The 123680-nt window shown below is 33.9% G+C and overlaps 6 protein-coding genes across 7 annotated transcripts in view; 3 read left to right on the top strand and 3 right to left on the bottom strand.

Annotated features, from left to right (window-relative positions):
- Positions 1 to 8935: 8935 nt before the first annotated feature.
- On the top strand, positions 8936 to 20391 carry LOC111047997. The gene is made up of 3 exons (XM_022333837.2): positions 8936 to 9206; positions 11747 to 11816; positions 16410 to 20391. Exons 1-3 carry the CDS (start codon positions 9151 to 9153, stop codon positions 17775 to 17777), a joined length of 1494 nt encoding a protein of 497 aa, XP_022189529.2. The 5' UTR covers positions 8936 to 9150; the 3' UTR covers positions 17778 to 20391.
- Positions 19199 to 39064, bottom strand: LOC111047998 (guanine nucleotide-binding protein G(o) subunit alpha). Of its 2 annotated transcripts, none has more exons than XM_039434235.1 (9): positions 38907 to 39064; positions 37751 to 37898; positions 36545 to 36729; positions 32889 to 33049; positions 31438 to 31566; positions 30793 to 30907; positions 30117 to 30291; positions 23130 to 23327; positions 19199 to 21052 (listed from the first exon to the last, which is right to left on the bottom strand). In XM_039434235.1, exons 2-8 carry the CDS (start codon positions 37872 to 37874, stop codon positions 23137 to 23139), a joined length of 1080 nt encoding a protein of 359 aa, XP_039290169.1. In that variant the 5' UTR covers positions 37875 to 37898; positions 38907 to 39064; the 3' UTR covers positions 19199 to 21052; positions 23130 to 23136. The 2 variants fall into 2 exon arrangements, with proteins under 2 accessions (XP_039290169.1, XP_022189530.1); XM_022333838.2 differs by lacking the exon at positions 36545 to 36729 and adding an exon at positions 34735 to 34919.
- Positions 39065 to 41513: 2449 nt separating this feature from the next.
- On the bottom strand, positions 41514 to 54760 carry LOC111047999 (phosphoribosyl pyrophosphate synthase-associated protein 2). Its single transcript, XM_022333839.2, has 8 exons — positions 54503 to 54760; positions 53809 to 53928; positions 53120 to 53229; positions 49594 to 49772; positions 47823 to 48119; positions 46564 to 46710; positions 44786 to 44945; positions 41514 to 43151 (listed from the first exon to the last, which is right to left on the bottom strand). The coding sequence occupies exons 1-7, from the start codon at positions 54577 to 54579 to the stop codon at positions 44787 to 44789; spliced, it is 1089 nt and encodes a 362-aa protein (XP_022189531.1). The 5' UTR covers positions 54580 to 54760; the 3' UTR covers positions 41514 to 43151; position 44786.
- A 2639-nt stretch (positions 54761 to 57399) lies between these two features.
- On the bottom strand, positions 57400 to 61808 carry LOC111047988 (transcription factor MafK). Its single transcript, XM_022333828.2, has 3 exons — positions 61471 to 61808; positions 59683 to 59849; positions 57400 to 58181 (listed from the first exon to the last, which is right to left on the bottom strand). Exons 1-3 carry the CDS (start codon positions 61510 to 61512, stop codon positions 57980 to 57982), a joined length of 411 nt encoding a protein of 136 aa, XP_022189520.1. The 5' UTR covers positions 61513 to 61808; the 3' UTR covers positions 57400 to 57979.
- A 5796-nt stretch (positions 61809 to 67604) lies between these two features.
- LOC111047989 lies at positions 67605 to 72148 on the top strand. Its single transcript, XM_022333829.2, has 3 exons — positions 67605 to 68186; positions 69829 to 70013; positions 71559 to 72148. Exons 1-3 carry the CDS (start codon positions 68105 to 68107, stop codon positions 71775 to 71777), a joined length of 486 nt encoding a protein of 161 aa, XP_022189521.1. The 5' UTR covers positions 67605 to 68104; the 3' UTR covers positions 71778 to 72148.
- A 16077-nt stretch (positions 72149 to 88225) lies between these two features.
- The window catches only part of LOC111048000, a 54534-nt gene continuing 19079 nt past the window's right edge, over positions 88226 to 123680 (top strand). Inside the window, exons 1-3 of the mRNA XM_039434233.1 lie at positions 88226 to 88561; positions 104476 to 104718; positions 108944 to 109071. Of these exons, the coding sequence (XP_039290167.1) occupies positions 104480 to 104718; positions 108944 to 109071 (367 nt within the window). The 5' untranslated portion in view covers positions 88226 to 88561; positions 104476 to 104479. The remainder of the gene's footprint in view (positions 88562 to 104475; positions 104719 to 108943; positions 109072 to 123680) is intronic.

The following is a 123680-nucleotide window of genomic DNA, read 5'->3' as shown; positions in this document are numbered from 1 at the left end:
TACACATGAACATATGTGTTTGTCAAGTTCCGTTCAATCTAATAGAATCTATAAGAATTAAGTTATTAACACTTTGTTAATAACTTTGGTGTATACGCAGCTTAAAGCTGTTAAGTTATAAGCTGTTATCGTAGAGAAAAGATAGCATAAAGTTAAGTTTACACCAAAGTTATTAACAAAATGTTAATAACTTAATTCTTATATATTCTATTAGATTGAACATAACTTATCATGCACATGATGAACATAATTATGTGTTTGTCAAGTTCCGTTCAATCTAATAGAATCTATAAGAACGGAAAAACAAACATTTTGTTAATAACTTTGGTGTAAACGCAGCTTAAGTTATGCTATATTATATTTTTACAAGTTGCGCTTGTATTTGCTATTACTATATGAGCTATACAATGAGTTTAGTGTGATGGACATAAGACAGCTCTACTCCTTGGAAATAATTTGCAGACTACACAAAAACCCGGAAAACTTTCAACAAAGTAACCACAGTCATAACACAAGGAACAGAAACCTTCTTATTACGAACGTGGCTTGGAAGGCAATATATCAACGACACTTCAACCACCTAGCACCAAAACTCCACAATCTACTTCCTGCACAAATCAAGTCAATAGAAAACCCAAGAAGATTCAAAACTGCCGCTAAGAACTGGATTATTTCAACTGGAAGACATCATATAGAAAACATAATCTCAAACAATATGTGAGCTCACTTACCCAACGTATTTGCAGTTTGCACCACCACTCAGACTCTATAACTACTACTAACACCTACTCTAGTACATGAGTTTCCCATAGTTGAGTAGGTTAATTTCCAATAGAATTAAATTCCATATTTTTCATAAGTCTATTGTATTGTAGATATTTTGTACTTTTTATGTTTTAATTGCTTGATTGTATTTTTTTAAAGGAAATAAATTTCTCGTATATTGAAAGAATAAGACTTTGATATTGTCAATATCACTTTTATTTATTCGAAAATTAATTTATAATTCAGAACCAGGTTTCATGGTAAAACCTACCACATCTTCAGCTGAACTAATAAGTTTGTTGTTATTGGAGGAACAGGAAATTCAATTTTAGGTTATGTGTTGGGATTGTATAGGGGAAGGAGAATGAAATTTGTTAGTGGGAATGGATGAATTAATGATGAAATTAAACTATGTTAATATTTGAAGAATGGAAAATTACATTTCAAATGGAAATCTAGACATCTTAAAAAATATATATATATACATCAAATTTGGTTGGTAGCTTACTGGTGATTGTATAATCATTTATGGTTTTGATATTCTGTCTCAATTCTAAAGGTTATAATAATATTATAAAATTATGAAAACAAAGGATATTATTATGAAAACAATTCATAATAATTGTGATTAGTCTAATATAAAACACAATGAGATAATCAGTCTTATCTAATTTCCTCAATGTTACCTTTAGGTTGGTACTGGTCATGGCACCAACTTGAATATAAACTTAATTTTGAGAAATTTATCAAACTAGAATATTAAATTTCACTTAACCTTATAAGGTGCTTAATATAGTAGGGGGAGAGGGGAGAGAACTTAATAAGAAATTTGATAAAGGGGTGGGAGATCTTAGTAATTGAATTATTCTGTTCAACTTTGGGGTTAATTATTATTGCTAGTGGGAGATCATGGCCTAAAATTGAGATCCCTCTAGGGTTCAAAAGTTGAGTAATACTAGATATTGGAGCTGAGTATGAACATGATATTACCCACGGCCCACTTGTTATGTTAGGTTATATTGGCCAGATCTTGTAATGGGAACTGAATTGGAATGTTATCAAATAGACAATAATTGTTTGTACTTGAAACTATGAGTAGTTGTGAGCAAGTATTATGATAATATTTTAGTTGAGATCCATATAGATACTCAAGTCGAATTCTTATCAAAAATCTGAGATTATAATAATGGATATGTACACATTAATTTAAAATAAGGAAATAATCTTATTGGGTCTACCTGAACTAATTGATATACCCTAAAATTAGAAGAACAATATAATTGAGCTTATGTGGAATGTTTCATAGACTATGGACTAGAATATAACAACTATAATAAGTTCTAAAGATAATGGTGATAACTGTTATTGATTTGTGGAAGTTATCTACTTGTTATATATCATTAATAATTTGCTTATCCTACAATTTGCTTGGATTTTGAAAAAAAGGGAAAGGTGATCCCTCTTGGGTTCAAAAGTTGAGTAATACTAGATATTGGAGCTAAGTATGAAAATAATATTACCCACTGTCCACTTGTTATGTTAGGTTATATTGGCCAGATCTTGTAATGGAAATTGAATTGGAATGTTATCAGATAGGCAATAATTGTTTATACTTAAAACTATGAGTAGTTGTGAGCAAGTAGTATGATAATATTCTAGTTGAGATTTACATAGATACTCAAGTCAAATTCTTATCAAAAATCTGAGATTCTAATAATGTATATGAACAAATTAATTTAAAATTAGGAGCTAAAGTAATTGGGTCTACCTGAACTAAGTGATATACCCTAAAAGTAGAAGAACAATATAATTGAGCTCATGTGGATTGTTTCATAGACTATGAACTAGAATATAACAACTATAATAAGTTCACAAGTTAATGGTGATGACTGGTATTGATTCGTTCAAGTTATCTACTTGTTATATATCAATTTGCTTATCCTACAATTGAAATATTCTACTTGTTCATTCAAGCTTGTGGATTCTGTGTCTGTTTTTAATTTGAAGATTTCAATGGCTTCAAGTACATTGAGGAGTTTGCTTTTTTGGCCTGTGTGCAATATTTGGATGTTATTATTGGGGTTGAAATTGTGTCCAGAGTTTATAAGGTGTTCTGCAAATTTGGAAGTGTCTAGTTTTTTGTTTTTGAAGGCTGATATGTGTTCTTGTATTCTAGTTTTGAATTTTCTCCCTGTTTGTCCAATATAGCTAGCATTGCAGTCTCCACAATTTAGTCTATAGACTCCACTTTTGTTTTCTATTTTGATGGGGTCTTTGGAATTGAAAATGCAGTTGAGTAGTGATGAGGTCTTGTAGGCTACATTCAAACCTTTCTTTTTAATAAGTTTACCTATTTTGTCTGATACTTGGCCTATGTAGGGAATGGTAATCCAAGTATTGTTTTCATCTTTAGTGAGTGAGACTGTTGATTTCATGGTGTAATGCATTTTCCTCTTCTTAAGAAGTTTGATGATGGTTCTCCTGCTATAATTGTTGTTCTTTCCTAATTCAAAAATAGTATTCAGTTCTTTGTTATAATCTTTGTGGTTTTGTGGTATTTTAATGAGTCTGTCTATCATGGAATGGAAAGCTGCCATTTTATGATTGAATGGGTGACATGAGTGGGATGGAATGAGAGTGTCTGTGTTTGTGGGTTTTCTGAAAATCTTGAATTCATGTGAGCTGGTTCAATTCCTGTATTTTGTTGTTGTCCATGGAAGTTGTGTGGAGGATTTTTGTAGCTAGGTGAACACTTTCTGTTGCTGGTATACTGGTGAAGAGGTTCTTTATGTCAAAAGACACCAGTTTGTGTATGGTAGGGGCTGGTATCTTTGATAGTTTTTCCACCAGCTCTACTGAGTTTTTGATTCCGAATCTGGGTTGAAATGATGTGCTGTTCCTGAATATGCTATTGATTTTGTGAGCCAGTTTATGAGAAGGAGAGTTTATGTATGAGACTACAGGTCTAATTGGTATACCTGCTTTGTGGAGTTTTGGTAGCCCAAAAAGTCTTGGGTTTTCGAATAAATATTTTCGAATAAATAAAAGTGATATTGACAATATCAAAGTCTTATTCTTTCAATTATGGAAAAATATCACAACATCTCATACCATACAATCAAATCATTCTCGTATATTATTATTATCATATGCTTATATTTTCTCAACTTATGCTACGGTACATTTTCTCTATATAGCCCAGTCAATGAAGGTCCAAAAAAGCAGTTTCGATCCGAAAATTAAATAAAAGCTGAATTTTCCACCATCGATAGAACCCTCACAGAGGGTCATTCTCCCAAAAGTTCCAAGAAATCCCCTTGGAGCTTTCCGCCCCAGCGCCCTAAAACATGAAAAATGCAGGTAAACACGGAAAATCAATTATCTCTGTAACCATTGATCGGAAACAGTTCTATTATATGCCATTTGATTCGTTACATTATGGACTACAATATCAGCTATATTCATTCTTTTAATAAAATTAACAGTTTTCTTGATAAAATAATATAATGTAAAAATTTAGGGGGTTTGTGATTTGATTTTTTTGTTTTCTTCGGTTAACTTCGAAACAAGTAGTTTTAAAGGAAAATGAGCCAAATAATTAATGAAGCCACTGTCATTGCAAATCCATTGATGTATATTGTTATGAATTTGCGATTCGATTTGACGCTATGGAAGGGGAAACAGTCGACGCGGAACGGCGCGGCTGACTCTCTTAGCCATAGTAAACAGCAAACTGGAAATCAATTATCTCTGTAACCATTAATCTGAAAAAAAATCTATCATATGACATTCGATACGTTACATTATGGACTTGAATATTAGTTGGATTCATTTCCTCAATAAATCAAACAGTTTCCTTGATAAAATAATATATATGTAAAAATTTAGGGGTTTTTCGATTTGATTTTTGTTTTCTCCGATTAACTTCGAAGCAAATAATCTAAAGAAAATTAGACAAATAATTAATGTAGCCACATTCATTGCTAATCCATTCATGTATATTGTTATTTATTTGCGATTCGATTTGACGCTGTGGAAGGGGAAACAGTCGACGCGGTTCGGCGTGGCTGACTCTCTTCACCATGGTAAACAGTAAAATACAGTAGTAGGCCTACTGCTTTCTAAGTTGTATCTTATTCACACTATGGCGCTCGAAACAATCAATTTTGTCTATTGTTTTGACAAGCGATGAAACTAATTTTTCACATTTTAATTCTCTAAATTCTCTAAAATCATTTTGTTGTTATATATGTGCTAAATCATGCATTCTATGACAGACAAAGATATTGTTTGCAACCGATAAAATATTCATACTATTACATAATATAATACATATTTAAAATATGTGTGTATGATCATAATTCTATGCTAAAATTTATCATAAGTTATGAATGTCAAAAACTGAGATAAATCATAGATTACAATAGTGTTAACAGTGGCAATTTCCTGAAAAATCATAGCGTGCAGTGTTTCCTGTTTTCTACAGTTAATATTCTCCAAGCCAGGTTGATAATATACCTTCAGTTGAGTGTTGAGCCAAATATATATGACGGCTGAGGCATAAAAAATTTATACATTGGGCTTGTTAAGTTGAAACTTTCTATGACTCTCTTTGTAAAGTAGCTTATCTTCCGTTCTTACTAGTTGAATCTACATTATTTAGACAGTCCAATATGAAAATTCAGTAGATTCTAAAGATGAAAGCCATGCAAACATACAAATTAAGGAAGAGTAAGCATGCATAAAAGGTAGGAAAATCATGAAAGTGTTTCACATTTAACCACAAAGTACCCTACCGTATAAGATTAATTGAAAGATGATTCATCATCTTCTATTATTTTTGTTAACATATTGATTTTTCACCTCCACTCGCATCTTGTCATTCATTACACAAAATTGGCAGAAGCTTTTCTTTATGTCGATTGAAATTGATTTTGATTAGGGCATCAAAAGAATAGATCACTTTCTATTTGAAGCATTCAAATTAAATCTATTGAACATGATTTCTTATGACTTAGCATACACAGATTTAGTTGGGTGAAGCTATTTGAAAAATGTACCTGATTATCAATTTCATGGGTTTTATACCATTCTAGTTCATTGTGATCATTGAAGTGATGAGTTAGTTCGAGTGAATTCTAGTACACAAGTATATTGTGCTTATAATGGGCTCTTCTTCATTTTCTATCGATGTTTTGCTTTAGTAGAGAAAATTTAAAATGTTGGTTTTACATTTTATAAGCTTTATAAATAATATAAATTAACGGTAATATAAATTTGATAAGTCCAGTATTAAATTAATCGATGTTGATTTTCATTGTATCGCTTTGTATCAATGTTACTTGCACTGTTTGCAATTCATCACTATTCTCTCAAGAATTAGTTTTTTATGAATTTCATGACCTGAAAATTGAAATTCAAATGCTATTTGTATGACGTTCACATTCCACTGGTTTTTTTACAATAATTGTTACGTTGAAGAGTGAGGCAATTCAATCCATTTGGAAGTAAAAGGAAATCACAGTGCGATTTGAACAGTGGATAGTAACTTTGAAATTCAGTTGCTCAATTCATTACGGCTTGATACTATCATATTTGTTATTATAGTTGATCAGAAATATGCATTAATGCATAATGTTTATATTCCAGTTTGATCAATCTTCTATCACAGTCTCGCTTTCATTCATAAACATGATAATCCTAAATACATTAATTACCTTAAAGATGTAGCTTATCTTACGTCGAACAATGTACAATACAAATAAGTTTCATCAAATTACTATTATGATGATCATTGGAATTTCTGCCTGTGATTGAGAAAAAGTCATTTTATGAGCCTTGAAATTCGTACCTAGAAAAATTTGAATTATTACTAGAAATTTTGTTATTTTTACTATTTATTATAGGTACTGTACATTGATTTTTGTGATTATAGAGATCAACTACTTTATTCTGAATCAGGATAAGGATAAATAGGGAAATTGTGAGATGGGGATAACATCCATAGTTACATAGCATCAATTTGAAAGCTCTGATAATAATGATTTGAACGGAACTGCGATTCTGGCTTGGTATTGCCTCTTCATGTTCAGTGAGAATAGAAAGCTTCAGAGTAATTCGTTCTCACTACATGTGATAATATTGGTAGCATTTGTTAATATTTGAACCGAATGTGCAACAAATTAATCTACTTTCAGCTTGAAAATTTTCAACTTATCAGGAGTACAGTGTTATCATATAGTATCTCAGGTAGGCCCACCCTTTTATTTTTCTGTTCACGTGATCTGATGATATTCATTCCATTATCAAGTGTTTAAATTATAAAGAGTGATGAAACAAGATAAAACACAAGAAAAGCTATGAAAAGGAATTCTGAATCTTTATTTTTCACAAAATAAGGATAAAATGAAGGAGTCGGACACATAATATATCATGAAACTTCGTTGAAAAACATCAATATCTGAAACTAGAGTTATCAAATTGTGTTACCTCTGACTCGTATGGAGAAGGCACATTTCAAATTAATATAATAAATTCTGTGAGCAAACAACGAAATCCTGATTTTTATCATGAGAATGGTTAAATCAAGAAAATTGTAATATTTTTTAGAGTATTGAAAAGTGAAAATCTATATACAGCGCATGTCAAAACAATAGACAAAATTAATTGTTTAGAGCGCCATAGTGTAAATGAGATGCAATGTAGACAGTAGTATTATTCTGTTTACTATGGTGAAGGGAGTCAGTCGCGTCGGCTGTTTCCCCTTCCACAGCGTCAACTTGAATCGCAAATACATAACAATATGCATCAATGGATTCGCAATGAATGTGGCTACAATAATTATTCGTCACATATTTCTTTAAAATTACTTGCTTCGAAGTTAATCGGAGAAAACAAAAAAATCAAATCGAAAAACCCCTAAATTTTTACATTATATTATTTTATCAAGGAAACTGTTCGATTTATTGAGGAAATAAATCCGACTAATATTGTAGTCCTTAATTTAACGAATCGAATGACATATGATCGATTTTTTTACCGATTAATTGTTACAGAGATAATAATTGATTTACAGTTTGCTGTTTACTATGACTAAGAGAGTCAGCCGCGCCGTTCCGCGTCGACTGTTTCCCCTTTCACGGCGTCAAATCGAATCGCAAATACATAACAATATACATCAATGGATTTGCAATGAGAGTGGCTACATTAATTATTCGGCTCATTTTCCTTTAAAACTACTTCTTTGAAGTTAATCGAAGAAAACAAAAAAATCAAATCGCAAACCCCCTAAATTTTTACATATATATTATTTTATCAAGAAAACTGTTAATTTTATTAAAAGAATGAATATAACTGACATTGTAGTCCATAATGTAAAGAATCGAATGGCATATAATAGAACTGTTTCCGATCAATGGGTACAGAGATAATTGATTTTCCGTGATTGCCTGCATTTTTCAAATATGAGGATGGCTAGGGGGGAAAGCTCCAAGGGGATTTCTTGGGACTTTTGGGAGAATAACCCTCTGGTAGGGTTCTATCGATGGTAGAAGATTCAGCTTCTATTTAATTTTCGGATCGAAAAAACCTTTATTGACTGGGCTAATAACAATATTTTCTAAGACTAATTTCCTATTATAAATGTATGAGACTACTCAAATAGAACTGTTGAAAATAACAAAAACAATGACAATAACAATGTTCTCTAAATTTTACAATAGGGTTTGTTACTTCAAGTTTTTTCGACTTTTTTATTAGACGACAATTATTCTCCATTGTTCTGCAAAACATTATTTATTTATTCACAATGAAGACAACGGGTTTCCCGAAATATGTCTCCTTTACAATAAAAATTGTACAGAAACAGATAAAAAAAATGATAAAGATGATACGAACTTTCGAATTCCAAATTATGTATTATGAATTGAATAAAAAATTATGAATTGCAATAACTCATCTTAAGCTTCAGCTTCTTCATTTACGATTAGCAATTATTGCCCTAAAAAGATTTCATTCAGGAACTGAATTCGTATCCTGGAAGTGTTTTAAAATTGTAAGATACTGTAGCTTTTTTACAGAATACGGTAAACATTGAAATTACTCGACCGGCAAAGACACACGTTGCGTTGGGTTGCCGTTACAAATCAAGTTTTCGCAAAACATTCATACAAGTTGCTGCGATCGCTGCAGGCTGCAACTGAAATGGCAAAATGGCAAACCTTTATGAACTTGAGGCCAAGAACCTAGCCTCCCACCCACCAACCACTACACCCAAATCCATTCAAGTACAGTCCCAACCAGTTGTAGAGCCCACACCGTATTCACAGTTATTGAACTCTTCATTGCTGTATTGTGATTTGAGACGAGGTCAAGATTGTGTTCAAGATGCGCGCATTCAAGGTCCCGATTTTATTCTTATTAATATTTGCTGGGAGTCAAAGGTAAGAATAAAGAAATCTTGGAAATTAAGACTTGCTTCAAGAGTTCTAAAACGACTTAATTGGCTTGACTTTAATTATTGACTTCAGTTAAGAGATCTTAATACAGTTATAGTAATAATAACCGGTACTTCCTGAAGTTGAGCAATAATATATATATATAAATGAATTACATGCTTTAAGAGTCCTAAAACGGCTTCAGTTAAGAGTTCTTAGTACAGTTTTTTATTAATAACCGGTACTTCAAAACTTTATAATGGATTAATATTATTGAAGGAAAATATTGATTTATTCACTCACATGATAGATTATTTCCACGTTTATAGATGACTCTGTAGTGTTGGTATTTGAAGTAGACTATCATTATTATTATAGATATTATTATTTTATTCACATGCTAATAAATGTTAATCTATTTTATTTTCGTAATCTTCATTATCATGTATTGTATAATTACTATTCTATTGCAGATTGTGTTTGCAAAAGTTGTCTGTATTGTTTGTGTTATTTTTTGCGAAAATAATATATTATTATGAAAATTAATATAAATAAAATTAATTAATCGGGTACAAAGAATTACTAGTACCTAGTACCGTACATTTATTTAAATTCATTTCATTGCAATACAATTAATATATTTCAATATTAACATTTTAATTATGTCTGAATAATTGAATTAATTAATTCTAATAATACAGTCCAAACAGTTATAGTAAAAATATATACATGATTAGGTCTTTAAATTGTGTAAAATACCTTATTGATTATTCCATTAAAATTTATATAGTTAAAAATGACAATTGTTTCAATGTGTAACTATTGTAAATTGCGGTTGATATTTTTTTTAGTCAATTGTTGATTAACTTTCAAGATTATTAGAGGTTGAAAACTAAGCTACCGGCTGTATTATACTGTATTTCAGTTCACGTCACTCTGAAAGGTTTTCAAATATATATGAATGAACTAATATTTTTATAGTACTATAAATAATACCTAGGTTAAGTCCAAGGATAGCATGTAGCACTATAGTATATACTGTATAATATAGCCCGTGTTATCGGATGGGCACGTTAAACTGTCGGTCCCGGCTGAAGTATGACAGTCGTAAGGCCCATTGGCGGCTCAAATGATATATTCAGGCAGTGGGACTCCCCACCAACAAAAGCCATACGAATTTACTATATAATAGTAGTACTATCTGTATCTATAATATCCTGCGCTGAATCCACAGTACCAATCGCTGCTTGCTATTCACTGATTATATTTCAGATAAGAGACTATATCTTTGCTAGGGAGTACTGTTACGTTTGAACAGTAATGCTGGTTACAGATGGTCAAAGCGTATGTCAGCCATGCTTGTCTCTTATGTGTCAATTCCATAAAATACGTAGATGGTTGTGTAGGCGCAGCAGTACAGAGCGCAACTGGAATGTATCCGTACAGAGCGCAACTGGAATGTATCCGTACAGAGCGCAACTGGAATGTATCCGTACAGAGCGCAACTGGAATGTATCCGTACAGAGCGCAACTGGAATGTATCCGTACAGAGCGCAACTGGAATGTATCCGTACAGAGCGCAACTGGAATGTATCCGTACAGAGCGCAACTGGAATGTATCCGTACAGAGTGCAACTGGAATGTATCCGTACAGAGCGCAACTGGAATGTATCCGTACAGAGCACAACTGGAATGTATCCGTACAGAGCGCAACTGGAATGTATCCGTACAGAGCGCAACTGAATGTATCCGTACAGAGCGCAACTGGAATGTATCCGTACAGAGCGCAACTGGAATGTATCCGTACAGAGCGCAACTGGAATGTATCCGTACAGAGCGCAACTGGAATGTATCCGTACAGAGCGCAACTGGAATGTATCCGTACAGAGCAGGACTGACTGTGCCTTCTGTGCGGATACATGGAAAGCGTGACTGAAACCCGCCTCAGGCCCGGTTGCACAAAAGCCGGTTAAATTTTAACCGTGATTAATTTCACGAGAATCGAGAACCAATCAGAGACAGTTTTTTTGAAAAGACGGCTTCCCTGATTGGTTCCCGTGGAATTAATCACGGTTAAAATTTAACCGGCTTTTGTGCAACCGGCATTTACTGTTAAAATGAAAATTCGTTTGATGATAATAATAATATCGTGTGACCTAGCTGGCTCAGATCTGGTGTCAGAGTTTTCAGATTACACCTGATCAATATCAGGGCATCTGACATTACCTAACGACTGTTTTTAGGCGGTCGCGACCGACAATTAACGTGTCTATCCGAAACACAGGAGTGGCCCGAGAAAATATCTTACCCGGGCCGCAATTCGAACCCGGGCCTCTGAATTATAAAGCCAGCATCTAATCCATTCGACTATGGTCACCTCCATTTCGTTTTATAAAAAGATTATTGAAATTCGAAATAATTTAATATATAAAATTTGGTTATTCAGTATAATTTCAATTACAGTATAATAGTATTTTTTCTAAAGATATAGTATTAAAGGATAGCGTTATGACTGTATAATTGGAATGGGACATTTTGATTTTCAGAGCTGCTATTGCTGAGAGAACAACTACTACAGAAGAACCTCCAGAAGATGTTACTTCAGAGTCAATGGCAGTAAGTAATAATGGCTAACTGATACAAGTAACTGAAAATGAGAAATAAAATGTAATGGAAACAATTTTTTTCTGTGTGAAATTGAAGGCAATACTCAATGTACGGTATGTAAATTTGTTTAAAAAATCACCAAGAAGTACGATTCATGATTAAATAGTGGGTGGGCGCTTTACCATAGAAAAACGTGGCTATTCTTATACACTAGCCGTTGTCCGTTTTCAATTCTGTCCGCCAAAAAATGGATGGGTATTTATCACTGCTGTAGGTTTTCTAGAAAAGCTGGCCCAAATGGAATAATTAGTATATTATAATATACCTCGAGTATAGTAGATTTCAATTTTCAAGAGAATTTTCAGAGAATTTTGAGTTCTGTGACTCAATAGTCTACATCAATGTTATCCAACATTACAAATATTGTTTTATCAATCAATCAATCAATCAATAATCCTTTTATTGTCATAAAACACAAAGTGTTGTAACAAACGTCAATATACAATAAAATTAAAAACAGTCAAAATATTTTTAAAATAATAATAATATAGTCAAAGTAGTATTTTTGTAAAAAAGATTTACAACTAAATTGGCAAATATTAATAAACAACAGCAATTGATAAATAGCAGGTATTAAAACGGGATCCAACACAAGTCACAACAAAGCTGTTACAGTTAAACAGATGAACACTGAAGCTATTCAAAAAATTCTTCAACAAAATAAAGACATCTTTCTGTAAGTAAGCCTTTTATGTGTGACTTGAATAGTGAGGTACTCAACAGTCTTACTTCAGGGGCAAGCTCATTGAATAACTTAATGGACATGTTTCTCCAATTCCTATGAGTACTCGCATATTGGTGAGAATCAATTCTGAGATATAACCTTCCTCTGGTATGATAATTATGTATGTCACCATTTCGACTATATTCATTAAGGTTTTTTTTCATGTACATCAGACAAGTAAAAACATATAAAGATGGGAGAGTCAAGACGCCTAGTTTACGAAAAAGCGGCCTACATGTTGCTAGGGGTGGTGCCTGACAAATTATTCGAATGGCCTTCTTCTGGAGTCTGAAAAGTTTAATAGATGCCGAACAATTTCCCCAGAGCTGAATCCCATAGGCTAAATGGCTATGGATGAGAGCATAAAAGACACTCATTAAAACTTCATGATTAACTATGTGAGTTAATCTACGTAGGACAAACAAACCCTTACTTAGTTTACCAGCTGTATAATCAATGTGCTTTTTCCAATTTAAATTTGAGTCAAGCATGATACCCAGGAATTTGAGGGAATCTGTGCCAGTAAACCTAGGGTTAAAGCTAAACTGTAGGTCACAGGTTTTCAGGAGGTTAAGACACAAATTGTTTGAAGCACACCAATCCATTATATTTGATGTGCTCAATTCAACAACTGTGTCAACATTTTGTTTTCCCGTCCCATTCACCAATAAGCCCAGGTCATCGGCAAAAAGATAGGGTTGGGTTTGATCACAGCAGTTCCTTATCACACCTGACAAATCATTTATGTAAATGATAAACAACAGTGGACCAAGTATTGAACCCTGGGGGAAACCATATCTAACCAGCTTACCACTTGAGAATTCGCCTTTTCTATAGACAAATTGCATTCTGCGACCCAAGTATGAACCAATTAGATCCACAGCTAACTTGTCAAGGCCATAAAAAGAGAGCTTTTCAGATAGAATATTATGCTTCACTGACTCAAAAGCTTTAGAAAAGTCAAATGCTCTGAGGTTCACAAGTCTCTTGTGCTCTAAGCTACTGATGACTCCCTCAATAAGATTCAAGACATTATCAGAAGTACTGAGATTTTTCCGAAAACTGTACTGATCTCGAGAAAGTAGACTGTTGTTTTCAAAGTAATTGACAAGCTGTTTATGAAGGAGCATTTCAAACAATTTTGATATTATTTCTATGATACAGATGGGCCTGTAGTTTTCAATGTTGGCCTTATTACCCTTCTTGAACACAGGTATCATTTTGACTCTCTTTAGTTTATCAGGGAAAATACCTGAAGCTAGGCACATATTGAACAAATGGGTTAGGACTTCTGATATATATGGAGCTACTATTTTTAATATTGAGGAGTTGAGTCCATTCGTATCTAAGCAATTGCTGGGGTTCATTTTATGAATTGTGTCAAAAACCTCCTCAACAGTGAATTCCTGTAAACTAAACTTCGTTTCTGGTTCAAGCGTTAATGATACAAAGTGACTGAAGTCAAAACTACTCTTAGGGATATCTTTGCTTTGTAAAATTATTTTTTCCAAGAAAAACTTTCATGTATTCCGTTTTGATTCAACCAGACTGTATCTACAAAATTTGCTATTATTGTGTATTTGATTCATTCTTATGTTGATAGCTGATTACTAATGTTTTTAAATTGGATTTGGACTATTGGCCAATCAGCATTCTCTCTTCAAATTGAAATGAATAGGGTGATTATAAAAGGACTTAACAACTTTAAAAGCACATAAATATTTATTGAAATTACTTACAGAATTAAGAAATGTGTCATTTTATAACAAAACACTTCAAGTTTAAGGTGTGGGTTTTATTTTGGTTCGATGTGACTGTCGTTGGTAATGCGACATTCATCCCACCGATAATCGATTCCTTGCCACACTCGTAACAGCATCAGCATATCAGGCGTAACTTGTGCAACCGCAGCGATCTAAATGTGATCCGATTTCGGAGGTCATTTAGATTGTCTGGTAAAGGCGGAACATAAACCTTATCCTTAATGAAATCCCACAGGAAGAAATCCATCGGTGTTAAATCTGGTGAGCTAGGCGGCCATGCAATTGGCCCTGCAGCGAATGTCTAGAGAGCCCAAACTTCTCCGTGGCAATGAGGTGGTGAACCGTCATGCTGAACAAGATGAACAAGTGCCCTTTTACTTTCAGCATGACGGTGCACCAGCTCATTCCACGGAGAAGTTCGAGATTTTCTAGACAATTGCTTTCAACTTTGCTGGATTGGGCGTGCAGGTCCAATTGCATGGCCACCTCGTTCACTGGATTTAACACCGATGGATTTTTTCCTTTGGGGATTCATTGAGGATAAGATTTATGTTCCTTCTCTACCAGACAATCTTAATGACCCCCGAGATCGGATCACATTTGGATCGCTGCGGTTGCACAAGTTACGCTTGATATGCTGGTACGAGTGTGGCAATAAATCGATTATCGGTGGGATGGATGTATGTATGTCGCATTACCAACGGCTGTCACATCGAACCAAAATAACACCCACACCTTAAACTTGAAGTTTTTTGCAACAAAATGAAACCTTTCTTAATTCTGTAAGTAATTTAAACAAATATTTATGTGCTTTCAAAAATGTAAAGTCATTTTATAATCATCCTGTATTTTTGATAATACTAAATGCGAGCTCATTTGACTCAATGTGACAACACAGCTGGTGTTGGCCGATACAGTGCACTTGCATGCCGTATTATTTTGTAACTTGAGATTTATTAATTCATAAATTAGAAATTAATTCTTTTATTTTGATTAGCAATTTCAATATGAATGATTTGGTGTAGAAATTAGTATGGACGTAACCTACATAATATTTGGATGATTTGAGACAAAATTAAGAATTAGAAGTTTTGGTCAATAGCCTGTTTTTTCTTTTCTGACTATTGTATTATTTGATCTATCCAATAAATAAATATTATCTACAGAATGCAAGTCCATGTTAATCAATGTACGCTGCATCACCTCTGTCATAATATTGCATATCACTTAGTTAAGCTTCAACCAAAGCTGCACATTCTCTGATAAAATGAACATTATTTTGATTCACAATTTTACACAATGTGGCAACGCCGATATTTGAGCTGGTCTCAATTTAATTTGTTCAGTATAAAGCTAGTTGCAAGAAAATCAAACGTTCTCAATAATAAGTTATAAATTCTGTCCTAAATGTGGGTATTCGTAATTCATTTATAAATATATATAATTTACAGATGGAAATTAAAGACAAATTGCATTTTTTTCAAAATCAAAAAACTCAAAATCAAATATATTTAGCATTTATTCAAATGTTAATTAATGAATAATTGTTATCTTACGAAAACCCCAATTAAATGCTGTAAATCAACCCGAAGATTTCCGCTACTGCAAATATTGACAATAGGGTTAACAGCTAGATGGAAATTTGATGAGAGTTACTATCCAAATATTATTTGCAACCTGGTACCTCCTAAATGCCTCCCGGTACATGACTAGCAATTAGGAGGTACCCGGTTTGATTCCCGGGTTAGCAAATAGTTTTTGGATAGTAGCTCTCATCGAATTTCCATCTAGCTGTTAACCCTGTTGTCAATATTTGCAGTAGCAGAAATCTTCGGGGTGATTTATAGCATTTAATTATTGGAGTTTTCGTTCAATAATAATTATTGCATATAATTTATTTTCAATGAATTGATGTATTAAATGTATCTATTATAAATATAAATATATATATATATAATATATATATATATATATATATATATATATTATATATATATATATATATATATATATATAGAATTTATTTTCAATAATTGTGTATTGGAAATGTTGCAGACTAATGAAGATCTCGAACCTGACTTGAGAGATTGCCGATCCGAAGACACGCGACAGCAAATAGAACTGATAATGAAAATGCTGGGCACAAATGACAGCAAAGTCATCAGCCAAACAGACATGGAAAACACATCCGACGAAGCTGTACTAGTTGTGGGCGAGAGAGGCAGCGGAAAAACCAGCTTGATTCAGTTTTTGATTGGAAATGAGAAACTAGTATCGAATATAATAGAAGGAGAAAAACCGAGTCCCTCCCTTTACCACAAAACTGCTGAGCATGTGTACTCTATCGATGATGGAGAGAAAATAGGTATAGCAGCCGACAACCATTCCTTCACACAATACCCGGAAATTGTCAACTTCAACGGAATCAACTTCATAGACACACAAGGCTTTGAAGCATCAAGGAGTCCGGCCGATGAAATCATCGCAATCACTGTCAAGAAGAAAATTCTAAAGAAGTTTAAAAAAGCGAAGATCCTGTTCCTCGTCAACTACAGCAAGGCACCTACAAGCTCTCTCACAGTCAACTTGGTTTACTCTTTTTCCCGTATCCACTCGTTTGTAGAGTTGGGTCGATATGCAAATAATACTGCCATCATTATTACGAACGTCCCTTTCGTTTTGGAAGCCAACAATGATGATGATGATAATGATGAAGAAGATTACAATGATGAGGATGATAACGAAAATGCGGGACATTTTGTGAAAAAGCACAATAAAACAAATCAACAGAATCGAAAAGTTACTTCTGAACCACAAGTGGTAGACAATACTCTAGCAGATATTATCTTCAGCTTATACCTGGTACAATCAATTGTAGATCCCGTCGTTGAAGTTGGAAAAGAACCTCCAGGGAAAGTTAGAGAAATTGAAAAGAAAAGGGACATAATGTCGTTGATAGATAGTATTGAATATACCAAGAAGAAATTGAACATACTTAGAGTAAACGAATTCCATCAGCCTTACAGGGTAGGAGCACTGCACAACATGACACTATTCGAAAAGGATAGAAAATCGTTGTTTGAAATGATTGAAAACTTGGAACCCATTGAGATACGTCAACAAGACTTCAACTTCACCTTATCTAGGCAGGCTGAGACGTTGAAGAAATGTTTGAAGCAAGTGACACTCGACGATTACAGAAACAAGTATGGTGACTTGTTTTGCATGGAAGAAAATACTACTAAGGAGACGAAATTAACGGAAAGTTACAAAGAAAAGTGGGAAAAGACAGTTGGAGAGGTAAACTCGCTGTATGATAAAATTACCAACTTAGGCATAAATCTTGAGGATGATGATTATTATTATGGAAAGTTTCCTTTAGAATTAATAAAACTCAACTGTACAGGTTATACGTATAAATAATAATGCTTAATGCATATGTGCGCAACGAGTTAAATAAATATTAGCAATTAATCATTTTGAAGTGTTACACGTGACTAACATATTTAAGTAGTTAGCTATTAAAGTAATTGAATTGAACTGTAGTGAATATTAGGAGAAAAAGCATATGTAACAGGTTTAGGACTAAAAATAATACACTACTGCGGTGGCAGATCAACAAAAACATTATGCATAATACAATACAAATTTAAGATTTTATATGTAGCCTACACATCATAAATTTTTGGCACTATAATATATACTTTTAAGTTATACAGCTCTAAAAATTACAACCCAGTTGATGCATTGAAAACGGTTTTCATTCTAATTTATATAATCTATTTCATTGTATTGAATATATCTATGTACAGATAATTAGTTCTCAGAAGTAGGTACCTAATGTGCCTGAATGTTCAGTCCACCAAAATGTTGATTTTTTTATTATTAATAAAAGTTGAATATGAAATCGTTATTTTTGATAATTGAAACCCAAGATTTAGTACTTGTTTTTGCTTAGAACGACACCCACATATCAATTATAAGCAGTGAAAAAAGGTAAACCATATTTTGATGAAATGAAATGCCTCAAGATGTTTTGTTTTAGAAATATTTTTCCACAGGATGGACAATTGATTCATTTTTTTGTCCAAGTTGAATAGAGTGTATTGAACGTCTTATATTTTAACCTTATTTTCTATTAATCTTTATTGTAGCAAGGATTCATGAAAACTCTTTGCATAAGCAATTTGAAACTGAAAAATTCAGTGGCAGTCAAATCATGCATGAAAACCTTTTCTAGAATAGCATGCATAACTCACGTTATACTAGACACCATATTAAACTCGACACTTTACTAACACTATATTAAAATACTACAAGTCAGAAAAATAATATACTACACAGAGTGGTGAAGATATAATCAAACAAAATAACATAATCAAATCAAACTCATTTTTATTAAAAAAACGAAATCAGCAAATAAATCACTATAACAAACAATAAGAACATGCAATTGTCTACAATGATCCATTAATAGAGATATAAATTAGAAAATCTAACAAATAGGCTAAAATATCAACACACTAAATTTTTACGGGAAGTATCCAAACATCATTACTCACAAATAGAGATACAATCACAGCCGCCTATTGCTAGATAACTAAGTAACTAAAGCCAAAAAGTAACTAAACAACTGAATAATGAACGGAGTAAACAATAATTAACCTAGAAACTTTGAGATCAATTGAGATCTCAAATGATATCAACTAAAAACAAGAATATTAGGATAGCTAAATTTATCAAAAACTAAAATAATATAGTTTTTAATCTCGAGAATTTTCAAATGAGATGAAGCACGTTAAATGATTATAAAACCAGCAAAATCCGAGCAAATAAATTGAATGTAAAAAAGTATTAATATTATTTACTGATAACTCTATATATCGTGGAATTCTAAATTTTTTTTTTTCAAATCAAGATTTTGTTTCTATCATGATAGGAATCTATTATTTATTTATTTTTTGCTATAATATTCAAGCTTTTTTTGCATTATATGAGAGAATAGCCTTATATAGATAGGTTATTTTATGATTATATTATCAAGATTGTGGACAGTCATTCAGAGTACATAATGAAATAGTCTGTATTACTTAGAACACACCTGGCAATAAATAAAACAGAAATATACTTCAAAAACGAATTCATATGAATCAAGCCTTGGAAGAGCAATCAAATCAGCAAATATTTCGCAAAGTTAAATGAAGCCTAATTTTAAATCTGAGATAGAAAAAATAAATCTAATGATCAATAGATAATATACTTTGTTCAATGTTCAAAAGTATTCGATCAACAATTTATTGATAGATAATAAAGTAAACAAAAACAAATAATTCAAGGATGAGTAATATCGAATGTCAATATGACAAGAACGTGAAAATTGTCATTATGAATTATAGAAAACGTAATATTAATTTGTTCAACAAAAGTTTATTTCTACCATGCACTACAACTTATATTATTAAAATTAATAATGCAATCATTCAATAACATGCTAATTTCACCATAAAAATTAAACATATAATAATTGAAAAACTGGATTGAAAAACCACATAATGTAGAAATTAAATGTCCCAAAAGACCTGTTTTACTTTTCAATAAACATGAACACTTAACAGCATTTAAATATGCATTATAACAACATCTAAATACTTATCTAAGCCCCCATGTTCAATTAAATACTCGATACCCTACTTTCAACAATAATAGTTTCTAATGTAAAGATGTATCAAAAAATATACAAAAGCTATAAAATATTTTCCAATAGAAATTTTGCTTGTTTATCAACAATATAACAACTCTATTAAAGCTCAATCCAAATAATTGATATAGGCTAACAATTTATCAACTAGTTTATATACTATTCACTATATTATAGAATTTTCTATTCAATTTATATTGCTATATTCCAACTTATAAGAAGATTAATCATCATTAACTCGAGCTTATAAAGCTGATCTCATCACATTTGAGTTTTATAAAATTCAAAAACAAATTAACATTTTCAATTAATAATTATAACCATTCATATAGATATCCTAGAACAATTTAAATTGATAAATCTTATAAAAAATTGAAACTTCTTAAGATTAAGCATTTATATGTAATCAACCTAAAAAACGTATTTCATAATAATAATTGAATGCTTCAGATGCAATTCGGGAACAGCTAAACGTTTTCAAATGATTTATATTATTCATTCATGATAAGTTTATCACAAGGCTCGAAGCGCTCATTAATAAGTAAATAGTCTTATTTTGGAGTGGGGAAAATTTATTATTAGGCTACTTATCAGGGAAAACAAATTTTATGGGGCAAGTTTTTATAAAGCTTCTTATACACCAAATAAGTTATGGGTTGATAACTACAGTTTTGAATGGGACCGAAGAATAATATGGAACCATAAAATGTACAGAAAATTAAACGAGAGAAAACATACAACAGGTTTTTTATACCTATCGAATTTAATCCTCCTTAATGAAACGCCTCTTGAGACCAAAATATAATTCATTGAACAATGAGAGCACTAATGTTGTACTTAGCAAAAGCTCTATCTCATAATATAAAAATAATGTTATCAAAAATATACCTATAATTGTAAGAACACTTCTTATCTAGGAACTAACAATAATTTAGAAGAGACAACATCTGATGATATCACCAGAATCTGAAGGCAGACGGTGGTAGTTTGATGATTAAGTCTGAAACGAGAGACAAGTTTCAATCCAGACATTCAGAAACGAGAAAGCAGTTTTTCAGATAATCACGATCGAGAGGTACGAAACAAGAGAGAAGATTTATGCAGAGATGCAGAACATAAAAGTTCACAGATATGAGTAATTGAGAAGCTCAAGATACTTACGGGAAATTATTATTTTTATCTATTATTAATATTTATCTATAATCTATTTCTTACAGGACATGGAAGGGGATGTCAACTTTTGACAGACACAGTCTGGTTCTAATTTCAAGAAATTGTTATGAACTAAAATTAAAGCATTTTTGAACATGTCATCAGTCGAACATTATGTAAACATTGAATTATTTATTTTCTCCTACAAACGTCAAATTAAGAGACATTTCAGTGGTTAATATCAGATAAGCTGGGATCAGTATCCATACCTACCTATTATGGTAGGTATGGATGAATAGCTGCCACAATATGACATTGATATACAATATACTTTGTAAAAATGGGTAGATTCAACCAATACCAAATATTATAACAACAATATTGAATCTATATCTTCATTTGGATGGTGAAGCCCTGTGATTATTAAACTTTGTTCTCCAGGTAGTCATAAATCGTACAAAAATAAAATATCAAAGCCTCTTCTGTATTTAAAGATCTGTCAGCCGGATTGAAGGCTGGCCACTAATGATAGGACATGTGTGATACACATGACGCCATACATTACAGCGAAAGGCTTCGAGCAAAATTTTTGAGGTTAGGTTTTTGTATCTCCAATTTTGTTGTTTATTTTTTCTTCGCTGCTCTATTTGAGGTTACATTATTTTCTATCATTGTAATTTGTAATTTTTCAGTGGTTTATTTATTGTTATAGGTTGTTTTCATGTCTGAAGCCTCTCTCTGATGACAAAAAATGCATTATAAACATGTGTGTAGGCTTGATAAACATGCATGTACATGCATGTCCTACCGTTAGTGGCCAGCCTCACATGTTGACCAATTAGACAAACAAATTAACACAAAATTAGGCCAGAAAATCATATTTACTATTTTTCGCCTTGTTACCGTTCGAGAGTATGGCATTCAGTCTGATCCATCAGCAAGATAGATCACCGAAATTTGATACAATGAGCTATTTTTGAGTTGATCTCATGTCTTGGTCCACACGACAGAGCTCGATCTCTATGTATGGAGAAGCAGTTCAAAGTGAATCCCATTCATCACATTTTTCTTCTTCTTTCACTGATTTTCTTCTTCTTTTAATTTTCTTTTTCTTCTTCTTCTTTCTCAACTTGCTTCCCTGCTTCCTCCTTGCTCTTATTCTACTTCTCTTCCTTCTCATCTTTATATCTGCTGCTGCTTCCTCCTCCTCCTCCGTCACTTCCTTATTCCTATCATCATTCTATTTTATGATATTATAATATTATTCTTGGTTATTCTTGGTTATATTATTATTCTTGGTTATTCTCCGTGTGTTTCTTCTTTTCCTTTCCTTCTTTGCTAATCATAGTTGTCATCTACTTTTCTTCCATCTTTCTCCTTATTCTTCTTTCTTTCTAGTTTTAGTCCCTTTCATTGCTACTTCATGCTCGTCTTAAGCTTTACTATATGTTCTTCTCCTTGCACGTCTACTTCTTTTCGTAACTCTTCTACCTCTATGTTTCTTCTTTCCCTACTTGGCTCTCCCACTCCCTCATCTTCTCTTCACTCATTCCTGTTCTCTTTACCCCTACCCTTCACTTAATCCTGTTTTATTCCTTGTCTCCTTATTCACTCTTTCCTTTCCCTACTTGTTATTTTTTCTTCATCTTCTTCTCCTTTCTTTTTCTTCGTCTTCGTCTTATACGTCTTCTTCTTCTTCTTCTTCTTCTTCTTTGTCTAGTTCTTAGAAAAGCAAATGTCCTGACAAGACTTCCTATATACTTATATACTACCTATATAGGTATATTCATTTATTCATGGAGACAACAGGTCATGGAGATGACTAAAGCAGCGCAACAATTGAAACAGTAATTGATGCATGCAATGCATGGCAACCAGACATGATGTAGCTTTCAACAAGATTGTAAGTGAATAAGCGAGTTTACCTGTGCGTCAGAGCAGCGTCATCTGAGTGAGATTGTGCCGGATGACCATGTCCATGACCACCTGGAAGACGACCTGCACATTGGATGTGTCGGTGGCAGTGGTGAAGTGCGGATACATCACTTTGGCTGCGTTCTGGTTGCGCAGTGCGAACTTGTGCTGGATGAACAGCGCCGCGCGGTCTACGTCGTGGTCTGGTCCTGCCCAATACAAGAACCACATTAGATCGATACAACTTACATTATTACCAGCAAATCCAATCACACTTTATTCAAATTATTCATTTGTTTTACATTTCAGAGCACAGAAATCATATACATGTTCAGATAATAGCCAAAAGGCATAGCCCAAACCTTTCCTCTATCCGAATTTTGATAGAAGTTAGTCAAAAAGGAGGTTATGTTGCTTCATTTTAGCAATTCAGATCAAATTACTAGTCCAGAAATATATAAACTAAATTTAGGATTTGAATGGATTGAAACCGAAAAGAATTAGAATATCGCACTCAACTACAAGTTTATAATCTTCATCTATCATAAATATCCAATAAACATAGATTCTTCACAAAGTGACCCACAAAAGGTGTAAAAGCCGAAGACCATAGATTCTACATGAAATTTTCTACAAAAAATGTACAGTATATATTTTTTATATGTTCCTTGGTTTTCTGTATATAGATTTTTTGATATTTTTGAAAAACGCCAATAACTAGAAAACTGTTATTCAAAATCGAATTCTAGGGATATGGTTGGAAAGAGGAAGGAATTTTCAATAAGATCCAAATTTGTTTCTTTGATTGACTATTTTGAATTTTTTATAAGCGTTCAAAGTTGAAAAAGGACACTCGTCAAAACCAAATTTAAAACAGTTTGAGCGCTTATAAAAAAGTTCAAAAACGTCAAAGGAACAAAAAATATGAATCTTATTGGGAATTTCCAACTATATCCATAGAATTATATTTAGACTAATAGTTATTTAATTATTGACGTTTTTCAAAAATATCAAATTATCTATAATATCGGGAACCGAGATTAGATCTGGAGTACAAAAGCATAAAACATTATTACGAAAGAAGAAATTATAATAATATTCATAGTTCATACAGAAATGTTCTATCTAATCACAGTGAATTGAGATTAATTCCCAGAGGAATGTAAAAATTCCATCACAAAGGCCCGGTTGCACAAAAGCCGGTTGAATTTTAATCGTAATAAATTTCACGTGATCCAAATCAGAGAAGACCATTTCAAAAAGATTGTTCTACTGGAATCAATTAGGATTGAAATTAACCCGGCTATTTTGCAACCGGCACTAAGTACCTGATTGAATGATTACAAAAGTTCAACAGCTGAGTCATAATTTTGACACTGTCCCACACTCCTCATTCACTTCCATCAACAGAGGACGAAATAATTATTATCAGCTGTTTTTCCAAGGATGAATAATAATTATCCTTTTAATGTCCTTCAGCGAGTTTTCCCAGGGATGAGAACTAGTGCAATCGAATCTTATATTATAAACCTAATATGTTCTGAATTTCGTGAGAATCGTTGGAGCCGTTTTTGAGATCCGGTGAAATATAAACATATAAACAGAAATTGCTCGTTTAATAGTATAGGATACTGTATCTCGAAAACATTTTACTGGTCATTTTTTGATGCAGATTTCATGTAAAATCTATGATCTTTGGCTGTTACACCTTTCGTGAGACACTCTGTGTATGTGAGACTTATTGGGTTTCGGGTGACATTCATTTCATCAAGATCTCAGTTGATCAAGAATCAGCCCGGATAGGAAACTTCAACTATGTCAAGTATTATGTTTGTCAAGTTCCTGTTACTTTCAGAAAGTCCAATGGGCTTTCATATATTTAATTCTAAAATAATAAAAGAAAATCCAATAATATAGCATATTGCAATTCAAGAGCAAATACCTAACGAAACCTCCAACCTTTCCCAAACGCAATCTCCAACTAACTTCTCGCTAACCCATTCTCACTGGTCCCTAACTAGTGTGCAAGAGTATAGCGGAATGTGCATCAGCTTGACGCCGAAAACTTGATTCCGTGAACCTTGACGAATTAAATGGCTTGACTTCTCATTTGTTTCAGTATCTCAAGAAATAATAGAAATAGGTAATTGAGAAATAGGTGAATTGAGACCCTTTCTACATAATATTCTATATAAATGAAAATGAATTCATGTCTCTATTATCCCTATACATTCCAAAACTACGAGACCTACTCGTATCCTAATCTATAATTATTGAAACGCTATTCTCGTAGCTAAACAATCTATACTTTCTCCTTTAAAAAAAACTGAAGAACATAAAACCGATTGAACGAATTCAGAAAAACGTTACCTAATATATCAAACTCTTTCTATAATACATCTTCAAATGTTATCCTTTATAAGATGCGTGTTAAATGCATCAAATTAGAATTAAATGGGATTTAGGTAAGATTTTCCGATTGATTTCCACTGTGTTTGAAAATTTGACGCCTAGAGACCAAAGTACCTACTTAGATGCTCTACAAACTAGAAGACAAAATGGAGCTAACCGTCAACATTCACCCAGAGCACATGTCTAGATATTACGCGATTACAGAAAATTGATCATGGAAAGCCATAATCAGAAATATACTTTTCAATACTTTCAGTTTTCAAATTTATTCATTTATGTTACAAATGGCACTAATGCAATAGCATTGTGCAGTCTACATCATGCAGACTACATTTGTAGTCTACATAATGATAGACTATATTTGTAGATTATTATATAGTCTGCATTGGTAGATAATCTACTAAGTTGATTCGATAAATAAATTACTAAATTCTATTCAAACCTCGAAATCTACATTGCTCTCAAAGCTGTAATTCGGCAGTAGAAAATCATGGTAAACCTGTATATTTTCAAGGAAGATCATCCAGCTTTTATTCAGTAATCTTCAATTGTTTGTGTTTTTCTGATTTTTCATCAGGCAAATTAAAAAATGATAATTTAAAGATGCATTTTTGGATGGGGGTAGAATAAATGAGGTTTTGTGCAGTTGTCTGCCCCAAATAACTCGTCAAATCAAATAAGTGAATTGATAAGTATATACAGAGTGTTCTGAAAAAGGTGCCCATAAGTCAGGGAGTGATTACTCTCATCAATACAAGAAAAAAAGTTAAATAGACAAAATCTGTTAAACTCTCTATTTTTCATGCGTTTTGTATGTAATTAAGGATTAATATTTCAAGGTTGAGTTTGTCTATTATAGACTTATTCTACATCTTTCTCTTCAAAATTAAATTTTCTACAAGTTCTGTAAAAAATATTTTGTGTTTATTGTACATTTAACATAGTAAATCTGCTTCAAACCTTAAGGAACTTGTTTTTTGGGACCAAGTTTCGCGTATTTCGTCACATATCTTAAAAATTACTGTAGGTAAAGGTCTGGAAACGGTTTAATTCAATTTCTCAGTTCATTTTACATAAAGTACGCTAAATTTTACATCTTGATTAACAGCCAACAATACCTGTAGGACTATGTCGAATTTCAGACGAATTACCCTGTACAACTTGGTATGGTAACTAAGCATTTTCGGACCTATGTTAATTGGAACTTTTTTATTCTATTGATGTCAGGAATCACGCCCTGACTTGTGGGCACCTTTTTTCAGAACACTCTGTATTATAAAAATATGATTTAAATTATAATGATTAAAACATTTGACTAACCTTTATAATCGGGAAAATAAAGCCTCAGATGTCTGCCAGAATAGAGAATCTTTTCCCTAAATAGGTCGAACTTATTCAGCAGAAGCACGAAAGATGCTTCCCGAAAGAATCTGTTGTTCACTATTTGAGAGAAAAGATTCAAACTCTCCTCTAGCCGGTTGACGTTTGTGTCTTCCTGAAATTAAAACAAATTCATCAATTATTTTCTACTATGAAATTTAATGTAAATCTTGTTCATAGTAATTAAATAAAATATCAATCAATCAATTTTATTAGAAAAACATTTTTACATTGTTGGGTCCTGCTAAACCCGTGGGTTTTTTTCAGCAGGTGCCAGATCAAAACAAAATTATCCACAACGTTAAATTAAAATTAGGTATGAATAAAATAAAAAAGCATATTTGTCGTGAATCAAGAGTAATATACAAGAATAAATCATTTATTTAGCAATAAAATAATAAAAACTTCTAAAATCAGATACAAGATAGAGATTTCAATAGAAGGTATGACAGTTATATTATCATTTACTGCAATAACTGCAATAATTTATCTGTAAGTTTTTTCAACTGTAGGCTGTAGTTCATGTGAAAAGTTACTTTAGGTTAATTAAGCAGAAACTATAATAATATTCATATTTCATACAGAAATGTTCTATCTAATCACAGTGAATTGAGATTAATTCCCAGAGGAATGTAAAAATTCCATCACAAAGGCCCGGTTGCACAAAAGCCGGTTGAATTTTAATCGTAATAGATTTCACGTGAACCAAATCAGAGAAGACCATTTCAAAAAGATTGTTCTACTGGAATCAATTAGGATTGAAATTAACCCGGCTATTTTGCAACCGGCACTAAGTACCTGATTGAATGATTACAAAAGTTCAACAGCTGAGTCATAATTTTGACACTGTCCCACACTCCTCATTCACTTCCATCAACAGACGACGGAATAATTATTATCAGCTGTTTTTCCAAGGATGAATAATAATTATCCTTTTAATGTCCTTCAGCGAGTTTTCCCAGGGATGAGACCTAGTGCAATCGAATCTTATATTATAAACCTAATATGTTCTGAATTTCGTGAGAATCGTTGGAGCCGTTTTTGAGATCCGGTGAAATATAAACATATAAACAGAAATTGCTCGTTTAATAGTATAGGATACTGTATCTCGAAAACATTTTACTGGTCATTTTTTGATGCAGATTTCATGTAAAATCTATGATCTTTGGCTGTTACACCTTTCGTGAGACACTCTGTGTATGTGAGACTTATTGGGTTTCGGGTGACATTCATTTCATCAAGATCTCAGTTGATCAAGAATCAGCCCGGATAGGAAACTTCAACTATGTCAAGTTTTATGTTTGTCAAGTTCCTGTTACTTTCAGAAAGTCCAATGGGCTTTCATATATTTAATTCTAAAATAATAAAAGAAAATCCAATAATATAGCATATTGCAATTCAAGAGCAAATACCTAACGAAACCTCCAACCTTTCCCAAACGCAATCTCCAACTAACTTCTCGCTAACCCATTCTCACTGGTCCCTAACTAGTGTGCAAGAGTATAGCGGAATGTGCATCAGCTTGACGCCGAAAACTTGATTCCGTGAACCTTGACGAATTAAATGGCTTGACTTCTCATTTGTTTCAGTATCTCAAGAAATAATAGAAATAGGTAATTGAGAAATAGGTGAATTGAGACCCTTTCTACATAATATTCTATATAAATGAAAATGAATTCATGTCTCTATTATCCCTATACATTCCAAAACTACGAGACCTACTCGTATCCTAATCTATAATTATTGAAACGCTATTCTCGTAGCTAAACAATCTATACTTTCTCCTTTAAAAAAAACTGAAGAACATAAAACCGATTGAACGAATTCAGAAAAACGTTACCTAATATATCAAACTCTTTCTATAATACATCTTCAAATGTTATCCTTTATAAGATGCGTGTTAAATGCATCAAATTAGAATTAAATGGGATTTAGGTAAGATTTTCCGATTGATTTCCACTGTGTTTGAAAATTTGACGCCTAGAGACCAAAGTACCTACTTAGATGCTCTACAAACTAGAAGACAAAATGGAGCTAACCGTCAACATTCACCCAGAGCACATGTCTAGATATTACGCGATTACAGAAAATTGATCATGGAAAGCCATAATCAGAAATATACTTTTCAATACTTTCAGTTTTCAAATTTATTCATTTATGTTACAAATGGCACTAATGCAATAGCATTGTGCAGTCTACATCATGCAGACTACATTTGTAGTCTACATAATGATAGACTATATTTGTAGATTATTATATAGTCTACATTGGTAGATAATCTACTAAGTTGATTCGATAAATAAATTACTACATTCTATTCAAACCTCGAAATCTACATTGCTCTCAAAGCTGTAATTCGGCAGTAGAAAATCATGGTAAACCTGTATATTTTCAAGGAAAGATCATCCAGCTTTTATTCAGTAATCTTCAAATTGTTTGTGTTTTTCTGATTTTTCATCAGGCAAATTAAAAAATGATAATTTAAAGATGCATTTTTGGATGGGGGTAGAATAAATGAGGTTTTGTGCAGTTGTCTGCCCCAAATAACTCGTCAAATCAAATAAGTGAATTGATAAGTATATACAGGGTGTTCTGAAAAAGGTGCCCATAAGTCAGGGAGTGATTACTCTCATCAATACAAGAAAAAAAGTTAAATAGACAAAATCTGTTAAACTCTCTATTTTTCATGCGTTTTGTATGTAATTAAGGATTAATAGTTTAAGGTTGAGTTTGTCTATTATAGACTTATTCTACATCTTTCTCTTCAAAATTAAATTTTCTACAAGTTCTGTAAAAAATATTTTGTGTTTATTGTACATTTAACATAGTAAATCTGCTTCAAACCTTAAAGGAACTTGTTTTTTGGGACCAAGTTTCGCGTATTTCGTCACATATCTTAAAAATTACTGTAGGTAAAGGTCTGGAAACGGTTTAATTCAATTTCTCAGTTCATTTTACATAAAGTACGCTAAATTTTACATCTTGATTAACAGCCAACAAATACCTGTAGGACTATGTCGAATTTCAGACGAATTACCCTGTACAACTTGGTATGGTAACTAAGCATTTTCGGACCTATGTTAATTGGAACTTTTTTCTTCTATTGATGTCAGGAATCACGCCCTGACTTGTGGGCACCTTTTTTCAGAACACTCTGTATTATAAAAATATGATTTAAATTATAATGATTAAAACATTTGACTAACCTTTATAATCGGGAAAATAAAGCCTCAGATGTCTGCCAGAATAGAGAATCTTTTCCCTAAATAGGTCGAACTTATTCAGCAGAAGCACGAAAGATGCTTCCCGAAAGAATCTGTTGTTCACTATTTGAGAGAAAAGATTCAAACTCTCCTCTAGCCGGTTGACGTTTGTGTCTTCCTGAAATTGAAACAAATTCATCAATTATTTTCTACTATGAAATTTAATGTAAATCTTGTTCATAGTAATTAAATAAAATATCAATCAATCAATTTTATTAGAAAAACATTTTTACATTGTTGGGTCCTGCTAAACCCGTGGGTTTTTTTCAGCAGGTGCCAGATCAAAACAAAATTATCCACAACGTTAAATTAAAATTAGGTATGAATAAAATAAAAAAGCATATTTGTCGTGAATCAAGAGTAATATACAAGAATAAATCATTTATTTAGCAATAAAATAATAAAAACTTCTAAAATCAGATACAAGATAGAGATTTCAATAGAAGGTATGACAGTTATATTATCATTTACTGCAATAACTGTAATAATATATCTGTAAGTTTTTTCAACTGTAGGCTGTAGTTCATGTGAAAAGTTACTTTAGGTTAATTAAGCAGAAACTATAACATTTACTTTCAATTTTCAAATTATTTTGTAGGTTGTAGAGGAATGTACTTACAATGAGCGTCATATCATATCCACTCAATGACACCACGAATAGAACAGCTTTGACGTCATCAAAGCAATAGATCCACTTTCTTCTTTGAGATCGCTGGCCTCCCACATCAAACATACTGTGAAAACATTAAATGCGATATTTATGTCAAGTGACTTTTGTCTATGCAATTTTGTTTCTGACAATAACAAATTCTTTATTCTTGAAATGAAATAATTGTTTCGTAAAATTAGACTACTTCATACAGTGACGATCAGGAATGAAAACAATATGGTACCTCACAAGGTGGATAGGAGAAATTGCAAAAAATTAAAAACTTCAGTAGATAGGGCCTAGCAGATAAGAAGTAAGAGCAAGAAGAATCATGAAAAAAAACTTTTTATCATTCTAAAATAACAATAAATAATCTAATGAACAATTCTTTGGAGACATTGCAAAAAAGTTAAAAACTTCAGTAGATAGGGCCTAGCAAATAAGAAGAAGAGCAAGAAGAATCATGAAAAAAATAATATTTAGGAAAAACTTTATATCATTCTAAAATAACAATAAATAATCTAATGAACAATTCTTTGAGAAAATAAACTTAAGAATTGAAATAATGTCCAAAATACTGAATACATTGTAATTAATATTAGTGATTTAGCTTACCTAATCACCACATCGTTCATTTTGAAATGAGTTTCTATAATTCCATTAGTTCTAACCCTTGCCCTCAGTACATCGGTCGGCGAAGGTATGTACTTTTCGTTGCATATCCTTTCCATGTTTTCAAATAAACTGTGAAAGGAGGAGAAGAAACAACGATTAAACACCAATGAGCAATGATCAGTGAAACCAACAAAGTATTTCAGATTGAAATTGAATGCATGTTTTATGAAAAATTTTTGATTAAAATTCGCCATTACTAAATGGGAATATTATAAAGAAATCACAGTGACATATAATTCGAACGAACTAATTAATTTGATTTCTAGAAAGTATATTGTGGTCCAAGACTGCAAATTAGTTAACACCAGGTTTCACCAAACTGAGATTATTTGGCATTTAGGTATCATAGAAAATATAGATTAAAGCTCTACAAACTATACGATAAAACAAAGCATTTTCAACTATTTTATCTACATGACATACCTTTTCATTCAGTTTTGATTGTTTCCTTAGAAATATGCGATAAGAATATTTAGATTTAAAAACTTCAGAGTCGACGTTTTTAAAACATAATTAATTGACAAACTGAAGAATATGATCAATATACATACGTTTCCATTCATATTGTATTGTTCAGTTCACTACCATGAATTCTTGGTAATCAACATGCGAACAATAAAAAAGAAAAATAAAGCACTGATAAAGGAGAAAATATAATCTAATTTCTAATAAAGTATTTTAATAGGCCTACTTGAATAGTTGAATTATTATAGAAATTACTAGTAGCCTACCCTTTTCATATTTTATATAAACACAACAAAACTTGACACTTGAAAATGGTATGAGTGCTCGAAACTAGTAATATTCTAAGAAGGGTACTAGTTTTTTCTACAATAATTTAATTTAATTACTATATCAAGCTAAGCCCATCATGTGTTGGATTGTCTATCCCTGAGTTGAGGGGGCGTTTGACAACGACATGCTTCCACGGCATAGTCACACTCTCAAGATTGGTTGCACACCCACTAAACTGTCTAGTGTTACCCACAAGTAAGCCTGGCATCCTCACAAGTAGAAATTGCAAACTACAAAAACTACCTCTAAAATTCACTTGTTAAAATTAGTGTTCTTACAGGTATTTAATAATACTTTCTTATAATAGGTGATATAATAATAGGGAGTGATCCGTGGTCCAGTCTAGTGGATAGAGTGCTTGCGTAGCAGCCTAGAGATTCCCGGTTCAAACCCGCTCATCACCAAAAGTTTTTGAACAAGTCACTCCCATGTTATCGGATGAGCACGACAAATTGACGGTCCCGGCTGAAGTATAACAGTCGTAAGGCCCATTGACGGCTTAAATGATATATTCAGGTGAGGTGGAACTTCCCACCAATAAACGACATACGAATATTATTATAATGATGGGTGATAATAATAATTATTGTACTTACTAGAGAGCAGAATCGTTGAGTTCGTATTCATATCCCCTGGCTACGGCGAGACGAACTCCCCTGTCTTGCCAGAGAGCTTGCAATGCCTGGGCCACTCCGGGCAGGACATTGAAGCTCTTGTCGAAACAGCTGGGACTAGCTAGCACGGTTTGCGCATGCGCCTGTAACAACAATTTACAAGAATTACTTTACTAAAGGGAGAAATCGAGACTAAAATTGTATTAAGACCCCAATTCAAGGTCATATATTTGGTCAACGATTTTTGATGGTGTAATTGGTAATTTACCAATTGTTATTTATTCAATCACAATGGAACCAACGGGCTTCCCAAATATGTTTTTTCTGTCTATCATTTACGATACAAATTGTACAAATGGAATAACTTATGCCGAGAGAAATAATACAAATAACATTGATAGTAATTCAAAAATGGAATATATTTTATAGTGCAATACGATTCTAATAGGGGATCAAGTCTTTGGTCGAAGATATTTGGTCGTGTATTGGGGTAGTTACATCATACTGGGTAGGTTACTCTATCTGTTTGAGTTGAGACAATTCAGTTGGATGACGACTTTTTTATTAGTTTTGAACAATATCAACTAGAATTTTGTTATATTACACTGAATTGGTTATTGTTTGAATTGTGACGGTAAGTTAATTGGTGGACAACCATGAAATGAATGAAGCTTTGTGAGGATGATTCCCACTATAGGTGAGTGCGTGGGTATTGGCAGGTGAATGCATATACAGTCACGATCTCATCAGTTGATCCCTGGACCGATTTACCCCTTCAACAGCATCAAGACGCTACTATGTAAAGCAATAAAATTTGCTCAACCAACTGATTTGTATGCAGCTATTTGAGTCAACCAGCCAACAAGCTGTAACTTTATAATATTACGAATACAGCTGTCAGGCATGCACAATTGACTCATTTCAACTTCTGCCCGCCCCCGCACCGAAAAACTAGGGATTTTCTTATTAGACCATATCTGTATATACCATAACTACATTGGAAGGATGATGAAAGCTGTAGGCCTACAATTTTAGAAAGTGATTTTGAAGCTCATCATTTTCAATGACTGGAGCTTGTCTCAAGTAGACCATCACTTGCTGACAAGAAGAGCTGATAAACACTCCTATAACACAATACTACAAGAGGAAAATTAGACGTTCCATTCTGCAGGCTGAGCAAGAAGTATTGTTTTACGGTTCTAGCCCTGAGGATGTACAACGCTCTACCTGATGGACTAAGGAGCCTGGACATCAGGTGCTTCAGGACACAAATTGAGAAGTGTTAAGTAGAGTCACCATTCTACGCTGAGCAAGAATATTTTGAGGCCAACAAAAACTCCATCTGAACCTGTGATGCTTTTACTGGCGGGCCATCTTGGAAACGTTGCAAATCTATCTATGTTTAATTATTTTAATTACTTTATATGTTTGACTAATTGAGCAAACGTTAATAAGTGTTATTTCTGACAAAACTTATATGACAATCCTATGACAAGGACCAAGTCAGGTCCATTTCAAGGCACAGTCAATACAGATCTCTGGTCATTACTAAGGGGAACAGTATGAAGTAAGTATGAGTAAGACCGATTTCGAATCTAAGCTACTAGATATTCCTCAGACAACTGTGTCAACCACTTTTCAAGTTTCTTCATTCAAGCTCAAATTTTCCCTTTCTTACGCCATTCTCTATTCAAACACGAAAAAATTTCTACACTACACATTGATCGTTTACTGGACTCCTAATTTAGACTGTATCTCACTCAGTGCCCAATCAAACTCAACAATAATTTTCAGATCTGAAATGTCAAATTTGCAATTAATTAATTACCTTATTTTTGGCAGACTGCAGGTTGATTCTGAGCAGACCCATGCCACTGAGCACATACTTCATGGAGGAAAGCAGGTTGTCCATGACAGTGGGACGGAAGCTGCACAACTCGTCCCTGGTGAAGCCATCACTGTGAATTATTTTCATCTGCTTCACCAGAGTACTTTTCCCACTTTCCCCCGCACCTATGAATCAAAATGAACAGAAAACACTACAGAAGAAGGAACAAACAATAACACTTTCACTAAAACTAAAAAGTCTAAATCAAGACTTTGAAACTCCACGTAAACTGCAATCAAAACTCAATCAACTGTAATTGTCCTGATATAACAGAAGTCAGTAGCACTAAATATCTAGGTGTTCTCTTCGATGAAAATTGGAAATGGGATATCCACATAAAATTTATCTGTAAGATACCTTCAAATTCTATGAAGCGAAAAAAGTGAGTCAAAGTCAGCTGAAAATGGTATAGCTTACTTTGCTCTGGTTCAATCTATAATTCAATATGGGATAACCGTGTGAGGTTAGATCGAAAAGATCTAATTCTACTCAGTCATTCATACCTGCATGTATATGGCCATACTAGGTGTCCAAAGTCTTAGAACGGCTCAAAATTGCGATAAATTAAGGTATGAAACTAGATTCCTGCAGTCAATAAATTACACAAAAATGCATCTTTGAACTATCAAGCAATTTGAAACCCATACCACACATACTCATACCACAATTTACTTAACATTTTTTAATTAAAACCCCAGTTTGGAAGGATGCCACGTGGTTGTAGAATCCAACATACCTTTCAGTAAAGAGGACATGTACACAGCAAAAACACAAGGAGGAGGAATAATATCAATATCGCATAATAGCTTCCCTGTCCGTGCACTCAAGATTTTCAATAGGAAAACTTTGAGAGAACGCTTAGGGATTTTCTTATTTGACCACATCTGTATATACCATAACTACATTGGAAGGATGATGAAAGCTGAATGTACTAAGGCCTACAGTTTTAGAAAGTGATTTTGAAGCTCATCATTTCAATGACTGGAGCTTGTCTCAAGTAGATCATCACTTGCTGACAAGAAGAGCTGATAAACACTCCTATAACACAATACTACAAGAGGAAAATTAGACGTTTCATTCTGCAGGCTGAGCAAGAAGTATTGTTTTACGGTTCTAGCCCTGAGGATGTACAACGCTCTACCTTATGGACTAAGGAGCCTGGACATCAGGTGCTTCAGGACACAAATTAAGAAGTGTTAAGTAGAGTCACCATTCTAGGCTGAGCAAGAATATTTTGAGGCCAACAAAAACTCCATCTGAACCTGTGATGCTTTTACTGGCGGGCCATCTTGGAAACGTTGCAAATCTATCTATGTTCAATTATTTTAATTACTTTATATGTTTGACTAATTGAGCAAACGTTAATAAGTGTTATTTCTGACAAAACTTATTTCTGACAATCCTATGACAAGGACCAAGTCAGGTCCATTTCAAGGCACAGTCAATACAGATCGCTGGTTATTACTAAGGGGAACAGTATGAAGTAAGTATGAGTAAGACCGATTTCGAATCTAAGCTACTAGATATTCCTCAGACAACTGTGTCAACCACTTTTCAAGTTTCTTCATTCAAGCTCAAATTTTTCCTTTCTTAAGCCATTCTCTATTCAAACACGAAAAAATTTCCACATTTACACTACACACTGATCGTTTACTGGACTCCTAATTTTGACTGTATCTCACTCAGTGCCCAATCAAACTCAACAATAATTTTCAGATCTGAAATGTCAAATTTGCAATTAATTAATTACCTTATTTTTGGCAGACTGCAGGTTGATTCTGAGCAGACCCATGCCACTGAGCACATACTTCATGGAGGAAAGCAGGTTGTCCATGACAGTGGGACGGAAGCTGCACAACTCGTCCCTGGTGAAGCCATCGCTGTGAATTATTTTCATCTGCTTCACCAGAGTACTTTTCCCACTTTCCCCCGCACCTATGAATCAAAATGAACAGAAAACACTACAGAAGAAGGAACAAACAATAACACTTTCACTAAAACTAAAAAGTCTGAATCAAGACTTTAAAACTCCACGTAAACTGCAATCAAAACTCAATCAACTGTAATTGTCCTGATATAACAGAAGTCAGTAGCACTAAATATCTAGGTGTTCTCATCGATGAAAATTGGAAATGGGATATCCACATAAAATTTATCTGTAAGATACCTTTCCTTCAAATTCTATGAAGCGAAAAAAAGTGAGTCAAAGTCAGCTGAAAATGGTATAGCTTACTTTGCTCTGGTTCAATCTATAATTCAATATGGGATAACCGTGTGGGGTTAGATCTAAAGGATCTAATTCTACTCAGTCATTCATACCTGCATGTATATGGCCATACTGGGTGTCCAAAGTCTTAGAACGGCTCAAAATTGAAATAAATAAAGGTATGAAACTAAATTCCTGCAGTCAATAAATTACACAAAAATGCATCTTTTGAACTATCAAGCAATTCGAAACCCATACCACACATACTCATACCACAATTTACTTAACATTTTTTAATTAAAACCCCCAGTTTGGAAGGATGCCACGTGGTTGTAGAATCCAACATACCTTTCAGTAAAGAGGACATGTACACAGCAAAAACACAAGGAGGAATAATATCAATATCGCATAATATCTTCCCTGTCCGTGCACTCAAGATTTTCAATAGGAAAACTTTGAGAGAACGCTTAGGGAGAAGCTTGTGAGTCTGGCACTTTTACTCACTGGATGAAGAGGCAATACAATGTTTTCTGAAATCTATGACACCTTCCATCTTGATCTTAGTTTCCGTTATCAAGTTTTACATTTTGACGCAATCCATCCATCAAGTGCTGGTTATGGATGAAAATTACTAAATGTTCTCAACGTTGACTTCTCACCCTCCACTGAACATGTGTTATATAACTCACTCTAGAGGTAAAATAGCTCCATGATATGACTTTTATAAAACGTTCTATGTTAAATACTCACCAAGCAGTAGGATTTTGATGATATTACGTTGCTGCCTTGCCAATTCGCCGAGCTGCTTGTCGATTTGCTCGCTGCGTCGACGAGCTTTCGTTTCATCTCTGTCAAGAGTTAGGCAGCCACCCATCCCATCTTACGCACATCACTCTCGCTAATGCAACACAGAACACAACATTCATTTATAGTTTTATCTTGAAATATTACAATTGAAAAGAAGAAACGCTGCAAATAAAGAAACGATATTATTTTATTTTTAGTATTCCATTTTTAGAGGAAAACTTTCTTGCTGGACACTCAGTACAGTTGGTACCTAGTCTATGTAACTTACCTACTTGCGGCTCGATTTATAACACAGTGAATAAGTGTTCAGTTAGATTCTTACACATCAGTGACAGTGAACAATTTAAATGCAATTTCCATAAATTTAAATGGAATTATTAAAAATTATTCGGCAGGGCTGGATGGAAATAGTACAATAACTCTCAATGTCCACTTTACTGACACTGTTGTGTGAAAACCAGCTTCAAAATTTCAAGAATAGATCAAATATGTCTTAAATTTACTAGAATAAGAAAATAAAATTGTTACCTAAATTAAGTTACTAAATGTTCAAAAAGAAAAAGTTAGTCGGTTGGTCTTCAGTATTGTTTGTTTCATGCAGTCTTTACGATTGTATGGTAAAAATTTTAACAGTAAAATCTACAAAAACTTTGTAAATTTTACAGCAAACTTTTAAACTTTAGAACCAGCAAAAACAATCAATTAAGAACTAATAAAATGTTCAAAATGTATAATAGGCCTACCATAACCGCAGAGTAGCGTGTTGTTCAAAACAATTAACTCAATTTAGTTTATATAAAATTTGCTTTTCTAATAATATTTACAAGCTCCCATTTGGTATGATGAAGGTTAACAAAAATTGCTATACAAATCACTTGAAAACTAAAGAAAAAGTCAATCGATAATCAAGAAACAAGTTATAGCTAAACCTAATCTAATAATCGGAAGTCATAAACATTCAATGAATAAGTCATCCGAAGCAAATAAAAATTGTTTGAGATAACCTATGAACTGTAAATATCAGCGACAAAGCAGTAGCATTCTGTTATAAATTTTTGTTTTAAAACAAGAAAAAGTTCTATGGAAAAATGCTGTTTACCTGAATTAGTATGCAATTATTGAAGCCTGGTGATGGAGGTTGATAGATAGAAGCTGAGAAATCTCAATTCCACGAACTTATGATTCAAATCTCAAATGCCAAAATAATGTAAGCAAACAAAGAACAAAATGAGCAACAGTTTGCAACTTTCAACAAGAACGATGACGGATGACGTCAAGAAGTTTGAAGGTCTGCTCTGCCTCCATAATCTCTTTGTTTCTGAGCGCGAGATTTGAAACGGTCGGTAGACTAAGGCCCGGTTGCACAAAAGCCGGGTTGCATTAGTTTCACAAAAATCAATCAGAGATGACCTTTTTTATAAGACGGCTCCTCTGATTGGTTCTCGTGGGTTAATCACGATTACAATTTTTCGGCTTTTGTTCAACCGGCACTGAGAAAAACTAAAAGCAAGATAGAGAGACAGCACAATATTCGCCTATATGTTGTGGCAAATACTGTAATAGAGTAAAAATTATGTTTACGGTAGTTTTCTACTTGAAATTTAAAATTGTGATAAATAATTAATTATAAGCTTTCATTTTTGTAATTGAAATTAGCATCTTACTATATGATGCAAAAAAAATTATATTAAACATAAAAATGGCTTCTATATAATATACTAGCCGTCAGGCTCGCTTCGCTTGCCATATCCGTCTAGCCAGGGGGCTCCGCCCCTGGACCCCCGACTGGATCGACAAGAATGAAATCAGCAGGCTCGCTTCGCTCGCCTGCATTTTTCATTTGAGCATTTTTATCATATGTTAGGACAATACAGTCGGGGGCCAGACTAAACGTCTGGCTAAAAGGATATGGCGAGCGAAGCGAGCCTAACGGCTAGTAATATAGTACTCCCAGGATTGAAGTAGCAGTGCCCAATCAATTTTCCGCGATAAATGCATTTAAATCTTCAACTTGGTGCCAACCTAACAAAGTCAACTCAACTTAATGCCAACCTGACAAAATTATTAATTTAGTTGCCAGTTAACAACTGTTTCGAAGAGGTACTCTTATCTAGATTATAGTTCTATAGTAACATATGATATGAAAATTTCAATTATAATTAAGAGATTAGGAGAAGAAGAATATACATGCTAAAAGACGAACTTTAAACCCTTAAAAACAACCCTTAGAGTTAAAATATTGCCAAAAGATTTCTTAGTGCGCCTCTAAAAGACCAACTGAACATACCTACCAAATTTGAACGTTTTTGGTTCGGTAGATTTTTAGTACTGCGAGTGAGTGAGTGAGTGAGTCATTCAGTCAGTCAGTGAGTGAGTGCCATTTCGCTTTTATATATATAGACATAGGCTGTATAGCCTACATATACATAAAGGTTGTATATTATATAATATACAGAAATAAAGGAATAAGCCACAGTATTATTTAGAAGGAATAATACTTTCTTTCAATAATATATGACCCCATTAAACTATACTTAATGTACAGCCTTCATATTACTTCATAAATCTATAGTTGAATTAAAAGAACTTCTGACACTAAGGGATATGTGGAGCAGAGATATGGAGGAAGATTGAGTAACAGTTCAGCCAATTAGAGTCTTAGAGAAAAGCTCGGTTGCCAAGTTGTCAAAACAGGCTCAATCAATGCAGTGCTTTCAGAGAGGAAACTAATTAGGCTATCTTAAGGTGTTGAACACTCACTTAAGACTACAGAACGCCTTCCGCTTTAGCACGGCAACATCGCCGCTGCTGTATCCCTACTTTTTCTGCTCAACATACCCCTCCAAAAGTTGTAAAATCTTCTAATTCAAAAATAATTCTTTCATAAATAGTCTATCTTTCACACAAGTTATGTTAGCTATTCATCATTTTTTCATTTTATTATTAGTTCATTTAAAAATGAAATGAATCTATCAGTAGTTCATTTAACAGTAACAGTGTTACTGTTTTCCAGTAACACTTACCAAATACTCATCTATCATTATAGTATAAAAACTTTTGAATAATAAGTTTGCTGAAAAGTTTCTGTTCTGTACATTCTTGTTTTCTTCCAGATAGTCTAATTTATTTTATTTTGATTTTATACTCAATCTGTATTTATTTATGATTTTAAATATCAATTTTATTTATAGAATATATGACTTTATCCTTAATCTACGTATACCAACTACCAGTTTAATCTTTATCTGATGTTTTTATTTTTGCTGCCATTCATATCAATTTTATATTAAATTGAATCACTCATTTTCATTTTTAACCAACTTTTTTTGACTTCATTGCTCATGATACTCTGTACTATACCATTTTTAGAATTCAAGACCTCACATCAAAACTTATTAAAGACATTATTTTTATAATTTTATAAACTCAACGTTGAATAAATTTCAAATAGAATCTAAGCTACTATTAGAACAGTACGATAACTTTAAAGTAGATAATAGGTGTAATTTACTTGTATTTCCAGTTTAAAAATCCTTTTTCATGTTTTTTTGTAGTATAAACATGGTTTTAATTTTATCTTCCTTTTAATTATATTTCAGTCTTGTAAATGAACAAACAAATATTACTTTGAGCAGTTGATCAACTGCTCAAAGTAATATTTGTTTGTTCATTTACAAGACTGAAATATAATTAAAAAGGAAGATAAAATTAAAACCATGTTTATACTACAAAAAAACATGAAAAAGGATTTTTAAACTGGAAATACAAGTAAATTACACCTATTATCTACTTTAAAGTTATCGTACTGTTCTAATAGTAGCTTAGATTCTATTTGAAATTTATTCAACGTTGAGTTTATAAAATTATAAAAATAATGTCTTTAATAAGTTTTGATGTGAGGTCTTGAATTCTAAAAATGGTATAGTACAGAGTATCATGAGCAATGAAGTCAAAAAAAGTTGGTTAAAAATGAAAATGAGTGATTCAATTTAATATAAAATTGATATGAATGGCAGCAAAAATAAAAACATCAGATAAAGATCAAACTGGTAGTTGGTATAAGTAGATTAAGGATAAAGTCATATATTCTATAAATAAAATTGATATTTAAAATCATAAATAAATACAGATTGAGTATAAAATAATAAAATCGAAAATAAAATAAATTAGACTATCTGGAAGAAAACAAGAATGTACAGAACAGAAACTTTTCAGCAAACTTATTATTCAAAAGTTTTTATACTATAATGATAGATGAGTATTTGGTAAAGTGTTACTGAAAAACAGTAACACTGTTACTGTTAAATGAACTACTGATAGATTCATTTCATTTTTAAATGAACTAATAATAAAATGAAAAAATGATGAATAGCTAGCATAACTTGTGTGAAAGATAGACTATTTATGAAAGAATTATTTTTGAATTAGAAGATTTTACAACTTTTGGAGGGGTATGTTGAGCAGAAAAAGTAGGGATACAGCAGCGGCGATGTTGCCGTGCTAAAGCGGAAGGCGTTCTGTAGTCTTAAGTGAGTGTTCAACACCTTAAGATAGCCTAATTAGTTTCCTCTCTGAAAGCACTGCATTGATTGAGCCTGTTTTGACAACTTGGCAACCGAGCTTTTCTCTAAGACTCTAATTGGCTGAACTGTTACTCAATCTTCCTCCATATCTCTGCTCCACATATCCCTTAGTGTCAGAAGTTCTTTTAATTCAACTATAGATTTATGAAGTAATATGAAGGCTGTACAGTAAGGATAGTTTAATGGGGTCATATATTATTTCAAGTTCATTTAGATTCACTATTAAACCCTTCATATCTGCGAATTAGATTAAAAAAAACGCAATTTAAAAACAAATGAGTTTTTTTTTTTAAATAAAACATTTATATTTACAATCACTTTTAAAACAACAACAACCCAACTTCCACAGAATAAATGTTATAAAAGAGAAACATTTTAGAACAGATCCACGAAATTCCAATAGAACCAAAGAAAATCATTTCACAGTAAACCTGTCGTAATTTATATCTCATTTAAGTAGCATTATGCGATTATATTAAATTAAAAGAATATTATGAATCAACTAACGGAAATAAGAATAAAAAATTGGGAAAGACTATCAATTAAGCCTTCAATATAATTCACTAGGTTACAATAATAGGTCACCTAAATCTCAAACACTCATTCCAGGTGAAGAAAGTTATGAAGAAATGAAGATATCAGGAACGGGTTCTAATCTTGAATTGGTGGAGTAAGATCATGAAAGAGTCCTTGTTCATGGTAGAAGCATCAATTTGTTGCAAATAAGTGGAGTCAACTAATCTGGCTATATCTAACTGCACCTGTGAGGAAAAGAATGGTCATCATGAGACAGAGAAATTTACGGCGATTTAAACAATTCTAGATTAGGCATAGGCCTATGCATAAACATATATATTTATTTTTATTCGTAGCACATAACAGAAAACACTTTAAAGTTTTATAATATAAATTGAAACATGATACACACGACATAGATAGATAAAAAACACTCAAAAACTTACATTATAATCGGACATTTTCGAAGAACTGAGTCCCCTTTCTCGACCGAGCAGAGAGTGGTCTATCTCTGCTCGGTCGAGAAAGGGGACTCAGTTCCTCGAAAATTTCCGATTATAATGTAGTTTCTGAGTGTTTTTAATCTATCTGTCGTGTGTCTCCTGTTTTAATTTATATTATAAAATATTTTTATATTGATATTCACGTTTTAAAGACAGCACTTGATTAAAATTAGTTTAATACCATTGTGTGTCATAAGATTAAGAAGATAGCTCTATCCCAGGAAATATCCTAAAGGACATTTGCAACACTGCACCGTTCTCAAATTGTAGGCTTTGTAGAAACAAAATGACTACAAGGATATTTAAACTCTATTATTAAAATTTTTCATTAAATCATTAAAATATATATTCCCCTGGTGAATATAATACTCGTATATTTGAGACAGGATTTATTCATTTATTCAGTCATGTACAATTATTACAGTTATGTGAGAAGGCACAGCAGGCTTATGCCCAAAACTGTCCCTTCTCAAATTTATACTACAGTTCGAATCGAAATGTAGGTTAAGCTATCACTTATTAAATTGATCATTATCAACAATTAATATCACATAAGATATACCGGGATGACTTGAACCACAGCTACTATAGAAAACGGTGTGAGCACTGGATTAGGCAACGAGGCAACAACGCCTTTCTATAATTTCCATTGACTTAAAAGCCTCAATTTTACTATAGGAAAATAGTAGCATGCTTCCTTCCTCTATGATATTAGAGATATTGCCTCAAAGTTAGTTTTCTGTGACTGAAATATTGTTTTATATCAAATCTCTTTGGTTGATTGAGCATGAACAAACATATATATTATATATGGAAAAGTATATTATATCATCATTAAATGTTGTTGCATTAAAATGGAACAAGCAAAGCATGCAATTATTCCATTGCATGGAGGAATCATGCATGTTATCATTCATGGCTATGATAACACTGTTCAAGATTCATTCATTCATATTAAAGTTCTTAACTAATAATTCACTTATTCAGTCTTAATTCACTCAATCATAGAACAAAGAACTTTTCAGATTAAAATTTAATGTGGATTTAGTAAGTTATGTTTGAGATGTCACTCAGTTTTATGGTTTTGAAATGAGGCTATTAGATATTATTTAATACTGAGTAAAGTGATCTAACTCTGTAATTATTTGAATAACAAGAATACAAGGTATTCCAGTTGAACAACACTGATAAACACATGAATTAATTATTAAGTTTTTTCTGAAATCTGAAATTTAAACGTTAAACATAAATCAGGTTTTCTATGAGAATTCTGTCATTTATCTGAATAACTTGTTTTCAATTCATCCATTGAATCATAAAAGAGCTAACGGTGCAACAAATGCTGACTATTAATATTTATGGTATATTAAGCTCACCTTAATCTTCTAGAGTAACATTTTTGAAAAGATATGACATGGACTCCTTGTTGTGAATGCGTCGAATCGCCTCAGATAGCAGCACACTGATATCCACAGTCTTTATTTTGTGACACTGCAATTTCTGCACATCGTGTGGAATAGTATTGGTTACAACAACCTGAAACAGTATTGAAATCAGTTTAATGTCATAATAATGATAGAACAGTAATGATAAGTGTTTACTCCATTGCTTGTGAAGAGATGTCGCTCTAATCAGACAATGTGGGGTATTGGAATCGAAACGGGGCCGCACTACCTGTCCACTGGGTATTGTTCCATAAAGGCTTGAAAAGGTTCATCCTTAAGGTTGTGCATTCAATAATTTTTTTTTTTCTTTTTCTAATCTATTGGACAGGTTCTTAGGACATAATCTATGCAATTGAAATATTTTTATCAGCTTCTGTTAGCTAACAACAGGGCTTCAAAAGTCACTTTTTTGAGGCAGATGGTACACATACCCTACAAAAACTACTGATCAGAAAAATATGCAAGTCTCCTCTTCAATATAGCAAAAATTACGTCAACTTTGTTTTTGAACATCTGAAAAAATTGAATTTTTATGCATTTTAAACTCCTTTTTCACATTCAATGTTCGTTCAATAGACTTCGAATTCATAGCAACTTGTAGCGCTGTTCTTGATGAATAAAGTTGATGCTCAAACTTCTTTTATAGACACAATAATGGCCGCTGGTATGTGTACCTTTAAAGCACGGTTTTACGCCTGCTATGCTCGGGCAGCAAGTGAATAGTACAGCTGGAGCGATCTAGCGGTATTAGTTTGTCCCTAGAGCTAAGCGTTCGACGTTAACTCTCCACTACCATACTCTATTGTTATCTGATTCCGCTTCATTGCCCTCATTAGTGGCCCTTTCTCTTTGACAGAAGGCACCTGTCGAGCAGACAGCTGATAGGGAGCACCAGCTTGCCTCTTACTTTGCACTTTTACATCTGCTACTTGTATTTACTGGATTAAATCTAAATCTATGATTGAGTACTTGTTATTGTATTATTCCCAATGGTTCATTTGATCTGAAAGTTGAGTAGAGATTGTGGAGCCTGGAACGACAATCATCACTGGTAATGTGTGCCTCTAGGCCCACCCATTACTAAATGACCTATTACTAAATTATACCCATTTCTAAATGGATATCTTCACAAAATAGTGAATCACCAAGTGAATTTGGTTTTTACTGGTGATCGAAATGTGCAAACACTCAGACCATAGAAAGATATTGGGCTAAAATAAAACGAGATAAGCGTCGAAGAATAGGTCTAATAGCCGTGAATTCTTATTTTATATTAGTTCTAGAGGTTTCTATAAATTTGTTTAGGGGGGACGACTCAATATTTCTAATTCAGAGCTATGGTGAGTTCAATTTAAACCTAATATGTAGTTCAATGTATACCTAATAGGTTCAATATACCTAGTAAAGTCAATATTACCTAGTAACGTACAATTACTGTAGGCTACCGCTTACATCTGATAGTGCCTTTAGGTAACCAGAATGGTCCACCAATATATTCCTCTGAACTTGTGATTCATTAACAATAGGCAACGAAAATTTCGATATTGAATAACAAGAGGCGACCGCTGAAGAAGGGTCACTAGAGCTTCTACCCATTTATTCTTTTCGGCAGCCCCGAATCGTTTCCAAAACCTGACAATGTTTCCTGCAAGATAACCAAAATATATAGCAAAAAGAATTAGGTAGAGAAGAAAGAGAAATTTATTTACCTCATCGATGGGTGAGTCATCGATAAGCCTTGGCGCATCGGACGAGAGGAGTCCGTGAGTGGCCAGCACGTAGATTTTGTAGGCACCTCGCTCCTTCAGGATTTCGGCCGCTGCCACGAACGACTGCACGTCATCTACCATATCATCCTGCAAATTATCAACACGTGATTAGATTTAAATTTGATTAGATGAATAAGTTGACATTTTTATGTTCAGCCATTGGTGTTTGAAATAATAATTGTTAAACTTCTGATTTTTGAAGGAATTTAATTCATGCTAGATATTCCATTTGTTTTTGTTACAGAACGACATTTTTTGTTAGGCTAGCCACTAACGGTAGAACATGCTTGATAATAATGACATGCAAGAAAAAGATGCATGTCACACACACACATGATCGTCATGCATGTTTTGTCATCAGCTAGAGGCTTCCAACATAGAATAAACAAACAATATCCTTCTCATTACCAAAACGTTTTTGACCAGATCACTCCCGGGCACGTTTATTGTCGGCCCCGGCTGAAGTATGACAGTTGTAAGGCTCATTGACGGCTTAAATTATTCAGGCGAGGTGGGTCAGGGACTCCCCACCAATAAAAGCCATATAAGCCAGAATAAATAAACCATTGGAAAATTACAAATTATAATAATAGAGAAATAATTCAACTTAAATAAAGCAGCAAAGAAAAAATAAACAACAAAGAATCAGAGATACAAAAACCTAACCTCAAAAAATTTGCTCGAAGCGTTTTGCTGTGTTCACAGCTGTGATGACACAACAATATAATACGACTATATCATGCATGTTATAGTGAATCGATGCATGTTATGCAGTTAGTGGTCAGCCTAAGTTTAATTTATTTACGATACAAATGACACTGATATTGTTGTTGAATTTATTTCATATGCCAAAAAGAAAATACAAAAAAGCTTTTCAAGAAATAAATGTAAGCTACTGCACTAAAGTACACACAAAAGTTAGGGAACTGCTAATTTATTTAATAAGAAATAATCACGAAATGATATCCTTATTCAAAATATTAGAGATAATAATGCCACCTTGCCACATTTACGATGTGATAAGATTGGTAGATAAAATAGTAAGGCAATCCTTGTGCTATTTTTCTTACAAATTTAGGTGATGACACAGTCCAAAATACGGTTAAGTTTCTATTTCTATTTGTTTCAAGTAGCAACAGATTTCTTGCTGACATTTTTTGTAGTGAAAATTTAAAACTCAGATGACAATGAGCACTGACCACCATGATAGCAATCCTGCCGCCGACGTCACCAACCACATTGATGGGCGGCTTCTCCTTGGCGGGGTGTTGCGGCACGCCCACACTGACCACCTCCATGGTGCGCGGGGGCGGCGGCGGGCTATGGTCGGCGGGGGGCGGCGGTGAGTAGCGGCCATCTACCATGTCAGACTCGGCCTCCTTCTGCTCGCCGTGAATGACGGCAATGCCCAGCCGCAGCCGCTCCGCATACGAGGTCGCCTTCTTCGCCGAGCCCGGGTTGCGCGCCACTATCACTGCGTTACGGTAGTCGGGGATCTGCAACCAATAGAATAGATGCGATTTCCCTTAAATAAAAGAATGAACAGAACAGATACCGTGAATAAACGGAGTAGACGGGATTGACAATGCAATAATAAATATATTGTTGAATAAATAGAATAAAATAGAACAGAATGGAAAGTAGGGATCTATGGAGAATGAATTGATGAACGGTGAATTAATAAAGTAGCATATAATTGGATAGATTGGAGCTTTATAAACACAATTCAAATCACGCAATGAGAATCACCCTCCAAATTATACATATGGATAATTGATGATTTAATATTAATGAATTGAAAAACGACATTGTTTCTGCGTGTCCATTGTATTGGCTCTTTATAATGTGCAATAGGCTACTTTCAACTTTCAGTTATAAAACAAATGGAAAACAACAGCTCACAGCGAAAGGCTTCGAGCCTTTTTCAGGTTAGGTTTTTATATCTCCGATTTTTTGTTTTCTTCGCTGCTCTGTTTGAGGTTAATTAGTTTACTATCGTTATAAAAAGTAATTTTCCAGTGTTTTATGTATTGTAATTGGTTGTTTATTATGTTTATTAATGGCCAGCCTTACTTTCTTCATAAGGCTGAGGCCGAATAATAATCAGATTTATTCACAAAAGCACAAAAAGCATGTTATGAAAAGACTGTGCAATATGTACAGTCTTTCACGAGAAGAAAATAAATAAGATTCCTACTCAAGATAGCTTGTTCTCTTTCTTCTCTACACTGATGTGATGTGAATCACCATTTTGAAGTCCTGCTTTCCAAGGAATTTACATCTCAGTCAGGTCAAATTGAGATTAATTGTTAGGCAGAAAGAGAATACCATTGGTTCTCATGGGAGTGTTCACACATGATAATCTATAAAAATTCTTTAGAAGACAATTTTGCTCTGTTTCAGCCCAGTAGATTAAGAATTCATTGGGAAGCAGGATTTGAGGCTGCTTAGATACATACATAGTGCAAACAGGCAATAATATCGCGAAGGAAACCAAAGCAACTCCAGTTTACACGTCCTCGCTAGTGGCATTGCTATCAACTCACTATGTAACGCACCATTCACCTTTGTATGATGTAAAAGAGCATCTGCAGCTTGCACCGAGTTCTATCACCCAACGGCTATCCATATATGTAAGCAGCCCAAAGTTCTCAATCTAATTGTAAAGCTTAGTCTTCTATATTCAATTTTCACAAGTTTGAAAAGTGGAAGCTCAGATATAATGTAGTCATTTCAAACTACTTAATGACAGGTTATGTGGTATCAGTACAGGCTCTAATAGGTAGCCGTCAAGAGTTGTGTGGCAGTGAAGACCTAGAATCGTAACTTCACACTTACTAAGGTAAATAATCAATCAATCAATCTCTAACCAGTTGAAAGGGCAATTAAAGTGTTGAATCCATAATATTCAAGCGTTGTAAAGCTAGGACGAAGGTCAATAGTGGATATTTTAGTATAAAAAATACTTACACTATCTTGAATATACTGTAGCAAGAACGGTGAAGCCCTCAAATTATCAACGGGACAATCGAAGAAGCCCTGTATCTCTTTCTGGTGTAAATCCATTGTGATAACATGAGTCAAGCCTGAGTTGCACAGCATTTTCGCTACCAACTTTGATACGATACAACCTCGCTTCCTCATTTTACCTGTAAAGTTACACACGATTTATCAACAATCTTAATAACTTTAAAAATGACACTCCTTTGATTTTTCTTATGAAGATGTGTGGTAATTATCAACAAATAGAGTGAAATTTAAATCGAGAGCATCGATAGAGCCAAAATAGTATTTTTATTCTTTAGCTACTCCATTTTCATCGTGGAATGTCTCGTTCTAATAGTATTATTTTATGAATCGTGGACTAATCCCACATGAGCGAAAAATGTTCCAACCCAGGCGAAGGTGATGAGATTAATTTTGAAAAATGACACCAATGATGTGGAAATCGAATCCAAAATCAATATTACACTTTCATATCGACTTGTGAAATCATTAACACCAGAGTACAATAGATAATAGATAAATATGTGAATATTTTATATTCATACAGTAATATAGAAGAAGTGATATCGATTATTAAGATATTGATACGACAGCGATAGGTAGACAGGCTGATAAATTATAAAAATTGACGATATACTAATGTATATAATAATGATAATTTTAGAACATATTGATGACCGGTTACGGATATTCATCCCATTAAAACGCATACAAAAAAATATATTATTCAAAGTAGCCCTACAGAAATGAAAATGATAAATTATAGATCATTATCTATAAATATGTAATAATACGAGGGTAGGCTGATAACTAATGCACACATGCTTGTAGAGCACAAACTAAATAAACTTCAGAAGCGCGTCTGGTGGCATGTGGAAGTACTATTTCTCCTCTACACGGCTGCGCAGTTTGAAGGCGTTGTGCTCATCCAGTTTGGTTTGGTTAGTGAAAGTATGGCGTCGTGTTTTGGTGTTATGTCAACGCGAATTAAACAACGCGCTGTTATCGAATTTTCAACTGCTGAGAAAGTGAATCCTAGTGAGATTCATCGTCGTTTAAAGGCTGTTTATTGTGATGATACTGTTGATAGGTCTACCGTGAATCGATGGATTATAAAATTTCGAGATTGCCAACCTGGAAAAGCCTCAATTGTTGATGAAACACCCAGCGTACGTCCAATCACTGCCACAGACGATAATCATCATAAACTCGTCGAAGGCTTGATTCAAAATGACCGGCGAATCACTCAACAGCATATCGCAAACCAAGTTGGAATATCCAAGTAACATGTCGGCCTCATTATTGAACAATTGGGATACCATAAAATCTGTGCACGATGGGTACCACGCCGTCTGACAGATGAGAATAAACAGCGTTGATTGGAATGCTGGGAACAATTTGAAGTGCTACCGTTAGGAAGGAGACGACTTCATAGATCATTATTGAGAAGAATCAAGAATTAAATAACCTTTAAACGACGATGAATTTCACCGGGATTCACTTTCTCAGCAGTCACAAATTCGATAACAGCGCGTTGTTTAATTCGCATTTACATAACACCAGAACACGACGCCATTCTTTCACTAACCAAACCAAACTGGATGAACACAACACCTTCAAACTACGCAGCCGTGTAGAGGATAAATAGAACTTCCACATGCCACCAGGCTCGCTTCTGGGGGTTATTTGGTTTGTGCTCTACAAGCATGTGTGCATTACTTATCAGCCTACCCTCGTATATTGACGCGGCAGAAATTGTTGACAAACAATTAATAATTCCATGCACATCATTGATAATGCAAAATAAAGATACTGCATTAGAATAATATAAACTAATTATATTATGGAATACTGCATTAAAAATTACACTCTCGTACAATTTGTATAAGGAATAATTAATAGATATATTCTAGTAAAATATTAATATTGATGGTGAAATGGATATATGAAATAGTAGTTATCTCCCATGGTGAGATTGACTTTACAATCTTAGTTTCACTGATTGAATAGGAAGCAATGATGCTATTTATTATTACATAAGAAATTCTGACTCGAGTGAGACTCACTAACTTATATACAATGTTCAACAAGTCACGTGATTCCAACAAATTCCTCTACAACATTTGTCAACAAGCCAAGATTTGAAACACCGATCCAAAATTTTCAAATATTTATATTAGTTTTTCGAAATACATGTTACTGGTCAACTTCCACGCTCATTATCTTTCGGTAATTACATATTGCTAATTAACCAAATTTGAGCTAGATTGTAATTGAAATGATATTAGTAGAACTAAATAAAAAATTATCTTTTGGTGAAAGTTGTCAGAGGAAGCATACGGAAGAAACATTGAAACAATGTACAAATTTATGACTAAAATGTTGTTTGATAGCGATTGGCAGTGACCCTTGATGCGATAGTAACTGTAATTTCGTCTGGCAATTGATCAATAATTGCAGTTGAATGACTGCTGGATTACATTGACAAACTACAACCATCAAACTTTTATGGTCTACTTCTGTTGATAAACTGCATGATAATTATCGACCGTTGACCGAATTTTGTCAAGAAAAAACTGGGATTAATTTAGGAAAATCGAACGAGAAAATTGGAATTTTATTGTAGTTTTATCAAATCATTATGATACAGAATTGGATAAATGTTTTATTTGTTTAGAATGAAAAATATTTCTAAAAAACTTCCCACTGCCACTCACCTACCAAGAAAATAAATAGGAGCATAAAAAATATGCTGCAATGAAGATTGAGAAGAACAGCAGTATTTTATTCACTGTTCCCAAGCCACATTATCTATGGAATACTGCTGTGGGGACACTCTTCACACTGTGAGAGTATTCTTCTGCTGCAGAAGAAGGCAGTTCGGATATTGTCATCCAGTGGTCATCTGGAGCACTGTAGGCCACTCTTCGCCAGACTCGGGATTCTCACAGTTTTTAGCCAGTTTATCTTTGCTCCACTGGTTGGTATTAGGAATACCAATCTGACAGTGAATTTGAGGGGGTTGCAGAGTGCCTACTCACTTCGAAATGCTCTCGACGTCAATGTTCCTCGATGTAGGCTAAGTAAGGCTCAAAACTGTTATCCGAATATCGCTATTAAAATGTTTAATATTATGCTACCTCCATCTGTGCGTCATTTGAGTGATTGATTGATTGACAGTGAGTTTAAGAGGAGACTCAAGTCCTGGCTGTGTGCTAGACCATACTACTCCTTGAGTGAATTTTTTCAGGAGTATATAGTTGACATTTAGCGGCCATCACGGTGTTTAGCCATCTATGTCATTATGTTTTATTTTTTGACGTGACAGTGTTGTCAAAAACTTTTGTGTGAAATTGTATATTGACGTGATGACCTACCCAGCTCATCTGGCTGGTTAATGGTCCTACAAATGAAGATTGAAGATATTTGAAAAAGAAATAAATATTGCAAAATTTTTAATAATATATATATAAAATAATTTTATACTTACATTGCTTACTGTATGGAAGGTAAGGTATGACTCCTACAATATTTTTAGCCGAAGACGTTTTACATGCGTAAGCCATTATTAGAAGCTCCATTATGTTATTGTTAACATCTCTGAAAAAACAACAAAGATTTGATATTGAAGTAAATTGAACAAGAGAATAATTTAAACTAATAGCTAAAATATAAAACCCTGGTTAATTACTTTTATTCTCTTTTTAGACCTAATCACAAAAAAATAAAAAACCTTTCAAATTTGGTTAGTTAAATTTATTCTCTTTTTAGACCTAATCACAAATAGATAAAAAAACCTTTCAAATTTAACATAAGTAAATGAGAATAGACAATTTTGCAGTCAAAGAAAAAAATTAGCTGTTGAATCTTATCTCTTACTTGGATTAATAAAATATTTAAAAATCTTATCCTGTCCAGTACATCAATTAGTAGGTAAGTATTGAGTTTATAGTAGAAAACAAATGCTGTCAAAAACATAAGATGAAAAATAAGTAGGCCTAATGCCAATTATTGTCAAATTACATTTTTACACTAAGATCGGAGATGTTGTGGAACTGAACTGACAATACATTTATTTCACCTCAAATTATTTTTTTAACTGAGTAAATAAATAAAAATAATTATAAGTTAGCCTATATGTAATTTCAAGTTATTTAATTCAGTTTATACTTGACTTACTTGGTACCCGTTTGAATTATGTAGATATCCTTTCCTCTAACCGAATCACCGATTTCCACCATAGTTTCTCTGTTAACTTTGTGATACACACTACATCCTCCACTCTTGACGCCCAAGCGACTGAAAATATAAACATTTAAACATTATTCATTATTTTTATTAATTATGATAAGTTTACAAAGGGTTACAACACAAAGCTTTTTTCAAGACAAGTTTTCCTAGAGAATCATCAAATCAGTCATATTATAAATACAACTTTTCAAGTTTATTACATAATCATAGGCACATGGTACATTCTTAGTGTTTTTTTTATTTGAAACTGTTTGGAAATATCATTGTGAGCAAATTATTTTGCACCATATTCTTATTTCTAAACGTTGAGTAGGAAATCTATAAAATCCCTACTCTCTTAACAACTAGGTCTCTTAAACAACATAGGTTTCTCAAAGCCTTGATTAGAGAGTTATGCGTTATAAATATTTAATACTATTACAGAATTCTGATTGCCAATCTTTAAATCAAGTTATTATTTATAACAGCTACGTCAAAATAAATTCAAGAGCTGATTAAAAATAACCAAGCCAAGCCATTGATTGCCAATTAAAACAGCAACGTACGTGAATCCACTCAAGATTAGCCACAGAACAATAAGATAATTGGAGTAAAATATTATTAAAATAAGTTTTTTACTTACTTAGCAACGAGAGTAGCAAGTTCTGGATGTGAATTTCCGTTGAGTATAACAATATCCGACGTTACTGGTCCATCCATTTTAAAGGATGAACTTTTTTTGAATGAATACAGCTTGGAAAGATTAATAAACCAAAGTACTTAACGTTTAGGGCACTAGAGATTTAAATAATTGTTCAATAATAAGAGCTTTCAAGAGATAGCAGATTAGAAAACATCACAAGACACCACAACGACAGAACAGACCGAACAAACAACATCTGATCTGATCAACTTCAGCTTTTGATCATTTGAACAATGATCATTTGAACAATACAACACTAGAGTGCTCTCCAGTTGACACTATTTAATAAATAGGAAAAATGATTCATGATTATTTAAATGGGTACTTTCAAGGATGAAAAGAAAATATTTCAAATAAAGAATTATTCATTCATAGAATGGTTGAACGATGAATTATTATTGCTGTGGTAATCATTTGAAGGTACTATGAAATATAGCATGGCCATCTATAGTTGTAGTGATCTATAGATGGTTATGGATACAGGCGCTAAATTTGAAATCCATAAATTCTGAAAGGCTTCAGATAGGTATTATTTTATTACCTGACAGTTTGTAAAAATTATTGCCTTGTAATGAAACAATTATTTCAAGTTTTTACCGGAACAAGTAAGATACCGGCATTGGAAAAACAAATTCAGACGTAAAAGAGTAAAAAATAATAATTTTAGGCTACATAGTTCAAGGTTGTTTTATTGAAGAAAATCAATTTACAGAATGATAATGTCTGTTTAGATCGCAGATGAACAGTGACCAATTTAAATGAAAATTCAAATCATTACTCATGAAAAATTATTCCTATTTATGGTATAATACGGTATGCTTTGTCACAAAGCAGCTTCCTGACGGTTCTTTCGAAGGCGGCCTCATTCAACGGCTTCACACCAGGATGCAGCTTGTTAAATAATTTCATAATAATAATATTATGGAGGGATCCCTCTATATTCATATTAAAATTACTTAGTATAGTAGTAGGCGGAGACAGTTCATTCTGCAAGGTGAATGTGGGTGCGTGTCTTCTTGATAAGCAGTTGAGTACCTACTGTAGGCCTACCGGAATGTGAATCAAAGCAACATTATTGGTTTGTCATCACCAGTTACTGATGCCTCTTATAAATTATTCTTCGTCATAAATTTGATTGTAAATTGCTTGCGGTTTTGTAAAAATTCAAATCATAATTGAATAAAATATTTCCAAACATTATATTTAATATATAGGTACTGTAATAATTTTTTTGTCTCAATGTATATTATATAAATAAGTATCTAATACCTTTTCATCCATCCAACACTGAACTTATTGGATCGATGGCATTATAAAACTCAATGCAAGTAATTAATTTAACAAAAAACTATTCAGATTTTCCAGATGGCCGCGACCCAGTGTCAACTTTTAGTTGAAATTAAAATATTATCAACCATAAATTCATTTACACTGTAATGTCTTCTCGCACAGCACCTGTTATGTGTTATGATTCTCACAGCCATCTTTTGCCTCAGGACATCAGCAGCCCAGCTGAGTGACCCCACAGGAGCAATCCATATGTGATGTGGCAATGGAAGAAAGCTTTATACATCATCACGATGCCTCTTAGTCCCCAGGCCCCGCATCTTGAGCAGCAGGAAGCAAATGTGGAAAAGTCGGTTGGTGTATATTATAAAACTGCTGTATATTATAGTAATATAGTGTGTATTTTTGGGTTCAAAATTTTATAAAATAACTTGATTAATTCAATAAGAAGTGATAATTGAGTGTTATATTTAAATATAGTTTGGTGTTTTAATTTATCTAAATTCAAAATGTTTAGCTTATATTCATTTTTGGACGAAAATTGAACTAGAATCTTTCACAGTAGAAACATAACCTATTTTTTGCACATTTTATTAATTTATCAAAATTTGGGAATGGAATAGATTTGGGCCAAGCCTGTTGTTCCTTCCTAATTATATTTATATGATTTGTGATTATGTCCACGAATAAATGATAAACGAATAAATTATATGACTACTCCAGCTGAGTTTAGATTCCAAGACAATACCCACCAGCTTCACTGGATCCTGAGTTCCTGAGGATCATACAGTTCTCATGACAAGCTGCAAATGATCTTTGGGTGTTGTCCTCATTCTAGCAAGGAACCACAAAGTTTCCTTGTTTGAAGTTAGAAGTTATCCAATGTGTAGAGAAATATAATATAGTGAAATGACAATTTCACCTCAAAATGAACTTTCTTAAATTTTCTACCATGAACAAGATACATTTCATAAAAATATCTAATATAATAAGAAAATGCCAGCTCAAAGTAATATATCGTGAGATTCACTTTGCATTGTGAACTTTGATTAATGCTAACAGTTCAAGTGGTTCTCACGATTAATGCAACAAGATGTGTATTATAGCCTCAGCAGGGTATGGTTGATCAATCTAGCTATACATTTCTACAACCAAGCAAATCCAAACATTGCATGATGCCTCTGTAATAATTTATAATTTCAAATTCTTTAGTTCTGGAAGTATAAGACGAAAATAGTGTAAGGAAAATAATTATTCCCTCCCAAAATATACTAAATGAAAGATTCTATTTTTCAATGATTTGTTGTTTTTAATTTGGCGAGAAAATCCTATTTTCTTAAAATTAAGAAATCTAATCTCAAAAAACTCCAATTAGAATGAGTTGTATGTCTCATTTCGATGAATCAAGTGACTGTTGGAACCTTTTTCAACAATATTTGGTCGTTCTAACCCTAGCCCAAGTTGAACAGGCATACAATTTGGATTAATAATTCCATCTACGAGCACTTTGAAAGCAATGGAGACATTAAGGTCAGAGAAAACTATTTAACCAGCACAAAAAATAATATATTGAAAAATAAATACTGTGGATTCATTTATAATTCATAAATAGGGAAGAGTAACTAAAAACAATATCATAAAAATACGAAAGGGATTGGTCGATTTCAATATGAAATACAGAAATTTTCTTCAACCAAAGCAGTTTTTCAACAAAATTTGAAACATTATTATAGAAAAAAATCGTTACATAATGATTAATCAGTTGAATAAGTCACTACATTAGTAAAGAATCAAATAATTGACTAACGGTACTGAAATAAAGTACCCTACAAAACAAAAGTCATTCACAGACACACGTAATATCAAACACAAAATTTGTTATTATAAGCTATATCTATTACAGCATATATGAATGAATAAAACATCATTTATATGGATGCATTGAATATTTTTATAAAGGCTGAAAAATATTTGAGGATGTATCACTTCACAACCCCCAAAAATACCCGTTAGAACGAACTTACTTAAAGTAATTATTAACAACTTGAGTAGAGCAATTCCCCAGGTTTCAAGCCGGACAACTTACAGCATAAACTTATAGCTCAAAGTCTTGATTGGAATTGAAATAAATCATCGAATGGATTCCAATTCCAAAGGTATCGGAATTTTCTTCATGATTGCGAACTTTTTCAGGGCCTGATATTTAGCACACAGTGTATCCAGTTCTTCATGCATGGCCATATTGTCTTCTTGCATCAATTCCATGTCTCTGAATTCTTGCACTTTTTCCGTTTCCAGTTCATCTTTCTGTTCTATGCGTTTGATACGACAGCTGAAATAAAACAATTACGATTTTAGTTCATGATTTAGAGCTAAAAAAATGTATTTGAATGTGATATACCTGTGGGTAAATGAGCAATATGTGGATGATTCAGTTACGAAAAAAAGGTTGAAATTCCAGAGAGGGTTGAGCACTGCGCATGCGCTCTGCTTCTTTCCCATCTGTTAGCCACTGGCCAACCTGACGACCTCCTCGACTTTTTCTCGTTGCTGAATCATCTCTCATGGTCCGAGTCATGAAAATGTGTGACATTTTGGCTTAGGGAGGAATAAATTTTTGTCAAATCGATTCTATTTTTACAATTTTCATGAATTGAAAAACCAAAATATTATTCATTCAGGATTCAAACAATCACTTTTCCCTATCCAGAGATTCCACGTTCAGAACTCGACGTTACAAGTAACAAATATACATATTTTTTCATTCATAAAAAAATATTTCAACACTTGTAGCTCTCTATGAGAAACGTAGGACAAAAAATCTTCAGAAAACTATCAATTTAACATTGAAGAAATAGCCACACACACATTTAAAAGGAGAATAGAAGAAAGATTAATAAAAACAATGATTGACTGTAAGAAACTAAGATATGACTTGAAGAGGTTTTTTGGAAAGGAACTTATAGATTTATATTTTTGAAATAACTCAATATCATCAAGCTTTTAATGATTATTGAGTGCAATATTTTTATTCAATTCAGTTTCTAATCCTTCTAAATTGAAAATTTCCTATTTGTATATTTTTGGTCTGCGAATTGGACTTAAATTATAAAGTGAACTTATATTAACATCACATCTAAGAAAATCCGGAGTTGATTGATTAAAAATCCACATTTAAAAAAATGTATATCAATATTGTTCAATCAATGCCTTCGGTTTATGAATAAACTGCTCTTGCTGTGTTGTCTTTACTCAAGACAAATAAATGTATAGATTTTAATTCCTCCACTCAACATCGTCTCTAGTAACTATTAAACCCGAACTGCAGGTGTTTGCTTGTGGTCAAGAGATTCTCCTAATGACTAATTGTCAAGATTGCGAGTTTCTTCGAGACTTTAATATTTTATAAATAGCTTGAGGTTGATAAATCAATTTATATTTATTTCAAGAAACAAACATACTTCATACTTCTGTCGTTCGTCATTGACCAGCTTCCTGGATGGACGGCATCTCTTTGTATTCAGACCTAAGTTAGTCGTCATTGATGAATGATCTTCGATCAACATCGGATATATAAATCTGATTATCAATTCAAATTGTAAATATTCACTCTCTTGATAAGGGCTACTCATATAACTTATTTATGTAAAAATTTAAAAAATCGAAGTACCCTTTAACTGGAAAATAAAATGAAGTTGAAAATTGGTACTTTGATTTTTCAATTATTATATGAAAGTGTAAAGTATGGCTGATGTATCTCCTTGATGGATGATCTAGGCAAATCTGTCTAATTTTTCGAAATGTAGTTTCTGTAAAAAGTTTGTGGTTATTACCTAGCAGCATATCCCCTATTTTTGAGGGTTCGCCTCCTTTGCTTCATGCGCAGGATCTCGTCACGTGTCAAGCCCCTCATCTTCAGCTGTCTGTTCAAGTCACGGACGGAAATTGTCACCAATTCGTCATCACTGATATCCAAAACTGGACTTGGTGATAAGGGTTCCTGTCGATGAATCACAGAGAAGAAATATAAAATTATTGATTTACAGTAATATTAGATCTACTTTTATAACTAAACTAGTTTGAATAAAAAATCAATGAAAACACTTGAAAGAATTTTCTACTGAGAGGGAGAAAATCAACGTCAACGAAATCCACTCTAAAGGTAGGCGCGCACAGATCGTCATCGGACGAACGGCACGGATCGGACGATTAGATTTGATGCATTGTTTTCAATTGGAGTGCGCATACCTATACGATGCGGATAGGTTTGCGCACTCCAATTGAAAACAATGCATCAAATCTAATCGTCCGATGCGTGCCGTTCGTCCGATGACGATCTGTGTGCGCCTACCTTTAGGCTCGATGCAAATATGCGACGCTAGCCAGTTGCGTTTTTACGAGTGGAGCGACTCTCTGGCGGCAGCCGATTTCAGTTCAGTGCACACTTGTGCGTATCGACAGCGACTCACTGTTGTCGTGCAACGTCAATCATTTGTACTCAGCAATTTTTCGGCTTGGGCAACTTGGCCATTAATCGTGATAGGAAAGATCTGATTTCAAATTTTCGAAGTTTTTTTGTAATACCGGATGTCAGCAATTATTATAAAAATCACGATTATTGAAGAAATCAATTATTCATCGGCAGTAATAAATATGCGGGCTGCACACATATAACACAAGAAACAAAAGGAACATGGACAAGCCTCAACATGGAAACAGTACAAACTTACGTCCTAATAGTTGGATACAACTCAACTGATGACCAGCTATTGCTATGCATACTATGCACGTAGCGTCATTATACTGCAAAGGGGTAAATCGGTCCAGAGATGAAATTGTGAGACCGTGGCTTTAAGTAACTCAACTGTCTCCTAAAATAGCATTTATAACCAAACATTTTGTAACCAATCTAAGCTATAGCCTATTTTTTTTGTAAAATATTGATGATAAAATGAAACATTCATTATTCAATAAAGGAGCCTTGACATACAAAGCAATGATACTAAGCTAGACGATTATTATTTCTCAAAACACAAAAATAACGTTACATGTTTAAAAAGCAACCGTAGGCCTACTAACTTATAAAGCTGGATTTGCACACAACAGTGACAGTAAAATTGAAATTCTAATCAGACTATTTGCACTCAGCCCGGCCCAGTGAGTAATAATAACCAATAGAACATATGAAAATTAATTATATTTGCACTGTAAATGTTGTGAGTAGCTTAAATGCAGCTCTTACAAAAAATTGTAATGATATGTGACAAATGATAAATAACTTTTTAAATATATGCCAAAGATGATATAGATTTATGTATGTGCCAAAAATATATTCAATATGGCTTAGCTTACAAGTATAACAAGCTAACAGGATAAGGAAACCATTATATTTCAAAACTCAAGCTTTCCAATAGATTGTAGATACAGTTGAAGATAATGTATACTAGCGTAATTCTTGAGAATAAAAAATAATCATAATGAATTTAGATTCTAAAGATAAAAAGTACAACTGATGATGTGTCATTTCAAGGATTTAGAAATTGCAGTAAGTTATGTTATAAAACTGTTGTTTCAACTTGGTTTTAAAAATTAATTTACAAAACTAAAACTCTCAAACTTACCATGAGACTTTTTCTTTCACTTCTTTTTCCTTCAGGAGCCATAATTTTGATCAAAAAACAAATATTTCTTAAGAATAACAAGGAGTTAAGCAAAGTAATCTTACTGACAAAGAATTATGCTTAGTCATGATGACATTTTATTCCATTTTTCGCTAGGCCTACGGGACTTACAACATCGGGTTGAATAGCTACAACACAAATTAAATACAAATTAGACAACTGTTCAGATAATAAAATAGAAAGCTTAGAAATCACAAACAATTTTCAAACTACGTTTGTAAAAGTAAATAAAAAGTTAGGTTATTTAATTTATTTACCTTTAATTTTTCGACCTTTGATGATCGATGTTGACATCAACTCAATATTGCGATATCGATATTTTTGTGCGATATACGAAAGCGCGGTAATTTTGAATGTCGGCCTCGAATACAGAGTTTTTTTATCATTTTTTGCAGTTGGTTTTCAAGTTGCCATAAAAAATAGAATAATTGAGGAATTATATTTTATAACTAACAAAAGTTTTAGATTCAGGCAGGAAATGCGGAATCTCAGGAGCAGGATGTGATGGACAACAAACTTGGGTCCACTGCTTTCTCTCATAGTCCAGACAAATGGTCGTTTTTCAGAAAACAGCCCCGAAAAAAATTTTTCTTGACGGCTCTATAATGTATTTTGGGGCGGGCGCTGAATTCGAATCTGAAATTTGCTGACATGTCATAGGGCGGCTTCACCCCCCTAAAAGCCGGACTTTTTAAAAATTTTCCTACTAATTCTTATTCTTATCATTTTCTTTATCCATTTATACAATAAGTACATTATCAAAATGATAGGGAGAGGAAAAAATAAGGTAACCTTGTGCTATTCCTCTCCCAAAATTATATAACACAACATAGTCCGAAATAGGACTTTTAGCTCTTATTAATCTCTAGAACTTTCAAGGTTCCGAAGTTACAAAATTTCAAAAAAGGGGTATTTTTCAAAATTATGCGAACCTACTACTTCTACCCTATACAACTTGGATCTTTTTCTAGTAGCCTAATGATAAAAATACACATCACTTGAAAGAACAATTCATTTTGAACAAGATTTCTCAGGAATTTTCGAATTTAGTTGTGGGGGGAAGGGTCACAAAAAAAATAATAATAAAATAATGTCCTACAGCCAAAACTCGAATTTTCATCATAATTTATAATAACTTTTCAATGCCTTCCTAACAAAAATAAACATATTTCGGCTGAAATCATCTTACGAGAGTTCAATCAATCTCAATCTATCTTCAGCTTCATCCATTACCAACAATTGCGGGATCGATGGCGTCAAAAAATCAAAACACGTACAAACGCATGAAAAAAACTGTAACAGTTCAGATGGCAGTGATCCAGCGCTCACGCTCTCAATAAAAATTCAAATCATCACCCATAAATTCGTTCACACTGTAGTATGCCTTTGCACACAGTAGCTTCCGGACGGTTCTCCTGAAGGCGGCCTCATCCAATTGCTTCACACTATTAGGCAGCTTGTTGTAGAATTTCAGGGCTGAAATCCTGTAACTGGCCTGTGATCGGTGGAGGCGTCTCCTGGGGATATCCAGCAGCTCACTGCGCCTAGTGTTGTGGCGGTGGATGTCACTACGGGCAGCTAGAGTATGCTGTATCTTCTTGACATACACCAAGCACAGGAGGATGTAATGGCTGAAGACAGTCAGTACACCAAGGCGAGCAAAGATGGGCTTGCAGTGGGCAAGATATAATAATAATAATATAATGATATAATGATATGTATATTATAATGATATAATATACAGGCGCTGCCTGTTATAATTCTTATAGCCCTCTTTTGCAGTTTCAGCACATCAGCAGCCCCCGCTGAATGACCCCACAGAAGCAAGCCATAGGTAATGTGGCAATGGAAGAGCGCGTGATACATCATTATTAGGTATTTCTCAGTCACCAGGCCCCTCATCTTGAGCAGCAAATGCGGGAGAGTCGACTGGTTACTTGCTGTATATGACTGTTCCAGCTGAGTTTGCTGTCCAAGACAAAACCCAGCAGCTTCACTGGATTCTGAGGGTCACGCGGCTCACGTGACAAGCTGCAGATGATCATTTGGGTCTTGTCCTCATTCAGCTGGAATCGATTAGCCAGGAACCATGAAGTGGCAGATCGAAGATGCTCCGCAGATGCCTCTAAAACCCGCTCAAGCTCAGCACCTGATGACAGTAGAGATGCATCATCCGCGAACATCAGAGAGGAACCGTAGTCGTCGAGGTCATTTATCATGACAAGGAACAGTGTAGGCCCCAGCACCGATCCCTGAGGAACACCAAAAGTTACCGGAAGTGTCCGGGAGTCTGCACCACTGAGGGAGACAAGCTGAGTCCTTCCTGAAAGGTGAGAGCCCAAGATGGAGAGGGCAGAGTCTCTAAGAACATAAAAGCTCAGCTTTCTAAGAAGAAGGCCATGGTCCACGCAGTCAAAGGCTCGGCTCAGATCACAAAGAGCAAGAGCAAGAGACTCAACATCCTCGAAGGCAGCATCAATCCACTCAGCCACATGGTTGACTGCACCCACTGTTGATCTCCCAACTCGGAAACCAAACTTCATGTTGGAGAACAGGCCATTCTCCTCGAAAAAAGCCTCCAGCTGAGGCTTTATCACTGCCTCAATCACCTTGCCAAAGACAGGAGTTATGGAGATTGGCCTGAAGCTACAAAGGTTCTCACAATCACCCTTCTTGAAGACTGGGACAGTTCTTGATGTTTTCAAGAAATCAGGAAAATTTCCAGACCTCAAGCACTCATTGACAGATGCAGAGAGATGAACTGCGATGGCATCAACAACCTCTCAAAGCATGCTCACAGACATGCCAAACACATCTGGACTTTTTGAGGGTTTGAAAGAGCATATATGATCTTCCTAAGGCAGCTGGTGTGGTGGGGCAAAAGAAGGAGAGATGCTCCTGTCCCGGCTGGATTCTTCCTTCCAACAGATCGATTGGATCAATGGCAGCATCAGGCAGGGAATCCATTATATCCTGAACCAAACCCACAAAGAAGCCATTAAAATCATCCGGGCTTGCAAAGTCGATCTTTTTCCGTGGCATGGACCTGTTTGTATTTATCACATCCCAGGCAGCTTTGCATTGGTTATGTGCATCCTCAATCTGTCGCTCAGTTGCCAACCTCTTAGCCAGCTCGATCCTCCTCTTGTAGAATTTTTTGAAGTTTCTATATCTAGCAGAGCTGTCAGCATCACCATCCTCACATCGGTTCTTGAGGGCGAGCATGAGTCCCTTAAGTCTGGCCAGATCATCAGTATACCACTGCCTGTGGCCATCCAGATGTCCAGGTCTCCTCCTTAGTGCGGGGGGGGGGCGGTGAGGCCTGACAATCTCAGGAAAAAAGAAATCGAATCTGTCACAAAAATATTGAAAAAAAGCTGCAAACAACTCAGTACCACCTGAGGAGAGAAAAATATCATTTCAGGATGTACTGGACAAGACACCTCTGAAATTTTCAAGGGCATGCACAGGTCTCGTTCGAAAAATGTAATCAGCATGCCAGGTAGAAGAGGGCGCGACACGTGCCTCAGCCGCTTTCAGGAGGATACAAGCAGTCCTCAAAGCAGAGTGGTCATCCCCATGCAACTCTATCACATTTGTGCTGCAAAATTCAGACTGAAGGCTAACTGCAACGTTGTCAAGGAAAGCTCTTCCTCTTGTAGGCTCAGTGCAGGTGATTACATTCCATAACATTTTAGCAATTCAATAACATATCGAGTTTTTGGAGCATCACTGATAAAATCAACATTGAAATCACCAGCAATCAGAATTTCAGAATCATATTTCTTGGTTAAAAATATCAATAGCCGTTCAAAAAGTTCACAAAAATGCACAAAATTCCCACTAGGTGAGTGATACAAAGACACAATAATAACACCTAATTTAAGCACTGAAATGGCAACCAGTTCAAGGTCAAGTTCGCAACAAAAAGGGGTTACATCAATAAGGTCAATTCGAACATAGAGGGCACATCCCCCACATCTCGTCACACATCTACAAAAAATTGAAGCAAGAACTAGGTCTGATATCTTCATATAGAAATCAATTTCAGAAGAAGTCAAAAAATGTTCATTCAAACATAAAATGTCAAGTTTTTCATTTTCTACAAACATGGAAAGTAAGCCTTGTTTGTTTCTCACGCTCTGGGCATTCCAGTGACCCACAATTAGTTTTGTATTCTTTTGAGTATTATCATTTATAAGCCTGAGTAGTGGTTGAGGCTTGATTTCCCTAAAAAAACACGGGAATTAACACGGTTTCTGTAGGGTATGAATCGGCGCACAAGAGCTCCCGAAGGCCAAAATTCAGAATTTAATAGCTTTTCCAAAGATTCAGAAGGCACCTCAATTTTAAACGATTTATATGAATTGAATTTAGTGTTAAGTTCAATACACTGAGACACTTCAATTTTCTTATCAGCTAGGAACGATTTCACAGTATCAACAGTTTCACTTAAAGAAATACGGGAAAGAAAAATATGATTACTCTCACTTGAATGACTAGAATCATTAGAAAATCTATCATGCATTGTAGTTTTAAGCCCATTTACATCACCTGTGCATAGCACTGCATCATACTCTTTTCCTGATTTCGGATTGATGTAATATTAGATTTCTTCCTTCCAATACTATCCCTAAGACTGCACGATTTTTTCTCAGAAACAATACTAGAAGTCTTATTAGGCTTGACACAAATAACATCAGTTACAAAATCAGAGTCATCACGTAACCGCAGGTTCAACTTCTCAGTTTGAGACACGTTAGGTGCAGGTTTTCATAGTTATGAGCTATGAGCATAAGGATACCTCAAGGATCAAAACAAAACTTCAAACATTTATAAATTCTGACTGAATGATCACATCTCCTCGTTTTACAGCTCATTCTTCTCAGCTCGTCAAGGGGGGTCAAAATCATGTATCGTAACTGAAAGTTGATAAAAAAGAAAATTCCTCTTTTAGTGTATTTCAATACACAGAAAAATTACTAATTTCTATATTCAAAACTGTTTATCTCGGTAACCTGAGATGATAAAAATGGTACTAGGTACTGATTTGAAGAACAGAATCTTCTCTTTCATGTGAGCTAATTGATTTTAAATATAAAATATTATATTATTAGTATTTGAAAATATAATCATGAACTAAGATACGTTTGTTTCAAAAAATCAAGAAATTTGCGACATTTTTCTCATTCCACAGCCTTGACAGTTTTTTCGATAGTAAACTATAAATTTAATGGCAACTCAGCTTATAAATAATGAAATTCTCCTTCATTTGAGACCAATCGCAAATTTGTATCATGTTACTCATTTTTAGAGACTCCTAAATAACATTGAAATCGCAAGAAAAATGAGAAAATAAAAAAACATTGTTTTTCAATTGGCTATAACTTTTGAACGGTATTGAAATCTTAAGTAATACATGGGAGTGAAAAGAGGAGAAAATTATCTACAACCTTGACTACTTTTGGATATTTTATCTGAAGTGTTTCACAAGATAAGCAGCTTTGCATAAGCGAGAATGTGAAAATATCACAAATTTCTCGCATATCAAGTTGCGTATCTTGTGAAAATTTTCAGATAAAAGTCCAAAAAGTAGTCAAGGTTGTAGAGAATTTTCTCCTCTCTTCACACCCATGATTCGAATTCAGCCTTCCAAAATACTTATAGAACCGTCGAGAAAAATTCTTCCGGGGCTGTTTCCTGAAAAAACGACCATTTGACTGGACTATCATCTTTATTGATGATCTTGAGATAGATGGGATGACTCTCTTATTTGCGGATGACACCATCTCAATTGAACAGGATGTGGATCTCAATAAGGCCATCTGCAGGGCAACCTTAATTTCTTGAGGAGGCTGGTGTGTGATTTTTATCAAACAAGTTTTGCATGAGCTAGGAAAAGACCCAGATACTCCTACGTACAGTAAGGAGTAATTCACCTTTCTTTAAGTTGTTTTGATAATCACATTTTTTAGTGCCATTTCGATGAACTTTGTGTTCTAAGTTTAGTGTTTATCATTGTACTATTATTATTGTCAAAATCTATCTAGGATTAGGCTAGTCAACGATTGATTGAATTGAGGATAGATTTTTAAAATTTTAAGTTGAAGAGAATGGAAATCATCCTTGAATATTATTACTAGAATGAAGATTTTGAGCAAATAGAATCAGCTGCCTAAAAGCTGAGTCGAGCTTTACTTGTCTTGATGTGGAACTAACAAGATGTTTTTGAATTTTTTCAAACAACATTTTGAAAGACAAATTCTACAATAACAGATTTCCATCCGCCATTTTTAAGTAAAAATTCAATATATTTCAAATATTCTCTACACCTACTCATCTATCGGATTAATTCTGACGCTATTCAAAAAATTATGTGAATATAAAAAAATAAACAAGATGTTTTGAAAATATAACAAACAAAATAGACTTTGCACCAGCCAACACATGATAAGTCATGTTAACCTGACTTTTACTAAACAAATTGTAAAAAAGTTTTGTTGACGACCAAGAACAGAACTTATCCTTTTGGAAGAAAGTTTTAAAATTTTTTCTGTGAACCTTTTCTGCCATCATGACAGCGGCCGAAAACAAGGAATTTATGGATGCAATTTTTGACATTGCTGAAGATGCTTTACAATTGGAAACAGCTGCAGGTAAAATTGAAGTTTGAATTAATGTACTCTTGATAGAACACTAGGCAACATTCAAAACACCTATCAATCCATGGTACACGTTTTTCAGTTGTATTAATTAAGGAGAGTTTTTGAAAAAAAATTGATGAAAAAAATATGACATATTAAAATATATGAATTTATTAGTAATTAAGATGCCAAAATTGTTATTTTGCCTGAGTCAATTCCTTAAATTTGTTCCAAATTACAAAATATTATATGACTTAATGTTTCATCGTATCAAATACTGATTTTTTAAGTTGAAGAGAAATAACATTTTTAATAGCTACGGACTAAATCCCAGGTATAATTGCATTGTGCAATCTGATAATTAAATATTGGAGAAATTGAAAAAGATTTGCAATTCCAATAGTTTTGCTGCTTTAACATCCCTGGCCTTCACCTTTACAACTTTAAACAAATAAAGTTTTCTTATTATTTTATCAATTCAAGGTATGGCATTAAAATTCAATAAATTTTGCAGTTTTATATTTTCTAATTTTTCTTTTTCAAAAATACAATTACTTATAATCAATAACATAATACTCATTTGATCAATAATCATAAGAATGACTTCTCTTATAATTATATAAATAACTAAAAACTGGTCTGAACTGGAATCAAATAATTATTTCTGGAAGGGAGAAAATAAATAAAGTCACAAGTCAATGGATTGAAAAAATAAAGTAAGCTCTTTTCAAAGGTCTGGTTGGACTCTTGAATAAAATTTGAGCAATTAATTATTTTAATTATAATAAAGCATAATATACATAAGTATAAGAAAATTATAATAAAGTGTATTTGAATTGCTAAGTGCGGTTTGCACAGTGACAGTACAGTTTAAACTAAATTTCATTGAAAACTGAATTGAATCCATATTAAGTCTCGCTCGTTATAGCCTAATTTGGCTCATTTTGAGTTTAAGCTACCGCAGCTGATTAAATTCAGTTTAAGCTTTGACTGTGCAAACGGCCTCAACACTTTCAAATTTTCAATAAAATAACTGCAAAATTGGAATCAACGTAACTTTTTCAAGAATTAAGCAATACAAATTCAAATAAAAACTTAATTCAACAGGCACCAAACGTTCAATAAAACGATCAGATCCTTAATAACATTTAATTTAAAACAGAATAATATAGATTATTCAATAAATATTTAAAAAATCCACCCAATTCTACTGTTTTAGGGTTGAAGGTGATTTTTATTCATGTACAGTGATACAGTAAAAATATTTTATTAGGTGGAGTTAGGGGAAAAATAAACTATTATTCAAGCATGATATTGCTATCCAATTAGTTCAAAGCTCTAGTTCTATTTTATTTCATAAATTCAATAAGAAGTTTCTACAGATAGGAATAGATAAGAAATTGCATTTGTTCAAATTCAAATGAATCAATAATATTGAACAAGAATCTAAAGTTTAATGCTGTATAACATCCTAAAGACAACATTTCGGCTACCTACTGCAAATATTGACAACAGAGTTGTCTTCGAGGTGGTTTACAGCATTAAACTTTGGATTTTCGTTTAATAATAATAACTTCTGATTTATATTTAATTAGTTATAGATGAATTATTTTTAATTATGAATTTAAACAGAAACTACGAATTTCTGTTACAGACCGAGTGAGATGCTGTGAATGGGTGAGGAAGCTAGTCTCGCTTCCCGATGATAATCTAGAATCGGCCAAGATGCGCAATGAGTATATTCAGTATCTGCGCATTATGGTTAGATTCGGATTTCTCCACGGAATTTTCCTGAAGTCTCCCCCACCAGGAGAAATGAGACCTTTGGCTGAGAGTCTTGTAAGTTTGAAATATGGAATAACCAATAAATTCATCAAATTACAAATTAATCTATTAACAATGTAATCAAATAGTAACTAAACTAAACTCAATAGAGTAGCCTACGCAGAATGAAGAATCAAACAAGCAGTATTTTCTCATCTCCTTTCAAAATACTATCCTAAGAATTTTATAATATTATTAGGAGAAATTCCTTGAGGAATGTAGTATGTTTAAAATAACTATTTAGACTATATTTGGAAACAGTACGAAGAGGAGTTTTGGTGTAAGTATCTTTATATATTTTTATAGGGGCTACGTTTTTAATGTTGATTAGAAGTTGAATACATAATATATCATTAAGTGTAAGTGCCGGTTGCACAAAAGCCTGTTAAATTTTAATCGTGATAAATTCCACGAGAACCAATCAGAGAAGCCGTCGTATCAAAAAGGTCTAATCGGGATGAATCACGATTAAAATTTAACCGGCTTTTGTGCAACCGGGCTTAAGTATTACAATTATTGTGTTTTACATTATGTATACCATGGGCATATTAAACCTTCTATCCTTTTGATATGATAGTCTCCATTATTATTTTAATAAAAAAATTTTTTTGACAAGCAAACTTCCAAAAGACCAAAGACTTGAAAAACTTTTCTCCTATTGTAGTCTGAAGACTTTGGACTCTAATTGAAGAAATTTCAAAAAACTAAAACTATTTTTTTTCGCCGACAAGAATTTTTTTTATTCTTTAAAAAGAAATTCAAAGACCTGAATCAATAATCCTTTGTAGAAAAAAATCAATCACGGAAATTTTTAACCTCTTCAAACATTGCATCTTTCTATAACATGATAAACCGGTAGTAATAAGCAAGAAACCACTTTTTCACAATTTTCAATCACCACATTTTCAATTCCAATCGAGGAGATTTGACAACTCTCTAAACAATGTATTTCTACCGTATTACATGATGTAGTATAGTAGTAATAAGCAAGAAATAATTCATTCCTTCCATGACAAACTTTCAATTCCAACCAAGGAATCCTTGAAAGGAATCCTTATTTAAGAATGTAGAAAAAAGCAAGAAACAATTTTAATATTCGTGACAAAGATTTTAAATTCCAACCATTGATACTGTGAAAACTTGAATTGGTTCATTGAATTATAATTATTGTGAAATAAAAGAGATCTCAGTTTCAAATAATTTATTTGATACACTTAAGCCATCATCAGTGGTTTTTTGATAGACTTTAAAAAGAAATTCAAAGACCTGAATCAATTTGTACAAAAAAATCAATTACGGAAATTTTGAAACTCTTTACACATTGTATCTTTCTATAACATGATGTAACATGTTACAAAAAACCACTGATGATGATGCCTTAAGTTCACTGAAACTTTATTTTGGCTCATATAAATTATGTGGAACAGACAGCATATCTTTTATTTCACCTTGAAATGAAAAAATTCCATATCTATTCCAATATTTATTATCATAGTTTAAATTGAATTATAGTTTGTTTGACAAGAATTGGTTTGAAAACGACGAATTTGCTAATTGCAGGGTGTAGTGATAAGCAAGAGCGTGCCCGACCTGCCATCCGTGGGCCCAATCGCCCCTTTCCTGGCTCAGCAGTCACCGGACGGTCGCGCATACCTCTCCATCAAGAAGATCCCAGAACGCGGCATATTCTGCTACATGGCTGTGGCTCCCGAAATCATCTTCGAAGAGAAGGAACGACCCAAGAAGCCGGGATTCAAAGAGAATGGGAATGGCCATTGACCACTTGCCAATCACCAAAATTCTATTTAGTTATGTGGGAGATTGTGTCAAAATTATTACTGTTTTCGAATTATTATTATTGAAAATATCTTAAATTGATGGTAAATTTTGGGTGTATCATAGAGAGCTTGGTTTGATAAAATAAAATGATTGTGTCAAAATAACTGATTTTATCAGAATTTTTATCGAAAATTTAGGACCTTAAAATTGAATAGTAAATTATGAATACTAATGAATTGGGAAAGTGCCACCTTAGACCTCCAACATACCCAGAACCTGACAGCATACTGGCAAAATATTTTACAAGGCAATTCAATAAAAAATTTAGTTGCTGGTTGTATGATTATGCTGTTGTAAATGAATTAGATTGAAAGTAATTTTCTGTAGCTTCATCTTAACCCTGAAAGTTTTAGTTCGAGAGTTGTTTCGAACCATTCTTTCACTCGATATCTTTAGTATTTACAGGCAGGAGCCCGTGCTCCGCAAGGGTCCAATTAAAAAACTGAAAACCTCACCTACTGAAATCTTGAAGAATTTAAAATAGACCTATAATCATCTTCGGTAAATTGAGAATCTTTATACAAAATTTATACAAAACAAGCTATGAAATTGAACTAAAATTAATTGTTCCAAAATGTTCTATCCATCTCAAAAGTAAAAAAAAATCACCTATCCTTCATTATCACCGATATATTATCAATTAAGTGATCAGTTTCATTGACACTTCAACTACTGGGCACACTAGGACACAAGCTATAAAATTGAACTGTCTAAAACAGGCTTACATGATTTATTGTCCCAATAACATTTTCTATTCATCTCTTTGGTATAACAACTTCACTTCCATTGATGACATTCAACTAAAGATTATACTACAGATTTTCAACGCGATGAGAAAGTTAATTGATTTCAACTCGTCAATAGCGGCAGTTAGCAGACGAGACGCATTTCTCGAATTGTCTTCTAAAATTAGTGCAGCACATAGAGAATAGTGTGCTTGAAAAAGATCTGTTTAACTGAACGTGTAACAGACCGGCTGCCAAAAATGTCGGTTATGCATGACTTTCTAATAACTCTGCTGTTCTTTTAAGTTTGTGGAGTATTATTTCGGGTTGCTCTAGACTCTAGAACCCTAATAAAATCATTTTGTGATAAGACCAAGTGCAAAACTTGCATTAGTACTTATTGTTGTGTTTGAACGTAAGACATTTTCTAGACAAAGTTAATAGGTAAATTAGACAATAGGGAATAGGAGGTGTAGATGGATCAGTTACGAGAAATAGCTTGACATTTATTACAGCGACGTACATAATACCAGTCGACCTTTTCTAGTGACTAAACTCATCTATACTTTCTATTCTCTATTACAATCAATATTTTTTCGTCCAAATATACAACACTAACCAAACGGGCAAAACATTTTGTCAATCAATCATACATTTTTATTCAATTTGATGAAGTCAATAGGGAGAGAAAAACAGACATAAAACAAGAGATGTTTCTCTATCATTTTTTTAAAATAATACAAAGTACTTGAATACATATCTTGATATACAGTGGCTTACCGTCGTCTCAAATGATGTAGTGAGTAGTAACATGGAGAAACAATAGCATGAGTTAGCAAACTTACGCTATTGTTTATCTATGGTAGTACAATGTTCAGGTAGAGGAGATTAATGGGTGAATTTCAATGAAAATATAATGCATCCATCAAGATGAAAAAAGTGGGAAGATATTAGGAGAATTATAGAATAAAAACAGACAAATCTCGTAATAACTTATAGGGCAGATTAATTAACATGACCGTATATTATTTTATATCAGCTAAGTAGGCTCTACGCAATTAATAAAAAAGCATAAGCGTAGAATCTCCCGACAAAACAGGGACAAGTTCCGGAATTAGACGACGCCGCCGCCTACTCTCTCCTGATTGGTCAAGAATGGAAACCGGTGCTTGGAACTCTCTGTCGGTAGATGGCAGTAGGTAGTGGATTATCATACATAATCTTTTTCTTTTCATAAGAATGTAGATTTTGGTAGTAAAAAGTACTGTAGACCTAATGCATTCAATAGATAAGAACACTATCTTCAATTCAACATCGATTTATTGTTCTTATATCAAAATTAAATAACATTGAACTGGAAGATGAGTTTACTAGTAAAATTGGAGTATAATTTTGAAATATCAACAATTACATTACTTTCTATTTCTATTAATTCCAATACAGTGATTAACTGTTCTTCTATTCAATCTGTTCAATCAATGAAAAAGTAAATGATCATTCTGGTATTATTCTCATAATCCTCTATTATGGAATAGTTCCGTATATTAAATAGTATAATAATGTTTACTCTATTCTTCTACTAACAGAACAAGGTCATTCAAGCCTTCATTAGCCTACGATACACCATTATTATGGAAGATGGAAGTACAGTGTGACTTGCTACACAGAGAGTCAGTCCAAGTCGTTACATTCTTTTCAATTATTTATTTACTTTCAGCATTCGAGTAGTCATTTGAGAGCGGATTTATTTATAGTGAGATTCTCTTCAAACTGTCAGCATTGCCTATGGATTACATCAATACTTCCAATTCAAACAGTGCTGACAGTTTGAAGTGGATCTTCCAATAGCTGCCTGTTGCTTTTCATAGGAAGAGAACGAGGAGAAAAGCCTCTGATGCTTTCAAGTATTCAGTGCTTTTCTCCAGTAGGTTTTTCAGTGGTTTTCTAACGCTGTTCCATGAACACACATTCGAAACTTATAGCAGAGTTAAATATACAACTCAAATATAGGCCCTACAGCTTATACAGTCAAAAATATTTATTCATTCATTCATAAAATTGATGAATGTTTTTATTGATCATAGAATGGTCTTTCCTTGTGGAAGTAACGTGGGACTCTCTTTTTCAGAGTTGAGAGCCCAGCCATGTTCTCTGTTCGACGTAGAAGTGGTGAGATATTCATCTGATTGTGTACTTCCAATTCTTCAACTATGCAGCAGAATAGTGCAGTATTCCCTTTCTGAAATGAGAGAGAAAGTTGATGATTTTGATTCTTTGATATACAAAATTATTAAGATTCACCAGAATTATTGTACGGTAGTAAATTCGTCAGTCTTCAATTTTATGAATCTACTTATCATTTTCACTAAACACTAGCCAAGGATAAAGCTCAATGGAGGATGAATCAAGTGGTTCAACTCATCACTAATAAGTAAGTTACCACTGGAAGGTTTTTAAAAGCAACAAATAAGTAAAAATCGATAACCAAACCAAGCCCTATTATTAAGCTTGTGTTAGTAAAGATAAAATTTCAAATTTTAAGCTTGATACAGTAGGCTACTGTACTTATGATACAAGTAAATTAGTGTTTCTGCATATTCCTTCAAATCTGAATAGAAGTCGAACAATTTTTTCCAGAGGGAAACAGAATTCTCAAGAAATAGCCTAGAGTTAGCTCCTACAGTGAGATTTACCTTCAACTATAAGCATTCCTTATGAATGATACCAACGCTTCCCATTCAATCAATTCTGACAGTTTGACGTGAATCTCCAACTATATTCTGATCACGAATGAAGTAATGGATGAATGAGATGAATGACAACAACTTCATTGTTAGCCAACTTCCCAACCTCAACAATGAGTTTTAATTCCCCAGAGAGAATATTGAAAGATTAATAATCTGTTGAGAGCGGCCTTGAACAGTAGATGAGATAGCGAGAGAGAAAGAGAGAGAGAAAGAGAAAGAGAGAGAGAGAGAGAGAGAGGAGAGAGAGAGAGAGAGAGAGAGAGAGTGAGACAGTGAGAAAAGTGATGACGTGTGAAGACCTTAATCAACTCTCAAACCCCAAGACGCGATATATCGCGAGGGATTAAGGGAGTAGGAGAGTCTCAGGGGTGAGAGAAATGAAGAGAGAGAGAGTGTGCCAGTGAGAAATATGAGAGGGGCGGACGCTCCATAATTCAAACTGCAAGGTGGTGCTATGCTATAGTAGTGAGATTCACTGCAAACTGCAATCATTAGTCGGATGAGAAGCATTGATTTTATTAAATAGAGAATGCTGACAGTTTAAAGTGAATCTCACTGACTACAGCGCCTACATTTTATGAGCTGGACGGGATGAGTGTTGGTTATCACCACCAACAAGTGATTGATCATCCAGCTAGCAGCTAGCACTACTGAGAAATACGCCACCTTGGCTAGAACAACGAGATAAGAAAAATCCTGGCCCTGGCAAGAAGAAAAACTGGCGAGAGAAAGGGAGGAAAACAGGGAGAGAAGGTGGATAAAATAGAATAGAATAGCTGCCTTTATTTTTACCTAGGAGGGCGGAGTTAGGGCGCAGCCGGCCCTCTCTTACACTCAACCCTCCAGTACAACGCTAAATAATAATTACTAGAGGAAAAGATGTAGATATAGAGAGGGGAGAGAGAGATTAGATTAGATTTCTTTATTTATGTATGTTACAATATTTACTGGCTTATACACTAATTTACATTGAATGTGGGTAATGCTAATTATTCAAAGAATTATACAAAGTATAAAAATTAATCAATGAGAATAAAGATTAAATGCAATTAGAATAACAATAATTATAAAATTGTAATGTAACTTCATAAATCGGCGGTGTTTCATCAAATAATTGTCGATTCTCTAAGAAGGATATAAAATAATATCCTCTCCATCAACACACGACCGGGTTGTAATGGAATAGAGCTGTTGGGAATATTATAACATGTGAATATGTTATTTGAATCTAGAATTATGGGATGAATGATATTAGAATGAGTAATAGGGAGTACAATATTGCATTAATGATTCGAAATAGATAAATGAAACAAATGTTATGAGGTGGGATTTAATGAGGAGTTTAGGAATTAATTGAGTAATAATGACGATATACAATACTAAAGAACAGAAAATGTTGAGATGAGATGATGAATATATATTATGTAAGATGGATGAATGAATGGAATGAAGAATGGAAAGGAAGGGAGATTAGAATATTTGTCATGCAGTGCTCTAGGGTTGGACAGACTCAGTCATTTTCTCTATAAGATGGTTTTTCAAAGATAAGATAAAGCCCGCTCGGCTCTCAATGCATCTAGAGTTGGGAAGTTTATTCCATTCACGACAAGCACTGACAAGGAACGATTTAGAATTGATAGTAGTTCGGTGATTAGGTATCCTAAGAGTATTAGCACCAGTTCTAGTATGGGAAGCATCTATCCTCCTACCATCGGAAACAAATTTAAAATCATTTTTGAAATAATTAGGATTGCCATATTTTAAAGTATCTCTAACAAGTTTGATTATTCTGAAACGTCTCTGATCGGGGAGCTTCAGGGTAGAACTAGCAATGTGTGCTGGGGTGATATGTTCATGGCGTTCAAGAGAGTAAACAAAACGTAGACAATAATTTTATCATTGAGTGTAACTTGCATGTCATTGAGGACAGAGTTGCAGTACGTGAAATGTGGGAAAATCAGATATTGGACCAGTAATAATCGTATACTTCTAGGAAGGACATCTTGTAATTTTTTGAGTGAATGCATTGCTGAGAAAACCTTTCTACAGGTTTTATTGACTTGTTCTGACCAGTCAATGTTTTTATTCATAATGATGCCTAGGTTTTTCACTGAGTTGCAGTAGGGGATCACATTACCATCAACAGTTATTTTATGTATCGAGTTGAAGTCGATATTGTTTACTAAAAGTGAGTAATCAATAATTATGGGTTGTGTTTTGGTTGGGTTGAGTCTGAGGCCGTTTCATCTTGTCTATTCCACTATTGAACTTATGTCTTGATTCATTTTCTGCACGGTTTCATTTAGTTTGGTGATAGGTCAACTTGCATAAATTTGAAGGTCATCTGCATATGTATGGAAGCTGGAAAATTTTATTGAAGAGGGAAGGTCATTTGCATACAGCGTGAAAAGAAGAGGGCCTGAAATTGAACCTTGAGGAACACCATGTGAAACATTTAACCAATTCGACCTGTTCTCTCCAAGAGAGACACATTGTTTCCTATTTGTAAGATATGAATTAAACCAAACTATAGATTGATGACTAAAACCAAGAATAGCTAATTTTTCGAGAAGAACAAAAATCGGTGAAAAAGAAGACGAAAAGTTTGAGAAGTTCTTTGAGAGGAAATGTAAGAGATGAATATAACTAAAATGAAGTAGAGAACGGGGAACAGGTTAGATAGAATTGAGGGAAAACAGGAAGAAAGAAGGGAATAATTGGAATAGAGACGGGAGAGAGAGTTATTAGATCGAAATTGCAAGAGAAGGTATGAGATAAGAGATATAACTTGAATAGAAAAATATGTGAATGGGGATAAAAAGGTTAGAAGAATAATGTGTGAACAGAAGGAACGAGAAAACAGTGATAGTGTTGTGCTGTGAAGTGAAAGAGAAAGAGAGAATAATATTGAGAGGAGATCAATGGAGAAACAATAGAGAAATGGTGAAGTGGAGTCTGGTCTTCCTAGAAAATCGAAATATAGATTTGATGAGAGGGCGACGAAGAAAATGAATACCGTAATTATTATTGAGACGGGAGTAAAGAATTGGGATTAGATTGGATTAATTTCTTTATTCGTGTACGGTAATTAAGTCACTATATATTGTGGATAATGCAATATTTTACAATCACAATGAATGTAAATTTTGTAATTATAGAAAATAAAGATTACAACGTATGAATTAATCGGCATTAATAGGAGTGGAGATGAACTGCAACTTGATTTTCGATGATTCAATATTATAATGTAACTACATAAATCGACAGGTGCGTCAACAAGTAATTGTCGATTAAAATATCACCCTTTCCATTAATACACAAAGAAAGTGAGATGGAGAAATAATGAAAGGGAGAGAGAAATACAAAAGTTAGAAAAGGAGGAAATGAGCAATTGGAAAGGGTGGAACGCATTTGAATGTGGAAGAATTATGGAATTAGGTAAAACCGAGATTGTAAAAAGGAAATGGTAGGAAGAAAACGAGAAGGTGAATGGAAAAGGAAATGGAAGGATGGGGGAAGGCTAACAATATGATGATTGGAGGAGGAATAGGATTGGAGGAAAACGGACTGGGAGGAGGAAGATGAGATGATGAGTGTAATGTGTAAGAGGAGGAAGAGATGGAGGGGGAAGAGGAGAAGGAGAAGGAGAACGAGGAGGATGAGGAGGAGGAGGAGGATGAGAAGAAGGAAGAGTAGTGAAACAAGGATAATAAAAAGTAAGAAGAGTTCTTAAAAAAGTACGAAATGGAAAACTAAAACGAGGAACATACTAGTATAAGGAGAAATAAGGAAAAGAAGTTGATGAGAAAGAAAGAAGAAGAAGAATAAGAAGCGGCTTTAAGGAATTGTGAAGAAGAAGACTGGAAGGAAGAAGAAGTAAGATGAAAAATGATCAAGAGCTAAGAGCTTGAAAATGAATTGAATCGTTGATTGATTGTTTCATCCATCAATCCATGTTGCAAAAACTTCCATCATTCTAGTCAAGTGTATCTCTGATTAAAGATATCGACATCACGAAAATTAATCACTGTTTTTCAATTAAATTTATTGTTGTACCAGGAACAAATAGCTTAGCTAATCAATCAACGTGACGGTATTAATAGATTTTCGTTTAAATAACCAGAAGTTTGGAAACAATATTTAAAATCACCAACTTGGTCAGTTTTAAGGTTGTGTTACCAGTTATAAGCTCGAGTCAGTAAGTTACATTCATAGATTAATTAATTCCCTTGAAGTATCATAGTTTATTGGAGATAATCTAATATCCTCTCAAAAAATTCACTAAAAAGAATTCTTCACCCGTCCTCTACACCAACCCCATTGAAAAGTCTTGTGTGGAAACTAAAATAATATGTACCAAAAAAAGTCCAACAAAATTTTAAAAGCTTTCAGTAAAAAAATGTTCTGATATTAATAAGACGCCTGCCTCCCATTGCAATACATAATGAGAGTAAGTTTTCAAACAGTTTGGTAAAAAAAGAAATGATATACATCAATGAAAAACCCGTCTTCCTTATCCCTCATGGGGTTTAGGCCTACATTCTCATACATTTACAGAGTGGAAAGTGAAATTTCGTCCCCGAAGATTGTATGTTCCAAGTTTTTGAAACTAAATTAATCATGGAAAGAGTAATTAAAATGAGATTAATATCTAGAAAATTATATTTTGGGTAGTTATGAACACTTTGGTGGTAGAATCGATCCGATATCTCTCACTATAACTGAATAGAAATCAATATAAAAGAATTTACCAGTTATGACCGCCATCTTGAATTTATTAATTATGAAAAATATATTCGTTGCTTTCTCATCAATATTCTTATTTGGCTGGTTGTAACGGAGAGATTGAGACCACTTTCAAGTCTTTATGATGAAGTAGTTGTGAAAAAATAGATTTTATAGTTCAGATTTGATAGTTAATTTGGTTCAGCGGCTAGAATGACATAATGAAAAAATCATAACTCCAGAACAAAAGGTGATAAGAGCTTGAAACAAACGGAAAAATGTCATAAATTGTATTTCAAAGAAGTTTTGTTTGGCACTTTATATCCAAAACTTGTCATTGAAAGTAGTTATTCAGAAAAAATTCTCGTGAAAATTTAAATGTTTTTGAAAATGTGCATTTTTGCAGGTTGAAATCATCTTTTAGGTGGGAATGTGTAATAACAAACTAGGTAGAATAGTTCATTGTGATTCGATTCGCGTTTACTAGAGGTTTCTATCATCGATCGTGATGGTATGGATCGTATGGATCTATCATGGTTTCTATCATTCTATGACCGTTTCAATTAATGCTGGATCCGCCATTTTGAATCGGCCATTACGCGGCCCAGTCGCGACCCCCAAATGCGCATCAAGTGGTTCGGATATCTTGTGCACTTGTGGTACCCTAGAATCAGAATATTTGTGGCTGTTTCCATCTTCACGAACTGCACACGAAACCCTGGTTTTGAGCCATAAGGAGCCGGACTGGGCGGTAACATGTGAATCACTTTCAATTTTTAACCGCTAGGATCGCGACATTTACATTCCATAAATAAGGTCATGACACAGTCCCGTGATGCATTGCAAAATCGCCATTTTATGGGGTTCTAGTTCACCAATTTTCAAATTGATCAGCTGTTATCATTATAGATTGAACAACATGATGTGTTATTTTGTTATATTAGCCCAGTCAATAAAGGTTTTTTCGATCCGAAAATTAAATAAAAGCTGAATCTTTTACCATCGATAGAACCCTCCCAGAGGGTCATTCTCCCAAAAGTCCCAAGAAATCCCCTTGGAGCTTTCCCCCCTAGCCCCCCTCAAAGTTGAAAAATGCAGGTAATCACGGAAAATCAATTATCTCTGTACCCATTGATCTGAAACAGTTCTATTATATGCCATTCGATTCGTTACATTATGGACTACAATATTAGTTATATCCATTCCTTCAATAAAATTAATAGTTTTCTTGATAAAATAGTATATATGTAAAAATTTAGGGGGTTTGTGATTTGATTTTTTTGTTTTCTTCGGTTAACTTGGAAACAAGTAGTTTTAAAGGAAAATGAGCCAAATAATTAATGTAGCCACTGTCATTGCAAATCCATTGATGTATATTGTTATGTATTTGCGATTCGATTTGACGCCGTGGAAGGGGAAACAGTCGTCGCGGAACGGCACGGCTGACTCTCTTAGCCATAGTAAACAGCAACCTGGAAATCAATTATCTCTGTAACCATTAATCGGAAAAAAATCTATCATATGTCATTCGATTCGTTAAATTAAGGACTGCATTATTAGTCGGATTCATTTCCTCAATAAATCGAACAGTTTCCTTGATAAAATAATATAATGTAAAAATTTAGGGGTTTTTCGATTTGATTTTTTTGTTTTCTCCGATTAACTTCGAAGCAAGTAATTTTAAAGAAAAATGTGACGAATAATTATTGTAGCAGATTCATTGCGAATCCATTGATGTATATTGTTATGTATTTGCGATTCAAGTTGACGCTGTGGAAGGGGAAACAGCCGACGCGGCTGACTCCCTTCACCATAGTAAACAGAATAATACTGCTGTCTACATTGCATCTCATTTACACTATGGCGCTCGGAACAATTATATTTGTCTATTGTTTTGACATGCGCTGTATATAGATTTCCACTATTCAATACTCTAAAAAAAATATTACAATTAGCATAACCTTGCTCATGATAAAAATCAGGATTTCGTTGTTTGCTCACAGAATTTATTATATTAATTTGAAGTGTGCCTTCTCCATACGAGTCAGAGGTAATTTGATAACTCTAGTTTCAGATATTGATGTTTTTCAACGAAGTTTCATGATATATTATGTGTCCGACTCCTTCATCTTATCCTTATTTTGTGAAAAATGAAGATTCAGAATTTCTTTTCATAGCTTTTCTTGTGTTTTATCTTATTTCATCACTCTTTATAATTTAAACACTTGATAATGGAATGAATATCATCAGATCACGTGAACAAAAAAAAAATAAAAGGGTGGCCTACCTGAGATACTATATGATAACACTGTAGTCCTGATAAGTTGAAAATTTTCAAGCTGAAAGTAGATTAATTTGTTGCACATTCGGTTCAAATATTAACAAATGTTACCAAATATTACCAATATTATCACATATAGTGAGAACGAATTACTCTGAAGCTTTCTATTCTCACTGAACATGAAGAGGCAATACCAAGCCAGAATCGCAGTTCCGTTCAAATCATTATTATCAGAGCTTTCAAATTGATGCTATGTAGTAAATGTATGTATTCTAAGCTATGTATTCAGAATAAAGTAGTTGATCTCTATAATCACAAAAATCAATGTACAGTTCCTATAATAAATAGTAAAAATAACAAAATTTCTAGTAATAATGCAACTTTTTCTAGGTACGAATTTCAAGGCTTATAAAATGAATTTTTCTCAATAACAGGCAAAGATTTCAATGATCATCATAATAGTAATTTAATGAAAATTGTTTGTATTGTACATTGTTCGACGTAAGATAAGCTACATCTTTAAGGTAATCAACGTATTTAGGATTATCATGTTTATGAATGAAAGCGAGACTGTGATAGAAGATTGGTCAAACTGAAATATAAACATTATATACAATGCATATTTCTGATCAACTATAATTACAAATGATAGTATCAAGCCGTAATGAATTGAGCAACTGAATTTCAAAGTTACTATCCACTGTTCAAATCGCACTGTGATTTCCTTTTACTTCCAAATGGATTGAATTGCCTCACTCTTCAACGTAACAATTATTGTAAAAAAACCAGTGGAATGTGAACGTCATCCAAATAGCATTTGAATTTCAATTTTCAGATCATGAAATTCATAAAAAACTAATTCTTGAGAGAATAGTGATGAATTGCAAACAGTGCAAGTAACATTGATACAAAGCGATACAATGAAAATCAACATCGATTAATTTAATACTGGACTTATCACATTTATATTACCGTTAATTTATATTATTTATAAAGCTTATACAATTTGAAACCAACATTTTAAATTTTCTCTACTGGAGCAAAACATCGATAGAAAATAAAGAAGAGCCCATTATAAGCACAATATACTTGTGTACTAGAATTCACTTGAACTAACTCATCACTTCAACCCTTCAATGATCACAATGAACTAGAATGGTATAAAAACCATGGAATTGATAATCAGGTACATTTTTCAAATAGCTTCACCCAACTAAATCTGTGAATGCTAAGTCATAAGAAATCATGTTCAATAGATTTAATTTGAATGCTTCAAATAGAAAATGATCTATTCTTTTGGTGCCTTAATCAAAATCAATTTCAATCAACATTAATCGACATAAAGAAAAGCTTCTGCCAACCTTGTGTAATGAATGACAAGATGCGAGTGGAGGTGAAAATCGATATGTTAACAAAAATAATAGAAGATGATGAATCATCTTTCAATTAATCTTATACGGTAGGGTACTTTGTGGTTAAATGTGAAACACTTTCATGATTTTCCTACCTTTTATGCATGCTTACTCTTCCTTAATTTGTATGTTTGCATGGCTTTCATCTTTAGAATCTACTGAATTTTCATATTGGACTGTCTAAATAATGTAGATTCAACTAGTAAGAACGGAAGATAAGCTACTTTACAGAGAGAATCATAGAAAGTTTCAACTCAACAAGCCCAATGTATAAATTTTTTATGCCTCAGCCGTCATATATATTTGGCTCAACTGAAGGTATATTATCAACCTGGCTTGGAGAATATTAACTGTAGAAAACAGCAAACACTGCACGCTATGATTTTTCAGGAAATTGTCACTGTTAACACTATTGTAATCTATGATTTATCTCAGTTTATGACATTCATAACTTATGATAATATTTAGCATAGAATTATGATCATACACACATATTTGAAATATGTATTATATCATGTAATAGTATGAATATTTTATCGGTTGCAAAAAATATCTTTGTCTGTCATAGAATGCATGATTTAGCACATATTTAACAACAAAATGATTTTAGAGAATTAAAATATGAAAAATTAGTTTCATCGAATGTCAAAACAATAGACAAAATTGATTGTTTCGAGCGCCATAGTGTGAATAAAATGCAACTTAGAAAGCAGTAGGCCTACTACTGTATTTTACTGTTTACTATGGTGAAGAGAGTCAGCCACGCCGTACCGCGTCGACTGTTTCCCCTTCCACAGCGTCAAATCGAATCGCGAATAAATAACAATATACATCAATGGATTCGCAATGAATGTGGCTACATTAATTATTTGTCTAATTTTCTTCAGATTATTTGCTTCGAAGTTAATCGGAGAGAACAAAAATCAAATCAAAAACCCCTAAATTTTTGCATATATGTTATTTTATCAAGGAAACTGTTTGATTTATTGAGGAAATGAATACGACTAATATTTTAGTCCATGATGTAACGAATCGAATGACATATGATAGTTTTTTTCCCGATTAATGGTTACAGAGATAATTGATTTCCAGTGTGATGTTTACTATGGCTAAGAGAGTCAGCCGCGCCGTTCCGCGTCGACTGTTTCCCCTTCCACAGCGTCAAATCGAATCGCAAATACATCAATGGATTTGCAATGACAGTGGCTACATTAATTATTTGACTCATTTTCCTTTAAAACTACTTGTTTCGAAGTTAACCGAAGAAAACAAAAAAATCAAATCACAAACCCCCTAAATTTTTACATATATATTATTTTATCAAGAAAACTATTAATTTTATTGAAGGAATGGATATAACTAATATTGTAGTCCATAATGTAACGAATCGAATGGCATATAATAGAACTGTTTCAGATCAATGGGTACAGAGATAATTGATTTCCCGTGTTTACCTCCATTTTTCATGTTTTAGGGGGCTGGGGCGGAAAGCTCCAAGGGGATTTCTTGGGACTTTTGGGAGAATGACCCTCTGGGAGGATTCTATCGATGTTGGGAAATTCAGCTTTTATTTAATTTTCGGATCGAAACTGCTTTTTTGGACCTTCATTGACTGGGCTATATATTGTTCAAGGGATATTGCTTGGTTTGAATTGTAAAATAAATTGTTCTGACAGAAAAATAATATTTAGATTCCAACTAGGAACTAAATTGTTGATTTTTAGGTTTAATTGATCGGGAACTTGAAACTCTTTTTGAAGTTGGCCTCGCATATTTCTGTCTTGTCCCAATAACCTTGTGAATCATAATCCTTAAGTTACAAGGATAAGAACAATTTTTAATATTAAATAAATGAATATTTATCATTGAAATTTCATTATTGAAAAGTTGAAAACCTGAATTCACATATTATCTGAACTACAATATTGTTTTTAAAATGCATAATTTTGTTACTAGCAAATAATAGAATTAGATTGGATTTTCAAATGTACGGCCATAAAGACCCCATAAAATGGTCGCTCCATAAGGAACACGAGTGTCATGACCTGTATAATTATAGACCTTGTCCATAAAACGTTAAATTCAAAAATGGCAACTTTCAACTTCTAATTATCATTTAGACAGAGCTACAGAGCTCAATCGGACATTAAATGATTTGAAATTTTAAATGTAAATAGTTTAAACATGTCTCCAAGCCCTTTTGGAATAGTCCGAAATCTCAACTCATTACAGATTTTTCACATCAAGTGCGCATAATTTTAAAATTTCCCCAGTTTCCCCTAATTATCCTATGTTTTCCAATTTTTGTATACCTATACTATCAAGTCCATCAATTTCATTTCTGGAGAAAAAATTAAAATTTCAAAATTATCGGGCCCGAAATGAGGGGTGAAAGGACAATTTTCAAAATTTTATTCAATTCCGGGCATCTACTCTATGAAAAGAACCTATATATCAAGTTTCATCGAAATCTGTTGGATAGTTTTGCCAATAGACCGTTTGAAATAAAAAAGTGCCAAAATTGGTAAAATGACAAAATACCCGCATATGGTATCTTCGCGAATTTATATTGTAGAAGCTTTGTTCTGGTCTTAAATGAAAGCGCTCAAAAATCTTGAAAAATAATGTCATTTCAACATTATAAAATTTCCACTACCTTCCGCGTAAATTGAGATGGCAGCATGCGAAAATCAATGGGAAGTTGGTTACAGAATACATATAGTGGCGTCGGTCTTTTCAATTTTCTGATTTGCTTAGATAATAAGGTGGGGGACGGGTGCTGGAACGACCGTTCCACTAGATAATAAATCTCATCATTATGAGAATTTTCAATGAGCTCGTTAATGAGTAACCGTTTGACTTTGATTCAAACTTGAAATAAAATCTGGTGTGGTGCACTCACTCAACTTTCCTTGCCGTTATGAAAATTGATTAACTAACGCTAGTGTTCCCGCGCATCTCAAGTCTACTTTTCTAAGATCTGAGCCAGCTGGTGACAGGACAATAGCGCTGCAGACACATGAAGTCTGCTATCTCTTTATAGTGAATGATTTAATAGAATCAACAGTTGCCAACAGTTTGCAATTGAATAATCTTATTTTCTCCAATTTCGATCTTATTTTCAATTTTAGGTGAAAATGCCAGACTACTGAACATCAATTGTAGAGATTTTTATGCTCAATCTTTTCCACTTGAATTTTTTTGTTAAAATTGTATCTGAAGCCTGATAATTGGAAATCTAAAATCAACATAGATGGATGAATCATTGCATAGATGGTGCAGTGCTCCTGAAGTTTTTACAGATATGAGACTTGTGGCAGTTGATAGAGCTTGTCAATGACTTTTCTAAATATGAATTTGATCAAAATCGTTGGAGCCGTTTTCGAGAAAATAGCGAAAAACCCTATTTTTGACAACATTTTCGCCATTTTAGCCGCCATCTTGATCGAAATTGTTCGTGTCGGATCCTTACAGTGTAAGGACCTTAAGTTCCAAATTTCAAGTCATTCCGTTAATTGGGAGATGAGATATCGTGTACACAGACGCACATACACTCATACACACACATACAGACCAATACCCAAAACCACTTTTTTGGACTCAGGGGACCTTGAAACGTATAGAAATTTGGAAATTGGGGTACCTTACTTTTTGCGGAAAGCAATACTTTCCTTACCTATGGTAATAGGGCAAGGAAAGTAAAAATTAACAAACAATAAAAGGTCAGTTTAAATTTGGAAAAATCATCGAACACGAAATCATGAACAAGGTATATTTTCTTGACGAATGGAATATTTTAAAGATATTATTGATCATTATCTGTAAAAATCAACTATTAATATTAGATCAGATATACCGAAATGAAAAGGCGAGATATTTATAGAAGACGGTGGAGAATGAAACGTGACAACAATACTGTCCTATGAAATCCATTGACTATGTATTCTAATACGAGAATCTCACTATTTATTACTTGGAACCCATAATATAACAGTAGCCTACAGTAGGCCTGCTGTATCTTTCAACTGTTATGTTACAATCTGCTATCTTACAAACTTCCAAAACAGTGCCGTTTTGTGAAATTCGCTGTAAACTGCCAACATTGGTTGATCGGGAGGCATTAATTTTATTTATAAAGAATGCTGACAATTCATAGTGAATTTCACCCTAGCGATCTATTATCTCCGACGTCCATGCATGACTGAGCACCTGAAGCCCATGACCAAGTTTCCACCTATCTACGAAACTAAGCATTCAAGCATCCCAACACCATAACTAAGTAGTCAAGCACCCACAACTAAGTAGTATTTATCTATTAAGTCTAGAACTAAGTAGCTTGTAGACAAGCTGCAATGTTTGAAGGATGAGTCTGTCCCAACGGGTGTAAGCCTCCCCCCCCACAACTCACAGCTGAATCTTCAGTCTAGGGACCAGGAAACCTCAAAATTTTGGGGCAGAGAAAGGGGAGTCCCAAGAACGCATGCGTCAAAATTCAGTCCCCCCCACTTGATGGGGAGACCCGAGTAACTTAGAAGTTGCCGGTTGTTTGAGCGGTGAGCATCGTCGTATAGAAAATGTGTAATTCTCTCAAAACACGATTCCTATCACGTGGTTACTGTAGGCTTTGGAGATAGGGAGTCGGAGTTTAAGATACTGTTGGAAAGTATCTGTTGTTGGATAAGTTTCAGCGATTATTTCAGTTGTGATAACGGGACAACAATATTGTGGTTCATGGATTGTAAGAGGAAGACTTTATAATGAATTGAGTTGTGATTCAGAGACGAACAAATAATTGTTTACCAGCTTAGGGGTGTATCGAGTTGTAAATAAAAAGGTAGGCTTTTACTATTTTCTTATAATATGATATACTTCAATTCAACATTTACTCTCATACTTTATAATAACATTGCAATACTGAATTGTCAGGCAGGTTCATTAGGTTTGTTTGAAGATTGTTCAGCATAATTTATTACATTCATCCAAATTCAATAATTGGATTTTATTGGGATGTGGTAAACTATACACCGAATCTACAATGAATTAAGTCTGTTGAATTAATTTCACGACTACTCAATAAATAAAAATAAAACTAATTCAAAATTGATCAATTTATAATATTAGTTTAGATCTCACATTAGTCAATCAGTCAGTTAGTTCAGGTCACTGGAGTTAGCTTGATTAGTTAGGGGTAACTGTAGCCATTTTAACAGTGTGATTAAATGTTGATAGCAGTACAGAACAGTAAACTTCATGTACCTCAGATTAAGAATATTGACTTTTATAAATCCTTATATACATGTAAAAACGTCCTTATAACATGTAAATCCTTACATGTAAAAACGAAGTTTCACAAAATGCCAAGACCATACATTTCCATGCAGATGATATAGAAATAGGCTGAATATACCATTCCAAAGGCTGTCCAAGTTAATGAATGGCTACAATATTATTGGGCTGAGACTGTACAAAAGTTACCACAAAGTTTTATAAATGAGACTGAGATTTAATAGTGAAGATCTTTTACCAGCAGAGAAAGAATGGCTAAAAAATAATAAGAATTCAATGGTAATTAATTATGGACCTAATGTACAATTTTGAGTGGGTCTTGAATCACTGTGGAGGGATTTCAACTGTTAGTTGTAAAATCCTAAGATAAATAAATTACTCATCCTTTTCAAAACAAAGAGTTTAGTATCAAGAATCTATTTTCATGAAATTGGGGTTTGAATTCATGTCAATCTTGAAGACAAGATCTGATGTAACTCTAATTTTGCAGAGGGTGCTTGATCTTGGAGAAAGTGTTCCCTTATTCATTTTGAAAAAAAATATTGGACTAATACTGAGTTTTCGATTGATTCTGCTTAATTTTATATCTACTCTATTGGAAAGTTGTCTATTGTCATACGTTTTTGAAGATGGGTTAATCGATTATTCATGAAAAAGCCACCCACACTCCTTGAATAGTTTCGGGTTCCATTCATCATAAGAAACAAAATTGGCCAAATGAAGAATATATTGCAACTTCGTAGACATACTCATTTGGACGTGCTTACTAGACCAAGTAAAGCTAGCAGGTCTCCAACTTTATTTTAATTTACATAGTTTGCTCATCCAACAAGAGTCTAGACGAAAAAGCGAGTGAAGGGAATATGGAATCTGAACGTAAAGCTTGAAGGCCCAGAAGACAGTATGGATAAAAATAGATAGGAAAGAATACATTTTTAGAAGAAAATCATAGATGAGAGAATGGGGAAGGCATGAATTGAATGAAACAGTAATAGAAAGAGAAAAAATTAATTATTAAAAAATAAATTAATAATAGAAGGAGCCTCATGCTTGGGTGAGAGAAGCTCATATTTTTTGATGAAAAAATAATTATGAGATTTAATTTGTATCGTATATAGGATATATCCTATATTCCTATCGATATCCTATATTCATATTGTAACGCTGTAGAACGGATTTAATTCTATTCTACTTTATTTTACTTTCCTGAAATGAAACTGGAACTGAAAGAGGGTAGAAATGCGAAAAAATAATGGATAGCAGATGCTATAATCGAACGGAACATCGAACAATCACGAGCAAGATCTTAATTCAGTTCACGTCTCTAGACAAACCATCAAACTCCGCCTACTCTATTCTGATTGGCCAAAATGCATACTGTGCATGGTACCGTACTGAATTTTCTAGCGGTAGGCAGATATATAGGTATTATAATATGTAGGTACTAGGTACATCAAACACGGAATTTTTCTATTCATAAGAAATGTAGACAACAGTAGTAACTAGGTAATGTATTTGATGCATTGAAAGGATAAGAGAAATGTTTCTTCAATTCAGCTTCCAATGATATTGATATGAAGTAATCATTGTCTTATCGAAATACTCAGAGTAGAGTTATTGTTTTAATGAGCTGGGAATGAATGGAAGGAGCATGAGAATTATGTTACATTGAATTTTAATGGTGAACTACTTTTTAAATCAATCAAGCAAAATGATACCCGGATTATTCAATGTCACCTTTTCAAGAACAACATGATGGAAAAGTTTGAATAAAACTCATTGGCTTGAGAGGAAGGATTTCAATAAATCAAGAGATAAAGTCACTTCCTGTGTGTTCCACACTACCAATAAGAGAGCTTACCATTGATTCAACCAATTACTGACATTTTTGCAAAATAATTATCACATTTCTCGAGTAATTTAATCATTTCTCATCTATTCAATTTATCGTAAGAAATTCAAACAATTCAGCTTGATTTTTGGATATTTATTTCATTTACACATGCACAAAATCAAAACAATGATTGGGAAAGAAACAAGAGAATTAATCTAAAACTATTCCTCTCCCAAATTTAAATAGTTGATAAGCTCCCAATTATACATGATTAGTACTGATAACAATTGAAAACCAGTAAGCTACGAAGTTGTCTGTTGGAAAACCGTACCTATTAAAATATTAAATTTCGAAGAAGACCAAGAATTATTTTGTTTCTATTGAAACAATTCTTGAAATTACAAACACTACAATGTTTGTTTTATTCGAATAGCAAGAATTATAATAATATTGAAGAATGTTATCGATTGGTAGCATTGAAACTTTCTCTACTATTTTTAATGGAAAGCAATGAATTTTTTATTGAAGAATGCTTAAAGTTTGAAGTTTAACCAGAGACAAATGATTAATACAAGTTGACACGGGTTTTTACTCTATGGTATAACTCATTAAAAATAATTTGAGAGAAAAATCAACTTTCAAGGTACCTGTCTATCCTAACAAAAGTTATGAACAATAGCGTAGAGGTATAGATATACTTCTACAGCTGACTTTCAATATGAATGCTAGTAGAGTGAGATAGTGAGAGAAGATTTCATTAAAAATAAAAAATATTATCATCCTGTAGAGGTATAGAAGCAATGAGATTCTTTCAATAAAAAGAGAATATAGGAATCGTGAATGAGAAAATCTGTTGAAAATTTGAAACCAAGCTAATCAAGATCAAAAGAATAAAGTCGCACGAAAAATGAACCCATCTTCCTCTAGAGAAGGGTACATAAATTCCTTGCAAGCCTACAAATCAACGAAATAACTTGTTTGCGATGAAACACAGTTAATTGCTAACTGTTATTTAACAAAACAGACAGCTGCTCCTCTAAACATTCTACATTGTGCGACTCGATAAATATTTTAACCACTCACTTTAAGAAGAGTCTTGGAGGGAGGAAGGGAGAAGAGAGAAAAAGGAAAGAAAGAGTAAGACAAGGCAAGAGAGAAAGTTGTAGGAATGAGAAGTGTAGAGCAAGAAAGAGATAGGAGACAGAGATTTGTTGTTGAAAGGAATTTAAAATAAAAAGAGAAGTTGAGAGGGAAAAAATCGCATGAAGAAAGAGATTAGGGGACGAGAATAGGATATAGGGAGAAAAGGAATGTGTGTTGGAAAGAGTTGAATGAGAAGATGAAGAAGATGAGAAGAGAATATGAAGAGGAGAGACAAAATAAATAGAGAATAAGGACGAGGTGAAAAAAGTAGAAAGGGAGGATAAAAAAGTTATAGTAGGTAGTGGAAGAGAATGAGATAAATGGAAGAAATAAGAGGAATATATAAATGTCTAGGAGAATATAAAGGAATGTATAGGTATGACGGAGGAATAAGTGAAAATAGAGGAGCAGATCAAACAGTGTCAGTAAGTATGAAAGGAGACAGAATAAGATAAAGCCAGAGAGCTAGAGGCATATAACAGAGAAAGTAGAGAAGTGAAAATGTAGAGAGAACTGACACAAAAAGTAGATGAAGAGAATACAAGTGAAAGACTGTTGGAAGGAAGTAAATTAATATAGGAAAAATAAGAGTGGAACAAAAAGAGAAGGAGAAGGAAGGATGAGAAGAGAAATTGAGAAATGAATAAAATACGAAAGGGAAACAGGAAGAATGAATAAAAGGGCAAGAGACAAGTGTGAAAAGGAGGAGAAAGAAGTGAAAGAGGAAAAGAGAAAGAGAGCAGATAGGAAGAAAAAAAGACGATGAGGAGGAGGAAAGAAAACACAAATAAAATAGGTAAAGTGCTAATGAAGTGAAATGAACCAGGAAAGAGAAGAATAAAGGTAAAAAAATGAAGAAAGTAAAGAAAGCAAAAGGAAGACACAAATAAAGTACACTAGAAGTGAGAAAGAACATTTGAGGAGACGAAGAGAAAACAAACGAGAAAAAAGAGGGAAATAAAGAGTGGGAAAGAGGAAGAGGAGGAATAGGATGAGAAGGAGTATGAGGGTCAGGATGCGGCCAAGGAGGTGGAGAAGAAAGAGGAGAAGACGAAAAAGAAAAAGAAGAAGTATAAGAAGAAACAGAAAGAGAAAACTAAGAAAGAAAAAGCAATAGGAAGATAGTATTGGCCGTGGAAGAGGGGATGGGGGTAAGCTGGGCAGCCTCTCTTGGGATAGGAGCCAAATCTCAGGCCACAACAATAGAGCATATATAAGAAAAGCAATATCCCCGGCAAGATAAACAAGGATGGGAGATGCTAGCCCGGTTATTAACCGAAACTCTGAGATATGTGCCAAGTATTGAGTCTGCCTCACATTATCACACTCTATTTTCTTTGCTAATAGGGTTTGGTAATACAGTAGTTTCCGATTATCATTAAATTTGAACTGAAAACTTTTCATTGTTCATCGACTGAAACTGGGTTGATAAGTGCAACATTACAGTAAATCGACAAGTTGAGCGAGGCCTATTTTCCAAGTCGAGTAAGCTTTGTTTTCCAGATTGAGTCAAGTATTGATTATTGTTCAACAAAGACAATCGTCTTGAAAAATTAAAAAAATATTGTATAATTATCAAGGTTGAGTGGTGAAGAGGACTAAAAAGTAGGACTAACTCCGCCAAATATATATTTTTTTCATTTCATTCCATTTCTTGCATTTTGTGGTTAGCATGACATAGTTTTTCTCATTATCAAGGGTAGCCTTGTGTAATAAGGTCCAGTTATTGGTAATCAAATTTGAAATTCTAAATTTTCCGAACTTGGATAAGTGATTTTGATATTTTGTTCCGTGATTTTGGCTTTATAAAATCAAAAGAAACTTTTTCAAAATAAAATTTATGTGAAAATCAAGAATAACTATCACACTTTTCCGTCATGGGAAATTTTGGTTTTGTCGGTGAAGTGGAACTTCCTACGGGGCGCCCCACAATCCAAGCCATACGCTAAAAACAGCAACAAATTTGAAATGGACAGCAATGATACTGTGGTGCTTTCTGCTACAAATTTCAACTAATAATATCCATCATAGAACTATTTTGGAGACATTTTATGATTATTGAGTCCGTTTCAAATATTACTTTATTATCGAACTGTAGAAACAAATGAAACGTAAATAATAAATAAGTTTTAGATCAGTAGAAGAACCTTCAACTACTATCCATATCCAAGGGAAGAGCCACATGAAAAAACGTGAATTTTGAGTTGAAGTCATGTATATTCTTTCCTTCTGGTTGAAAATTGGAATGTCAAATATTTTCAAACTGTACGGTATTGATTTATTGATTGCACTCTGTGTCATGAAAATTCAGCCAGTAAAATAGGCTCCCGATAGGCTTTCCTATATAATTTCGATAATGGACCAGCAAGTAGGCTAGCTTATAATGTAGGCTACTCTAATGCATTCTATTGAACGTATCAATATTTCAGTGTCAACCAAATGAACAATAGAAAAAGGTATCAATCAAACAAGAAAAGTAAGCCAAAAAGGAAAAATGTTTCTTGAATAACATGATAACGTCATTGATTTGATTTTGTACTTATGTAAATAAATATCACTTTACCTATACCTACCTATGTACTATATCTATATACTATACCTGTAGTGAGATTCACCCCAAACTGTCAGCAATGATTAAATGAGCAGCACTGATGCAATTCATAAGGAATGCAATGCTGATCGTTTGATGTGTATCTCACTATACAGTACCATTTCAGCCTCTCTTCTAAACACTGCCAAGTTATATATGCATTATTGTAATAATTTGAATTAGAAAATAAAAGCCAAACCAAAATATAAATATCTATACACAGTATTCTGGTCTAGCGTAGTAGTTTGACCATCTATGGTCAAATCAAGTCCATTAATTTCATAATACTTAGAAGGACCACAATATTATTATCTCCGGAGTGGGATTTGAATACTATACTATTCAAATTTGTTAAATGTTTTATACTTTTACTATTTTTGCTAAGGATGATGTCCACATGAGCTCTAGCCTCTAGGCTTGTACGTGGATAATGAGACAGATGATGATGAGAGATGAGTGGAAGTGCAGCTTTAGGTGGGTTCCGACCGGCAAACAATTTTCAAACTCATAAATAGTAAAGTTCGACTCTTGAAGTGATCACCCGGGAATAGCAGGCAAATCGATAGAGCTCAAATTATCTTATCGATAGCTTATCAGCGCGACCACCAAATCAAACTGAGGTAGAATTTATACAGTTGTCTCATTCAAAAATTTCTAAAGTTTATAATACTATTTTGGAAATATCTGCACTATAATTTCAATAATCTCCATAAAACGAAATGGAACGTTCAAGGATTATAATACATCAATTTTGGACCCCATCGCAAACTGCCATTATTGATTAATAGTTGACTAAAAGTCAAAAATGGACTGTCAGTCGTTGTTAATTTAGTGAACAAGTAGCCTATAATGAATTTTCATTAATGTTCAATTTGTTTAATTTGTTTTTTCAAACGGCCCTAAAAGATATCAACATGAGTTATATGTTCTCTACTATGCTCCCAAAACTATTATTTATATATAAATACTAGAACGCCATTGGTTGTAGCAGTTCTTACAAATCGGCGTCGATATCTCAATAAATACTGAAACACTATTGGTCGTAGCTGATCTCACAAAATGGAGTTGATGTCTAAAGAAATGCTGAGCCGTTATTGGTTGTGGCAGTTCTTCTCACAAAATGGAGACTATGAATCCCTAAATGAATTTGAAATACTTTTATGAATGCTCCACGCTTTTGATTGATTCTCTTGTCATTTTATTGGAAAATTATCTACACTGAATTCCACCCAGCACGCACTTTGACACGGGAAATTTCCACGACATTCTTTTGATCTTCAATTTTTGAACCAATATTGCTCTGAAAGCGAAAAGCGATAAAATGTCGTTTTTATTTTCTTTCTCTATTTTTTTATCGTAATCTTTGTTTTTGCCGCTTTTTTCATTTCACAGGTCACACAAGCACGAATCAATCGACAGCAAAAGAAATACCTATCGTATACTCTTCTATTCTTTTCCTTCCTCCTTATCAATACCTCTTACTCCTTCCCTTCAACAGCTTATTTTAGTTTCAATCAAGTTCACTTTTTCCAACTCATCTTTTTTCTTCTTTCTGTTTCTTCTTCTTCTTTTTCTTCTTCGTCTTCTTCTTCTTACTTTTTTCTAATTCTTTCTTCTTTTTCTTCTTCTCCATTCTGCTCTTGTCAATCTCCTCCTATACTATTACCTCCATCTTTTCAGTTTTTCAACTCCTCATTCCCTCATCTCCTGCTTCCTCCTCTTCTAATTTTTCTTCTCTTCTCCTTAGTCTTCTTCTACATTTACTGTCCTCTTCAACAGCTTCTTTCTCTCATCCTCCGCCTCTCCCACTCATTAATTTTATCAATCTCGTCCAAGTTTATCTCACTATCCTTTCAATAAATATTATCCTCCCCTTCTACATACAACTTCTCATTCCAATTTCTTTTCCTCTTCTTCACTCTCCATTCACACGTCATCCTCTTATCTCCCTTCTCCTTTTTTGCTTCTCTTCTTATTTTATGATTACACCTTAGTGGGTGCTCACAGTTTATCGTTCTTTGTCGTGCGTCAATATTTCAAAGTCAAAATAGAGGCTGTTCAAAACTGCTAATTGTATCATACTTACTACTTATTTGATATGAGACTTTACTCCATTCAGTACAATGACACTGAATGGTTTGTATGTTTGTACGGTTATTCTTGTTTCTAGTGCTGAATAGTTCTTATCTTCTTTTTTTTCAAAACTTTCCCAAGTTAAATTCTTCTTACTTGCTATCCCGTTTTGTTCTTATTTGCTTTCGCCATTGTTTATTCTCTTTCCCACGTATATTCTTCAAAATGCTATTAGGCCTAAGAAGTATTTTCTTCATATCAATATTATTTATTCATATGAAATCAACAAATCCATCTTTGATTCCAATTCTTACTGATCTGAATAATTAATTTTCTCCAGTAGCCTGTTTATTCATTTATTTTATTCTTAAAATGTATGTATTCAAAGCTACTTATTTTTATTTTTAAAATAACATCATAGTATCCTTTTTGAAAAGTTTTTAATATAAAGTAACGTATAGAAACACGAATAGAAGCATTTATTTAATATTTTTTGCCTTCTCTTCCAGGCGAGTGAAGTGATTTAGTTTATTGGAAAACTCTTATTTTTCAAGACTTTCATTTTCCGATATTAAAATCTCATATTTATTACATTTCATTGTCATTTTTTGTTTCGATTTCATTATTATCTCTGTATATTTTGTATAGTATTTGTATTTTTGCTAACGATTTGGTTAAGTGGTGGAGTGGACTTTACTGTCCAAACTTCGCCATGTCAACGAATGAAAAAGTCATTTTATTCTATTCTATATCGACTCGTAAATTTACGTACGTTAGAATTAGTACACGCACCCATAGTTAGCACCTGACTATTCTATATATCTTCTTCTCTCACTTCTTCCTGGTTTCCTAACACATTCCTTCTCATACTCTCACTCCGTCCTCTAATCCTCCTCCTCCTGCTCATCATAAGCGCTTTCATCAATACAGGTCTTTTTCATCTCGATTTTCAAGAGAGCATTCAGACGCTTCTATGGCATTTTCAATTCCCGCCTATTGCCTGCCTTTCCTCATCAATTTCAATGGGGGAATCCTCCTCCTCCTCCTCTCTCTCTATCTCCTCCTTCTTCCCATTCAGAGCATTCGAGGATTAAAATATTCCAAACCTATAAGTCGAAAATTGATCTGAGCCTCATCACTCACAGTCAAAATAAAACATAATAGAAATATCGTATATCGATAGATTCTATAGCATTTGCAGTACAATATTTTTATTTTCTTTACTTATTCACTGAAATAGGAATCATGCGCCTGGTACTCCCGTTGGAAGGGTGACCGCTTGAGCCAACTCCTCTGAATATGATTCATGAGTTGTAAAATTGCTTTCCGGTGGTTCGGAACCCACATAAAACTGTAGTTCAATTCATCTCTCATTATCATCAGCCTCATTACCCAAGCAAAAGCCTAGAACTCATGTGGGCATCACCTTCAGCAAAAAATATACCTTTATTTTGATTCAGATTTCACGACCAATAGCATTTACTGAAAATTCGAGAAACCAGTATTATTGTTACACCATTGTGAATCTAATGAGCATCGAATCCCAGTTTCCTGGAGATCTAAAGATGGTGGGGCAGTTGAAACTAGTTTCTCACTGTTTCAATTGATTTTTTATCCGCTGAGGGAGATGCCCATATGAGCTGTAGGCTTGTGCGAGGGTAAGAGGGTGAACATGGAATGAGGCGGATGATGATGAGAGATGAATGGGCTCAGGTTTAGGTGGGTTCCAAACCACCGGAACCTTGAAAAATTATTTACTTGTTGATAGTCTTTATTGATTAATTTACTTCACGAAACTAGTTTCATCAATAAGTGGTTGTAAAATCTTCAATCCTTTTAAAATGGATATCCATCAAGAAATCAACTACTAAAATATATTATCTGTCACCGATATGTCAGACAACAAAAATAAAATGGCAACATTACAATAATGTTTTGCAATACTGATGTTACAAGTGTTGTAAACAAGTATATTCTGACCATTTTAAGATAGATCCCATCCTCATGTGACCTACATTTCAATGCATATCCTTGAGGATAAGGATGAATCCTTCGATACAGTCTCATTTATATTGTCAAGCTGTCTAGTACAGCAGGGTGGTCTACGCTACAGGAAGGGTAGAAAGTGGAACAAGCAGTGTTGGAAGAAGATGGAGTATGAAGAGAAGATGTAGGAGATAAAAACGAAGAGAGAGATGATGGAGAAGGAGAATGAAAAAGAGAGTGAACAGTGAGAAAAAGTTGAAGGAAAAATTGAAATGAGAAGAAGGAGAAAGAGAAGGAGAAGAAGAAGAGGAAAAGAAATAGGAAGGAGAAGAGGAAGAGGAAGAAGAAAAAGACGAAGACGAAAAAAACAAGTATGGAAAGGAAAGAGTGAATGAGAAGAAAAGGAATAAAACTAGATTGAATTATAAGAAGGAGGGATTAAGGGTAGGGGTAAAAAATGGGAAAAATGGTTTAGATGAAGAAGGAAGTCGGAGAATAGAAAAGAATACAGAAAAGAGGAAATATAGATGTAGGAAAGATAAACAGAATAGCAAGAAGCATGAGTAGGAAAAGAGACGGGGTTGAAGAAACAGAGGAACTAGGAGGAAAGAGAGAATAAGGAGAAAGAGGGAGAGGTGGAAGAAGAGTAGATGACTATCATGAGAAGCAAAGAAGGAGAGAAAGAAGAATAAAAAGAATAAGAAGAAGTAGAATAAGAGTAAAAATAACAAACAGTTGCAGAAGAAGCAAGGAGAGAACAATATAATGTAGCCTAATAGAATGAGGATGAAAAAAATACGAAAATGGGAGAGGGGTAGGAGTGGAAGGAGGAAGAAGATGTAGAGTATGGAAATGGGGTGAAGAAGTAGGAGGTAGAGGAAGCAAAAATCGAGAGTAGGAAATTCTTACTGAATTACTTTTTTCCGTCATGATACTGTTCTATATAATAATTTTGTAAAACATGTCAGTGTTGTGAATAAATTTCAATTTCATAAAAAAAAGAGTTGGAGGAAAAATATATAATAAAGAAGAGAAGTAGATGTGAGACAAGGAGGAAACACAGAACGAAGATAATGAAGAAGAAGTGAATGATGATGAAGAGAAGAATAATTCAAGAACTTAGAAAAGCGAATACATCACGGTAAAGCTAAAGGTGCGAAACTAGGGGGTGGAGGACAAGAAAAGAAGGAGAGAAGTAATAAAATAAGAAAAAGTGGTAGTAGTAAAGTAAGAAGAAAATGAAAAATACGCTTATGTTCGATGGACGGTTCAGAATCATTTGTCAGTTTCAATGTTAATGGCTGTGAGACGTTTTGAGGCAGAATATCTCTTTTACTGTGAGATGCAGTTGAGAGCTGAGAGACGCTTTCGATGAATTCAGTGGGGCTTTGACAGAACTGGATGCTTGCTGGCGTGCTTCAAGCGAAACCATGCATAATATATTATCGTTTGTCTTGCCATCTCTTGATGACGCCTGTTTTACTGCTCTATTACAGCGGATCAGGCTGTTTTATGTTTGTTTGGTGGTTTAGCTTGATCCTTCAATATTTATCATGACGTTTAGAATACATTTATTGTGAGGTTGAATTGATGGCAGATATTCAAGATATACGTTATTTGTGAGATGCGCTTTATTACATGATCTACTCAGTGAACATCAGATTACTTATAAGTTACATTTTGTTTATTTATTTGTTGATGCAATCACAAATCATATGAATATGATCGGGGTAGAACAACAGGCATAGCCCAAAACCTCCAAAATGCTCCCAAATTTTGATAAATAATAGCATGTACGAAAAAATAGGTTATCTTCTTACTGTAGAAAGTCGAAGTTAAATTTATTTTCATATGTTAATAGAGACTAAATTACACCCTCACTGTATTGTGTCTAGTTGCCATTAAAAACCTTATTGTTATCCGACTAATCTAAACTCAGCAGTCATATTTTTTGAGTTCCAACTTCAATAAAGTCAACCAAATACTTTTTCTATTATTTTTTATTACAAAATTTATAAGGATTCTGAACTTTGAACTTATCGATGCCTCAAAAGCTCGCTGTTGGGGTATTGTGACACTTCTATGCGTCAAAACTAGTCAAGACATATTAATTAATAAGATCGATATCAATAATTGATTCACGTTCGAATTCCTTATCTTCATCAATCCTAACGGACACCTGGGAATCTGGAAAATGAAGAGGATTTTACGTCAAGTTTCCTCTAAAAACTAGAGAAAGAACAGTAGGAACCCACAAAATAGATGAAATAAAGTGGAAATATAACAAGAATTTATTACTTTCCTTGCCCTATTGTCATAGGTAAGGAAAGTATTGCATTCCGAAAAAATTAAAGAATCCCAATTTCTAAATTTCTATACGTTCCAAGGTCCCCTGAGTCCAAAAAGTGGTTTTTGGGTATTGGTCTGTATGAGTGTATGTGCGTCTGTGTACACGATATCTCATGTCCCATTTAACGGAATGACTTGGAATTTGGAACTTAAGGTCCTTACAATATAAGGATCCGACACGAACAATTTCAAATGCACTTCAAGATGGCGGCTGAAATGGCGAAAATGTTGTCAAAAACAGGGTTTTTCGCGATTGTCTCGAAAACGGCTCCAACGATTTTGATCAAATTTATACCTAAAATAGTCATTAATAAGCTCTATCAACTGCCACAAGTTTTATATCTGTAAAAATTTCAGAAGCTCCGCCTCATCTATGCAAAGTTTGATTTTACATTCCCAATTATCAGGCTTCAGATACAATTTAAACAAAACATTTCAAGTGGAAAAGATTGAGCATAAGAATCTCTACGATTAATATTCAGTAACATTTTCTCCTAAAATTGAAAAAATCTGTTGTGGCGCACTCACACAACTTCCCTTTCCGTTATGAATATTGATCACCTGACGCTAGTGTTCGCGCGCATCTCAAGTCTACTATTCAAAGATTTGACCCAGCTGGTGACAGGGCAATAACGCTGGAGACACACGAGGTCTGCTATCCCTTCATCTTCATAGTGAATGATTTAATAGAATCAACAGTTGCCAACATTTTGCAATTGAATAATCACATTTTCTCGAATTGCGAGCTTATTTTCAAATTTAGGTGAAAATGTTACTGAACATTACTTGTAGAGATTTCCATGCTCAATCTTTTCCACACGAATTTTTTTGTTTAAATGGTATCTGAAGCCTGATAATTGAGAATCTAAAATCAAACTTTGCATAAATGGAGCGGAGCTCCTGGAATTTTTACAGATATGGGACTTGTGGCAGTTGATAGAGCTTATCGATGACTATTTTAGGTATAGCTTCAATCAAAATCGTTGGAGCCGTTTTCGAGAAAAACCCTGTTTTTGACAACATTTTCGCCATTTTAGCTGCCATCTTGAATCGCATTTGATCGAAATTGTTCGTGTCGGATCCTTATATTGTAAGGACCTTACGTTCCAAATTTCAAGTCATTCCGTTAATTGGGAGATTAGATATCGTGTACACAGACGCACATACACACACACACTCACACACACACACCACACACACACACACACCACACACACACACAACACACACACACACACACAACACACACACACCACACACACCACACACACACACACCACACACACACACACACACACACACCACACACACACACACACACACCACACACACACACACACACCACACACACACACCACACACACACACACATACAGACCAATACCCAAAAACCACTTTTTTGGACTCAGGGGACCTTGAAACGTATAGAAATTTAGAAATTGGGGTACCTTAATTTTTTTCGGAAAGCAATACTTTCCTTACCTATGGTAATAGGGCAAGGAAAGTAATAAGCTCGAAATTCGAGAAAATGTGATTAATTCAATTGCAAACTGTTTGAAACTGTTGATTCTATTAAATCATTCACTATGAAGAGATAGTAGACATCGTGTGTCTCCAGCGTTATTGTCCTATCAGTAGCTGGGTCAGAACTTAGAATAGTAGACTTGAGATAATAGAAGTAAATATCGTGTATGACACTACATGAACTAGAAACATTTCATCAGTGTACTAAATAATTGTAAAATTGGAAATGAAAAATTGTTAGAAAATACTCGAATTCCAATTTATAAATGAAAAAATCTTACTCTAATAGCCTAGCATTGGGAGAAGATTCAAATCGGCAACCGCAATGTTCCATATTTTATTAATTAAAATATTTAATTATATTATTGATTTTATCAATTTTTGTGAATAAATAAAATTGACTTATTTAATCAAATATTTAAAAAGGTAATATATGTTAACAAATTTAGTATTTTTATTCAATAAACAATAACTTGACGAATAATCTGAAAAACTTCATGAATCTATTTGCAAGAACAATGTCACTTAAAAATTTAACTCAAGACATTCATATCTCAAAAATCATTAATTTTCGCCCAGAGTTTATTCCGCTTTTATAACTACTAGACAATATTATTCAGATCAGAAAACCTCGTAGAATGTCACCAAATATGTTCCCAAAAATGTTCTCTGGTGTTCACAGAGCCTCAATAGGAATATTGGGAAGTTTGAAAATCGGTTCATGATGGTTCGGAGCCCACTCAACTATTAACACTATACTAGTAGTTCTGTGAACAGTAGACCTCACACAGTATTCTCATCCACAAGTACCTGATTGAAACTATAGACCTTATGGAAATACAGCAATAGACTGGCTTCTCCACACATCTGTGTAATCACTTGTCAGCTGATTTATGATGAATAAATTATAATAGTCTGATTTTTACTCTAATATTGGCGTATGAAGGAGGCTCCTTTTTCCTTTTATTTTATCCTTGAAATGCAAAATTTCCAAAAACCTTGTATATACGTCGACGCGCAATTAAAAAAGGAACATACCTGTCAAATTTCATGAAAATCTATTATCGCGTTTCGCCTTAAATGCGCAACATAAAAACATATAAACATTCTAACATTAAGAGAAATGCCAAACCGTCGACTTGAATCTTAGACCTCACTTCGCTCGGTCAAAAATATAGACTATAAACTATTTAAATTGGTTGATAATTCATTCTTTCAGTCAATTACATTCACTTAATAATCTATGTATTTATTAGCAACTCCTACCTGCGCACAGGATGTTTCCTTGTAAGTGGTTTTGATTTTATAATTTTTCAACTTTAAATCAATCAATAAACGAAATAGTTCTTTATTCTGACATTCTGACATTACTATCGAATAAAACAAAATTAATTAAAATTTATATTTTGTATTTAAGAAGTGTAATGATACATCCCGTTGTATCCTTAGGTTTTTTAATAATAAATTAACTCATGTATTCATTGATAGAAAATTATACCACTCAATGAGGTATTAGATTTGATTTGATGCCCAATTGTTTTGTAGGAACATAGTAGAAACAACGACACACAGTCCTCATTTTGACATCCTGACATTACTATCAAATGAAACAAATATTATTTTAACTTTTTTTATTTATGAAGTGAAAATCTCAATGAGTTATCAGATTTGATTTGATTTCCAATTGTTTTGCAGAAACATGTAGAAACAACGACACCCTGTCCTCATTTTGACATCCTGACATCACTATCATATATGAAAAACTTATTATTGAAATTTTATTTTGTATTTATGAAGTGGAAATCCAAAATTGCCTGATTTGATTTGCAGGAGCATGGTAGTAACACAGACACCCAGTCCTCATTTTGACATTACTATCAAATGAAACTATATTATTTATTTTAACTTTTATTTTGTATTTTTATGATATGAAAATATGATTAGGGTTTGATTTGTTTTGCAGGAGCATGGTAGAAACACCGACGCCGAGCCTAGTGCGACTGCGCGTGGTGCAGAAACAGGTGCTATTTGAGCGCAGGGTGCTGTTTGCCTGCACGGTGCTTGTCGGCCTGAGCCTCCTCACCTGGCTTGTGGCCATCTCCACCGACTACTGGTTCTACGTGGAGGGGGGCCACCACGGCATCTATGTCAACGAGACCAAGCGCTACTTCCTCTCCAGCAATAGCGGCCTCTGGAGGATTTGCAGGTCAGTTCTTGGGGGACGAATTTTAAATTAATTTAAGATATTGGGGAAGGGGGGTGAGAGATTTGAAAAATGAATGAGTTGGCGAGTAGAGTAGGGTTTCCAGTTCATTTTCAGAGAAATTCCATCTCCACCTTTACCCCATCTACCTCTCCCATACCGCTACTGAAATTTTACACCTACCTGAAAATGGAGAAAACTGGGACATTCCATTCCCACCTTCTTCCCCATCTCCCTTGAATTACCTGAAAATGGTGTTAATTCATGAAATAGCCTGAATATTTATATGAAAAACAGTTTCAAACTACATTCATTATAAAGAAGATAGCCTGAATATTTATATGAAAAACAGTTTCAAACTACATTAATTATAAAGAAGATTTTAAATCTATGATGTAGTACAGCTACTGAAAAATTCGAATGAGCTCTATCTCTACTGAAAGCCACTTGATTCATCTTCAGGAAAAGTATGTTTTTCGTTGTTTCCAGCTTTCTTGATCATGTGTTTGGAAACGTTATTGCAGAACTCAACACAATTATTCATAGTTGGCAACTTATCAAGATATACAAGATGTTAAAAAAATAAAGTTATTCAACTCAAAATTACGGGACTTTTGAATGTCCCAAAATATTTGTTTGCGGGTAATGTTTCCGGGACACCGGGACTTTATAAAAAACCCGGGTCAATCCCGGTTTTCCGGGACGTCTGGTTACCCTAGACTAGAGGAAAGATCAGCCAAGACAGGACACTCCCATTTCTTAGGGATTGATAGATTTTCAAATTTCAAAAAGTTTCTTGTTGTTTGTTTCGGTCTGTTTTCACGGATGCACTGTTATGATCGATGAGAATAGTTCAATACTCCATTATTCATGCTCAGTAGAAAGCATAAATATGATTGTACATCCTTAGAACCCATGGGGTTGTAGATGTGTGTCTCTGTGGGACTAGGCCCTTAGCGCTCCTGCAATTTACAATTTTGTTTTTTCAGTCTGATTATTTATTATATATCATGAATGAAGAATGAATATTTTCGACTCGAAATTAATGTAATATGAATTGAGACGACCAATAAAAACAGTAAATACTTGAAAGTTGCAGTGGTTGTTATAAAATATTCTGAAATAGATATTTTGAAAAAATAGAGGCAAACTTGATTATTATTTGGTGATTCGAGTATAATATTTTTGTTCTTTATCAAGTTTTTCAACCGTCAAAATTAAAATTTCTCAGTTTTTGTTGTTTTTTTAGTGAAAATGTACTAAATTTCAGAACAGTGAAGTCATAACCCTATTTCGGACTTTTTAAATGTTATCTAAATATGAGAGAGAAATAGTACAAGGAGTATCCTTAGTTTTTCTCTCCCGGTCTTATGCTTTCTTGTGAAAAAATACAAATAATAAATAATAATAATGATTTGAGTAGATTTAACGCCTAATTTCTTATGGTTTCAATATTCAACGAAAATTTCAATGATTGAAGATAGAATGATGTCAAGCCACTTAGTAAGAAAAGAATGGAACAGATTCTAGAAATCAGGATTAGTATCAAATTTATGTTTGCCCTACATCAAATTATATTCAGTGCAATATTCAGAAAACGTGCTCCAGGCTACGAACATCACATTGTTTCAGGCTAAAAGAGTGCACCCTTTGCAAAAGCTCCAGACCATATAATTCATTTTATTTTCGTTTTCCAATATGAATGGTGGGTGGAGAGATGGGAGAGGGAGGAATAGAGCCTCTATTCTGTCACTCGGCAGACGATATTGTTTGCAGGTTTTAGAGGAGGGGTTCCAGGGTATAAGGGGGTGAAAGCGGGAGATTAAGGGGCACAAGGGAGAGAGAGAGAGAGAGAGAGAGAGTGAATGTGTGTAAAAAAATTTCGGGGTAAATGTATAGAAACAATGCGGACAAGGATACGTCAGTCAGTATTCGGTACTGCACGCTGGTTGTATGATTATGGGAACTTCGTCTGGTTTACAAGGTTATTTCTATTGAAATTTACTATTAAATAATATTGGGCAACCAACTCTGATTGATGTTTATCTTTTTGTTTCATTGCGATATTGATACTCTGGAAAAATTGTTGAATAATTAATTGTCGGATAGCCTATTCAGTTTGATGTAATGTGTATGAATTTGAATCTCACTAGAGATCATTATTGGCACATTTATATTTAATATTTCAGCATAAACTTCAGTTATAACAATTACATACTATTAGTGGAAATGACGAACATTTGCTATTTCTACACATAAAAATAATGTTAGAATAAATAGGTTTATTATAACAATAGAAATAGAGTTTCTTTGATGTCTGGATAGCCATTAAAATTAATGATGTTATCAGTATAATACTTGGAAAATATGCTGAGAAATTAGAATTAGGATGGAAATCTTTGAATAAGATACAACATTTTTTTCTAAAGCATTAGCATAGGGGACAAAAATCAAATATTGCTCCAAGATGGCCGTCAAACCGATCTACTAATAGCAAACAAGACTCGTCGTGTACACACACACACACACACACACACACCACACACACACACACACACACACACACACACACACACACACACACACACACACACACACACACACACTGTTCTATAATAGTTACAGTAGGGGTAACAAGCGGGAGGTTTTAGGGGTATAAGAAAGATTTTTGAGGGGGATTCAACAGTAAGTGGGTTCGGAATGAGAAACAACCTGCCACAAAATAATAGATTTTGCCAGAAAAGGCTTGCTCCACTAAAGCCGCTCCCCCTCCACATCTCTCCAAACCTCATCCACATTCTTTGCCCCTTCCCCTCATGGAACCATACCTGTGGGATGTGAGTGGGACGTTAATGGGAGGCAGGGCAAGGGAAAATCGCAGAGCGAGAAACTCAAATTCGAGATTGGCTATTAAATTGTGTGAAAGGCGCATCGAGACGGGACCAATCACAAAGAAACGAGTCTATATTCGACAGGCGGCAACTAGAAATTGAATTATAAATGACCGATAAAACTACCGTTCTTGTCAATAATATCTGGGAACTGTTCCATGAAAATGTGAAAGTCCTGGAATGAAAGAAGTCTTGTTTCATTATATTATGTGTATGTCCTGCCTCTTATATGCGGAAAAGGGTCCATACTAGACATGGATTACTGTAACACGGAAAGCTAGGACATTAATTTAATCATTGGCAAAATTTTCGTATATATGTCTACATAGTATGTACATATGAACATAAAAATTTAGAAAATCTTAATGGATGGTAAACGGGATTAAACCAAATAATAATTTAGTATATTTTCTCTTCAGTTGGGTATTTCACATAATTGAAATGTTTGGGAGAGGGAAAAACCTCTCCCGGATTTAATGAAATTCCGAAATAAGTTTATGCTCCATTTTCACACATCACAACACAAATTGTAGACAAAAATAATACCTATATTGATTTTTTAAAAATTGATTAATATATAATATTATAATGCAATATGTGTAGTGTACGGCTTATAAAATATTCATGTTTATCATCATCATCATCATCATCTTCACTTCAGGGATTAGGTTTATTAATGAACCTGTTCCGGTACCCATCTCTTTCTTGGTCTCCCTACATCTCTTTTTCCTGCAGGTCTATAGTTTTGGACTACAACGGAATTCTTCCAGGTGGCATTCTATCCAAATGACTGCACCAGTTGCGTCTATTTATTCATGTTTATGATGTGCATATCAACACAAAATATTGTGCGTTCAATATCAACTGTATAAAATATATTCAACAAACGGATGGTTTATAAAAAATAATTTGGTAGAATTTTTTTTCTTGCGGATGATGATATCGCATTTATTGATCGCAATTAATTTAGACCCTCGTTTACTAACGGAAGATTAATTTATTCAAGAATAAATAAAACGATTTGCTGTGCGAGAGAAGCGACAGAATATGTACTGTAAATGGAGCCATACAATTTGTAGTTTACTGACCAATCAACGTGGAAAGCAGTCAGCTGTCATTGGTCGAGAAATACACCACCCACTATGGGCGTATCTTGTTTCATCTTATAGCAACAAAATAAATACAAGCCTTTAAGTACAGCATATTTTCACAAGTAAAATAAAAGCATCAAAAAAGTATTGAATTTGAAATATTATTTTTGTAATGTGGAATTTGGATATGCAATGAATGGACATCACGAAAACCTATATTTCTCCAATCTTTCAATGTTTTTCCAGGAATGCCTTAGGCAATTCAACAGCAACGAAAGCGGTTACAGAAGTAGTCAACAACACTGGCGGTTATGTTGAAACGCAAGAAATCCTCAATGTTTCTTCGTCTACTGGATTGAAACTCGCCAAATTCAGTGAGTAATGTTTCAATTTTCCACCAACAACGGCTATGTAGCATTCTCACAAAAACTTGCAATAAATGCAAAACTGGCATGCAAATGGTTGGAAACCAAAATTCTAAATTTCAGAAACAGTTCTTTCTCTAATCAAGTAATTATTTATTTGTTATCTATTCCCTCAATTTATTCATTTACTGACTCCCCCATGCATTCATTTGTTCACTCATTCATGAATCCGTGCATTTTTCTTTCACTTATTCAGATATCTAACTTTGAGCAATAACAATGGCCATGTTATGTTCGCCATGTCTCACAAATTTCGATTTTGGAATCAGTACCTTTATAAGTTTATTGACCGAGCGAAGTGAGGTCTAAGATTCAAGTCGACGGTTTAGCATTTCTCTTAATGTTTAAATGTTGCGCATTTATGGCGAAACGCGGTAATAGATTTTCATGAAATTTGATAGGTATGTTCCTTTTCCAATTGCGCGTCGACGTATATACAAGGTTTTTGGAAATTTTGCATTTCAAGGATAATATAAAAGGAAAAAGGAGCCTCCTTCATACGCCAATATTAAAGTAAAAATCATACTATAGAATTATTCATCATAAATCAGCTGTCTAGTAGACTATAATACTACCCGTTCAAAAACATCGAACATCTTGAAAATGTATCTTTCCATCAACGTTAGTAGACAGTTGACTATTAATACTACCCGTTCAAAAACATTGAACATCTTGAAAATGTATCTTTCCATCAACGTTGCAGACAGTTGCAGCCAGACCTGATAACAGCGCTCACACTCACATTCCGGGACGACACGTCACGGTACGATAGGACAGAAAGCTCTACGTTTATTTAGGATTTTTTCTAGACATTTTAGATTGATAAATTATTTATTAATTTTTGAGAAAACATAACAACAGGTCAATGTAACTTATTGAGCGCGAGGTCTACTGTTCACAGAACTACTAGTTTATTTAGCCACTTATGATTCATTTGTTTACTTATTGATAATTCGGGATAGAACATAAAATCGTTTTGAAAACAAAACTTCTACAACTATAACCATCAGAGAGAATAAAACTGAATTAAGCACTAATAGTTTCCTATATTCCATTTTCTCTCATTATTACTCATTAATTTTTGACAGAGGACTCTTGAAAACATATTTGTAAGGGAAATAATTTGAAAACTTCGAAAACGTTTCGAAAATTCGACAGTACACTTCTTCATATTCTGGCAGGTAAGAGCGTTCTTTGAAAGCAAATACGATAATTAGTTGCTGGGCAATATTGTTGAGAAACAAGCTGCTAGTTCACTAACTAAAAGGTAGTGAGAGAATTGAGAGGTGGCGTATTATCTGATCTACTGAGAGAGCCAAACACTTTTCAACGTTCTAACGCGTTTCGGAGTTAATAAACCGCCAATAGCGGGACTCTCTTCAAACTGTCAGCATGCCTTATGGTTAACATCAATGCTTCCCCATTCAAACAATGCTGACAGTATGAAGTAAATCTAGAGGTGGATGTTCCCTACTTTTGGCAGCTACCCATATACGAGGGGTACTCAAAGTGAGGGGCACGTGGATACTTTTTATCTCTTACTAACTCCTCACTTTCACTTTCTCACTTACCTTCTCTCTCACTGTCACTCTCACTATTTCTCAGTTGTTTTCTTCTAACCTCTTCGAGGTTCTTGACTTTCTGTGTACAACTTTATGTATACGCACACATTTCTCATACGTGTACCGTGTGTGTACTACCAGAGAAAAACCATGTACCTACATGTTTCTTCTATTATATTATGGTATATCCTATATCCTCTAGCATGTTTTCCTCTATATGGTATACGTACAACTCTCTTGTATTTTTACGCAGAGCCAGCTGGTGGACAGGACAATAGCGCTGCAGACACACGAAGTCTGCTATCTCTTCATAGTGATGATTTAATAGAATCACAGTTGCCAACAGTTTGCAATTTATGAATAATCTATTCTCTCTAATTTCGAGCTTATTTCAATTTTAGTGAAAATTACTACTGACATTAATTGTAGAGATTTTTATGCTCAATCTTTTCCACTTGAAGGTTTTTGTTTAAATTGTATCTGAAGCCTGATAATTGGGAATCTAAAATCAAACTTTGCATAGATAGTGCAGTGCTCCTGAAATTTTCACAGATATGAGACTTGTGGCAGTTGATAGAGCTTATCAATAACTTTTCTAGGTATGGTTTGATCAAAATCGTTGAAGCCGTTTTCGAGAACATCGCGAAAAACCCTGTTTTTGACAACATTTTAGCCACCATTTTGAATTGCATTTGATCGAATTGTTCGTGTCGGATCCTTATAGTGTAGGACCTTAAGTTCCAAATTTCAAGTCAGTGCCGTTAATTGGCAGAGAGATATCGTGTACACAGACGCACATATACTCATACACACAAACACACACACACACACACACACACACATACAGACCAATACCCAAAAACCACTTTTTTGGACTCAGGGGACCTTGAAACGTATAGAAATGTAGAAATTGGGGTACCTCAATTTTTTCCGAAAGCAATACTTTCCTTACCTATGGTAATAGGGCAAAGAAAGTAAAATCACAAAATAATTCTATAAAAACACAAAAATTTTGAGCTCAAAAATATCACGTTCACCAAGACAACAGCTGATAATAATTTTTGTAATGAATAGATAATTACAGTGATGAATACAGTCATAGAAAGAAGCGTAGTTGCCAATTTGTCAATTATTAGACTTGTCCGACTCAGTGCTTCCAAAGAGGAAACTACGTATGCGTATCATGAACAGTTGAACACTCACTAAAGACTAGAGTACGCCTTCCGCTTTAGCACGGCAACATCGCCGCCTCTGAATACTCTGTATCCCTACTTTCTCTGCGCCGCACATCCCTCCAAGTCGGTACTTATTTTGTATGGACTATAAAAATCCTCTTCTCTTCAGCTTGATCCTTCTTATTTCACTCCGTTCACTAAAATCCTTTCCACATTCTTCTTCCCCTTACCATCGCTTATTATCTACTTGATCTCATTCTACAACCATTCTTATTATTCTTCAATTCTTTTTATTATCTCATCAATCACTAATTATTTTCATCTTCTTGTGACCGTTACCCTTGCTTTTTATCTACTCATCTCATTCCTTATAGATATCATTCTTCAACTCTTCTTATCCTCACCAGTGGCGTATATGGGATATTTTTTTTTGGGAGGGGGGGGGCAAGTTATTGTTAGGTTAAGTGATTTTAAGTAACACCCCATTATACTTGCTATCAGTTTTGCTGCTCATATTTGGGCTGAACGCCCTTTCTACTTAACCGTCAGGCCGTCAAAAATTCAGATTAATGTACTCTTTTCTGTATTACTGTACTAATTTTTCTTATATTCATTATTTCGGGAGGGGGGGGCGGCCCCCCTGGGCCCCCCTTATATAAACCCTTGCCCTTCACTAATCTTTTTTATCGTCTTTAATTTATTTTCGTTTTTGCTTACTTCATCTCATTCCTCATTGATCTTATTATCTTCATCCCTCACTAATCTTTTTTATTCTCTTTAATTTATATTCACTTTTTGTCTACTCCACCTCATTCCTTGAATCAGTTTTGCTTTGAGAGCCAACCAATTTCCTATAGTAAGACTCACTTAAACTGACATTATTCCTTCTAAAATATCACCGATGCTGCCATTAAACTAATACTGACCGTTCAAAGTAAATCTAACCATAGTGTTGTGGACCGATTTGAAGACGTTTTACTGACAAACAAAGCTGCCCATTGTTCCTTGCCTTATTCTTTCTCTCCCATTTCCCCATTCTCTCACGGTTCTCTCGCAAACCTCTCCATTTCTCTCTCTTTTATCCCCCATTCCTCACCATGTTTCTGTCCCTCTTTCAAAGACAAAAGACGTCCGCCGGCGTCTTCGCGTCAACGGAAATCACTTTGAAAATGAATAATTATTTTTAGGAGAGCAGTCTGTGCCATGCACTACAACAGCTCGTGAGTGCTTTGTTGTAGAGAATGTTCAAAGCACGCAGTAATTAAGACGTTTGAACATCGAGAGATTGCCGAGATTGTGCATATAGAGAGAGAGCCCCCAGGCTTGATGGTTGGGTATTTTTGTAGCTCAATTATGCAATAGTAATTTGACGTCATAATTTTGTTTCAAAATGTCTGGTACATCTACTTAGGCTACAGTTGAATAATATGAGATCTTGTAGTTGATTTAAACAAACTTGAATTATTCATCCAACATATTGATTTTTTTTGGTGAGGGCTACTCTTATTACTCTAGAAATTGGAAAATCAAATTATCCTCTTCTAAAACTTCATTTTCCAATATATTGTTATGATCAGTGTGGAAAAATAATATTAATCTTGAAATATTGAGGCTGATTCAGTTTGGCAAAAAGTTTGTGGTGTAGTGATTTTTGCTTGTAGCATATTTGAAATGCAGAAAGGAATTTGAAATAATAAGAACATGCTTCCAAACATTTCCAACACAATACGGCAATCATTCAAACAACTCCCACAAATATGAATATTGAGAATATATCACTAGAAATGTAGCAATATATCAATGGCAACAAGTATTATTAGGGACTTTTCATGGAGAAAAATTACTTCTTTCATAATTATTATAATTGGACACTTTTATGGAATCGAATCTCTGACACATCAAAAATAACTTTGTTGTAGCTAAACACTGTATTTCCACGTGAATATTTAGAAAAACTTTTTTTTTGATGAGTAATGAGGGATGCATTTTACTCGTAAGGAGGAGCCCCATGATGGCGATCAAGGAGGAGGATGATGAAGCTCCTCCTTAGGAGAGAAGTGCATCTATTATTTTTCATCAAAAAGTAAGTGTATTAATTAAATATTTACGTGGAAACACATTGTCTAAACTACAACGAAGATATTACAAAGTGTTTAGTCATGGAAAACAAAATCAATATTGAAAATGATTGAATAGATTGGACAGACATTAAATTATGGCGCCCAAAAATGTTTTACAAGCATGAAACGGTGTCTTATAATTTGTACCAGGGATTTGTTTTAATATAGAAGCTTCGACCAAGTGGATACTCTATGTTCTAATCAAACAAGTTACTGAAGTCGATTTGTTATTTGTTATCGACACTTTGAAACTTGTTATTGGATTGAAACTACACGCTTTCATGAAGCATAAGGCTGAAATCGATTATACAGAAAGTTTGAAGTTTGAAACTTGGATCAAATTGACATTACATGCTCTAATCAAGCAAGAGGCTGCAATCGATTATCAAGTAAAAACATAGAACATAATTATACAACACGTGCGCTTTGCTTTGGAGAAACCACACCCCTTCAACGCTCATCATACGGCAATAGACAACTTGAACAAGTGGAAGAAGAAAAAGAGGAAGAGGCTTAGGAAAAGAATTAAGAAGAAAAAGATGTAGATGGAGATGGAGATGGAGAAGGAGAAGAAGAAGAGAAAAATAATAATAATAAGAACAAAAATAAGAAGAATAAGAATGAGAAAAAGATGAAGAAGTAGGAGGAGAAGAAGAAGTAGCAAGAGAAGAAGAAGTAGCAAGAGAAGAGGAAGAAGTAGGAGGAGAAGGAGAAGTAGAAGTATAAGGAGGAGGAGGTGACGGGGACGGAGGAGGTGGAAAAGGAGAAGGAAGAGGAGCAAAATGAGAGACGAAGTAGAGACGAAGAAGGAGAAGGAGAAGAAGAAGAATGTAAAATGTAGAGTAAAGTAAACAAAACCAGAAGAATGAGGAAGAGGAGGAGGTGAAGGAGAAGGAGGAGGTGGTGAAGGAGAAGGAGAAGGTGGTGAAGGAGAAGGAGGAGGTGGAAAAGGAGGAGAAGAGGAGAAGGAGAAGGAGAAGAAGAAGAGAAAAATAATAATAATAAGAACAAAAATAAGAAGAATGAGAAAAAGATGAAGAAGTAGGAGGAGAAGAAGAAGTAGCAAGAGAAGAAGAAGAAGTAGCAAGAGAAGAGGAAGAAGTAGGAGGAGAAGAAGAAGAAGAAGAGAAGAAGAAGAAGAAGAAAAAAAAAGAAGAAGAAGAAGAAGAGAAGAAGAAGAAGAAGAAGAAGAAGAAGAAAGACGAAGAAGGAAAGAAGATTAAGAAGAAGAAGAAGAAGAAGAAGATGAGTGTTCTGTCGTAGACACTCTGGATGTAAACAGATTAGAATCAATATTGATAAGATGAAATCAATATTGACTCGACGTCTAGAAATGATCTGGTGCTGAGTAGTGAAGGGTAGTGAAGAAGTGAAATACAGGCAGTGAAGTGATGAAGTGAAGCGAAGTGGAGTGGAGTGAAGGGAGGAGCACTTGAAACTCAGTAGCACTTGACAACCGAGACACGAGTTGGTGAACACTTGATGCATCTCTCTCACTGCCAGCGCCAAGGCAAAGGATGACTGCTGTGACGAATTAGGAGAAGAGGATTAAGGACAAGGATGTGGAGCAGGAGGAGGATGAGTGGGAGGGGGAGGAGGAGGGGCGAAGTAGGGGTGGAGGAGGAAGTGGTGGGAGGAGGAGGAGGATTGGGAGGAGAATGATGAGTAAGTAAGGGATAAGAAGGAGGATGAGGAGGAAGTGAAGGAGATGGAGTAGTAGTAGAAAGAGAAGGAGCGGGAAGAGGAGTGATAGGAACTCCTATAAATGAATAAAGAATGAACTAGGGGTGGAGGTGTAGGTGAAGGTGGGGAGGGGAGAAGAAGTAGGAAAGGATGTGGGGAAAGGGGTGTGAGAGAAAATGGGGAAGGAGGATGAGATTAGGAAATTGGGGAGGAGGCTGAGAAAACGAAAAGCAGGAGGGAGAAGAAGGAAAGAAGGAGAGAAAAAAGGAAGCAGGAAGGAGAAATAAGAAAGAAGAAGAGAAGGAGTAGAAAAAATAGGGAGTGTTAAGATAACAAGAAAAAAGAAGAATGAAGGAGTAAAGGATGATGAGAAGGAGGTGGTGGAGGAGAAGTAGGAGTAGAAAGTGAAAGAGTAGAAAGAGGCATGGTAAGAGCTAAGAGTAGTAGAGTGAGAAAGGAGAAGATAGAAAGAAAGTAAGGGAAGAGGAGTAAGAAAAAATAGGGGGGGGGGAGGAGAAGGTTGAAGTGAATGAGGAGGATATAGGAGAGAATTGGAAGAAAAGGTTGAGGAAATGGAGAGCATGAGGGAGAAAAAGGAAAAAAATCTGGTGTGGCGCACTCACACAACTTTCCTTGCCGTTATGAAAATTGATCACCTGACGCTAGTGTTTACGCGCATCCCAAGTCTAATATTCAAAGATCTGCCAGCTGGTGACAGGACAATAACGCTGGAGACACACGAAGTCTGCTATCTCTTTATAAAGGATGATTTAATAGAATCAACAGTTGCCAAAAGTTTGCAATAATTGAATAATCACTTTATTTTCAATTTTAGGTGAAAATGTCACTGAACATTAATTGTAGAGATTTTTATGATCAATCTTTTCCACTTGAAATTTTTTGTTCAAATTGTATCAGAAGCCTGATAATTGGAAATCTAAAATCACACTTTGCATTGATGGGACGGAGCTCCTGAAATTTTTACAGATATAAGACTTGTGGTAGTTGATAGAGCTTATCAATGACTATTTCAGGTATAAATTTTATCAAAATCGTTGGAGCCGTTTTCGAGAAAATCGCGAAACCCCCTGTTTTTGACAACATTTTTGCCATTTCAGCCACCATCTTGAATTGCATTTGATCGAGATTGTTCGTGTCGGATCCTTATGGGGGAAGGACATTGAGTTCAAAATTTCAAGTCATTTCGTTAATTGGGAGATGAGATATCGTGTACACACACAATACAGACATACCACAAAAAAAAAAAAAAAAACCACTTTTGGACTCAGGGGACCTTGAAACGTATAGAAATTTAGAAATTGGGGTAACCTTAATTTTTTTTAGAAAGCAATACTTTCCTTACCTATGGTAATAGGGTGAGGAAAGTAAAAAGAAGAGGGGACGAAAGGATAAGTGTCGAGAAAACAAAAAAGAAAGTATAATGATAGAATAAAGCATAAGAAAAGAAGGACGGATGAGGAGGACGAACAAAAGGAATTGTGAGAGCAAAGAAGGAGGAAGAAGAGAAACGGGTAGAAGGAAAAGGAAGGAAGAGTAGGAAAAAGAAAACGAGGATGAAGAAGAAGGAATGTGAGATTGAAATAAAATGAGAAAAATAAAATCATATGGTTATTGACCGTAAATCGAGCGAATTAAAATTGAGGTAGATAAATAGGAGGTGTAGGAGTAATATTACGACGAGGTAGGTAAATAGAATAAGACTATAAAGAAGAAGAAGGAATAAGTAGTAGATTAGAAGGAAGAGCTGGAAGAATATACAAGATGATGATGAGGGAAGGAAGGAGGGAAGAAAATGAATTAAATGAAAGCAGAAGGAGAGGAAGGTGAAGAAGAAGAAGAAGAAGGAGGAGGAGGAGGAGGAGGAGGAGGAGGAGGAGGGAGGAGGAGGAGGAGGAGGAGGAGGAGGTGAGGAAGAAGGAGAAAACAGGAAACAGTGACAGCACTCGGAAGCTGACAGCTGGATTTGATATCAACAACACAAATATCCAACTTATTCAATTAAATTCATCCAACTTGTCTCGCATCGTTCTCATGTAAATTAATCAAAATCAGCACAAACAACTTTTTTACTTGTTTTGAAAGTTCAAGTTCTTGCTGCTTATTCACAACTAAACGACAAATTAAAACTTAATTAATGAATTGGGCAATTTGAGTTTCAAATACTCATAATAATCGGGTGAAATCGTTTACAGTTATATAATAGTAATTTCGCACCTAGGGTCGAAAATGTACGTTTTCCGGCTCGAGATCGCGGTTTCAAGTTCGAGACGAAGTCGAGAACTGAAGCGTTCGAGAGCGGAAAAACATTTTTGCCCGTGTTGCGAACGCTATTTTTCACCACACCAAAAAAAAAACTTCCCAATATTTATAAGAAATTGAAAAATAATAAAATTCAAACAGCCTATTTTGATAGTTTGAATCTTGGTTATGACAACTTTTACTGTCAATAATTTCAATGTACTAATTAATAATTACAATAGTGACCATATTTTATACTATTAATATTTCGAATAATTGTTTGAAATTTTATAGCTCGCGCTTTGCGCCCGGTGCAATATCTCATGGATAGATGGATGAATAGATTTTCATTACTATTTTGAAATAATGTGATGAAAAAATTAATATAATTGCATATTTCACAGTTTGTGTCTCAAAAATATCTAAAAAATGATTGAATTTAAATTATGGTAAAAATATAAAAAAATAGCTAATAAAGTCGAAATTCATCGACAAAAAAAAATGTCATTGACCGAGATTCGAACCTAGATCGTGTTTGTAACTCACTGAGCTGAGTTCAGTTGTTTTACGCCTTACGCTCTCGGCTATTGGGTTTGTTGAAGGAAGAGGCCTGACTGATAACTTTAGCATACACGTAATACTGTAAACTAGACTTCTAAAAAAGTTTACTTTACTCCTAAAAAGCGTACAACCTTTGACTATAGAAAGAAGGTTGTTCTTTCTATAGAAGAAGGTTCTTTCTATAGTCAAGGTACAACAGACTTTGGCTCATGACTTATATTATTAAAATTAATATTATTATCTGTTTCACAATAAAATTTTCACCTGAATTAAGTCAGGTAACGTATGTAGGCTACTATAATATAGTGTATAGCAGCATATTAATTTGAAGCCGGTTGCCGGCATTTTCACAAAAATATTGCTCTGAAATCATAGAGAAAACATTCGAAGATTCAATCTTGAGTGGGCCTAATGTTTTCTCTATATGGTTATATTAAAGAAAATTATCTAAAAGTTTTAATAATTAATTACGGAAAATTACTAGGAATTTTTTAGTCAAGGCTGAGTTTCACCAGTAGGCTTACCTTAAACTTCAGATCTCTGCTGTATTTTCTTGTTATTATAGTTGATTGTATTGCATTAAGAAGTGGAATTCGATAATAAAAAAGAAACAATTATTACTCTACCTCACTTTTAAATATTGATACAATTATTGTACTTTGATTTCAAATTCGATTCTTCACTTTTAAATACTTGCGATACGTACCTTTCTGACAATGGACAATGCAGCCATTGTATTCATTGTTTGATATCAAAAACACAATAAATATTAAATTATTAACAGTAATTTATAAATATATTATAGACATAATACCGCGATTCACGATACATAATTATATAGATTATTACAGTCGTTATGAGATTATCTCTCTATGACTTTTGTGAGATCGGGATCGGACACGATCAGCTGTTATTCAAGGTCATTTTACAGCCCTAGGGCCGTAAAGTTTTACCGGCCTGGTCGGAAACAATCACTTTCGGCCTCCATATGACGCACGTAAACCAGCTCATTACATCCAAGTGTGGCGAAAATAGTATTAAAGTTCTATTGAAGTGAGATGGGTCTGTGAACCTCGCTTTTGGAAACTTTTCACTGGTGGCATTTCTCAAAGCATTTGGATCTAGGTACTATCAGGTTACCAGAATGGAACAATTGATGAATGAAGACTTACTTATTATTCTTACTTTTGAGATATGAGAGCATAAATTTTATATCTTGAGGGAGATCTATTTACGGATTGTTAGCAAATGAATTCATGATAATTTGATGATACATTCTTCTTCAATATTATATAATCTGATCAGAACACTGAGGACTGCTGATTACTGATACACTTCTGAACAATAATTTATTAAAATTCAAGTCTAATGCTATTTCTCACAAGCACAAGTATTTGTTTTATCAGCTGATGACGATGCTAAATGCTTGTCAAATGATAGACAAGGATAACAATACCAATGTTAATAAAACATCTAATAAATCTATCCCACGTGGAAACCTATAGGTCCACGTGGGATGGATAAGAAATTGATGAGCCTACAGTTTTATGAAGATTGCAAGCCACCACGAAACTTCCTAACCTAAGATAAATATGAAATCAATCGGAGTTAGATCCTGAATAGGACAGCTCCTAAATAATGAAATCGAACAATAAAATGATATTGCTGATTTTGATGCTCTTGTACAGATTATTACAAAATTAATAAAATAAATAATTATAATTTATGAAATTCAAGATATTATTAAAATTTAATATATATTTATTATGATTAAAAATTCAATATCAAAACCATCCCTGATACTTTATTGCAAATTGCAGCTCTCATGTTGATTTCTATTAAAATTATGAAAAAATAAGTATTAATTTGTCAACAAAAGTTTCAATATTATTATCCCATTCATAATATCCTCATCAATATAAAGAAACACGAATTGACAAATAAAAAAAGATACAACTTTATATACTTATTCCTATTCATTATAATATCGTATAACTCAGCAGGTATCGTAAAGTCCATAAATACGACAGAAGCACTACAAACAACACTGAAGCATTTTGACGGAGATGAAAAGTTGTTCTAGAGTTTTAGTAGTGCTTTTAAGAAATGTTATTACCAACTCATTACAACTGTCGTCGTATTTTTGATAGGGCTTTGAAATGCTGGATGCCAAAAGCTGGGCGAAGTGAGGATAATGGAATTTGAATGTTTACAAAGAGGAAACAAACAGAATGGATCGAGAAAAGGGATTAGAGAGAGGGAAGGATGAAAAGGAAGGTGAGAGTGTGAGAGTGTGTGAGAGTGAGAGAGAGGAGAGGATAGAGATAAATGTGAGACGAAGACTGACACATTACTGACTGATTCCTGTCAAGATCGTAGACAGAAACGTGAAGAATAAAACTAAGTATAAAATGAAAAAGAATTTGAAGACAACGAAGTGGAAAAAGTAGAAGAAGTGGGAAGAAGATAGCAGAATGACGAGTAGAGTGAGTAAAAAGAATGACGAGGAGGAGGTGAAGGAGAAGGGGGAGGAGCAGAATAAGAGAAAGGAGAAGAATAAAGAGGAGAAGAAGAAAAACAAGAAGAAGAATAAAAAAAGAACAAGAAGATAGTAGAATGGAGAGTAAAGTGAATAAGAAGAATGAGTAGGAGGAAGTGAAGGAGAGGTGAAGGAGAAGAAGGAGGAGGAGTAGGAGGTGGTGAAAAAAGGGAAGGAAGAGGAGCAGCATAAGAGGAAGGAGGAGAAGAAGTGAGGAAGAAGGAATGAGTAGATGGATGGCTCCCAAATTGTGCTTTGTTTGACTATTTTAAAGCGTTACACAAATTTCAGGACACTTACAGAATACAAACAAATTTAGACCCGTTGCTCACCTAACAATTCCTGGCAAAGATATGCATTGTTGATGACTAAACTGATAAGAATAGACGGCACAGCACAGACTGGCATACAATTGTTTTGTTTCACCTGATAAAAACAGATAAGTCGAGAAATTTGCACCGAATATTTGTGACTGACGATATATACTTTTTATAAAAGTTAATACTTCTTTATAAATCTCTGTTGAATGTTTGATAATTAATTATCAATTTCTTAGGAATTTTTCAGTAGAAGAGTAGAAATAGGGTACCGTATTATACATTTGGGAAATTTTGTATGAGATAACCTTTGTGAAAAGTTGAAAGATAAGGGTAGACAAAAGGATAGTAAAAGGGGGTAGCGCAAAAGGGATAAAATATGATCAGATACAAATAAATAGGTTATTAAACAGTATCTTCATTAAAACATTATTGAAATGGGCTGCTTTTAAATGAATAAAACAAATATAACTTGTAGCACCCTGTTATTATAAAAACTTAAAAATTTGAACACGACTAGTTTCGGTTTTAAAAACATCCTCAGGTTCTAAAATAATTTATTTTAGAATAATTTATTTAATTTATTTAATAATTTATTTAGAACCTGAGGATGGTTTTTAAAAACCGAAACTAGTCGTGTTCAAATATTTTAAGTTTTTAATAAACAAGGGGTGCTACAAGTTATATTTGTTTTATTTATTAGTATTTCATTCTATGGTGTGATCACATTGAATGCGTTTATGTGCAAGTGCACGCTTGGTTATGCATGATCAAGCTTGCAGATGAGAAACAAAATCTGGAAAGAGCATTACGAACAGGTGCACTTACGCAACCAGCAAGTGCACGCGTTCAGTAATAATAATATCGAGTGACCTGGCTGGCTCAGGTTGGTGTCAGAGTTTCAGGTCGCAGATGATCAATTCAGGGCTCTTGACATGACCTAACGACTGCTTTTACGCAGCCGACGCGTTCAGTGAAAGCAAGTTACAACGTGTTTCAATGCACTTTCCAGATTCTGTTTTCGGCCATGTATGATCTGACGAGCACTTGCACCTATACGCATTCAATGTGAGCAATTTCCTAGAGTTCAATTTATATGTTCAATTAATTTTGTCATTTAAAAAATTTTATATTTCAAGACTCTAATGAGCTATGCTCAATTTATAAACAGTAAGAGCCAAGCCATACGAAGTGTTTTTCAGGCATTTTAGAGTCAGCGGGAGGTATCTCTCCGATGAAAGATTATCAGCTGATTCCCGAACGCCAATCCAATCAGCTGATAATCTGCCGATTGGAGAGCTTCCTGCCTTGCTGATTTCTAAAACGCTGTCTAAAATCGCCTGAAAAACAACTCTTCGTATGGCTTGGTCCTAAAAGTTCATATTGTAATAATAAACAAAGTTAGCAATGCATTGTTCTCAAAAGTGACAAGTTCAAGATATCCAATTATTTTCATAAACGGTGAACTATTAATTTTACCATTTGTGTTTAACTATAATAAGTTGTGAACATGCAAAGCTTTGCATGCATGATTTTGGGTGATCAGCGAAATAATATACGCTTAGTCATTGCCATTTGCATCGTAACTAGTAGTTCTGTGAACAGCAGACCTCGCGCAGTTATAAACCACAGCTCCTCTAATACTGTCGATCAGAGTAAATTCTGTCCTGTCCTGTCGTGTCGGCAAGATATCGGTGTGAATACGACCAATGGCTGTTGGGTTGGTGTATCGACAATGCTAATCATGTGTTTGATATTTTGAAACAACTACTATCATCAAAGCTAACAGAGTTGGAAGCAGAGGAAGGTCGGGGGAGAAAATACTATGTTACTTTGATTATCAATTGCATGCGTCATTGCATAAATTAATAAACCACTCGACAGCTAATTTGTGATGAATAGGTACCAAGGTACTATACAAATATTCTAGGTACATTGAAACATTCATGGTCCGATTTTTACGGACGTATGAAGGAGGCTGGCTCCTTTTCCTTTCATATTATTCCTCTCATATATAAAATTTGAAAAACTCATAATTTCAAAAAACCCGAATTCCATGAAGATTTATTGCAACGTTTCGTCGTAAATGCAGAACATATAACATAAATACATAAAGATAAATGCAAAAACCATCGACTTGAATTTGGACCTCACTTCCCTCGGTCAAATAAAATGATGAATATACAATACTTGGATACCAATCAATATTACATAGCAAATTTTAGGGTATGGTAATTCGCAATGAGGTGAAGTATAGTACGCTATAGTAGATGAATCTAATGGTTTTGATGATGGTGATGCAGAGGCCTTATCTGATTCATCAAGCAACCATTCTTATGACA

The sequence above is a fragment of the Nilaparvata lugens genome, chromosome 8 (assembly GCF_014356525.2).
Source record: "Nilaparvata lugens isolate BPH chromosome 8, ASM1435652v1, whole genome shotgun sequence".
Lineage (NCBI taxonomy): Eukaryota > Metazoa > Arthropoda > Insecta > Hemiptera > Delphacidae > Nilaparvata > Nilaparvata lugens.
The sequence above is the reverse complement of the archived record's forward strand: the minus strand, read 5'-3'. Positions and strand labels throughout refer to the sequence as shown.

Coding starts and splice junctions, on each gene's coding strand:
- LOC111047998 (XM_039434235.1), bottom strand. CDS start 37,874: ATGGGTGGCTGCCTAACTCTTGACAGAGATGAAACGAAAGCTCGTCGA. Junction 33,050..36,544: donor TGCAGTCTGCCAAAAATAAG/GTAATTAATTAA, acceptor TTGTTGTTACAG/GCGCATGCGCAAACCGTGCT. Junction 30,908..31,437: donor ATGAACGATGTGGTGATTAG/GTAAGCTAAATC, acceptor ATGTTTTCACAG/TATGTTTGATGTGGGAGGCC.
- LOC111047999 (XM_022333839.2), bottom strand. CDS start 54,579: ATGGATGGACCAGTAACGTCGGATATTGTTATACTCAACGGAAATTCA. Junction 48,120..49,593: donor TACAGTATATTCAAGATAGT/GTAAGTATTTTT, acceptor TATTGGTTGCAG/ATCCCCGACTACCGTAACGC. Junction 44,946..46,563: donor ATGACTCACCCATCGATGAG/GTAAATAAATTT, acceptor ATACTGTTTCAG/GTTGTTGTAACCAATACTAT.
- LOC111047997 (XM_022333837.2), top strand. CDS start 9,151: ATGCGCGCATTCAAGGTCCCGATTTTATTCTTATTAATATTTGCTGGG. Junction 9,207..11,746: donor ATATTTGCTGGGAGTCAAAG/GTAAGAATAAAG, acceptor TTTGATTTTCAG/AGCTGCTATTGCTGAGAGAA. Junction 11,817..16,409: donor TTACTTCAGAGTCAATGGCA/GTAAGTAATAAT, acceptor GAAATGTTGCAG/ACTAATGAAGATCTCGAACC.
- LOC111047988 (XM_022333828.2), bottom strand. CDS start 61,512: ATGGCTCCTGAAGGAAAAAGAAGTGAAAGAAAAAGTCTCATG. Junction 59,850..61,470: donor GTGAAAGAAAAAGTCTCATG/GTAAGTTTGAGA, acceptor ATTCATCGACAG/GAACCCTTATCACCAAGTCC. Junction 58,182..59,682: donor AATAGGGGATATGCTGCTAG/GTAATAACCACA, acceptor GTTTTATTTCAG/CTGTCGTATCAAACGCATAG.
- LOC111047989 (XM_022333829.2), top strand. CDS start 68,105: ATGACAGCGGCCGAAAACAAGGAATTTATGGATGCAATTTTTGACATT. Junction 68,187..69,828: donor ACAATTGGAAACAGCTGCAG/GTAAAATTGAAG, acceptor TTTCTGTTACAG/ACCGAGTGAGATGCTGTGAA. Junction 70,014..71,558: donor GACCTTTGGCTGAGAGTCTT/GTAAGTTTGAAA, acceptor TGCTAATTGCAG/GGTGTAGTGATAAGCAAGAG.